At 38.0% G+C, this 144,179-nt stretch overlaps 7 protein-coding genes and 1 non-coding gene across 26 annotated transcripts; 7 read left to right on the forward strand and 1 right to left on the reverse strand.

Annotated features, from left to right (window-relative positions):
• Positions 1–14,191: 14,191 nt before the first annotated feature.
• Positions 14,192–18,208, forward strand: LOC107769073 (uncharacterized). Its single transcript, XM_016588254.2, has 5 exons — positions 14,192–14,484; positions 15,124–15,164; positions 17,529–17,597; positions 17,679–17,738; positions 17,836–18,208. The coding sequence occupies exons 1-5, from the start codon at positions 14,367–14,369 to the stop codon at positions 17,911–17,913; spliced, it is 366 nt and encodes a 121-aa protein (XP_016443740.1). The 5' UTR covers positions 14,192–14,366; the 3' UTR covers positions 17,914–18,208.
• An 11,711-nt stretch (positions 18,209–29,919) lies between these two features.
• On the forward strand, positions 29,920–44,641 carry LOC107769072 (uncharacterized). Of its 14 annotated transcripts, none has more exons than XR_012707722.1 (25): positions 29,920–30,471; positions 30,918–31,117; positions 31,319–31,442; positions 31,556–31,650; positions 32,025–32,160; positions 32,409–32,474; positions 32,571–32,633; positions 33,174–33,224; positions 33,377–33,459; positions 33,546–33,660; positions 35,134–35,176; positions 35,296–35,498; positions 35,633–35,842; positions 36,099–36,308; positions 36,854–36,928; positions 37,110–37,284; positions 37,464–37,645; positions 37,894–38,065; positions 38,249–38,430; positions 38,579–38,933; positions 39,477–39,658; positions 39,886–39,964; positions 43,684–43,820; positions 43,905–43,983; positions 44,225–44,641. XR_012707722.1 is itself a non-coding variant. In XM_016588253.2 (25 exons), the coding sequence occupies exons 1-25, from the start codon at positions 29,974–29,976 to the stop codon at positions 44,318–44,320; spliced, it is 3,669 nt and encodes a 1,222-aa protein (XP_016443739.1). In that variant the 5' UTR covers positions 29,921–29,973; the 3' UTR covers positions 44,321–44,641. The 14 variants fall into 14 exon arrangements, 12 of the variants coding, with proteins under 12 accessions (XP_016443739.1, XP_075105886.1, XP_016443731.1 ...); XM_016588253.2 differs by lacking the exon at positions 39,886–39,964 and having other exon boundaries at positions 29,921–30,471; positions 37,455–37,645; positions 38,240–38,430; ... (1 more) ...; positions 38,841–38,933; positions 39,468–39,658; XM_075249785.1 differs by lacking the exon at positions 39,886–39,964 and having other exon boundaries at positions 29,922–30,471; positions 37,455–37,645; positions 38,240–38,430; positions 38,579–38,750; positions 38,841–38,933.
• Positions 44,642–52,740: 8,099 nt separating this feature from the next.
• LOC107769074 (uncharacterized) lies at positions 52,741–53,436 on the forward strand. The gene has a single exon (XM_016588255.1). It carries the CDS (start codon positions 52,741–52,743, stop codon positions 53,434–53,436), a length of 696 nt encoding a protein of 231 aa, XP_016443741.1.
• An 11,132-nt stretch (positions 53,437–64,568) lies between these two features.
• On the forward strand, positions 64,569–74,041 carry LOC107769071 (uncharacterized). The gene is made up of 3 exons (XM_016588243.2): positions 64,569–64,877; positions 65,271–65,360; positions 70,617–74,041. The coding sequence occupies exon 3, from the start codon at positions 70,743–70,745 to the stop codon at positions 73,713–73,715; it is 2,973 nt and encodes a 990-aa protein (XP_016443729.2). The 5' UTR covers positions 64,569–64,877; positions 65,271–65,360; positions 70,617–70,742; the 3' UTR covers positions 73,716–74,041.
• Positions 74,042–75,683: 1,642 nt separating this feature from the next.
• LOC107769068 (endoplasmin homolog) lies at positions 75,684–80,769 on the forward strand. The gene is given in 15 exon segments (NM_001325016.1): positions 75,684–75,750; positions 76,175–76,295; positions 76,398–76,551; positions 76,637–76,717; positions 76,829–76,940; positions 77,021–77,147; positions 77,232–77,370; positions 78,229–78,346; positions 78,572–78,768; positions 78,876–79,091; positions 79,179–79,344; positions 79,421–79,562; positions 79,661–79,811; positions 80,034–80,438; positions 80,530–80,769. Coding segments are annotated over 15 exon segments (2,436 nt in total).
• A 3,092-nt stretch (positions 80,770–83,861) lies between these two features.
• On the forward strand, positions 83,862–89,400 carry LOC107769069 (endoplasmin homolog). The gene is made up of 15 exons (XM_016588242.2): positions 83,862–84,163; positions 84,444–84,564; positions 84,661–84,814; positions 84,898–84,978; positions 85,081–85,192; positions 85,273–85,399; positions 85,484–85,622; positions 86,663–86,780; positions 86,998–87,194; positions 87,302–87,517; positions 87,604–87,769; positions 87,845–87,986; positions 88,084–88,234; positions 88,443–88,847; positions 88,938–89,400. Exons 1-15 carry the CDS (start codon positions 84,097–84,099, stop codon positions 89,175–89,177), a joined length of 2,436 nt encoding a protein of 811 aa, XP_016443728.2. The 5' UTR covers positions 83,862–84,096; the 3' UTR covers positions 89,178–89,400.
• A 20,393-nt stretch (positions 89,401–109,793) lies between these two features.
• Positions 109,794–109,899, forward strand: LOC142165298 (small nucleolar RNA Z279/snoR105/snoR108). The gene has a single exon (XR_012696146.1). It is a non-coding gene; the product is annotated as a small nucleolar RNA Z279/snoR105/snoR108 (small nucleolar RNA).
• A 627-nt stretch (positions 109,900–110,526) lies between these two features.
• Positions 110,527–119,407, reverse strand: LOC107819283 (protein PSK SIMULATOR 2). 6 transcript variants are annotated; one of them, XM_016645381.2, is made up of 13 exons: positions 118,939–119,407; positions 118,204–118,479; positions 115,981–116,297; positions 115,516–115,608; positions 115,333–115,423; positions 114,645–114,738; positions 113,798–113,895; positions 113,465–113,534; positions 112,212–112,315; positions 112,017–112,130; positions 111,580–111,656; positions 111,371–111,415; positions 110,527–111,254 (listed from the first exon to the last, which is right to left on the reverse strand). In XM_016645381.2, the coding sequence occupies exons 2-13, from the start codon at positions 118,462–118,464 to the stop codon at positions 110,801–110,803; spliced, it is 1,818 nt and encodes a 605-aa protein (XP_016500867.1). In that variant the 5' UTR covers positions 118,465–118,479; positions 118,939–119,407; the 3' UTR covers positions 110,527–110,800. The 6 variants fall into 6 exon arrangements, with proteins under 6 accessions (XP_016500867.1, XP_075105895.1, XP_016500866.1 ...); XM_075249794.1 differs by having other exon boundaries at positions 111,398–111,415; positions 118,204–118,524; positions 118,939–119,132; XM_016645380.2 differs by having other exon boundaries at positions 118,204–118,524; positions 118,939–119,132.
• Between the last annotated feature and the right edge of the window lie 24,772 nt (positions 119,408–144,179).

Here is a 144,179-nt window from a genome sequence, read left to right on the forward strand (position 1 = left end):
TATATCAGAATGACAATTTACAGTTTTTACAATTCCAGAAACAAAAGAACCATTTCTTGAAGCGAACTTCAATAACCCACCACAAAAGAGCAAAACTGTTACTTTCAGAATCTTAAAAGAACATTTATTTAAACCAACAAATCAAACCAAGCAAACTGTTATAAAAGGCATGTGTTATAATATCAATGCCCAAATCCTTAGTCTTCCATGGATGAACATAGGATATCCCCCTTTTAATTTCTCAGAAATGACTGAATCTTGTTCGTAGTTTCAAAATATTATGCACAGAAGACACTTTATGAAGAGACTAATTCCAATATGATAGTGGATAAAGTTATCAACCAATAAAACCCTTTACCATTGACTGCCCTTATGTGAATTAGTAATTATAACTTAGTATTCCAACAGAGTTCAAAGGAAAGTCCAGATTGGGGCAAGGAAACTAACACATCTATCAACAAACAGGATTAATCAACGATGCAATTTGGCACTAACAAAGTGATTGAGAGAGCTTAGATAGAAATTCGTGGTCAAATCTTCATTTAATAAACAGAAACATTGCCGAAATTACCAACAAAATGCATGATCGATACATACCCATATTAACAACCAAAGAAAACAATGAACTGATTTCAAGAAATCTTCATAAAACCAAGGCATTCAACTTGCATTTGAACCCAGACATTTCTACTTTATATCGACCATACTATCTCAAGACACCTCCAGAAAAGACGCCATGTGTTGAAACATGGGCAGAAAGTTCAGTAAGATAATTAATGGAGTTCATTCTCAGGGAACGCATAGAAAACAAGATAATCAGTTACAATTCAACCCTGCGATCGATCAAGTTCTCAACGAAGAGGACGGATTGAAGTTTTCTAAAAAATGAAGAGAAACTCAAAGGGCAGATTGAGAGGACTTTGTGAACATGTTGAACTTTCCTCCTAGAAATGGACAGTGAACTCAATATGTGCAAGGAATTCTAAGCAAATGGAAGCTAAAGGATTAATGATAAGAATTCTCAATTCACGAAGCTAACTTAGTTCATCAAATTTCAGAACAACTGCTTAAATTCGAGTCGCTAACAGCTACTATCGACTAAAATGCACTCAATGATAGTCCTAGAACTTTGATGCAAAGTAAGATCATATTCTCAACAAGCAGTCATGGTCGGACTCAGATTTCAATACGAAGATGCTACCAACTCGAATACTCAACTCAATTTCCTCAATTAATAACACTCAATGAATTAGGACTAAAGTAGAATGAGAAGCTATTTTTCAATTTCCAGAACTTCAAGGATGAGCAAAACTTACACAACTGAACCTCGAACTTCAATTTTAAGTCCAAACAATGGCAACAAACAGACCCGAACCATTAAAAACGATCATACTTAATGCGAAACTACCACGAATTCAAGCTAATCTTTAGCAAAATCAGTAGCATATCTCAACAGAACCCAAAATTAAAAAGAATAAGCCAGAGAAGGATTTCCAACATTTCGGATTCAAACCATATGATGCTTTCAAATTCTCAGCATTTCAAAGATGATTTCAGCACTCACTCAAACTTCAAACTTCAATGGCAAATACTCACTCATTTTGTTTTTTTGAAACTCTAACTTAACCGAAAGGAACCTTTTAAAGAACTGAACTAATTTAAAATATGACTCGACTAAAGCTTAACAAAGAATCATAACAGTTCTAAATGCTGAGTCGAACTGATTAAATCGACAACAATCAATGAACATCAAAGAATAATTTCAGAACTCAGTTGACATATACACAACCAAACCAAACCAGAAATACTCGTGCAAATGGTAAACAAACACATTACGACCAATAATCACTAAGATTTAAACAATTTTAAACCATCTGAATTCAAACTCTCAATATATTTCTTAATCAAACGCCAAAGATAGGCTACAGGAGATTAGAAATGAACCTTAATCAGTAAACCTTTTGATTAACTTTGCTCGAACGTTGAATACAAGTGAAATCCAATGGCTGAAGTTGCAAACTTCTTTTATAATAAGTACAGAATCAGCAAATACACCCTTTGGTCCCAAAATCCTAGCCAGGTTCAACAGCAAATCAGCAGGACAACAATAGAAAATCGAAGTCGACGAACTCAAACCTCACCACCAATCGAATGACCTCAATTCATTTTTCATCTCTTTGGAACTCAAAATCGGATTCAAAAATTAAAAAGAAAATGTATATCCTTCTTTGAAACTTTGAAAGCAACTCTTAAAAGAAAATGTTCAGAGAAGAGAAATCAGAAGCTATAAAATCCTCCAAACACTTTTCCCTCTTCGATTTTTTTACCCCAAAAATTCCCTCTCTCAAAATCGGATCAGGTCCCTTTTGAAAACGAGCACCTGATGAATGTGGGGCTCGGATTAAGTGACATCAATCCAATGCCTCACACTCATCCAATGATTGTTATCCAGAAACTTCCAACCCCGTGCTATATCTCGAATTCGGGCGAGTGAGGGGGAGGGGAATCTTCGGTGTCAGAAACCGTTACACCTATGGTAGGAGGAGAGAAGGGAGAGACGCGTGATGCAAGTTTGGATTTACTCGCCTGAATGTTGACTGAATTGGGGCTTGGTTTGGGCAAGAGAGACAATTGAACAGTACTATGCGCCGCTTTTGGGTTTTGGGGATTTAGGTCTAGGGTTCATCTCTTTTGTGTTATTAGTTATTTGAAAACGGGTCGGGTTTGGGCCAGATGGGAGGGTGAGTGGAGTAATTTGGGCTGGAACTGGACGGGCAGGCATGGGGCTTAGGCTGGGAGGGAAATTAGGTTAATTCCCAGCCCAATTTGAACGAATCTCCTTCCCAAATTCATTTTCTTTTTCTTTGTTTTCTCTTTTTCTTTTTCTTTAATTAATAAAATCCTAAAATTAACTCCTAAATTAATCTAATTTGTAAAATTAAACTAATTGCCTAGTCACAATAATTATAAAATTACTTAGTCCTAAATTAAAGGGAAAAATCAATAAACTAAAATTAAAAGGTGCAAAATGAGCTATTTTGTGATTTTTGTTTTTTAATAAAAGAAATAATTGCTAATTAATTCCAAAAAATGTAAAATCAAACCTAAATGTGATGCATGGTATTTTTGGGTTTTCATGATTTTTTAATAAAAATGAACATGCACAAAAATGCAAATAATTAGCACGAATTTCCATAAAATCCTATAAAATTAAAAAAAATGGAAAAATTATTTTTCTTGTATTTTATGAGAGTAATTCACATAGGGCAAAATTCGCGTGCTCACATATGTCAAAATTTGTGTCATTTCTATATCAATTATGAGATTATGTGTATCGGTATCAGGTAGGTAAAAGTAACGGATTTAGATTCGCAGGAAGTCTATTTAGAGTAAAGTATTTTGAATGTGGTTCTTTTGGGAATATTTAAGAGAGTATTAAGCGGCTTATGAGTCTTAGACGGTGTGGTTTTGTGCTTGGGTCTCGTGTGGTGAGTTTGGGTTGAGGAATTGTGGTGTTGTAGCAAGAAGAAGTGTCAAGCTGACAGTATATCAGAAGGAAACTCGGATAGATATGATAGCTTGGTAGTAGGTTGGATCGGTGTGGTAAGGATATGATTAGTTCTTTGGATGCTTATGAGGTAATGAGTTTATACAGGTGTTTCGCGACAATGCTCTTGGGTTTTTGTGGCCTGCGTAGTTTGGTTGAGTTGGAAGGATTCAGTCCTGACGATTTAGTTTTGTGCAAATGAAATTCGAAGAGTTCTTGATGGCTTTCTGCCACGGTTTGGAGGTGTACGTTTTCTACTGGCATGATGAGCGTGTGAGGTGCAGTGATTTTCTTCTAGATGGGTTCAATGGAAAGTTCTTGGCTAATTGAGTACATAGCTTCTTGTGGCCCAGAAGGGATATGAAGTTCTTGTGGTTATCGTAGGATGGTACGGTTTATGCGGTATGTTGTGTAGGATTGAGATTTACATGTGTAAGGACACGGTTCAGATTTGAAAGGAAGATCACAAATTCTTAGATATCATGGGAAGCTTCAGGTGACTATATAAATGAGACCACTGATCGATGTGGCTTGATGAGGGTATAACATTTCAGAAAGGGCGATGTGTTCGGGTTACAGATGCTTTATTGGTATTGGCAGCACTATCTTGTCTGATCGACGGATGATATTCGAGTTTGCTTGGTGGCTCAAAAGAATTATAGGTGTACCTCCCATGAGATGATTGAGTACTAGAGGTGTGTTATATATGCGAGTGGCGGAATTGGGATCAGATATGGTAATTTGTGTGCTTTATGGACTTGGAGACTAGGAGTTCTCATATACATGTTAGTTCGTGGTTGTGGACGGCAAAGATGTGGGTACGTTAGTCAGATGATAGTGTGTGCTATGATTCAGTCATTGTAAACCTTCGAAGGGTCATTTATCTGTTGTGGGTGACTAGAGTTGATGTGTGGTCCATTGTTAGACCTATATGGATGTGTGTTCTGTATCACAGCGACTTTGTCAACTTCGAGTTGCTATTGGTGAGGGATGTGTTGATTCGGTTATTTTCGAGCTATTAGTAATCAGGGGGATCTATGAGTTATCTTTCTGTGTTTCGAGACGTTAGGGTTTGTTGGTTATAGGCACATGTGGTGTGGTGTTATTGGGGCCTCTCAGTGGAATTCGAGCAGGTAGAGTACCGGGTATTGCTCGGCGGGTAGTGTGTCGGTTGTGTCCTTTCGGGTATATGTAATGTTATATCAATTGCTTCGCGGTGGTTATGATGATTGCTTTGGTTTTAGACATCATATGGCACACGGTTGTCAATTTTGAGCATAGTGACTTAAGGTGTTTTCACGTGGACCAGTGTTTGGATGAGGTCGCGCATTGGAGCGAAGCTATGTGGAGGTATGATCCTGCGGGTTAGATTCGTGTGTTCTGTTTCTATGATGTGAGACGGGTTCTCAGTATTGTGTTATGGTGGTACTAATGAGCTTGCGGTGCGGCTCTTTTATTTGAGTCATTTTCATGATTTGAGTAAGTTCGGATTATGGCTTATTGGTGCACGGATTGCACAAGTCGTGGATTTAGTCTGTATTGATATGTCAATGTCACCAGAGTAGTTGTGTTGGATTAGATGAGATCGTCGGGATCTTTAATGACTGCAAACGGATTTGATTTCAGCATGTTGAAAGATAACATCGAGGTTCGGCGCAGAAATTTGCTATGGTCTTTGCAAAAGGAGAAGTGGCTTCATGAATGGTTGATATGAGAAAACAGTTATGGCTTACTGCGTGTTTCATTTATCATTGGTAGTATATGAAAGTGTTGGAATGAGGCTTTAGTTGATAAGAGGTTTCCTATCGATATTCGGTTGTTGTGTGCAGCTGCTGTGATTAGAAGTTATCGCTGCAAGCGTTTGAGTTATATGATATATCATGTAATTGCACCGAGGTTGTGGGTATGGGTTATTACAGCTTGTTCGGGCTTAGTCAGAATATAGACGTGAGATTTTGATCTTGTGGATAATTTCAGAAGTGGAAATGTGGTTCTAAGGTTCATGGGCTAAGTTGGACGGTGGAATTTCAGTTACATTGTGTTATCGGACCTATACGAGATATGGTGGCGTGGGATCACCCCCAGGTATGTTCATGGTAAGGTTATTTAGCGATTGTTTGGCTTCTGGAACAACTCTGGGCACGTTCGAGGACGAACGTATGTTTAAGCGGGGGAGGATGTAACGACCCGACTGGTCGTTTTAAGCTTTTGCACTTTGTTCGCCAGTTTTCGGGCATGGCTTGTCCCGTGTGATGTATTATTACTTATATAAATCGTTGGTTTTGGTTTTCAAGGTAATCAGAATGAATTTGGAAGAACAGTTCTTAGTTTGAAGCTTGAAATTTGAAAGGTTTGACCAAGATTTAACTTGTTTGTTTATGATCTCGGATCAGAATTCTTATGATTTGGTTAGCTCCGTTAGGTGATTTGGGACTTATGAGCGTGTTTGGATTGTGTTTTGGAGGTCCGTAGCTTATTTAGTCATGAAATGCCGAAAGTTGAATTTTTAAAGTTTCCGGTCCGATAGTGAGATTTTGATCTAAGGGTCGGAATGGAATTCCGAAAGTTGGAGTGGCTCCGTAGCGTTGAATGTGATGTGCTTGCATAATTTCAGGTCATTCGGACGAGGTTTGATAGACTTTTTGATCGAAAGCATAATTTAAGAGTTTTTGGAGTTCTTAGGCTTGAATCCTATGTTAAATTGGTGTTTTGATGTTGTTGTGAGCGTTCCGAAGGTTTGAACAAGTTTGAATGATGTCATAATGTGTTGGTACATTTGGTTTGAAGTTCCGGGTGCTCAGGTGAGTTTCGGGTAGGTTCCGGGATGTTTTAGGCCTAAAAACATAGTTGTTGCAGGTTCAAAGAGGTTGCAGACACCAGTGCGGCCCGCAAAGTATTTTGTGCGGCCGTGGTGGGGGCTTTGCGGCTGCACTCGATTTTGTGCGGTCCGCAGTGAGGAAGGTTTCACTAGTCTAACTTCGAAAGTTTATATCTTTTGATCTACAAAGAATTTTGGGATGATTCAAAAACGACAGTTGTAGAGCTTTAAATCTAGTTTTCAGAAATATATCATAATAGGCATTTGGATATCTGTAGCGAAATTTATGGCTAAAATACCAAAGCATGTCACTGTAGTCAAATCGCAGCACTGGTTTTTGTGCGGTCAGCGGTGCTCCACCGCGGTCCGCACTCGATTTTGTGTGGTCATCAGTGGTGGAAATCTGAGAGGTGCTCTATAAATATGAGGCTTAGGGTTTTATTTCATATTTTGACCTAGAGAGCTCGGATTTTGGTGATTTTTTGAAGGTTTTTCAAGAAATTCATCGGGGTAAGTGATTCTAACTCGGATTTAGCTAGAGTACATGAATTTATCATTGAATTCATCATTTGATTCATGATTTGGGATGAAACTTGGGAAGAAAATTTGTGAAACCTTTCAAAAATGTAAAATGATGATTTGAATGACCAAATGGTATCGGAATTGGATAATTTTGGTATGGTTAGACTCGTGAGAGTATGAGGATTCTAGTTTTGTAAATTTTGTCGAATTCCAAGACGTGGGCCTGGGGGTCGGGTTTGAGTAATTTCGGGATTGTTAATGTAAATTGGATATTTTTGAGTGGGCTTTGTGCCCTTAGCATATTTTAATAGTTATGTACTGATTGTGGCTAGATTTGGAGCATCCGGAGGTCGATTCGTGAGGGCAAAGGCATCGTGGGCTAGAGTTTGGACAGGATGGAGGTAAGTAATGATTGTAAATGCGGTCCTGAGGGTTTGAAACCCCGGATTTCACATCGTTGTACTACTTTGAGGTGACACACACGCTAGATGACGAGCGTGAAGTCATGCACCATTGGGGATTGGGACTTGGTCCATCCCGTACAACTGTTAAGTCGCATATTTGTTTTGAAATCTTATGATATTCCATGTTTTAGAGACTAATATTATATTTTGGGATGTATGCCATGTTTGGGGCCTTGTTCCAACTTGTTGAGACCCTTAGGGGAATTTTTACTATTTTTCCTCACTCTATTTGTTTGAAATCATATCCTTAGTCATGTTTCACCTGTTTATTGTTTGAATCTGGTTTTATCACTTTGCCTCTTAAAATGTGAAAACTGTTTGGGCTGAGTTCCCTGTTTTTACTGATGGTCCGAGTGATCGTGAGGTTGATGACTTAGATAGACCGAGGGTCTGCTTGTGAGGTTGATGACTGAGATAGATCGAGGGTCTGATTGTGAGATTAATGATTGAGAGAGGCCGAGGGTCTGGTTGTGAGGATTATATATATCTATATATATATATATATATATATATATATATATATATATATATATATATATATATATATATATATATATATATATGTGTGTGTGTGTGTGTGTGTGTGTGTGTGTGTGTGTGTGTGTTATGGATCGGGTTGCACGCCGTAGCGATACTTATATGGATCGGGCTGCACGCCACAACGATATATATATTGTATCGGGCTGCGCGCCGCAACGATATGATGCTTGGGCTGTAGGAGCCCCTCCAGAGTCTGTACACCCCTAGTGAGCGTAGTCGACTATATATATGGATCGGGCTGCATGCCGCTGCAGTTACTAAATGGTACTTATTGAGTATGGGTGCTAAGTGTGAGCGCTGATTGATGAGAGTTGAGTCTCAAGTTACTGAGAGGCTTGCCCAAGGGTTATAGACATACATGTACATGGGTGATGCTTTGCCTGAGGGGCCTATTTATGAACTTACTATTTTTCACTCCTCCTTAAAGTGAGTTTCTATTGAATATGTTGATTTAATCACTGCTTTCACTCATCTTTAGACCAAGCCTCTATTGAAAATGTTGAACAAATATTTTAAATAATCCTTCATTTAAATTGAAGTTTTTAAGTTATAAAAAGGGTTGTGAATTTTTGTTTCTGCCCGAGGGGCTGTATACGAACTATGTTTTGCCCGAGGGGCCTATTATGATTTTCATTTCTTTTATTATAAATAGTATTGAACCCCCACTGAAACTGTTGGAAAGCGTTTTCAAATAATTTTTACCAAAAGCTGGATTTTAAATGAGACGATTGACCCGTATTCTGATTTGAAAGCCTGTTGTGCTTATTGAGTTTATCATAAATGTGGATTCATTGTTTCTGGCTGCTCAGTCTTTATTTACTCTTATTACTTACTGGGTTGGAGTTCTCACATGACTCTCTGCACCTCGTGTGCAGATTCAGGTATTTTGGAACCCGGTAGCGGGTGTTGATTGCTCTGACGTAGAGTCATTAGAGTTAGCAAGGTGGTTGCACGACGTTCGCAGCACCGCTTTCTTCCTCTCATTTTCATTACTGTACCTAGTACATTTTTTACTATTTTTATTGTATTCAGACCTTGGTAGATGCTTATGACTAGTGACACCCCGATGTCGGACTTGTGTAATTATTCCGCACTTTTCTTTTAAATTTTCATTATGAGATTATTGTTTATAAATGGTATAAAAACAACTTTTTTTGGAAATGATTGACTTAGGAATTGTGTCGTCTTGCCTTGTCATCACGAGAGGCGCCATCACGACCGGGTCCGGTTTGGGGTCGTGACAAAGGGTAAGGTCTGTGTATACATTACCCTCCCCAGACCCCACTAGTGGGATTTTACTGGGTTGTTGTTGTTAATGTCATTTTCTTTAAAATAATCTTTTCTTCCCAAACATATATAATTATCTCACTAATAAAATTTAGTATTACTTCACATAAATAATTGAATGAATCATTATGTGCTAATATTAACGTGCAACGCACAGAAACTAGTAACATAAAATACAAAATCATATACAAAGCATTAAATCGATAACCTGATACTAGTAAATCAATAATACTTTTTCGGTTCAATTTATCAGTTAAATCGAAATTTTGTTGTGAACCCGCGTGACTCAGTATGGGATTATGGGCCAGATGTGTGCAACAAATCTGATCCAGTTGGGAGTATTGGGCATGTAGCTGAATTGAGAAGAGGCCCAATGACTAAACAACCGAATAGAATGCTGGGACATTATATTTGGGATCCGGGGGGAATACAGGGTATGTGAATTATGTTGAAGCTTGCCCTCAAGTCTGTTCTCTCATCTCCTCTTTTGACTCTGTATCTCTTCCCCTTTCTTCTTAGCTTTAGGTTGCAATTTCTCTTCTCATCTACTCTCTGTTTCCTTTAGTGTTGTTGTTTTCTACTGTTCTATTAATATTTGTTTATTGTAATTCTATTTAGTGAGTTAATATAATCAGTTGGTTTGGGTGTAATATCTAATTTGTTTCATTGGTGCTTTCATTGAGAGGTCTTCAATGGAGGGCCAAATATTTCGAACTATGGATGATTTAATTAAGGGCGTGAAGGATTCCTGGTCAAAGGATATCGCTGAAATTCGTTCATTGTTACATGAGTTGATTGAAAACCTTACAACGAGTAAGTCTACTAAGGTGGAATTCCCATGATTCAGTTGTGAGGATCCAGAGTTATGGATTTCTTATGCTGAACGTTACTTTGAATTCTATGACATATCGGAAAACAACAAATTATTACGTGCATCTATTTACCTAGACGATGAGGCGTTGGAGTGGTTCCTATGGCTTCTCCGGAACAAGCAATTGACGGATTGGGAACACTTTGTTGCAAAGGTGCGAATTCATTTTCGTAAACAACATCTCACATTGTCGGAAAGTCACATGGCTACAATTAAGGAATATTCTACAAAAATTGAAGCCAAGGCGTTCGACAATATATCACATGGCTGTTGTTATTCCAAGTTGTTTACTACAGAGAGATCAGATGTTAACGTCCTTACTGATGCAATGGAATCTGATTCAAATAACGGAAACTCAGAGGATATCCAGGTGTTTGATGAAAGCTCTCACAGAGATGAGGTTAGTGCTTCTCTTATACAATCTACACATGTTTATGAAGATATAGTTTCGACAAGTATCGATCCAATTAAGGGATCCTCAGCAACACGCGAAGGCGAGGTGTTTGATAATTTTTCTCAAGGAGCTGGGCAAATTTTTCAAGAGTTTTCACCTATGGCAGATGATTTTGGGATTATTTGTCCTGTTCTCAGCAAAGAGCTGGAGTTAGAAGATGAGATGAGAGAATAGACCTGAGCGCAATCTTCAACATAATTCGCATGCCCTGTATTCCCCCCGGATCCCAAATATAATGTCCTAGTATTCTATTCGGTTTTTTAGTCATTGGGCCTCTTCTCAATTCAGCTCCAAGCCCAATACTCCCAACTGGATTAGATTTGTTGTGCACTTCTTGCCCATAATCCCATACTGAGTCACGCGGGTTCACAAAAATACCAATGTAACAAGCTGGATATCACTCCCAAACCAATTGACTATATTACTCCCTAAACATAATTACAATAACCAAATATTAATAGAATAGTAGAAAACAACAACACTAAAGGAAACAGAGAGTAGATGAGAAGAGAAATTGCAACCTAAAGCTAAGAAGAAAGGGGAAGAGATACAGAGTTAGAAGAGGAGATGAGAGAACAGACTTGAGCGCAAGCTTCAACATAATTTGCATGCCCTCTATTCCCCCCGTATCCTAAATATAATGTCTTAGCATTCTATTCGGTTGTTTAGTCATTGGGCCTCTTCTCAATTCAACTCCAGACCCAATACTCCCAACTGGAAATACCCATCTCATTATCCCTGCCTATAGACTTCCTTTTATCATTGGCAATGGAGAAGGTAGCATAGTTACATATGAAGATGACAAGCACTCTAGAACTGATGTGAGTCGGGCGTTTGATAATTTTTTGTTCCATGCGGCTCAACCTTTGGTTGACAATGAAGTGGTCGAATCACTCGGGGATAGGAATGTCCTCTTGATTTTGAATGGAATCAGATTGATTCATGAGCATATATCTGTATACCTTCCATTTGATCCCGGTGAGTTTGTTCCTCCACGCATTTTATTTGAGCACTTGAATTCACATTTGGATAAATCACGGTACTTACCCATTACACTACGTTCTGGTGTATTTAGCTTTGTGGGCAATTTCGAGATAGCTACTGAGTTGTTATAAAGTTCACTTGGTAATTTTAATTCCTTAGTGGTTTCCTTTTGTTTCAATTGGAATGTGGAAACCCAAAGCGGAACTACTACTGCAGAAGAGGAAAAATCACGAACCAGTGTAGTCTTAGTATTTGACAACATTCCTCGAAGGGTTGTAAATAGTCTCCTGCTAAGTTCAATTTCACATAAGGAGTCATGGGTGATTCTTTTTCTTAGTCGTGTGTATATCCTTCCACGTGATAAAAAGTCCATATTGGCTAATGAGGTCCCTGATATTGAGACATATGTTCCTGATGGTATCTTGTTGGTTGAGTCTGCAAACCCAGATTGGTTGGAAGAGTTTGTGTTAATCATTAAGCAGTCATTACGATAGAATTTTCAGTGTTTATTTCTGAGTTGCATAGTACTGAATCGCTCGACTACTTTACCTACATCATTTTATAAGGACAAGTGTTATATGCACCTTCTGATGGTACTGTGTGTTGGAGGGAAGTTGTTTGATGCAACCATCACCCGAGGATGTTTGTTAGAGAAAAATCCCGATGATAGTTTTAGAGAGCTTCCAAATATAGTCCACAATGGCCATTTCATGGTTGTTATGCATAAGGAGCTAAGCTAGAGAGTTCCCTGCTGGTTAGCAAGGATGATTATGCAATGCAAGCAACTAATTTTGGATTTCATATCTTCATCTGTGGAGTAAATGCCTTTCTCCTTAGTCCATGGACATCCATAACAAATAATGCAACAGACCTAGTTCTAACAATGCTATCAGATGAAATGAAACAGAGAAGTACTTCAGCAAAAGTTATTGAACAACCGTGGCTTCAATGGGAGGAAGTATCAGACGAGCCAATAGACCATGTAGTTTTGTCCAAACTAAAGTAGTTCAGGGTAATATGCAATCTCATGAAACCAACAATAAAGGTCACTGCAACAGATTTTTCAGAAGAAGAAATCAAGTATCTAAAATATGTGTTCGCGAGCATGGATACAAACAATAGTGGAACTATCATGTATGAAAGAATAAAATCTGGATTGGCTCGGCTTGCTTCAAAACTTTCAGAAGCTGAAGTCCAGCAACTCATGCAGGCTATTATTTTGAAGTTTGAGGGATCCTTTGATTGGATAACATTGTTTTTACTCCAAGACAAAATACATAGTGCAACTTCACACTTAGCTAGATTGATCTTATTGCGGCTAGATCGTGATCCTAATTGTTGTACTGTTATGCTTCTGCTACCTAGATGTCAGGCGAAACTATGGGAAAAGAAAACCAACTATCCTACTGTTGCTTTGCATTTACTGTTTGTTGTTGACAAGGTCAAGCGGATATTGTTCCATTTTCTGCTTTACTCGAACCTTGAGGGCAAGGTTTTTTTTGAGGAGGGAGGTATTATTGTGAACCCACGTGACTCAGTATGGGATTATGGGCCATAAGTGTGCAACAAATCTGATCCAGTTAGGAGTATTGGGCTTGGGCTGAATTGAGAAGATGCCCAATGACTAAACAACCGAATAAAATGATAGGACATTATATTTGGGATCCAAAGGGAATGCAGGGCATGCGAATTATGTTGAAGCTTGCGCTCAAGTCTGTTCTCTCATCTCCTCTTCTGACTTTGTATATCTTCCCCTTTCTTCTTAGCTTTAGGTTGCAATTTCTCTTCCCATCTGCTCTCTGTTTCCTTTAGGGTTGTTGTTTTCTACTGTTCTATTAATATTTGGTTATTGTAATTCGATTTAGTGAGTTAATATAATCAGTTGGTTGTGTAATATCCAATTTGTTTCAAATTTACACCCCCAATTAATATCGGAAAGCAAATTTGAACTAATTTGCAAAGTTCAATACAAGATTAGGAATGAAGATATTCGAGAGAAGGTGGGTGTGGCCCCCATGGAGGACAAGATGCGGGAAGTAAGACTCAGATGGTTCAGGCACATTCAGAGGAGGAGCACTGATGCACCGGTGAGGAGGTGTGAGCGACTGGCTGTAGTGGGCACGCGGAGAGGTAGAGGGCGACCTAAGAAGTATTGGGGAGAGGTGATTAGACAGGACATGGCACGACTTAGGATTACTGAGGACATGGCCCTTGACAGGGAATTATGGAGGTCGAGCATTAAGGTTGTAGGTTAGGGAAAGTTGTGAATATTTCTACAGCACAATAGAGTGAGACTAGCCAGTTAGGAGTTAGACTAAGAATGTCATTGGCCGTCTATTGATGCAGGGCTTTACCTGCTAGTTTTACTATACCAGCCATCTATTTCGTATTTCGTATGCTGTATTTCATATCTCTTATATTGCTGTTATTTTATTATGCATTTTTATGGTACTAATATATCGGCTCCTGTTGCTTTTTTTGAGTTGAGGGTCTCCTGGAAACAGGCTCTCTACCCTTCGGGGTAGGGGTAAGGTCTGCGTACATATTACCCTCCCCAGACCCCACTTGTGGGATTATACTGGGTCGTTGTTGTTGTTGTTGCAAAGTTATAGGAGCAAATGTGAACTATTAAATAAGTTAAGGGTAAATTAGACCTTTTTCACAATGCTAGTTAAGGCTATACTTTATTCCGACTCTCATAGTCCGGTTCACAGCTCTTTGTTCAACTAAAACCCTAAACCCTGAGTTCTAACGGTTTATAATAATCGCCTCTGAACTTCGTGTGTAATAATAATCGCTCTACAGTCTGAAGAAAAGCAAATAGGTTTACAGTTTGTTCTCTATTCTTTACCATTCGATTTGCCGCAAAATATATAGAGATGGCATACTTCCGACAACGGGATTTCATGTTCTGTGAAATGTGTGGAACAATGCTTACGTTTGATTCCCCCAAGTATGCTCGCTGTCCCTTATGCAAATTCAAGAAACGAGTCAAAGGTTTCGCCTTTTCCAACCCTTTAATTTTTTTTTAGTCTTTCGCTGTATCTTCAACTTCACTTGTCTGTGTAATTTCACCTGTCGAAAGTTTCATACTGTTTTTTGGACTGGGAAGCAATTCTGGAGCAAACTAGGGAAATTTGCGAAAAATGTTAAACTAATGGATTGAACTAGCATATAGAGCATATGCCTTCAAGTCTTTACCCTTTTGCCCGCTTTTTATTTGTTTAGTTGCGCTGAATTGAACGGTTAGTCATTGTTAACATTCAATTTTAATGTCCTTCACCCTGAGGAAAAGAAGCAGTGTATATCAAACCGGGGAAATTGTTAATAGCTTCTTTTTATAATGACTGGCAAGGGTGGACTCAAGTTTGTTGGATGGGATACCCAAAAAAGAAAGAAAGAGAAGCAAATAATGGATAGAGACAATATGTGGACTTCTAGAAAGGCACAATAGGTTGAATAATGTTTTCATAGTGATAACGAATCATCTGGATATTTCTTTGAAGGATATAGCTCTTAATTTCCACTTCAGGTTGACGAATTTGTTGGGATTGTCATTGTATGTTTTCTGCTTCTTTGCACCGGAATTAAATATTCTATTATTGACAACACTTTTCTCTTGTTAAATTTTTTTAGAGATTGCTGGAAACGAGATACGCTATACCATTTCTGCTGAGGTATGCTTTATTTAGAATTGTAGGCATCACTGATACATCATACATGTATTGAGGTGAGAGCGAGAAAGCTAGTTGTAATTACATAAGCCGCTAAAGAAGCTGTGCAAAAAGTTTTTAATCTAATGATATTCTGGTATTTAAAGATTAGGAAATGTTTATGTGAAGGAGTATAACGAAGGAATTTGTCTGACCATCTCCACTTTCCACCAACAACAGTTGAAGTTATGATCTTGACAAGAATGGTGTTCATTTGTTTGAGGATATGGAAAACTGCCTTAAAAGTGTTACTTGCTAGTAATAAATTACACATCTGAATTACTTTTTTGAGTAGTCATTAGCCTCTATTCACCGAGTGTCAAGTGATTGAGATTTTTTTTTGTCTTAATGTTAATAAAATAACATAATTATGTGCCTTGTCTTAAAAATCTACGGAAGGTTTTAAGCCAAATACATAAGAAAATAATCTAGAAGTAAAAAGAAATGAGGAATAAAAAACTAAATCAACGCACTCGCCTGAGCTTGAATTTCTGTTGTTTAAGAAGGCATCTGCTCGTCTTTCCATCTCCTATTTCATAGTTTTCACTAAAATGTTCTTGTTTCCCTTGTTCTTCCCTTCTATTCGTGTCACTTGAACATTTTTAATATGTTGGTACCCAAAACTTGCCTCCCATCTCATCATGTTTTCTCTAATAACTGTTATTTCCCATACTATTTCCTTCAATTATCGTTGCTTAAACTTGTACTGTTTTTTTTGGTACTCAAAGGTTTCCGATAGATTGGAAAAAGCTGGTTCGAAATTATGAGGGAACTCCCATTTGGATTCAAGTTGTTTTAATTTTCTATTTCCATCTATATTCTAGTTTTTTTTTTCATCAGGTAAATTAACTTTTGTTAAGAAACTTCAAAAAAGTACCAAGGGGGTACTTTTAAAGTACAAGCAAACTTCAGAGGATAGCAATTACAGATAGAGCTTCTGCAATTCCATATAATCTAATAACTGCACCAAGTCTTCTGCTACCCTTTCCTTACACCAAAAATATAAATTCTGCAAGCAACTATTTTTTAGTGTAGGATTCTGGGTCCTCTGATCTTCAAAGCATCTTTTGTTCCTTTCCAGCCAGATGGTCCACATGATGCATAAGGGAATGGTCATCCATATCTTTTTCTTCCAAATTTCCATCTATATTCTAGTTGTAGTTCTAAACTTCAATATTTAATTTTCTGGGTTTCTGTGGGTTCCTTGGATTGCTGAGAGTTGGTTGAGTTTCATGTTTTCAGTGTTTGGTACTGTGGCCAGTATAATTCTTTCGCTAGAATGGTCATTTACTCAGTGTTAGTTTAAGATGTTGACTTTTAACTCATGAAACTCATTTTGAATTTTTGAAATAGAAATAATTCTGGACACTTGCTACATAAAAATATGCTACTCCACTTTGAGGAATGGATCATTTAATATGTTGTGCATTACCGGTTTCTACTTTCTAGTAGTGAATGATAAGCTATGTAGCGTATTCTTATTTCTTGGCATTTTGACATGTAGAACGGTATTGAATTCCCTGAAAATGATGGGAAGCCTTTAATTGTAAGAGGAGATTTCAGAGTTCGAAACGCTGAAAAACTGCCAGCAGGTCAGGAGAGTGTATTGCATATTTTCCTAATGGTATCATATGTGGGAGCAGAATGGATATTGAGGATTCATATAGCTGACTCCAACTAGTTTGGGATTGAGGTGTGATTGTTATATGTAGGATGGTTTATCATTTCATAGAAATTCTGGACTTTTAAGCGGTCGGAGTGAGGATTGTGTTAGTTCACCCTGCTGTAGCGAGAACTATATTGAAGGTATTTGTAGCCTATTTCAGTTGGTGGAGTGCAGGGAAGGGGTGATTATGCGGAGTACGATAATTTACTTGACAAAAAACGAATTAGAAGAAATCCAACATGCTTGTGTGTTTGCATCCCTAACTGTTACAGAGATACTTTACATATGGCATCACCTCTGGATATATTTTTCTCACTCAAAGAAGCTCTACGGTTTGCTTTGTCTTTAAATGGTTTAAAATATTGAATAAAATAAAGAAAGAGAATAATATTATGCTCAGTCAAGGAAGTTACGGGCATTCTCCCAGTAGCCTCCATAATGCAATGCAACTTCCTTTATCATTGCCTAGATGAAGAATAAACTTTATATCTGATGTGGAAGAACAAAAAATGGTGAAATGGAGGACGGGAAACATTAGGTGGAAGAGAAGAAATGTAAAATACATAGAGCAAAATATTCTGGGTGGCAGGAAGCTCGTGTATGTTCTTCGTCATTTTTGTGCTGACATGTGTTTACTGAGCATATAATAGATTTTTCTGTAGGCTATTAGAAGGGAATTGGGCATATCTTCATTTGATGATCTTGAAGAAGAGAAGGAGCTAAAGCAAATGGTTAGTGCAGTCTGCAGTGTCCCATAACATTCTTTATGTTTACACGTTCTTTCTGTTAATTGCTGTTCGTATGGTTTACAGGACTACAATGCAAAATGTAAAACTTGTCAGCATTTAGGCATGTCATATGTAGCCAGACAGGTACTCTTGCTTTGCGTTTGTCCATATTCTTCTCAGACTTTGCCTTTTGCTGCTAAGCTTTTCATGTTATCCTAACACCACTTGCTTCTTTGAACAGATTAGATCTGCTGATGAAGGCCAGACTATCTTCTATACGTGCCCTGTTTGTGGAAATAAACAAACTGAGAACTCATGAAACCTCTCTGTAGGTTTCCATGGTGAATGGAGCTGTTTAAGTATATGCTGAGCCATTGGAATATTCTATAGCTCTGACAATATTGCATGTAATACATGGAAACACATGTAAACCTCCTATGTTGTCTAGGAGTTCTAGAAATAGAATTTAGTTTTCCTTGCTCCAACTATTACGGCCAATATGATCCTTTTAGGTTGATTGTAACGAGAATATGAGAAAGAATTTAAGAATCAATATATGTGAAACAACATGCATAGAATTATTCTATAAATGGCTCTGGCTAAGATTTAAGACCTTATCAAAACGCCTAACATGCACAGAATTCTACTATGAATTGCTCTGGTAAGGCTTTTAAGACCTTACCAAATGTCTATATTTATAAAGGGTTAAGACTTGATTTTAAAGATATATGTACCGCTTGTCAGCTTGGCCTGTCTCATAAATTGTCTCTTCCTCTTAGTCCAAATAAATGCTCTTCCATTTTACAAGTTGTATGTGCTGATGTTTTTGGTCCATTCCTATTTTTGTCCGCAGATGGTCGTTGCTATATTGTTAGTCTTTGTGTGGATGATTACACTACTTTCAATAGGGTATATCCTTTGTTTTAAAAATATGTTGTCTTGCCTACACTTCTTCAATTCAAGGCTTTAGTTGAAACATGAAAGACAATTTAACACCACTATTAAAGTCATGCAAACAGACTAAAGTGGCAAATTTCGCCCTCTATTACCACTCTTTGACAAAACATGGCATCATTCATAAAATATCATGTTCTCGCACTTTTTACTTAATGCACTCACAAGCGTTCGCATTGCCACTGGCGAGACCTGGGAAGGCAACCCGATTGGGTGTCAGAGGATCTATAGTACATGTAGCCTTCCGGACTTCATATTCATCATTTTTTAAAGCGAGGGAAAGGGATCTCTTTCCTACAAGGGAAAAAAAAACATGAACAACTTTGAAAGAAAATACCTTAATGTATGCGGCAAAATCAGAGGACTTAATTTCTCGCTATCAAGCCACTTCGGAAGAATACCTCGAGGCCCCGAGGACGTGGAGCCGCGGTCGAGTCCCCTCCCTCGGGGCTTGTCGAGGCCCGACTCAAAGAAGACGAAGGTCGAGGCTAGAGCAGAAGGGGAAGTTCCCAAGGCACACGACTAAGTCTGACAGGGCCGGCCTATCCATGGCCTATGCCGAAGCGTCACATCTAGCCGTCTCATCTCCATACTTTGTAACTAATGCATGTTGTACTATATCCGGGTTCCCCTCCTATATAAAGGGAACCCACACTACTTTGTAAAGGGCTGATGTTGCTCCATCTATTTCTCCACAAGATCAATAATATCTCTCTCTCTTCTCTCTAACTTATTCGTCCTTACTAGCTCGAGACTACTCTTAGCGTTATTGCTTTCATATTTGTTCTTCATTTATTGCTTGGTATTGGCCGTAAAGAGCCTTGTTTGATCATACCTTAACTGTTATCCCATTCCCGACTACCCCCGATAGCTAGAGCTCGAGCCAGATATCGACCTCGAAGTCCTTCATCGACCAGTCCGAGGCTCGGGCTGCAAGCTTCTCGGCTTGATTAGTGCCCTGCTTTAGCCCGTATTTCTTCGTTAAACCTCATACCCTTAGCATCTACTGCTCTAACAACTAGCATAAAAATAGGCACGTATTTTTAGAGTCCTATTTACAAATTTAATTGTTGTTACCATTTTCACGGTAAATAGTTTGGCGCCCCCCGTGGGGCTAAAAATAATAGTGATTATTTTCTTGTTGGTTTCATTACACAAATGCAAGTTATCTTTCATGCTTTTTCTTGTCCAAGATCTCTTGATTTCAGGTCGAAATGTCTGGCTCGGCAAACGGGGTTAAGAAAGGCTACCTCGAAAATCACGGAGAAAATGGTATGGATGTTCCAGTCGTTGGCACGTCACCGCAGAATCCTGATAACGCACCTGGACCGATTCCAGCGGATGCGGTTTCGCAAGACGCGCAGAGGGCCGACGAATCCTCGCGCACCGACGAAAGCATACAACATGGCGACCAACAGGAAGCCCAAAAGACTCCAGCTCGGGAAGCATAGGAAGTTAGTCTTCATGTTATTTTTGAAATGTTGCAAGCACAACAGTTGGTCATTGCTCAGTTACAATGCCATCCGAAGACTCCCAGCACAGCAGCGCCGGAAGCACCCCCCCCCCCGAGCAAGTACCTGAGGGATCAAGCAATAACGGATCGGTAGCCGACCTTGCCATAGCAAAGATGCTTGGGGATCTCTCTGAAAGGATTGAATCAGGTTCGTGAAAATTCGTGCAACGGCTGTTCCCCGAGGAAGCGGCCCCAGAACCCATTTCAAAGAAGTCCAGAACGCTAGAACTCCCTAAGTACAACGGGACCTCAGATCCCAACGAACACATCACCGCCTATACGTGCGCGAGAAAAGGCAATGATGCAAAAGATGATGAGATCAAGCCCGTCTTGTTGAAGAGGTTCGGGAAACACTCTCAAAATGAACCATCATAACCTAGCGCCCGACCCCATAAACTCGCCTACCATACCGACAGGCTCCTCCATAAAGACATACGCCGATGCCATCGAAGCAACGATGAGGGAGCCGGACACATCCAGGGCCGAACAAAGGGGGAATGAAATACCACGGGAATTCGCACCTCATTCCTTGATGGAACGAACGAGATTGCCCCCGATCTCGAATAACTGGGCAATACAGGCCTTCACTCAAAGCCTAAACAAACCAGGCCCGACGATTTCGAGGCAGTTCAAATGAAACTTGATCAGGTACCCAGCCAAGACCTGGTCGGATGCCCGTACTCGGCATCAGTCGCATATCAGGGTCGTGGATGACCATCCGGGAGCCTCCTCGGGCTCAGCTTACCCAAACAGGCTCCTGGCAAAGAAACCAATGCCAAACAGAGGGAGGTACCACCTGTGCGCCGCAGACAGGAGGAACGCCCCGAGATGCAATCTACCTCGCAACGATCGGAGAATGGCCCGAGGACAATATCCTCGAGGAATAATTAACAAAGCCAAATTCAACGAGGTCGCATGGCCGACATGGGCGCCTTGCCCATCAGAGTACAATTTTCACATCGCTGTACCAAACATCGTGTTCGCCGTAGGCGAAACCAGGGACGTCCAATGGCTCGGACCAATTCGGTCGAATTCCTCTCAAAGGGATCACAACCTGGTGCGGGAACTACATACCAAGTGCGGCCACGGGGCCGGAGATAGCCACCAACTCCGAAGGAAAAACGCCAAGCCGCTCAACAAAAATCACCGCCGAGAACTGACGAACGATCGAATTCAAGTTCAGTCCCAGTATGGCAGGCGGCCAGGAGGAACAAAGCAAACGGGCCGCAGCGCATTGCCACGACAATGGAGGATCGACGACCCTTTCCAAGAACTTGTAAAAGGGAGAGCAAAATTTCTCGTCACCGGAGAAAGGAAGATCTGGGGATATACCCTCAAGGACGCCCATACATTCAACAAAGAGGATATCGAGGCCTCGTCTCGACCTCACAATGACATACTGGTAACCTTCTTCCTCACTAAATCCGTTTTAAATAAAACATGTGCACATGAGTGAAGGTAGCTCAATCAGCACTGTCGGGCTAAGGATGATGGGGCGGCTCAGACCGTCGGGGTCAAAACACAACCACCTCTTGAATTTTTGACAAATTCCGAATGGCGATCGCTATGACAATGAGAAAGACCATTCTCTCAGTACAACATAATTGGCCCAGACCGGAACGTCGAGTCCCGTATCATCAAGGGAGGCACAAGGCACAGATGCCTTATTCAGACGACCGCGGGCACATCGCCCGAATACAGGGTTGCCCCCACTTCACCAAAAGGATGAAATTCCATGCAAGGTACAGAATTAAAATTGTCGGCAGGAAGCAATATGTGACAAGGGGAAATTCTGCATCACATAACGCATCGCTGGCACCAATATATCCACTCTTGAAAGAGTCAAAGGGTAAGTAAACCACATCTTCGGCTAAGCCCGATTAAGCACAACGGAGGGCCGTGCTAGAGTCCATGCCCCGAAACAGCAAGAACATACCAAACCCCCGAACGTCGCCTACACATCCCGCGGTAAAGAAAAACTACCTCCCCCCTTTGTTATTTTTCACTAACCTATATGCAGACACCTGGCCAGGGCGTTCGGAAGTTCTAACTCTACCCAGAGACCCCAAGGCCTTAACGGAACTTACCGCGCTCTTTCCCCTCGACCAGACTTTCGCCCCAAAGAGGGTCTCGCCAGCATGGTTCTTAGTGGAGCAACGTACCCCCTAAGGAGGATCCGACAAGATCACATGCCTTCTTATGTAATCAAATGATGAAGGACCCCCCCCCCCCTTTCGAAGGCGTCGTCTACTTGGAAGGGTCGGGGAACGGTAGACTGAGTTTCAGTAGGGAATCGTGTACCATACCAAACGGTCCAAGGAGTCGCGCCCGTGCGGGCCGAGCTCACAATAATGAAACGATATGTATTTATGCCAAACAATGAAAAAATATCTTTCAGCATCTCATACAAGGGGAAATTTCAGCATACTCTCGCAGGGATCCCTCCACCAAATGCGTCCTGAAATACTCGGAGACTTAGCATCAACTATTTGGCACCCGCACGACCCCAGGGTCGGAACTCCGGGCTCATAAAGCCCCAACAAGGTAACTCTGAGCTCACAAATAACGGCCTTCGAGCCTAAGCAAACTCGATGACTCGGAGACTGTACCAATCGACATACACTGGAAAACCCGAGGTCGTAAGACCCTGAGCGGACAGACTCGGTATAACCAGAACTATTCTACATAGCAACAAAAATTGTAAGATCTTAATAGGTATGACAAACTGTAAGACCTTAACAGGCATGACAAACTGTAAGACCTCAACATGCATGAAAATTTTGTAAAACCTTACTACAGGCATAAAACTCAATCCTGAAGTTTAGGTTATACGTCGCATTTGTAAGAATCCCAAAAGGGCATACCCTCAGTGTAGACGCCTAAACTATCACTCGGGATCAAAAATGGCTTCGGCCAAACACATATGACTACGATCAAAACGGCTGCTCTAGCCAAATTAACGCAACTCGAGGACGCCCGACTATCGCTAACAAAATCGCAGGCCATTACTTCGAATATACTTCGAAAAGAACCGGTTAAAACAGGCTTCCCTCAACATGCAAACGAGCTTCGACCATGTCAGCTCCAAATCACAAGGCTTCGAGCTACTCAACCTATGAGCTAAGAACCTTCCTAGGTGCTCGAACATCAACACTAACAGCTTGAAATCGAGGTTCTTCCCGAACCGATGATGGGTCAGGCAAAATCATTTCAAAAGACCTTAACGAGAAGAAAACAAAGGCTACAAAATGGCCATGGGCAAAAATGTAAGAGCCATTATCACCAGCCAAATGAGCCTCTGGGCCGCACACTAAAAGGTCTCAATAACCAAACAGCCTAAGAGCCACTATTGGCAACTTGAAAATTGAAAACTTGAGGATTAAAATGAGCTCGAGTCGCAACCCGATTCGGAGACCGGATCCAAAATAGTTAACTTCAAATGCCTAAGGGCATAGCATAAGTGCCATTGTCGCCAGCCAAACAAGCCTCCAGGCCACACTTAAAAGGTCGCTTCGACCCAGAGCGCGAGGGCCATCGTCATCCGCCCATGTAGGAACGAAAAAACTTGAGGGTCAAAAATAGGTGAAACACAAATTCCCAAGGGCAAGGGACAAGAACAATCATCAATCCGCCCATGCAGGCACAAGAGATTGAAGGTCAGGTAAGCTCTAGTCAAGGCCTGACTCGGAGACTAGGCCTAAAATAGCTGGGCAAAGCACAAAGGCCCTAATACCTACTCGCATAAAAAATCGCACTTAAGAGCCTCTAGGCCTGCCTAATTAGATCCGAACCCACGGGGCTCCCGCCAAACACCGAAACTAGCTCGTCTGGTCGAAAACAATGCATAAAGAGATACAAAAGAGATAAAGCTTCAAGTTTTCTCTTATTTATATACGCAAAAGGCACGTTCTCCATCTATAACCATGCTCTAAAAATATCAAATACAAAGTGGAAAAACGGCGAAATCTACTCTCCGCTCCAAAAGGCTATAGTCTGCCAGCCCTAGATTCACTCTCCGTGGCGTCAACAAGAAGTGACCGATCATCGCGCTCGTCCGCCCTTGCTCGAGCCAACTCCTTCGAGAGAACAAAGCCCCTAGCGCCGATCTCCTCAAGTACCTCTTTTCGGGATCTTCAACGAACATATTCCTCAATACTCTTCTCACGATCGAGGGCCTGCTTCAATTTGGCTTGGACATTAGCAACGTTCTTCACATGAATCGCCATCTCCTGATCAGCCTTGGTTCGACTTAATGTTGCTTTAGCTCGAGCATCGATTATCTCAGCCCTTCGAGAGATAGGACTCAAACTTCCCAATCATATCCGCCTGAACGGTAGCATTGTCACGAGCCAAGCGGAGTTGGGCCTCGAAGGCAGGAACCCTGGCCAAGGCACCCATCTCCTCTAAAGCTTGAGCCTGCACCTGAGCCCTCAGTTCATCGCAAACATTCCTGACTCGGTCGGCTTCGTCCTTAAGGTACTCCAAAGCTTCTGTCTGTTTTTGTAGTTAAGATAGGCAAAAGTATTAACCTTAAGGGTCAAAAAGAGCGAAGTGCGTACTACGAAAGGTTACCTACTCCGTCAAATAGCTCTCGTAATTCGAGCTCTGATACACCTCGTATTGCCAGTGCATCAACTCAACCTCCTTCTCCTCGCTGAGGAGCCTAAGGGACTCACCCTCATTCGGAAAGCTCTGGCCCCATGACGGAGCAGCTCAGACCTGAGCCTATCAAAGGCCTGCAGAAGAAGAACTCGATAAAGAAAAAGGACGCAAAATACAAAAGGACTGCACCGAAACTCACCATGAAGTGAAGTTGGCAGACTTCCTCGAAGGCGGAGCACACTCCTGTTGGTCCTGCCCCTTCGGCCCCGAAAGAGACAACCTCGGGCAAAGCATATTCACTCGAAGGAACCATCGTTCTAGAATCAGATGCTCCGGGAACAGCAGGCTCGGGCGATGTCCTCTCATCAAAGACACGGGCCCGTTGAGCCCCATTAAAAGCTCCATCACATTGCGGGTGCGAATCCCATTTACCGCTATCGTCCCTCGGCTCTGAGGCCGATGACTCCTTCCCCTCTCCGGAGGGGCACAATCTCGCCTCAAGGAACCGCCCGATACATACAACGGCAAAGCCGATACAAAAGAAAGAGGAAAATGTCATCTCAAATATATGAAGACCAAGGCAGGAGTAGTGTACGCGCATACCCTGGTATTTCACTTCCCATCTGTCACGGGACACAGCTCGCCACCTACGTTTATCGCAAGTCGAATAGATCGCCAACTTCCGGACCCAGCCAGGCAGACCGAGAACTTCGCCCGACATCCATGAAGTTGCTGCAATCAAAAAGGAAGGAGACACAATTACTCAACTGGTTTTTACTATAAGCAAATCTAAGGAAGCACGAGACACCCCGCTCACGTGCATAATTCCATCCCTCAAGAAATGACATGAGCTCCACGGGGATAATATCAGTCGTCCGGACCCGGAAAAATCGTCTGACCCACTCTTGATCCCCATCTTCTTTATCATCGACAACGAAGGGAGTAGACGAACGACACCACAATATTAATAGGCCTCGGTGATGAAAGGGCCGGTACAACCTGACGAGGTAGTTGAGCGTGAATTCAAGCCCAGCCTTCTCCGCAAAGAACCTTATCATCAGCACCACTTGCCAAAACGATGGATGTATCTGCGCCAAAGTAACCCGATACTTCAAGAAGAAATCAAGCACGACCCTATCAAGGGGGCCAAATGCGAAAGGATATATGTATACGTTCAAGAATCCATCAGCAGAGTCCGTAATACTCTCATCCAGGGAAAGCACCTGCAGTGTTATCCCCTCTCTCCATCCGCAGTATCTCCTCACCATCTCCAGATGTTCCTCTCTTATCAAAGACGCAGTCTTCAGAGTGAACTCCCGGGGATCCTGAACGCTGGGAGTGGAACTCTCCCCTCCATGCCGGGCCGGCCCCGAAGTAGCTACCATAGCTATAGTAGAATTGACAGACTAAAGCAAGGACGTGCGCTAACGCCTTTTGCGCCTGAAGAGACGAAGGACCCGATGCCAAGGCGGAGGGATAGTTATCCGAAATAATGTGATCTCCCAAAGAAGCAAAAGACACCCCATATATATGTGGAAACAACAACTATTCGCCTATCCAGAGTAAAGTCCCGGGAGGCCAATAGCCTCGGTACAGATCCCGGGGTGGTACTCGACCCCAGAGGCATCCATCGACAAAAAGTTAGGCCTCAATGAGTCAAATGTATCATCTCCAGTCTCGAGGTAGTGCCCGACCTCGAGGATCTCTGCCAAAAAAGAAGTCAAGCTTCGGTAAGCCTTCAACGCCATCATAGAATTCGAGGCAGTACCCGATCTCATGGTTTTTCTTTCTAAAAAGAAGAGTAAGCATGCAAAAGCTCCGATCATGAAGGCTCTAAGAGGGCTCGAGGCATCGCCTAAGCATAGGCAACCCCTCAACGGAAGTCTATCAACTACCTTTAAAAGGCTATCTGCATCAGGTTCAAAGCAGACCCCTAGGTACCCGAAGCTGACCTTTACTCAGGATACCACTCTCGAAAGCTCCAAAACTCAGCGTACTATCTCCATGCAACTCGGAGGGCCCGATAGCCCGAGCCTATCAAATCAATTCAGGCTTGGTCCGAGGTACGGCGATGGGCTCGGAAAAGAGCATGTCAATCAATAGAGGATCAGATAGAACGCTCGCATTCGAGTTAGATATCAGTGGTCAACAACAAAGGAAAACATTCAAAGGCCTCGAAGGGCACAAGAGCATACAATAATAAGGCAAGAATCGAAAACAGAAATCAAGGAAGTATCTTCATATTCATAAATATCCATGTACAAGAGCCCTCGAGGGGTCTTTACATACAATTACAAAAGCCTATAGAGGATCTCTACACAGAAACGGAGGAATGGAAGGATGTACATGTGATGAAACCTGAGAACTCGGTCTATCCTCGAAGGTCCATCTCTGGTATCAGCATCCTCGAGCGCCGCCCCCTCGAAGCTCGCATCCTCGGGGGCGATTCCTTCGACCGCCATCTCCTCTAGGTTTCCAGCTCGATCCCGCGGAGGGTCCCCGCCAAGGGAAAAGATGAAGAAGAGGAAAAGGAGGGGATGTAGAGGAGGCAAATAAAGGAGACATGGCCCGCCAAAGCCAAAGGTTGAAGATTCGACAGACCCCAGCCTCGATGGCCGGTAGTGCCATTTTATCCCTTGGGAAAGGAAAAATCCAAGGGATGAAGTTCCACACCAGGCCTAGGTCGGCGAGTGAGCAGCGGTGCATAGTCCAAATGACTATCTACAAAAAGGGAGAACCGATTCCCCGTCTATCACCATCTCGGGCCAACGACAACAGCAACAACAGACGTAACAACCACCACAACAGCGACGGAACAACACGGTCATGCTCGGCAAAGGGAAGCTCCGGCGAGAGGCCGCAACATAGCCTACGGGAGTTCTGCCGAACGGCCTTAAGGCCATGAGCCCCAAACATAATGTTCAAGGATAGAGGAAGATGATAAGAAGAATGGGAAAATGAGCTGACAAAGGTACTTGGATAGAAAAAACAACGCCAAATCACCCCCATTTATAGGGGGTAACGACACGGTCATCGAGGCATTGGAAGATTGACTGATTGACGCAATTACTGCGTACTTGAAGAACCGAATCGACGGCGGAGCATTCATCTTGGAGAACGGGAATCGATAGTGCATTGAATGATGTCGAATACACAAGTCCATGGGATACCCCGATTGCCGAAAAAGCTCGTGCCACAGGTTGCATCATTGGTATGACATCACCGTAAGAAGCTCGTGGAGTCAGGTGTCAGGATCATCTCCCATCGCTTCGTTCTGGGAAACGCGAAGACTATCTGTATGCGGAAAAATCATAGGACTTAATTTCTCGCTGTCAAGCCACTTCAGAAGAATACCTCGAGGCCCCAAGGACGTGGAGCCGCGACCGAGTCCCCTCCCTCGGGACTCATCGAGGCCCGACTCAAAGAAGATGAAGGTCGAGGCTAGAGCAGAAGGGGAAGTTCCCAAGGCACACAGCTAAGTCTGATAGGGCCGGCCTATCCAGGGCCTATGCCGAAGCATCACGTCTAGCCGTCCCATCTCCATACTTTGTAACTAACGCATGTTGCACTATATCCAGGTTCCTCTCCTATATAAAGGGAACCCACACTACTTTGTAAAGGGATGATGTTGCTCCATTTATTTCTCCACAAGATCAATAATATCTCTCTCTTTTCTCTCTAACTTATTCGTCCTTACTAGCTCGAGGCTACTCTTAGCGTTATTGCTTTCATACTTATTCTTCATTTATTGCTTGGTATTGGCCGTAAAGAGCCTTGTTTGATCATACCTTAACTGTTATCCCATTCCCGACTAACTTTGATAGCTAGAGCTCGAGCCAGATATCGACCTCGAAGTCCTTCATCGACCAGTCCGAGGCTCGGGCTGCAAGCTTCTTGGCTTGATTACTGCCCTGCTTTAGCCCGTACTTCTTCGTTAAACCTCATACTCTTAGCATCTATTGCTCTAACAACTAGCATAAAAATAGATCACGTATTTTTAGAGTCTCATTTACAAATTTAATTGTTGTTACCATTTTCACGGTAAATACTTAACATCGTTGAAACGAGTCTTACCCTCATACCTCATAGTGTTGCACCTTCTAGTTATTGTCATTTTGCTTTTGAAAGATTATACATTTTTATATGTCTTTAAATATTTATGTTTCTCCAAAACATAATAAAGATTAACGAAAGTAATTTTTCTAATTTTAATGATATATGTTGTGGTTAAAAAAGTAAATATTTCATTAAAATGTGTACCAACAAAATTAAATAAAAATGGAAAATTTACACAAACATCCCAAATAAGTTTTAGTTTACCAACCTCTAGCCATTAGTCATAGACTTAACCAAAAACTAGCCAAGTGCATATAAAAATTGAAAAACCAAATAAACAAGGTTCTTTCTCTCAAAGAATCACATGCAAAAATCACCTTCCATATTTTTAAGCGTGTTTAGCAACATTAGATGCAAGATAGAAAGGAAATTTTATGGATGAGATAGCAAATAAAGTGATGAATTACAAAAAAAATATATATACAATATTCCAAAAATCTTAGCAAAAAAGGAACTTCTTTAATGAATGTAGTTGAAATTCATTGAAAACATATAGATAAGTCAATATATAGTTTTTATTGAAGATTGGAGGTGATTTGGACTGGTTTTGTATCAAAATTCGTAATTAAATCGAGTTTAAAAAATTCTTCTGCGACACATGTATCAAACATGTAGCACGCATGTATCTCACACACAGGTGTACATGGATATACATGTGATACACAATTGATACAAATATGATACACATATGATACATAGTGTGATACACATATCATTTATTTTCATGTTTAGTTTTTACTTCGAATTTTCAATTCAAACCACCTCAAAATTTCACCAAATCATCGAAAAACTGAGATTCAAGCTCCATAAGATGTGTCCAATCTATTCTAATAACACTCACTAAAAAGAAAGCAAAAAATTGACCTTTGTTTGCAGCAAATAGGTAATTGGATAATATTAGTAATATTTGGCTAATATTAGTAATATTTTATAAATTGACTAATTTTTATAATGAGCTACTTATAAATAGACATAGCTGGTAGTTTCCCAATAAAAATACAAATAGACTGGACCTTTAACTATGGGCTGGTCCATTTAGGAAGTTGGTTGGGCCTAGAAATTCAAAGGTTCTGGTAATTAAAAGCTTACGTCACTCCCTCTAATTCAAATATTTCCGCCCTTTTTGATGTACTAAAAATCTAAAATACACTAGTACTGAACTAGTACTGCTACTACTTTTTATCAAAAGAAGAAATGGAGACGAAATCGCCATGTCCGCCGTACACGGTGACCGTTCGCCGGAACCCTCCCCGGAGAGCAAGACCGACACCATCCTCCGCTGTTCCTACTACGCTTCCCCGATCGCCGCCGCGAAACATCTCTTCATTCCCCATTGAGGATATTCTATCAATAGAAGTCCCTGAAAAACAACTTCTTACAGAGCATCCATCATCATCAGAGAATCTCAAGGTATATCTGAGAGTCCGACCGTTAATTTCTCAACGAGAAACAGCGAAAATAGAAAAAACGGCTGCTGAAATGAAGAAAACAACTAAAAATGCTTGGCCTAAAAACCCTAAGTCCACCAATGCGTTGCCGAAGAAGCTCAAAAAGAGCAATGAAGTCTGTGTGACAGTGAATGATGCACATTCCGTTACCCTATTGCCTCCGCAGAGCTTACAAGACGCCAAACGTATTAAATCAGAAGTTTATGAAGGTTTTTCACATGTCTTCTCGTCACAAGCTTCTCAGGTTATTTTTGCTTATATCTTTAGAATAAAAAAATTTCATTTTCTTTGTATTCTTACTACTCCGTCCGTCCCAATTTATGTGATATTGTTTGACTACACGGAAAGAAAAAAAGCTGTTGAAACTTGTGGTCTAAAAACAAGCTATAGACATTTCATACTTGTGTGACTATAAATCATCTCATCTTGTGTGACTATAAATCATCTCATTAAGGGTAAAATGAAAAATTTAAAGTTGAATTATTTTTAATATTGTAATGTATTCTTTTTGGGACAAACTCAAAAGGAAAGAGTATCACATAATTTGGGATGGAAGTATTAAATCGACACATTTGTGAAAGGAATTATTAGTATTAAGTTGAAATGTATCGAGGATTCACTAGTTTCGGATTTAGAAGCAGCAGCAGTAGTAGTTGCTGTTGTTGATTGATATTGGCATTTTTGTTGCAGAGGGAAGTGTACGAAGATATAGTGAGTCCTTTAGTTGAGGATTTTTTGAAGGGTAAGAGTGGAATGTTAGCTGCATTGGGACCAAGTGGTTCTGGGAAGACTCATACCATCTTTGGCTGTGGAAGGGACCCTGGTATGGTGCCTCTTGCTCTTCGTCGAATTTTATCACAGGAAGAAGGAGAGAAGAAGAAGTCACGAAGGTGCTTTAATTTCTACTGTTTATTGTACTTATAATGTTTGGCTGGATATATTTGTTATTGCAGTTTCCTGGTTCATGAGATTTTGAACTGTCTTAAAACAGTCATTGCATTCTTAACTATGGATAAACAGTTGCAGTTCTATGTAAGTCCTTCAAATGCTGCATTGAATAAACTCTTTTCTTCATGATTTATCACGTGCAGGATATTTTATTTGTCCATGTTTGAGATCTCTTCTGAGAAAGGAAAATCTGAAAAGATATTTGATTTATCACAAGATGGGGCTGATTTATGCATCCAACAATCATCTATTAAAGGCGTGCGAGAGGTTGTCCTTTGAATTGCTGTATAGCTTCTCTTTTTTTTTTTTTTTTTCAATCTATAACTTGTGTGGTTCAAAGAGATCAAATAATAAGTGTCCACTCTGGTACTTCTGAATAGGCCGTACTTTATGATGCGCAGCAAGCTGAATCGTTAATCGCATGTGGACTTTTAAAACGTGCGACAGCTATGACGAATTCAAACAGTCAATCTAGGTGAGTTGGATATAAATGCTTATGTAGGTCTATGGCTGTTCTTTTGCTTTATGCTGTGGTTTGAAATGATTGAGAAACCTTTGCTAGTGTCTCTCCCTAAATATATCCAGTGTTAGTTGTTTTGGCTTCTTCAAACGCTGGATTTCTTGCTTAAGTGATTTTTTTAATACCAAACTGTAATAGTACTTCTTCTACTACTCAGACTTGAAATGATTGATGGACCATTCACGAGATCTCTATGTTTTTTCTTCTCTGTATTGGCAAGTATGGATCTTTGAAATAATCTCTAGTTTACGGACATAAAGGATATGTTAAGTTTACATAGTCATGTTGCAATTGTAGTTATTATGATGGCAGTTTTAATACCCTTGCAGTCGTTCACAGTGCATCATAAATATCCGCTGTGAATATAAGAGGGCAGATGGAAAAGTTGGTGATAACTCAAACAGTGCTGTGCTGACTATAGTTGACCTTGCTGGAGCTGAGAGGGAAAAGAAAACTGGAAATCAGGTAACAAATTGTCTGTGGTCACTGAAATCATACCATTATGTAGAAGATATTTTGTTGAATTCTAAAAGATCCATTTCCATTAGTATCTTTGATTTTATTGTCTAGACTGTCTAGGTTAGATCTTGATCTTCAGACGCAAGAAGAAGATTGTGACTCTTTCTTAGACCTTAAGTGTTATGTTGCAAATTTGGTGGTTAATGTATTTCTCTGGCTTGCGGCATCTCACTAAAAATATTACTCATGTTTAGGGGGTTAGATTGCTCGAAAGTAATTTTATCAACAACACTTCGATGGTGTTTGGCCTGTGCTTAAAGGTATGTAGCATCAGTCTGGTTTTATGACTTCCGTTTCATTAATGTCGAGGTATGACACTCTTTCTTTGGTCCTAATCTACTGATAGTTCTGTGCAGTCATTACTGGAGCATCAGAAGAACCCCAGAAAACCTATGCAGAAACACTTTCAAAACTCTCTGGTAATGTTTTCCTTAGTTATCCTTCTCTGGCACTTTTCCAGGAAATTTTATTAGTCTATAGTCACTGCTCGTTACCTTTATATTTACTTCTACTTGTTGAAAATAAATCTTTTTTTGCTTCTATGCCAATGTTACCTTACAGAGTTCCTATTAAAACACAGATGATGGTGTAATTAATGTTTCACAGAGTAGAGCTATCAGAATAAATATACTAATATCTTTGGCAAGTATCTTCAGACAAATTTACATTAATAAATAGCTTGAACAAAAATGCGATTGTACTGCTAGATTTGGTTTATTGATATCACTGCACAGTTAACTAGGGACCAACATTACAGGTAAATATGTTCTGTACTGCTCTTTTTTTCTTTTTTTCCCGTTTGAGTCTTTAAGCCCTAAGCCAATGTTGAGGCTGTTTATGAAATGATTTTGTTCGTTGAAGGTGAAATTGCATACTCAGCTCTCGATAGATTTTTTTTTTTTGTCAGTTAGAAAATCCTTCATTTCCTTAGTAATTTTTCGCGTTCTTCTTTTGCATAGTTGACCAGATACTTACGAGATTATTTGGAAGGGAAGAAGCGGATGGCACTGGTATGCATTTACTTCTGCAGAAATCAATTTAGATATTTAAAACTGTCATTAACTGCTTAAAATATTGGCAGTCCATCAAACTTTTCTGCTCCACAAAAACTGTAGGTTTCTTAACATTGTATCCTTTGTGGCTTTCTATGTCCCTGCTGCAGCTTCTAACTGTAAGACCTGGGGAAGAAGACTACCTTGATACTTCTTTTCTGCTAAGGCAGGCTTCACCATATACAAAAATCAAGTATGACTGCCGTTGTAACAATTGGTTTAGCAATGACCTTTTCTGTAACAAAAATGACCATCTGAATGAAGAACTTGTTGATGTAGGTTTGACATTGTTGAAGAACATGGGATTTTAAAGCACAATAAGAGGCCTGTGCAAACAACGCCTAGCACGGGGAAGCTTAAAAGAATGAAGTTGAGTCGAATTGAAAATTGTGAGGTATATCTTATTTGGACCATTTTTATTTTACATCCTGCACCATAGGCTTTCTGCTTTAATATATGATTCACCAGATGAGATAGTTGTCTAACACAATATTTTCTCCATTTAAGTTGGTGGTGAAAGCTTATTTCTTACTCCCCGACCAAACTTGTATGTTTTAATAGTTTAGGCTTTGACATGCAGATGCATCTCATCCTGTTAATGAAATTATATCCTTTTCCCTTTTAATATCGAGATGAGTAGTGCCTCTATTTACAATCCAATGGCTCTGCTCCTCCACATGGAAGTTGCTTACTGAATTACCGGTTTCAGTTAGTCTCTCAAGATTATCCTTTAACTTTCAACCCAGAAAGAAAAACCAGTCTGGTCCTTTTATGCTTTAAAGTGACTCTTGTAAGATGACATTTATTGACGATGTCTTGGGTCTCAACTTTAAAGAATCAAACAAGCAAAACATTCATACTGGTTGGGAAACAAAAATTTTGTTCTGCTCCCAGGGAATTGGTCTAGTGGCAGGAGCACAACACTGATGTGTGGGTCAGCCGGTTAGGTTCATATCACGGGTTTGAACCCTGCCACGGATAAAAGCCTAGTATTTAAGAGGAGAAGGATAGAAAGCAGACCCATTAATCCACCAGGTTTCAAACCGTAAGCCACTGGCCCTAGGGATTTCTCGATTATGAAAAGATAAGAAACAAAATTTTGTTCGAGTCCTCTTTCATTAGGATGATGTGCATATATTTCCTTAGTCAATTTGCTTTCAAAATTTTGAAAGTCTATTTCTTTCGTTCATTCACCTATTATGGTTAAATATAAAACATTATTAAAAATAGGAGCACTACAATCACAACTCGGGAGTTGTACTGAACTAAATATATTGTTAATTACAGACTTAGAAACAAAATTAAATAAAATGTAATCATTATAGAAGAAGACAAACTTTATTTTTTGAGAATGGCTCGTCATGGAAGAAGACAGACTTGTCAATACCATTAACTACATGTGACTCAAACATAGTTATATATATGTGTATGATGTACTGGGCTATGCTGCTGTTCTGTACCCAAAGTCAGTAATTATGGTTGGGAATCCTTCAGAAGATGTGCCAAATTATCATGAACTGCTAATAATTATTCAAGCAACAGCTTTTAGGCAGCTATTTCTTCTGGTCGTTTTGGTGTAGACAGCGGCGGATGCAGCTTTCGGGTCGCGGGTTCATCTGAACCCAGTACTTTTCATGCACTGTATAAATTTATGTGTAAAAATACAATGAAATTGCAATAAATAGTAGATGTAGACCCATAACTTTTAAATTATAATGGGTTCAATACAAAAAATCTTAAATGTTGAACCCATATAGCTAAAGTCATGGATCCGCCTCTGGGCGTAGATTTTCCTTACCCAACAACTCTCAGCCTTCACAAGATTCATAGCTATTATTTATTCATGTCAACTGTAATTTTCTTGCAGATCAATCAAAGAAGCGATGAATGTCCTAAACTTCCGAATGAAGGTATTCAAGTTCTTTTCTTCTGTCTCTTTCATTCTTTCTTCCATTTTTTTCTGTAGATTGGACCATAAAATCTGTCCAATAGAGGATCGTGTTTAAAGTTAATTGCTTCTGTTGGATAGAAGCTGCTGTGGAAGGAGTGAATGACAGCTTGGCAGACGTTCTTGTTCAGTCTGAGGAGATCATCACTATTGAAGCAAATGAGAGGAATATTCTCAGAGTTGATCACGTGGAATTGGAAAGAAAAGAGAGAAATCATCAGATTCTGCAAAATTTTGGAAAGGCTTTGTGGAAAGTCTTGAAAGAATACAAGAGAAAACTTGAGGTATAGTGTGCTGACAATATATTCTTTGCATAACATTGCTACTATTGGATTTTAATATACTTAAGCATCCATTATTAGGCTTTACCATTTAGGAACTACGTTTGGTAATACTGAGTAGTTGTGTTCATGTAAAGGTGGCTGAAAATGAAATTTGCACCCTCAGAGATTGCTTAAGTAATGAGAAAACTAGATCCACTGAACTAGAGAATCAACTGAGGGATTGGCAAAGTAACTGCTGCTGCAGGAAAGGAGTTTCAAGTGAGGAATCCTCCAGAGAAGAGGATGAATTCAGAGGAAAAGGTTCATTAGATTGTGAGGCGCGTCAATCCACTGATCAGAATGAGGTACATGAGCAAGAGTCATTTTGGAGATGTATTTTTGGTATTGTCTATTACTTGCGTTTTTCTTGTCCACCTTTTTTAGGTTGGTTCTTCTCTTCCATTTCATGATGAGATCTTGAAGTAGACAGAGAGTGGTTTTTCTTAACTATATACTTTTTGCTTAAAGTTTTCTTAACTAATGTCCTCAAGGGTTCATTCTTGGGCTCTACCATTTAGGAACTATAATTGTTTATACTAAATAGTAGCTTTTACGTAACAGGTGGATGAAAATGAAACCTGCACTCCTAGACACTGCATGATCATCGAGAAAACAAGATGGGCTGAACTAGAGAATGAACTGATGGATTGGCAAAGTAACTGCTGCTGCAGGAAGGGGGTTTCAAGTGAGGTTTCCTTCAGAGAAGTGGATGAACTCAGAAGAAAAAGTTCTTTAGATCTTGAGGATCATCAATCTATTGGCTGCAACGAGGTAAATAAGCAAGGATCATCTTGGAGAATATATTTTTGAATTCTTTAATACCTATCTCTTTCTTGTTTTCCACCATACATCTAATCTGGTTCTTTCTCTTCCATTTCATGACGAGATTAGAAGTAGATTGAGAGTGGTTTTCTTCCATCCATTTGATAATTGGTAGTTACATGAGAAACTACTTTCTCCTTTTGTGTGTGTGTGTGTGTGGGGGGGGGGGGGGTCATGGTGGTTGTTGGCTTGTACAGAGTAATAAAATGGAAGATTGAATTGTTTAGCTGTTTGAAATTTGAATTACTTTTTTTCTGGTGCCCTAATGAAGCTGTGTAATTTGTCTTCACATCTTTGTGGAAAAAGTAAGGTAGAAAAGCTGCTTGAGACTGAAAGCATTTTTTCCATATACACTGTCAAAAAGAATTACTCTATTTCGTGTTTCTTACTTTTTTCCTTTTACAACTTTCATCTCTTTCAACTTGAAATCTGGTATTCTCTTTCTTTTTGTTGGAAGAAGGCTGCTTATTTTGTGGTTATAATTATCTTTTTAGGTGACATCTGAAGCTTATTCTTGTCATTTGGAAGGATCTGCGCATGCGAGAAATGATGAGCGGCTTGACTCCACTGTAAGACATTCTTTTCCTTTCTTCTGGTCTTTTCTTTCTGAGAACACTTTTGGCCTCCTAAAGATATTTGTTCTTCTAAATAATTAGTTAATTAATTTTCATTGTTTAATGAAATTATGGATATGTAAACCCTGGAATGACATTCTTTATATGATATAACTGTGAGGATAATTTGTTATAGATTGCACAGCAGCTCGAAAGTTCTATTGAAGATGCTACTGGTGTTGAAGATCTGATGAAACCAAATGAAATGAAAGCAGAGATTACACAGTTGAATGGCATAGCAACTGCTGTATTAAGCGGGTCACACTCTTGCACTAATCAGGAGTACGAGCAAGAAGAAGAAAGTTCTGGTAGTAGTAGAATTCTGAATCCTATTCATTTTCAAAAGTACTTCTATAAAAATCTTTCTGACATACTACTCTTTTTCATCTGTACCATATCTCTTAAGGATCTTCTCTTTGTTGCACCCTTTTGATGTTTGACTCAAGTGCACTAATTACCAATCTTCGTTTTGCCTGTGGAGATTCTGTAGTCCGCACTTCCAAAGCGACTTTCATAAACAGAGACGAGAACAACCTGTTGGAAGAGGACCGCACGCTTTTTGATTCAGTACTTCCAGAATGTACAGTCAACTCTTCTGAGTCATCTCTCCTCGTTGAAAATAACAGCTCTTTTCCAGTGGTGGAGGACCAAACACAAAATGAAGAGGACAAGGTCATCTCAGTTATATTATTAGTACACCACACCTTTATTCTAAATTTCTATTTCGAAAGTAATTCACATTTTGTATCCTTTATGCTAATTATCACTGATGCTTATGTTTAGCCTAAAATGCATTAGTTCTAACAATGCAATGTTCTCGAGCTATTATTCATGTTCCTCAAGAATAGCAGTACATTAAAATTAATGTTCTTGGATAGATATCTTTGCTGTGTAACAGCGACTAATTTGACCTGTTATAGACTGCTAAGACGCTCAAAAGTTCTTGTGAAGATGCTACTGGTGTTGAAGATCTGAAGATTCCAGATGGAATGAAAGCAGAGAGTGCAGATTTGAATGGCAAAGCAAATGCTTTGTTAAGTGGGTCACCCTCTTGCCCTGATCAGGAGTACGAGCGAGAAGAGAATTTTTTTGGTAATAGTGAAATTCTGAATCTCCTATTCCTATTCAACAGTAATTGTATAAAAATCTTTCTGATACTACTCTCTGTGATCTCTACCATATCTCTTAACATTCTTCTGCTTCTCACATCCTCTTTGATGTTTGACTCAAGTGCACTAATTACCAATCTCTGTTTCATGTGCGGAGATTCTGTAGTAAGCACTTCCCAAGCCACTTCCATAAACAGAGACGAGACCAGCCTGCTGGAAGAGGACCACACGCTTTTTGATTCCGTACTTCCTGAATATACAGTCAACTCTTCTGAGTCATCTCTCTTCATTGAAAATAACCGCTCTTTTCCAGTGGTGGAGGACCAAACACAAAACAAAGAGGATAAGGTCAGTTCAGTTATGTTATTAGTCACACACCTTTATTCTAAATTTCTATTCCACAAGTAATTCACATTTTGTATCCTTTATGCTAATTATCACTCATGCTTATGTTTAATCTGAAATGCTTTAGTTCTAACAATGCAATCTGTTATAGACTGCTCAGCAGCTCGAAAGTTCTATTGGAGATGCTACTGGTGTTGAAGATCTGATGAAACCAAATGAAATGAAAGCAGAGATTACACGTTTGAATGGCAAAGCAACTGCTGTATTAAGTGGGTCACGCTCTTGTACTGATCAGGAGGACGGGCAAGAAATGGAAAGCTCTGGTAATAGTAAAGTTCTGAATCCTATTGGTGTTGAAGATCTAAATCCTACCGGCGTTCAAGATCTGATGAAACCAAATGAAATGAAAGCAGAGATTACACGTTTGAATGGCAAAGCAACTGCTATATTAAGTGGGTCACGCTCTTGTACTGATCAGAAGGACGGGCAAGAAATGGAAAGTTCTGGTAATAGTAAAGTTCTGAATCCTATTCATCTTCAATAGTACTTGTAAAAAAATCTTTTTGATACTACCTCTCCTCTCTTTGATCTGTACCATATCTATTACTCCCTCCGCCCCATTTTATATGGCTATGTTTGACTGGGAAAGTTGTTTAAAAAGACTTTTGAAACTTTTAGTTTAAAAAATGTCCTAGAAATTTGTATGGCTATAAAATCACGTGTTATAGGTAAAGTGGGAAGTTTAAAGTTAATTTGTTTCCAAATATAAAAATATTTCATTCTGTTTGGGACAAAGGGTTGTTCAAGTGATAAGCATCTCCACCTCCAACCTTAAGGTTGCGGGTTCGAGTCACCAAGAGAGCAAAGTGGGAAGCTCCTAGCGAGGGGTAAAAAAGATATCATTCCGTTTGCGATAGATTAAAAAGGAAAGTGTGTCACGTAAAAATGGGACAGCATGAGTAACATTCTTCTGTTTGTCACATCCTCTTTGATGTTTGACTCGAGTGCACTAATTGCCAATCTCTGTTTCATGTGTGGAGATTTTGTAGTCTGCACTTCCCAAGCAACTTTCATAAACGAAGATGAGGCCAGCCCGTTCGAAGAGGATCATGCGCTTTTTGATTCAGTACTTCCAGAATGTACAGTCAACTCTTCTGAGTCATCTGTCGTCGTTGAATATAACAACTCTTTTGCAGTGGTGGAGAACCAAACACAAAGTGAAGAGGACAAGGTCAGTTCAGTTATATTATTTGTCAAACCACACCTTTATTCTAAATTTCTATTTCACAAGTAATTCACATGTTGTATCCTTTATGGTAGTTATCACTCCTGCTTATGTTTAATATTAAAATGCATTAGTTCTAACAGTGCATGTTCTCAAGCTAGTATTTATGTTATTCAAGAATAACAGTAAATTAAAATTAATGTTGTTGGTTTGATGTCTTTGCTGTGTAACAGCGACTAATTTGCCTCCCCTTACCAGTATATGCATGGAAGATATTTTCGAGATTTTTCTTCTGCTCCATTTATCAGAAAGGTGTAATAATTTTGCTGTTATTTTTTTATCCTCATCAAGTTATTTTACATTGCTTAATGGATTAGTTATTTAAATGGAACTTGCAGCTTATTTGATTTTTGCCACCCTTCATTTCTATCTTGTTACTATTACTCAAATTTTAAACTATATAAGACAATAGAACAGATTACCAGCATCCTACCAAAGTGCATGTTAAATCAATGATGTTGCTATTAGTGTTTAAGCATGGCCTCGTTGGTTGCAGTATTTGTTGTGAAATTTCATAAAATGTAGCTTTATCTTTTCCACGTTCTACAACCAATATTTTTCCTAAAATTTGACATCTTAAAAGTCCCTTCGCTATGAATTCGAAATATGGAAAGAAAGTCTACTATTCTTTAGTTGTTAGAACTCTCTTGAGCCTCTAAGCTTTGTACGGACTATTGATTCTTGCATCCCTTTTCTTTCCATAATATATTTACTGGTTGGCAGTTACGAATACCTTGAGAATCCAGTATCACCAGAATTGCAATTTGTTAGTGTTAAAGAAATTGAACTTGAACCTAACTCAACCCCAAAAACTAGCTCAAGTGGTGAGGATTGCCCACGCCATTAAAAGAGACCAGCCATTCCTTATAGTGCCAATGTGGGACACTTCAACACCCCCTCTCATGCACGGGGCTAGACATCTGGAGCGTGGACAATTCGATATGAGGACTCAACATTGGGAAACGAGAATTAGGATGGGTCCTGCTCTGATACCATGTTAAAAAATGGACATTGGGCCTAACTCAACCTCAAAAACTAACTCAAGAGGTGAGGATTGTCCAACCATATAAAGAGTCCGCCCGTCCCTTATAAAGCCGATGTGTGACTCTTCAACAGTTAGTGTAGAGAGATGTGAGTACTGCTAATAATTACTTAAGGAAAGAAGAAGTGCTTCACGCCAAGCTACAACTGTCTTTCCTTAAGGCTAAATTCCACGTCAAATGGCTTTAGTGCTAGTAGATTTTGCAAAAATGCATTACGATGTAAAAAACCCAAAAGTGACAAAGGAGTTGGAACTTTTAGCATTTGACGAGAAGATCAAAGTGTCTACCCTGCAAAAGAAATTCGTTAGATCATTGGTTTCAGTATAAAAAATCTGTAAGAACTGCGGAGTACGATGATCGTTGCATTAGTTTTTTGATAAAATCCAGGTAGAACCACACCCCATAAGCTAACTATTGAGTTGAGAGAGTTCATGACTATATAAACCCCACATCAGCATATTACAATACCGATGTGGGACTCAAGTCTCATACATTGCAATGGAACATAACAAATCACCATGTTCCACATTCATCGTCCTCGACGGTTAGATATGTGCTAGACATTTTTAGTCTTGAGCGGCAATACCAGTGTCACCATCGATGACATGATGGACACGGAGGATGGTGGGTGGCTCTGATATAATTGATACAACCTAGGGAGAACCTAAACCTGTTAATCGGGCCGGGCAGACCCGTTTTCAACCCGATTCAACCCGGCACTGTAGCATATAGGGCGGGCTGGTAGGGGGACCGGGTTTTGGACGAACACGTTCAGCTTAACGGGGCACCTAACCCGTCATCCGTTAACGGGTTGTTAACGGCAGCCCGTTAGCAGCTCGGTTACCGTTGGAATTTTTTTTAAAAAAATTAATTGGACCGTTCCCAACGGTCAAATTGAGAAATGACCATTGGGGAACGGCTAGATTTTGCAAAAATGGCCATTTCGGCCACCCCATTAAAAATATAGCCCTCCCACCCCTAATAATTGAAAAATTACATTTTTAACCTTTTAAAATCTATAAATAGCCCCCCTTCTTCTTCATTTTTTCTCACAATTCACTCTCTTACTACTCTAATTCTCTCTCAAGTCTCTCTTGATATTATAGTTCTTAAATTCTCAAATTCTCAATTATTTATTATTTCAAGTTCATCAATTATTTAGTTTAGCCATTACAAAATTATTATTATCAAATATCAAGTATTCAAGTGAAGTGTGGTATTAAGTATTCAAGTATAAAGTATCAACTATCAAGTTTCGGTCTATCAATTGAATTAGTGCGGCATCCGGAATCCCGATACACTCGTTCCATCTCTTTCTCTTATTTGGCGTACACTTATTTTATTATTTAGAATTATTAATTTAATTTCTTATTTTAATTTACATAATGGATTTATTTAGAGCGGCCAAAAAAGCGTGCACTAGTAGAGGTGGTAGTAAGAAAACTTCCAAAAGAACAAGAGGTGGTGTTGGTTCTTCTAGTAGCTTTACACATATTTCTGAAAGTTCACCTGAAAATTTAAATGTAGATTATGAGCGAATGCAAGAAAATTTTGGTATAGATGATGATTTGGATGATATGTTAGATGATATTCAATCACCCGATAATCTTGAAACACCACCACCTACACCTGGTAATGCTAGTCAAACTCAAAATGTTAAGGGTGCTTCAGAGATTGGATAAGATCAGAACGGCGAAATCAAGGGCGTGACGAGATAGACGAAGAGGCGGACCAAGAAATTGGAGATATAATGGTTTATGGTTCCGATTCAACCAATGCCGGAAACCAAGAACCTCATGTTGACATGGAAGAACTTACAAAAATGATGCAAAGCATGTGATGTACTATTTCTTATTTTTTATAATTATTGTAAACTTTTAATTTGCAAGTTCAAAAATAAAAAAATCAAAAAAGAACTTGCAAATTAATTTGAAGTATTAAAAATATAAAATGAAAGCCTTCGGAGTTTGTTCCTTACATATTGCCTATTGGTCTTATTAAATAATTTTTTGTAGCCACTTACTTTATAATTTTAATTTTATAATTTTAAAATACACATTTCAAATTTAAAACTTTAAACTTTAAACTTCAAAGTTTAATTCTAAGCCTTAAAAGTTTGCAAACACTTAAGTATCAATAATATTGAATAAGAAAATAAAATTTAATTTAAAAAAATTACAGTAGCCCGGACCGCCCGAACCCGAACGGGCAAAACCTGAAATTTTCCAACCCGCCAGCAGCCCGTTTTCCCAGCCCGCCCGCTAACCGAACATGCAGGGGGTTTTCCCGTTCAGCCCGTCCCAGCCCGCCTGATAAACACCTATAGGAGAACCACACCCTTCAAAGCTAGTTATTAAGGTGGAGAGCCCAAAGCTATATAAAACCCACATCATCACATTACAATACCGATGTGGAATTCAAATCCTCATACCTTGCAATTGACCATAATTTTTTTCTATCATTATTTTTCTGTTCAATAACTGGCTTTTAATAAACCAAGAAATCGTGTCTGTTTGCAATAGATATGTCCTTAAATTCAGACACCATGTTTGCTCATAATTTCGGTTATTATTAACTACATTAGTTTTGTCTGAATCTAAAAATATATATTTCAATATTAAATTAAACAGTATGAAAACATGGTAGCTTAGTTTAAGATAAGCCTTCTGAATATATTTGAGAATAAGATAGTTTATTCTAAAGAAAACCGTCTTACTGTAGAACAAATATATAGATAAGTACTTATTGCAACTCGTCTTCCTTAGAGAAGCCTATACATTAATTCTATGATTTCTTGAGGAAGCAAGGGCCAGCTTTACAAAGTGGCCTAAAATACTGTCAGTGTCACCTGTTTCATCTGAACTGTTTTGAAGTTTATATCTTCAGAGCTCTTCCGAAATAATATAGGTATTTTCTTATATGATTCAGAAACCATTGGGTCCATCGACAATGTTAATGCCCGAGGAAGTTGTACATGCTCTAGGATGCCATGATAACAACACACCTGAAGCAGTTACCAAACATGGTTCCTGCACTAAACTTCAGAATGCAGATAGGCCAAAAAGGTATGTCACGTGCTTAGTTTGCTTACATCAGCTCCTAATAGTATTGTCTGCTGCTTATTCATCTTCATTCAATAATTTATCCAGGAGACTTCTACCAGTTTCGTCTATCTTATTAAAAGATATAGGCAATATAGACTTCAAGGACGAGAATGAGAAACCAAAGGTGAATTCCTGGTGCTTATCATTTTCGGTTTTTGTTGCAGCCACTGTTGTCATTGCTTTCCTTTTCCTTTTATTAACCATTATCTGTATCCAATTTTAAATAATTCAACTTAGTGTCTCCATGTTTGGTAGGATGCATAAATTTTCATGATGGAATTCCTTTCCCCCGGTTTGAGATGCAATATTTCTACTTCAAGCTCTTTTGTTGTACAAACACATTTGACTTAAACAACTTATTGCAGGGAGTCAAGGCAGAAAAGAAAGGAGCTTCTCGTAAGAACAGAACTCAGGGCAGCACTTCGCTTATTCGTTTGCTCAAGGATAATCTTGGTATCTAGTTCATTATGGACTGCATTCAAGGTTTCCTCTGCAATAAACGACACTGTTCTAGGGTGTAAATTTGATATTGTATATAAGGTCATTCAAATCCTTTTGATGACTCTCAGTTGCTTTTTGTGCCTCACAAACATCATCTTTGAGTAAGCTGGCTAGACTTTTTCCTTTTGGGAAGAGGCCTAACTCCTCAAAATGCTACTCTGATTATTTTGAAAGCTTGTGAGCTTCTCCGAGGATTGTATCTAACGAATTTGAAAAGAACAAGACCAAGCATGGTAATGTAAATAGCCTTTGCTTCTTCTAAGTCCACGTGATTTTAAATCTGTTTTTTTGTCCCAGAATTATTTTATATTCAAGTATTTACGGATAACAAGGTTCATATATGTTCTACGTGGACAATATATTACTTTGGGATAACATTTTCTGCATTATTTCTAGTGTTTGTTTGGTGATATTTTGTTATTAAAGGTTGACAAAAATGTCACTGTTGTCTAAAGCAAGACTAGAAGTCATAACAGATGGATGGGTTTCTTCCATTTTAAATACATTTTTTCTAGAAGTAGAATGCAAAGAATGTTGTGGTATGCTCGCTCTGTTTCAATGTAAATGACTATTTGACTGAGCCCCCGATGGGGGGGAATGAAAAAACTTTTAGAATTTGTAATCCTAAACATTTTATTTATGTGTCTGTAAAGCATTCCATAAAGATATACCGTAAAGCTTAATATTTAGTTGTTTCAAAAATTTGAAGAGGTCATTCTTGTTGCAAGTTGGAACTAATAATAAGGAAAGAGTGCTACATTAAAGAGAGCAGAAAGCTTAGCTAGTCAAGGAACTATAAGAAGCATCAGCTTTACTGGTTTATATATTGGTATACATAACTATCAAACAAGTACATTCAAGCTCTCTCTAACAGATTGTCATAATGTTCTGAGGATTACATTTGTTCATCTTCCAAATTGATTATAGACAGAATATGTGAAACATTTATTGAAGAAAAATATGTCAAGGACCAATCACTATTCACGAGCAAGAGTTGGGCCTTCAAGAACAACGAAGATTTCTGAAATTTTTTGGTCATGTGCAAAAACAATTGTTTAAGATAAAGAAGTTTAGATAACGAATAGGCGCGTCTAATTCACACGCAGAGCGATCCCTAGCCCACGGCCCTACCTAGGTCTTAATTTGCTGTGAGACCGATTTGGCCCTAGGTAAAGTGGAACACGGTGCATCAGTCTCACACGAGTCATGCCTCAGCCTTGCCTGCCGCATCTCGATTCACCCTAACTGTCTTTGACCAACTTCCACAACAACCTCCGCTATGATTATTATTATGGAAAAAATAACCGGTCCCAACGAAAAACAACTTCCACAACAGCCTTCCAATTATTTTATTATGGGAAAGAATATCGGTCGCAACGATCGAGTTAGCTCTATGGACTAACCGCGCGAGGAAACAAACAAGATAATAGTAATACTAAATATGTCTCATTGATATATAAGTGCCGCAACGAATATACGACAACAAAAGACTAGTCTATATGATTAAGATTTACAATAAAAGGTTAATTTTATTAAGATGCTATCATCCACATTTATTATTAATTGCCACTATCGCTTACCATTATCAACTGTTACCATGTCATCCACCATCACCATACTCAACCACCACCAACACCATCACAACCACCATCCTCAATCATAGTCGTCACCATTATCGACAATCGCCACCCACCATCTCCACTACTCCCACCACCATCATTCACAACCACAAATTTATCCACCTCAATTACCATAACTAACCACCGCATCACCATCAACAACCATAGCCGGCATTGCCCACCATTATAAACTACCACCACCTTCCTCAATTACAATCACAATTACCACTACTACCCATCATTATTAACTATTACCACCCACCACCACCATCCTCTACCATAACCACCATCACTATCAATTACCACTAGCTACTACCCAAAACCACCACCAACCACTGCCTCTAGTCGGCATTCACACGCACAATCGTTAGCCATCACCACTACTAACTACCATATTTTAAAAAGTATATTTTATTGATAGAATATTAGATTAATTAGTATTTTATTTGAATTTTATGTTTATTAGTTTTCAAATAAAGATAAATTTTATACATTCGGAAATTAAACAACAATAATCTTAATCATTTAGTATTTAGATTTTAATACACATTTTAATATTCGGGTGCATATTCAGATTCAGATTTCTTAATCTTAATACACATTTTAATATTCAGATGTGTATTCAGATTCAAACATCTTAATCTTAAAAAGGAACAAATGAGGCCTAAGTCATGGAGCACTAGATTCTAATATATGTGTGTATTTGTGTGGAAACCAAGTATAGGAGAGTAACATATATGATTTAGAACCCACACTCCCAATTCATCACAGACGGATCCAAAATTTGAACATTAAGAGTTTGAATTTGAGATCTACTACGATCCATTTCATTTATCAGGTTTGAAATTTATTATTTATACTTTTTAGTGGATCTTTTAACACATGCATACTGATAGTAGGCTATATAGTCGATATTTACACCTTAATAGGACCATACTTTGTTGTTGTTTTATAGATAATTTGCCAACAAAATGCTCTAAATAGTGTTCTTTTGTTTAGGAGGGAATATTATAGGAGAGGAAGCAACATGGAGTGTTTTGGAGGCGATAATGTGAAGAAAAACACCCACTCAAGAAGTACCCGAACACAAAGAAGCATAAATGGCCTGGGCAAGAAGACCACCGCGACCGCGGTGGCACCGCGGCGAACCGAGGCAGATTAATGAAGGAAGGCAGAAAGGTCAGTATTCACCGCGGTCGACCGCGGTTGGCCACGACTGCGGTGAACTGTTCACGCAGCTGGAAGTTTGAGGACCAAAGTGTAATTTCGGAGAAACTTTTGTAAAACCCTTATAAGCTTTAGAAACTCGCCCAACTGGGAGAACAAGCTAATTTTAGACTATTTTTGGAGGAAGAACAAGTGTGAGAAGATCAACCAAACATTAGAGTTTTTCTATCTCCTTTTAATTCTTGCAATTTTACATTATGAACAATTTAGTAGTTATTGCTTATTTTGTTATGAGTAGCTAAACATTTATCTAGGGTTGATGGAACCAATTGTTGGTTGAAGTTTTGACTCAAGTTGTTATAATCGAGCCGGGTTTATGATATGATTGTTCAACTACGTTTTGTATGGTGATTAATTGAATGGGCCCTTGATTAATCGTGTTTAATTACCTTATATTGCTTGAAAAAGAATATTAGGTTAGATAGCTGTTGAACACCACCACTTTTGGGTAATTGAAGAGATTCATTACTTGAACTTAAAAGTGGGTTTAGAGATAACAAAACTTTGGTGGGATAATTTAGAGTTGCATACCCATTGTCAGCTAGAGTAGTTCGAGAGAATGCTCTAGTAAATTATTGTAGTTGATCGAGAGATAATTACGATAGCCCATAACTCTTAATCCTCATATAGTATTACGGCGAGATTATAGCGGAAGAATCAAGACCTAAACTAGCAATTGGGGAAATCAATGCCCTAGACCTTTTTACCATTGAATTATCTTTGTTTTAGCTTATTGTTGTTTTCAATAGTAGTTGAAGTAGTTAAATAAAAACCCAGTCTTTATTGATCAAAAATCTTGCATCTAGAGATTGGTTGAGTTGATAATAACATTGCCGAAAAGTGTAATAGGTAGGATAGTTCCCTGAGGATTCGATTCCGGACTTAAAGCCGGATTATATTTGCAGCGACCGCTTTGTCCTTTAAAGGGCATAGTTGGGCGTTATCAAATTTTGGCGCCGTTGTCGGGGAACTAACGGTGTTATTTATTACAACTTAGAAGTAGTGTTAAAAATTATTAGTTCAAATCAATTTTCAAAGGTGTTAAACAATTTTCATTGAAATTCTAACATCTGAACTCTTGTGGAATTCAGGTGTATGCCTAGAAATTCTTCGAGGACTGGAGAACTGCTTGAAGGACTTTCAGACCCCGAGAAAACATTCAGGGCATTGAACCGTGCTAACAGTAGGATCCAACAATCACAACAACCACACCAGCTTGAATTTGACATGGGTGACGTAGAGAACGTCAACGGAAACATCAGGGATGAGCCAGCTGACCCAAACGTTAGAGTGGTGGCACCTCTTGTGCCAGAAGCTACACTTTATGATTGGGCTCAACCCACAACTGACAACCTGGCAACTGCCATAGCTGTGCCCGCAATTCAAGCGGAGACATTCCAGATCACCAACAACATGCTACATCTGCTACAAAATAAAGGATTGTTTTCCAGGTCACACATTGAAGACCCTCAACAACATTTGAATTTTTTTTGTCAATTTGTGTGACTCAAAGGCAGCCAAATGTGACCCCAGAAGCTATCATGCTATTACTGTTCCCGTTCTCTGTGACTGGGGAAGCTCAGACTTGGCTAAATTCGCTCCCAATCAATTCCATTGTCACCTGGGAGGAATTAGTAAAGCAGTTTTTGAATAAGTTCTACCCGCCCAACAAGACTGCAAGGCAAATTGATGAAATATTGCAGTACAAGCAGCAGCCGACTGAAACCTTGCAAGAAACTTGGGAAAGATTTAAATGGATGCTGGTGAAGTGTCCTCACTATGACATTCTAGACCAGATGCTTGGCCAAAGATTCTACATGGGATTAGCTGACAATCTAAAGGCCAATGTGGATGCTTCAGCTGAAGGTGCATTTTTGAGTAAGACATTCAGCGAGTACAAAGTCCTTCTTGACAAGATGTCCCAGAATTCGAGGTGGATGGCTAGAGGTACAACACTGGCACCTATAGTGCATTCAGTACCTCTCGACCCAAATAATTCGCAGGCAGAGAACATGGCCACACTCATGACTCAGATGAGTATTTTGACAAAGAAGATAGATGAGATTGGTACCAAACAGGTGCATATTGTTGACACGACAAATGGAGGACTGTGTACACCCTGTGTTAATCAGTCTTATGTGTGTCCATGGAGCGGAGAAGGTGAAAATCAAGGAGCAAGGGAAGATATGAATTATGTTAACAACTTTGGGGGTCAGAGATAAGGAGGACAACAGTGGAGACCGGTACCAAATCAACAATACAGACCCAATGTGCCTCAGCCTGGGGGCATGCAAGCTCAAGGTCAAATGGTGCCATACCACCAGAGACAACAGGGATACTCACAGCAGAACCAGCAACAGTTGACATATCAGCTACCTCCTCAGCAACAAGATAACAACATGGTAGAGATCAAGGGGATGCTCCAGCACCTCATTGGAACAAATGGTAAGATGCAAGAGAAGTTGGCAGTATATGACTCAGCTATAAAGAACATTGAAACTCAGTTGGGGCAGTTGTCTATGGCTTTAAACAATCGCCCCCGGGGAACATTGCCAGCGAATACAAATATTAACCCCAAGGAGCAAAACCCGAATCAGCTGATGGCAGTAAGTCTTCGAAATGGGAGAGATTTAGACAAAGAGCAGGAGGTTGCACAAGGCAGCAAAGAGACTACGCCAGCCACTCCAATTCCACTAGAGGTAGATGAACTAACAAATCTGACTGAAGTGGTAGTTGAACAGGGTCAAGATGAAAAAGGTAAGGCTAAGGTAAGGCTAAGGTAAATGAACAAGCTACAGAACAGATGATGCCTCTTGTGCCATAGAACCCCAACAGAGAGAAGCCAGCAAGCAGTGAACAAAGGGTGATACCTACTGTCATCCTTTTTACACCACCTACACCCCGCAAAGGGCGTAAAGGAGTTTTTCCATTTAAATGACAATCGGAACGGGATTTAATTATTAATTATTCAGAGTCGCCACTTGAGATATTAATGGTGTCCCAAGTCACCGGTTGAATCCCGAACCGAGGAAATTTATGACTCTGTTAACAGTCCGCGTACCAGAAATCCGAGTAAGGAATTCTGTTAACCCGGGAGAAGGTGTTAGGCATTCCCGGGTTCCGTGGTTCTAGCACGGTCGCTTAACTATTGTATTTGATTTTATCTGATTTTAATACATGCTAGCTTATGTGCCTTTTATTAATTTTACACCGCTTTTATTATAATATTTTTTTTAAGAATGGCGACGTCATGAAAACGCGTTTCGAACCACGTCGCAATCAATGCACCCGTAGTTATCAACACATTTCGACTTCGTCAAGATTTGGGTTTGAGCCGCATCAATGCGCACCCGAGTTTAAAAAGGTTATTTAATTAAATCGTGCCTAAAGATGCTAACGTAGTATTATTTTTGGGAAAAGCCATGGAGTTCGCTAAACGACCATCCCAAATTCTAATTATTTCGATAATTATTTACTAAGGGCCCCACATTTTTTTTTTGCGGTGAGGCTCGTCTCAATTTATGAACCTCTTTTCTATCATTATTTATTTTTAAGGATTACGATGTCGCGAAAACGCGTTTCGAACCACGTCGCAATCAATGCGCCCGTGATTGTCAACACATTTTGACTCCGTTGAGATTTGAGTCATATAAATGTACACCCGAGTTGGGGATAAGGTATCATGACTATGCCACGAGAAACCGTACCCATAGCCACGATATTTAATAATAATCACGCCTAAAGCAAGTTACGATGTTCATAATTGGTTCATTTCCCATGCTTACGGCCTAATGGTCTAGTCTAATAGTCAACCCATTGTTCCCCAATCTATTACCTTGTTTCTTTCTCAATTAACTCAAAACTAACATTAGAATTCCCATCCCAAAATAAGCAATAACATGATAATTACAAACAAAACTGTTGCCAACCTAAACGTTCCTTTTAACTAAACACGATTCATATGCATTAACTTTAAAGAAAGCAAATGGCAAATTAACATGTAACAAGACCAAGCAATAAATGGTGACATGAATCCAACAAATCCACCCACGGCATAAAACTGACTAAATCAACTAAAACTACATAATGAAAGGGAGGTTAGTTCGAAGAGCAGCAGCAGAATAAAACCCATTCAGTAAACTAGCAAAAGCAAATAAAGGTAAAATAGTATGAGAATAGACCTTACGCGATAAGCTTTCTTTATATTTAGAAACCAACTGTGAACAAAGCTTCGAACGAACATGAGACGGTCCTAGACCTCCGCCGGAATCTCTAACGGAACTGAATAGACCCGACAAACTCGACGAACTCGACTCGATCCAACTTTCTCTTTTGAATTCAGACTTGGACGTTTTTGTTTTTGGGTCGACGAAGAAGATGGGGTGTCGTAAGCGACTGGACTGTTGCTTCAACCTGAAGAGGACGAAGTCCAATGGGGGGGGTCCTGCGTCGTGTATTCGGCGTAGCTCTAGATTTCAGTCCATATCCCAGGTGTTATTTTGTGTTGTCTTCTACTGGTTGCTGGTTGAGAAGAGAACGACAATGGTTCCTTTTAGAGGACAGAGACGGGGAAAGGGTGGGGGTCGTGTGCTCGAAGAAGACGATGCAAGGGTGGTGGGTCGTGAAGAAGGCGACGCAGGTATGGTGGGTCGTGAAGAAGATGATGGTCGGGGGGGAAGGTCGTTTGTGTTGCGCAGTTTCTCCAGCTGCTGCTCCTATCAGCTTCTTAAAATGAAGAAGCATGCGCAGCTTTGCTGCCTTTCTTTCAGCTCCCCTCTTCCATGCGCAGCTTTGCTGCGTTTTTCTTCAGCTCCTTCTTCGTTTCCTTCTTTTGTTTTCGACGAAGTCGGGAGGGGTTGTTTTTAGAGATAGGGTCGTTTGGGTTCAGGGAGGTGGTGGGGTGCGAAGAAGATGATCCGGGTGGGGGTGGGTCGTTTTTGTTGCGCAGCTTTGCTGCTTTCCAGCTTCTTCCCCCGTTTTTTGTTTCTTATTCTTTAGTCTTCTTTTTATAGTGTAGAGTCTAGGTTGTAGGGTTTTAGGTTAAGGGGTATGGGCCTAGGAATTATGGGCTTGACAATTGTGGGCTATGTCCGAAAATAGGCCTAAAGATGGGTTGCTCGAGCCCAAGCTCTATTCTTTTGCCGCGAATGAGATTAAAAATACGCGCCCATTTATTAATTAGTCCTACTATTAAAATAATTATTAGAACAAAACTAACCATTAAACAAATCTATTTTTTTTTTGTATTTTCAAACATTATATAAAAATAAAAATACGATACTATTTTTATATTTTTTTAGATTAAAAATGACTACAAAATATTAATGAACTTATTTTTTGTAATTTTTGTTTTCTTTTACTAAAATAAAGTAAAAGAGTCAAAATTACTTAAAATATCTATATTATGCCTAAATTAAATATTTTACGCTAATATATAAAAAATCTTGGGGAGGGTCAAAAATCACATGTCTACACCTACACCATTCCCTCAGAGACTGGTAAAACAAAAGAAGGAAGATCAATACAAGAAATTCATGGAGATGCTGCGTCAAATTCAGCTGAATATTCCTTTGATGGATGCCTTGAGGGAGATGTCAGGTTATGCGAAGATGATGAAAGACCTAATGTCACGGAAGTTTGATTTTCAGGACCTATCCACAGTGACTCTGACGCAGACCTGCATCGCAGTAGTGACCAGACCGATGGCTCAAAAGATGTCCGACCCAGGTAGCTTCACTATTCCATGCATGATTGGGAGTTACGCCTTTGCAAAGGCATTTTGTGATTTGGGAGCCAACAAAAATTTGATGCCTCTGGCTGTATACACCAAACTGGGCATTAGCAGAGCTAGACCGACTTCGATGCTGCTTCAACTGGCTAACTGCACGGTAAAAAGACCTACTAGAATTCTTGATGATGTGTTGGTGCAAGTGGGGAAGTTCGTGTTCCCTGCAGACTTTGTTATTCTGGATTGTCAGGTAGATGAGGAGATATCTATCATTTTAGGTAGGCCATTTTTGGCCACTGGGAGAGCCCTGATCGATTGTGAGACTGGGGAATTAAAAATAAGACTGAACGATGAAGAAGTCATATTCAATGTTCAGCAATCTATGAGGAGACCTAGTGAATATGTTAATTGCTCTCTAGTGGAGGCAGTGTATGTGATCCTGCAAGAAGATGATGTGACCTTGACTGCTAAAGATCCATTGGAGGCATGTTTGACAAATTAAGAAGAAATGGATGGTGAAGGGGTGGCTGAGTGGGTCATGTCACTTGAAGGCCAAGGATTCTGGAAAAGGGAACCTCAGTTCGAGTCCCTTGAGTTAGAAAAAAGGGCTACACCTCCAGCAAAGTCATCGGTAGAGGAACCACCCAAGTTGGAGTTGAAGCCGCTTCCAGCTCACTTCAAGTACGTTTTCTTAGGCCCCGATTCTACTTTGCCTGTTATTATATCATCTGGTTTGTTAGATGTGCAGGTAGAACAGCTCTTACAGGTACTGCAGGAAAGCAAGACTGTCATTGGCTGGACCATGGCAGACATAAAGGGTATCAGCCCAGCCTTCTGTATGCATAAGATTCTCTTGGAAGAAGGGCACAAACCTTCCAGAGAACATTAACGAAGGCTGAACCTGAACATGAAAGAGGTAGTAAAGAAGGAAGTGATCAAATGGTTAGATGCGAGAATCATCTTCCCCATCTCTGATAGCAATTGGGTTAGCCCTGTCCAATGTGTGCCAAAAAAGGGGGGAATGACTGTTGTGCAAAATGAGAACAATGAGTTGATCTCAACTCGTACAGTCACGGGATGGTGGATTTGCATGGATTACCGAAAATTGAACACAGCCACCCGGAAGGATCACTTCCCCTTGCCTTTCGTTGACCAAATGTTGGACAGGCTGGCCGAGCGCTCACACTTTTGTTTCTTGGATGGATATTCGGGGTACAATCATATATCAATAGCCCCCGAAGATAGAGATAAAACATCCTTCACTTGTCCATATGGCATCTTCGCCTTTCGGAGAATGCCTTTTGGGCTTTGCAATGCACCGACGACATTTAAACGGTGCATGTTAGCCATTTCCACAGACATGGTAGAGGATATTATGGAGGTCTTTATGGATGATTTCTCCGTGGTGGGAGATTCATTCGAGGATTGTCTTCACAACTTAAGAAGAGTGCTCAAAAGATGTGTGGAGACAAATTTAGTGTTGAACTGGGAGAAGTACCATTTTATGGTACAGGAAGGGATAGTCCTGGGACATCGAGTGTCCAGTAAAGGAATTGAGGTCGACCATGCTAAGGTTGACGTGATTGAAAAACTACCACCGCCTACTTCAATCAAGGTGGTGAGAAGTTTCCTTGGGCACGTCGGGTTCTACAGGCGATTCATAAAAGATTTCTCCAAAATTGCTAACCCATTATGCAAACTCCTTGAAAATGATCACCCCTTTGTGTTTTCTAATGATTGCAGGTTGGCATTTGAGGAGCTGAAGAAGATATTGGTAACTGCACCCATCATTGTTGCACCCAACTGGGAGCAACCATTTGAGCTCATGTGCGACGCAAGTGACTATGCCATAGGAGCAGTCTTGGGGCAGCGACAGGGTAAACTAATGCACCCGATTTATTATGCAAGCAGAACGCTGAGCGGTGCACAACTCAATTACACTGTGACGGAAAAGGAGATGTTGGTTGTTGTTTTTGCATTCGAAAAATTCATGTCATACTTGATTGGCTCGAAAGTTATTGTTTACACTGACCATGCAACAATTAAGTACCTGATAGAAAAGAATGAGTCAAAGCCACGCTTGATTTGCTGGGTTCTTCTGTTACAAGAATTTGATCTGGAAATACGTGACCGAAAAGGGACAGAGAACCAAGTAGCTGACCACCTTTCAAGGTTGGAAGGAGCTGAAAAGAAGGTAGAGGTTGAGGATATAACAGAGACATTCCCGGATGAACAGTTACTAGCAATGACAATGGAAAAGGCACCTTGGTATGCTGATATTGCTAATTATTTAGCAAGTGGTATTGTACCTTATGAACTCTCCTCAATACAAAAGAAAAAGTTCTTTCGTGATTGTCGGTATTATTATTGGGATGAACCTTTATTGTTTAAAATATGCGTAGATAACATGATCCGGCGGTGTATCCCCTAGAAAGATGAACAATCTATTTTGCAGGCTTGCCATGCTTCACCATATGGTGGACACTTTGGAGGAATTCGGACAGCAGCTAAGGTGTTGGAGTCAGGCTTGTACTGGCCTACTCTGTTCAAGGATGCCCATGCTTGGGTTAAAAGCTGCGATGATTGCCAAAGAACTGGAAACATATCTCGTAGACACGAGATGCCAATGATCACAATTCAAGAGGTGAAGATTTTTGACATGTGGGGGATTGACTTCATGGGGCCATTCGTCAACTCGTATGGTAACAAATACATATTAGTAGCAGTTGACTATGTCTCCAAGTGGGTCGAAGCAGTGGCTCTCCCGACCAATGATGCCAAGAGGGTACTAGGCTTTCTAAAGAAGAATATTTTCACGCATTTTGGTACCCCAAGAGCTATACTCACTGATGGCGGAACCCATTTCTGCAATAGAGCATTCGCACGACTGTTGGAAAAATGTGGAGTTCGTCATAAAGTGACCACCCCGTACCACCCACAATCGAGCGGGCTAGTTGAAGTGTCTAACAGGGAGATTAAAAGTGTCCTCACAAAAACAGTGAATGCAACAAGGACTGACTAGGCAAAGAAATTGGATGATGCATTGTGGGCATACCGCACAGCCTTCAAAACCCCAATTGGTATGTCACCGTACAAGTTGGTATTTGGCAAGGCATGCCACCTCCCAGTTGAGCTAGAGCATAAAACACTTTGGGCATTGCAGCAGTTGAACTTAGACATGGAGACAACAAGCACTAATAGAGTCACGGGATTACATGAACTCGAGGAATTCAGGTTCCAGGCCTTTGAGAATGCTAGATTATACAAAGAAAGGATGAAATTAATGCATGATAAGCACATCTTGGATCAAAACTTCAAACTCGGAGATCTAGTGTTGTTATACAACTCGAGATTGAGATTGTTCCCAGGTAAATTAAAGTTCTGATGGTCAGGACCCTTCAGAGTGGTGCAATTGTTCTTGAGTGGAGCCGTAGAGATTGAATCAGAAGATGGGACAAACAAGTTCACAGTAAATGGGCAAAGGTTGAAACATTACCTGGGCATGTCTGATGAAAAAGGGGATAGAGTGGTAATCACTTTGGGAGAGCCCCAGTATACGGATGAGGAGTGATGATCAAATGCTTGCGTCGTGACGCAACGTTAACTCAGGCGTTGTGTGGGAGGCAACCCACGAATGTGTTGTTAGTGTATTCATGTAACTTCATATATTAAAAAAAATCAGCGCCAGCACCGCGACCGCGGTGAACCGCGGTGGAAGGCAAACATTCTGCCTCATATTTTTCGTCTCACCGCGACCGCGGTGAGGCGTAAACTTTCTGCCTCAGATTTTAAAACCCACCGCGGTCGACCGCGGTCGGTCCCATGTAATTTTTTTTTATTTTATTTTTTTCCGTTTTTCTGAATTCTTTTCCTCCTCTTTTAATTTTACAACCCAAACCCCCCCTCTTAAACCCAAAACACGACCCTCTCCCCCATATTCCTAATTTCTCTCTCTCTCTCTAAACCCTAACCTCCCCAATTCCTCTCCTCTTCTTATTCTTCTCCTTCAATCACACAACCCCCATCTTCAGTTCCTCTCCTCCTTCCCCCCTTAAGCTAAGATTCTAACTTTTTTTTTTTTGGCATTGTGTTGTATTGTGTTGTAGTTTATATAGTTTTATATTGTGTTGAGATGTAATTGTTGGTATACTCCTTTTCTTCTTGTTTTTGCTTTTCCATTTCGTTTTTAAATTTGCTTGGTGAAGGGGCTGTGAATTGCATATTTGTACGGTGTTATTAGTGGGTGATTGAATGAAGTAAGTGTGGGGTGTGTTGGTGTGGTAGTATACTTATTTGGGGAGGAGCTTGGATGTACCCATGAGGGCTATATGTGTCTGGATAGTGCCTTACTCACAAGGTATTTGGCAAATTGCCCCAATGGAGATATAAGGAGCTATTGTGAAATGGTTATGGTGAAGTCTGAGTAACCATCCATAGTCACATATTTTGCGCACTCACTAATAGGTGTTTCGTTGTATGACAGGTACAATGAGCTCCTCCAGGAAGAGACGAAACACCGGACCCTCCATCAGTAGACCGTGAAGCTCCTCACGATCTAGGAGCCAAGCCAGTGCACCTCAGTTCGATAGCACTCGGTTTGTATCCAGGACAACAGAGGATAGGTACAACCAGAAAGCAGCCAAGAAGCTACAACCTGAGGTGCACATCATCGAACGACTTTGGAGGTGGAATGCCCCAATATGTTTAATGAGTTGCGGCGGTGTCAGTTGGACATCTTCTACGAGGTACCAAAGGAGACTAATGTTCAACTAGTAAGGGAGTTCTATGCGAACTTGCCAGAACATGAGAATGGGGTTGTGATGGTGCGCAATACCCCGGTAAATGCATCCCTTGATGCCATCCACAGGGTATACAAGCTGCCTGTGTTTCGGGGTGAATTTGATCCTAATCGTATTTTTAGCGAAACACGGGCCTTGTGGGGCACTCTTCTTGATACTATCTGTGTGCCGGACGGAAAACACCTATGAATCAAGCACATGATTACTCTCAACTCCCACTATCTGAATTGGGAGGCCAAGTGTTGGCTCACCATTGTCAACGGTCGATTGTTGCCATCCAGCAACACGACAGATGTTAATCTACCACGGGCATTCGCAATCCACTGTTTTATGTCCCATAGTGATTTTGATGTGGCCCGGCTCATTCATGAAGAGATGTTCATTCGATCACCTGAGCTAACCAAGGGCCTCTACTTCCCTTCGCTAATCACCTGGCTGTTCCGTATTGCTCGAGTCCCTGAAGACCCTCGGGTTGATGGGAGATTGCCACTAAAAGCCCCATTCTGGGCGAGAAAAATTGGAATTGGACGAGAGCCGATGGTGCATGTTGATGACTCTGATAATGATTCGGCTGATGATGATGATGATGATTATGATGATGATGATGCTGAGGTAGCTGAGGTTCCCCCTCCTCCGAGAGTTGATGTGGCAGGCCCATCACAGCCGCGCCGGAGCACCTGTATGACAGCTTTGGAGCAGGATATGGCTGGGTTGCGTACCTCAGTCAATGATTTGGGTGTCCGTGTTGATGCGGTGGCCGAGAGGCAAGTGAAATCGGAGAAGAAATTTTTTGGCTGGTTAAGAGCGCTGGGACGTGCATGCAACGTGAACCCAGACACTGTCTCCGATCAGGAGTGAGCCTTCAGGGAAGTTCCTTAACCTCACTGTTCTTTAAATTTTAAGCCATGAGGACATGTCTTCATTTTAAATGTGGGGTGGAGATACTTCATTGTATGTTTGAAATTGTAATAATTGACTGTTTGATTTTGCTTGTTTTGTCTTGCTTTGATTGTTTTGATGCAGAGTAATAGTTCATTAGGAAATCTAAAATAGTAAGTGACTTGTCCTGACGACGGATCTCTTTCGGCGATATTCTTGAGGGACTTAGTCGAAAAAATAAATAAATTGGAATATGGAGACTCTTCCTGATGACGGATCCGTTAGACAATTTTCTTGAGGGAAGTAGTCTAGAGAAAAGACCAAAAAGATTTTTTTTATTTTATTTTTAGGTAGTGTAGTAACTCCCCTTGGTTTTTCTTTGGGCCACGGTTCTTTTCCAAGGGTTTAGATTGAACCAGATATAGGTAGTTTTGTTTTTGTTCTTTTTAGTTTTAGGTTAGGATTAATGGGCTACGAGCGAAAAATCGATTTTTTACACCTGAACACAATAGACTCTAGAGTGTAACGCCTAGCTTCATTGGTTAAATCCTGTTAGAGTGCCTTAAAATTGTACGTTTGTATTTAACTTGAACACTCAAAAGAGAATGTCTTGATAACCCAATCCGGAGTGAGTCACGTGCCATGTGTGTGTGAGTTTTACTGTATTCCATGTTTCATATTTGATGCCTAGAACTTGCCCTGTGTGTTTGCAAAGCGAAATAATAGTTTCTTTTAGTTTTAGAAGTGATATAGGCATCTCTTTGTTGAGCCAGATATATAAAGTAAACCCACCTGAATGCAATACATCGTAGTTAACCCCGTTGAGCCTATAAGCTTATTTCTTTGGCAACCACATTGCGAACCTTACCCAATTGTTTGAATAGCTTGCCGTTTGAACCCTTGTACCCCCCAATAAGCACTTGAACGTAATGGAAGTATGCAAAAGTAAAAGTGTGTGGTGGTGGCTTGGTTTTTGAGTGGAACCATTGAGATAGAGAAAATGTGTGGAAATTGAAGTAAAAAAAAAAGAAGAAAAATATGGGTTATAAACAATGATAATGGTTGATAATGAGGTGGAGTGTTGGTTGGCACAACTATGATCTTTAAGTTAATATAATTGTATTAAAAAGTGCTTAGGGAGGTTAGTCACTATATCTAAATATATCCTACCTGTCCCTTAGCCTACATTACAACCAAGTAAACTCCTATTGATCTTAGACTGAATAAGCTCAATTAGTAAAGTATTATACTACGGGCAAGCCTATGGTGCATCTTTGTGGCATGTGAACGTTCTTTCTGAGAGTGAGCGAATTCTGTCTATCTCAGTTCCTACTTGTTTTAATTATCGTTATATGTGGAACTGCTCTCTTGTGTGATGTGAGGGCATGTGATTCACAAAGGAACAGTAGGTCTTGACTCTTGTATAGAGTAGTTTGAGTAAGTGCAGATGTGCATGGTACAAAAGGTTTGACTCTTGAGGAAAAGGTTGTTCACTACTAGGTGCAAATTGTTGTAAAATGTTCATGGTGTTAGTCGTTAAAGGAAAAGCTTAGGGAAGAAATTTTGATGGAGCGTGGTAGATTGCTCGAGGACTAGCAATGATTTAAGTGTGGGGTGTTGATAGTAGGCTATATAGTCGATATTTACACCTTAATAGGATCATACTTTGTTGTTGTTTTATAGATAATTTGCCAACAAAATGCTCTAAATAGTGTTCTTTTGTTTAGCAGGGAATATTATAGGAGAGGAAGCAACATGGTGTGTTTCGGAGGCGATAATGTGAAGAAAAACACCCACTCGAGAAGTACCCGAACACAAAGAAGCATAAATGGCCTGGGCAAGAAGGCCACCGCGACCGTGGTGGCACCGCGGCGAACCGCAACAGATTAATGAAGGAAGGCAGAAAGGTCAGCATTCACCGCGGTTGGCCGCGACCGTGGTGAACTGTTCACGCAGCTGGAAGTTTGAGGACCAAAGTGTAATTTCGGGAAAACTTTTGTAAAACCCTTATAAGCTTTAGAAACTCGCCCAACTGGGGGAACAAGCTAATTTTAGACTACTTTTGGAGGAAGAACAAGTGTGAGAAGATCAACCAAACATTAGAGTTTTTCTATCTCCTTTTAATTCTTGTAGTTTTACATTATGAACAGTTTAGTAGTTATTTCTTATTTTGTTACGAGTAGCTAAACACTTATCTAGGGTTGATGGAACCAATTGTTGGTTGAAGTTTTGAATCAAGTTGTTATAATCGAACCGGATTTATGATATGATTGTTCAACTACGTTTGATATGGTGATTAATTGAATGGGCCCTTGATTAATCGTGTCTAATTACCTTATATTGCTTGAAAAAGAATATTAGGTTAGATAGCTGTTGAACAACACCACTTTTGGGTAATTGAAGAGATTCATTACTTGAACTTAAAAGTGGGTTTAGAGATAACAAAACTTTGTTGGGATAATTTAAAGTTGCCCATTGTCAGCTAGAGTAGTTCGAGAGAATGCTCTAGTAAATTATTGTAGTTGATCGAGAGATAATTACGATAGCCCATAACTCTTAATCCTCATAGAGTATTACGGCGAGATTATAGCGGAAGAGTCAAGACCTAAACTAGCAATTGGGGAAATCACTGCCCTAGACCTTTTTACCATTGAATTATCTTTGTTTTAGCTTATTGTTGTTTTCAATAGTAGTTGAAGCAGTTAAACAAAAACCCAGTCTTTATTGATCAAAAATCTTGAATCTAGAGATTGATTGAGTTGATAATAACATTGCCGAAAAGTGTAATAGATAGGTTAGTTCCCTGAGGATTCGATTCCGGACTTAAAATCGGATTATATTTACAGCGACCGCTTCGTCCTTTAAAGGGCATAGTTAAGCGCTATCACATACAATCAGAGCAAAATTTACTAGCTTCGAATTAACCTGTAAATTGCCCTCCTCACTGCCCCTGCAAAAAAAATAATAATTCGAATCAAATAATTAAGAGATTACAATTCATATTACAGCGGTTAATAGACCACAATTTAGATCGCATTTGAATGATTTAGTTAAGGACGTTTAGTTTCGAGTTTCAATATCTAACTAAAGGTCTCTCGGCGACTTGTACCAAGCAACCTCTTTCCTATTCTTTAATCATTAACAAATCTTTTACATACATTAATTATTCGATTGTCGAATTGACCACAAGCACATTTGGTAGAGACGTAAGTACAAAATATGTATTTTGGCAGCCAGAAGAATATTCATTTTAGGCACCCCACAATTCGTGCTTTTTTTTTTTTACCAAGCATTCTCCTTACTGAATTTTTTGTTCTAATACATGTTTCATTTACACCTTAGCCGATCTGTATACTTTATTTGAATTGTTGTTACATATCGTTTCATAATGTATCATATTGTATTATATTGCATTATATTGTATTGTATCGTTTGTCGTTATGATGTCACGCACCAACAATATGAAGGATAAATTTGCAACATTACTAGAAAAAAAAAGGATACAAAATAGAATTATTATATAAAAAAGGTAGGATAAATAATAAAATATGATTATTTAATAATAAGAAAGGGCAAGATGAGAAAAAAAGCATGGTAACGACGCCATCACACCAAATCCGTCGTTCCATAAAATATTATTTTTCGTCGTTATGTAACAATGAATTTAACGATACGATACAATAAAATTTAAAGTAACAATACAATATAATACAGTATATAGGTAACAACCATCCAAACAAGTTGTATCTCAAACATAAAATACCTTTGTTAAAGAAGTTGATAAGGATTTTTAACGTATTCCAAATTTCCAATACAGTTTGTGTTGTAATTTTTACATATGAATATCTGGAGTTTGTATAAATAGACAACGCGCGCTCTTTCAATCAGAAAGAAATGATTCACTTGTTCAATCTAAAAAATAGTTTCTCCTGCATTTTTCAAAGCTAGATGAGCCAGTAGATAGTTGGAGATAAGAATATAGAGTTTGAGTGAACTTTTTATGGGATTAGAAGACAACACATTGTCTGAAAAAAAGAAGACGAAACATCAGGAGTAATTTCACCAATAATTACTCAACTTATATTTTACTGAACTAAAATGATTAAACTATTTGTTACGATAAAAAAAAAACTCAACTATGCTTATATATGTATCTATAGAAAGTTACTAATTTTTTTTGGTAAAAAAATCACTCAATTTTGTCTTAAGTATCATAAAAAGGCGCTAAATAAAATTTTTTTCTGTAACAAAAAGTTATTCAACTTTTTTTTAAGTATCATATAAAATTTCTCTTTGAATCTTTTTAATGACTTCGTGTGATACTTAGGTATAATTGAGTGTTTTTTTTGCTATAAAAAAATAGTTTTCTAATTTTCGTGATAGTTAGGTAACATTGAGTAATTCTTTTGTTAACAAAAATAGTAAAGTAAAATTTGAGTGATTATGAAGTTAACCCGACATTACTAAAGTGTGAAGTTGTAATCATTAGACAATAATCGAAAAAATGATATATTTTTATATTTAAAAACTACTGAACTTTAAACTTCATATTTTAACTTTAATGAATGATTTATAGCCATACAAATATCTACAACTTATTTTTTATAATTGTGTGTCCGGGCCAGTTTGCAACTAGTTTCATGGGTTCCTGCTACCTCCCACCAGCATATTTACTGACGATTCCGTCTACTAAGGCATGAATAGATGAGAAATCACCTATCGCTTCAATTATTTATGACTTGTTTTATACATAAATTCGAAGTTTTAGCTTGTTTGGTCAAACTTTAAATCAACTTATTTTAAAAAAGTATGTTTTTATAATGCATTTTAAAAAAAACACTTTTGATGAAAAATAGTTTGTGTTTGACTAATTAATTTGAAAAATACATTGAATAATAATTAGTGTTTGACCAAACTTTTAAAACGTGATTTTAAGTGTGTTTAAAAAAAATATTTTTGGATAGAAGTTACTTTTTTTGTTTCTTAAAACTGCTTGTGCTTCTATCAAAATACTTTTTCCTTCTAGAAACTTGGCCAAACACCTTAATTTTAAAAATAAAGTATTTTTGATTTAAAAAAAATTTAATCAGAAAGAAGCTCGACCAAATAGGCTACAAGACTATACCTAGGTATATTGATATCTAAGAATAGAAATCCCACAATTTCATCAAGAGCGTTTGCACTATTGATTTGTTGCATACTAACAGAAGTTGCAACGGCCAAATTTGGCAAGTATTCCTTCTAAACATGTTGTTTTACCACACGAATCCAAAAAACATTGCGATATAAAGAGGACGTGCATTTTCACTGTTAATTTGTACCAAAACATTCATAGTTCAACATTGGAATTAGAAAACCACGTACAAGATAAAATTGAAGTCAAAATATAGCATCAACTAATGTATTAAAGTTCAGTTATTGTTGCATTTATAGTGTTTTTCAAGATATTTTATTTCAACAACAAAATTGGTATAATTGCTTAATGCTGGAATAATATACAGTGCTTGAGCTGAGTAGAATAGATACAAATCAATCATTTAACTAACTCCAACTAATTTCAAATTAAGACGTAACTATTAATTATTATATGTATAATTACCAGAAAAATATACAAAAATCTAACCAAATAACAATTATTATTAAAATTAAAACTCCTACCTGCACATGAAAATTTTAAAAAGAAATTACACGTGTCATGGGACGTGTCAGTGGTGGGAACACCAATAAGGTCCTTTAATTTTCAGACAAGACTACCGCCATCCTTTTACCATCACAAAAATCTTCATAGAAAAAGGACCCCACTTCAGCAGTTGTCAATTCGGTTGCTTTCAACCCGACCCGTAACTTTCCGGGTTGGCCTGCGAAATCTGGCACGTGTGGCACGTGTTGCTTCCCCATTGCAAACTGTAGTTCAGCGAACCCAGCTAAACAAACCCCAAAAAAGAAAAAAAAAATCGTAATACTAACAAAGAGAATTGGCTAAAAAAATTTAAAAAAAAAAAGGAAAAAACAAGACTCCGAAGAAAACGTTGTTTCGAAGGTGGGAAAAAGCAGGGTTTTGTTGTGAAAAAAATACAGAAAGACAAAGAAGAGAAACAGTGGTTCTGAATACAGATTTAGACACCCATTTATGAAAATTCAAACAGGATAAGGAATTTCTTTGCCTAAAGAGAGTGTTGGGTGTCTGAAAAATATAGCAAAATTTAAACTTTTTGGGATTTCAAAGTGCAAACCCAGTTAGGGTTTTCTCCATTTTCTGACCAAGGTAAAGTTCTTTGCTTTGGAATTTATTACTTAACTGCAGTTACTGTGAAAGAATTTTAATTATGGGTATATTTTGCTTCTTTGGTTGCTTAATTTTCAATCTTGCTTGCATTAATTGACATAATCAAAATTGGTTCTTTTTAGTCTAAAGATATAATCTTTAAGCATTTTAGGCTTGACCCAAGTTCTTATATAGGGTTTTTGTTTCTGGGGTTAGCTAATTTTCTATGGTTCAAGTTGAAATTGTTTTAGGGCTTGAGTTTCTTTCTGTTTCCCTTTTGTTTAATCTGTAATCTCAATTCATTTATTTGCTGTTCCGTTGTTATTCAACTCTACTGCTTAGTTTTTGAGGTTTTGGAACTCATTTCTGTGTTTTGAAATTTTGTTTTTTCAGGTTGACATTACTGCCATTTATTTATAGGGATTTTAGAAGTTTCAGTTTTTTCGCAAGTTTCCAGCTTGATTAAAGGGGCATGAGAGTCTGGTAAGTTCAAGTGATAACAAGTTTTTGTTTTTATTATTGGTTGATATATGTATTTCGCTGCTTCCTGCATCTTTTTGTTAGTATTAAAAATTAACAGTATTAAATTTATACCTGCCAATCTGTTCAAATTTGTGAATGGACCTTTTTTGGCATTTTACTGGTTATTCTTTCAGTTGAACAATTGTCGATTTTGATGTATAAGGTTTTGATGTTTTGGAATGATAGTGTAAATGCATACTGATTTAGTGAGCCTCATTCGACCCCCCGGCTTTTCTTTTCTCTTTCTATCCTCAAGTCACCTTTTTTGTATTTCTTTCTTTTATACCTTTTGTGGTCGTGATGAGGAAGCAGGAAAGTTTTGTTTATGAACCATTAGTAAGTAGGGCAATATACTAATTACTATACAAAGAGAAAGAGACTCTTTGGTATACCTCTTGTATTTGGAGATTTCCGATAATCAATAAAATTACACATTGCTTGACCAAAAAAAAGCTAGAAGAGAAGGAGGTGGATGCAATTTTCCTTTTATGGAGGAATGTAATAACATGCTTACTTTGCTGTACTGAAAGCAGCCATAAACTGATTGTTTTCCTAAGAGACGTGCGGAAAACCATGATGCGAGTCACATGAATAGCGAAAGACTTGAACTTGCTCATGTTTTCGCGTTTCAAATAATTTCTGGATAGGAAGCTTTGGAGCCATGTCATATGCATTTTAAAATCTTATCATGAAACAATAAAAAGTGTAGAAAGATCTGAAAGGCTCGAACCTGATATGAATACTTATGGCACTTTCTTTGTCAGAGTCATACTTCAAATGAATGATGGAATCCATTATCCACCGTACATAGTGTTGTAGATCTCCTTTCATATAAAAAAGAAGAAGATAGGTCTGTGGGTCTCCTCTATGTGGTGGGATGGCCTGTTCTTTTGAATAAGGTCCTCACAATACAACTTCTTGTAAGCATCGTTGGTTCAAATTCTTTATCATGCTATTAGTTTTTATATGTACGTCATGTGATCTATTGAAGGTCAATTGATAGATTGCTTATTGTAAATTTTTGGTCTCGATCTCTATTGATCTTCTATCTATTACTTTCTTCTTTGGCATTTGCTTGACAATACTTATCTTTCCAAAATAAAGTAATTTTATTGATACATACACCGAAGGTATGGTAAAAATCAGTCTCGCTAAAGGCTTATTTTATGCTCGCTTAAGTTCACATAAATCTAGATTGTGCACTTTGCCTTACTTAAGTGACGCTTTTGTGTAGGTCCTAAGGTGTTAGGGCATGCGCCTCATCACTGATAAGTTCTTCCTTTGAGAGGACAGTACTAGACAATAAATATAGTCAAAAATAATAAAATTAAAAGCCGTAATGAATGAACTTTTAGTGATTAAGAATTAATTAATTAAAATATTAGCATAGAAAACTAGTTCCAAAAAAAATATAAAACTACATCTCTTCATATAAATCAGAAATTTAAAATGGTTCTGAAACTTGACTGACGTCCTTGAGCCAAGGGTCTATCGGAAACAACCTCTCTATCTCTATAAGGTAGGAGTAAGGTTTGCGTACACATTACCCTCCCCATACCCCATTTATGGTATTACACTGGGTGTTTTGTTGTTGTTGTAAACTTGACTGATGTGATTTTTACTTCATATATTTCATTTAGTATAGTTATTTTAATTCTTTTGTCCAAATATTTAATTATTTTGTTTATAGTAATTTTTCGTTGCACTAAATATACATTTATTATATTTCTTCTTCAGTAGAGATTTTTTCATTAAAGCCCATTCTTTGTTTCCGCTTTCTTAAAGCCTTGATAAATTTTGGTGCTACTCTGTGTAAAAACATAGAGAATAACTCCTTCTAGATATTGAAAGGGTGCAATAAGTCCATTAGATTTTCTAAATCAGTTGCCACTTCCATTCGTTGCTCAAAAAGAGCGGTGATATCACTTGAAACTTCAGTAGTAGTAATATCAGCCGAATTAGTGCCATATAGAGGGATACTAGTCGAACCTCCGTGTGGGACATGAAGATAAACCTAAATCCACTATGGAAAGTGCTCGGCTTGCTCCAAAAGTAAAAATTTATGAGGACTTATCCCAAAAAAAGAGTAAAAGGCAGCTAAATTTTTTACATATGAAGTATGCCCTATTTTCCATCGGAATTTCTCTCCAGCCCAGTGTTTTGGAAAGCGTTAAGCACAAAAAAGCGACGAGGCATCGCTTCACCGAAGCGAGAAGCGCTTTTTTTTTTTTCATGTGAAGCGCAATTTAACACATAAATAAAATAAAAAAATAGGCATAAATAAATGGCTAATAACTCATTAAAAATAACATATTAAGCAAATGTTTCAATTCTTGAATCAAGAAGCAAATAATAGATACTACAATCAACAACCAAAAAAAAAACATAACAGTTAATTCACACGAACCAGAAAACAGAGCATAAAGAGGATGATAAAGCAAAAAACAGAGCACAAAGTAGAACAAAAGAAGAAGAAGTCGTTTAGGGCACAAAATCAGCGCTTAAAAAGTGAAAAAAATTTGAAAGAAGAACAGAAACAGAAGAAGAAGAACAGAAATAGAAGAAGAAGTTGAAGAAACTTATCGAGAACTGGAGACTTCGTCGTTGCTGGAGTTCGCCGGAGAAGAAGTCGTTGAAGAGCGTATGTTTATCTGTTAACAGATGTCTTATTTGCTAAATTTTTAAAAAAAAACCCTATTAGATGCCTTCTGCTCGCTTAAGCACGCTTTTTTATCGCTTTCCCCATTGAGGCGCTTCTCGCTTAAGCGCGAGAAGCGAGCACTTTTTAAATGTGAGTCGCTTTTGTAGCAGAAAAGCGATAGCCCTGCGCCTCGTGTCGCTTCAGCGCTTAAAGCAAGAAGCGAGCGCTTTTAATAACACTGCTCCAACCAAATTGTCCATATAATGCACAATTGAGAAGCTTTTGAGCAGTTTGGTATCATAGTTGGTTACCCGCTCCCCATCAATTTCTCAGAAGTGTTTTCCCAATATAGTATGACATAGTTTCATCTGCCGATGGCTTCAACATAACAGGCATGCAGTCTCAACTATTCTTCTTTAAGGGTTATCAAATATTATTTTGATTTCATTTCCACAACTATTAGCGTAAAATTTTGGAGATTATGAGGTTTAGAGCAATGTGGTGAATATGATGCTCATAGTGGTTTTGGATGCAAACGTTGCATCATGAATGAGAAGGTTATTCACCTCTTTTTTTCACCCAATAGTTCGTGGCTTGGAATGAGTATGAGTCTAGTAAGATTTATTATGTGCAAATTATGCTATTTGTTGATTTGAGTGCAAAATTTGCACGAGGGATGAGAAGGTTATTTTTTTTGATGGGTAAATAATATATTATATAAATATTTGCACTAAGCCAGTGCAACAGGCGTAATTACAGGTTGTGCAAATCAGCAATTGCGTCTAAAATATCATCTACATCTGGTGCACAAGCCAGCTTGCACCAAAAAACGATCAACAAAATGCAATTAAGCTTAAGGCACTGTAAATTTCTTCCTATGCCTTCAAAAATTGTACTGTTTCAAGCCAGACAGACCACCAGATAATTTGAGGAATAGTGTTCCGGGTCTTTTGAGCTTTCTTGCATAGACCCTCCCTGGTCCAGCACTTGAGCATTTTTGAAATGGAGTTAGGCATGGTCCAAGACATACCAAATATTGAAAAGAACATGTTACATCGCTGATTTGTAACCTTGCAATGCAAAAAAAGATGGGTAACATCTTCAGATTGTTCTTCACATAAAGGACATCTGCTGCACAGCTTGAAACCCCTCTTCTGGAGATTGTTTTCCGTGAGGCATGCCTCCTTAGCCACAATCCAAGAGAAGCAAGAAATTTTTAAAGGTGCCATGTTGTACCATATTTTTTTCCAAGGCCATAACTCACTGTTGCTAAAACCCAGCATATTGTAACAGCTTTTAACTGAAAAAATGCCCTTGGAGTGACCCTTCCAACTGATAGAGTCCATTTTATAGTGGTCCAAAGCAGTGTTGCTTAGCATTTGTAGCAAGATGCCTACCCTCTCCATTTCCCAATCATTAATATTCCTTCTAAGACTCAAAGCCTTGCGATGTACAGAAAACTGCAATTTCCCCATTGTGATGCAAGGATATATTATAAAAATCTGAAAATTGGTCTTTTAATGGCGTATGACCAACCCATGCATCTTCCGAAAACCTGATTTTCCTTCCATTGCCAAGAATAAAACCCATGTTTGACTCAAATTTGTTCCAATGCCCTCTAATATGTTTCCATAAACCGGTGCCATGAGGCACTCTAGACTCTTTGGTGCGCCATGGATTGTCTAGACTCTAGACTCTTTGGTGCGCCAGCCGCCAGGGATGGGAAGGTTATTCACCTTCGTGAACCCATTAGTCGATGATTCCCGAACAGCTTCTCCTCCAAGTCTCCAACCCAATTTCTAGCTGCAGCATAAGCATTTAGTTTGGGAGAATTTTGTCAATTTGTAAGGACTACTTTTGGTTGCGTAACATTTTAGTCTACGCCAAATTTTCCTAATATTTCTTTAATTGAATACCTAACCATTCTATGAAAGTTTTGTGACATCTCTGCTTTTGGATGTAAAAAGAGTTTTTTTTGGACCTGCCACTACATAAAGAAGTTTCTGGAATGGGAGAAAGATGTGAAACTATAAGAAAGAAGAAAGTCTTTATTTTACTGTATATTTGCCTGATCTGTATTACAGGTTAAATAGAAGAGCTTGAAGGGGCTCTACAGCCAGCTAACCAACAGGAAACATACTTGGTTTAATTGCAGAAACAGGGATTCTTTTTTGTTCTGATGCTCCTGTAGCTGATATTGTGGTATATGCTAGTATCTCAAACTCAATGTGCGAAGAAATTATAATCAGTGAACAGAAAATGAAAAATATTTGTGTCCTGTATTTACGAGACTGAAATCTTTTTGGTGATGTAGAATCATTTTAACCATAATTTAGTGGTGCCATCTTGTAGTGAAATTTGAGCTTTCTATTTTGCTTGTTTTGACTGGGTTGCTTCGCAATAAAGGATTACAAATTAAATGTCTCTTAGGTCAAATCAATAACTTTTTGCATGTGCCGACAGTATTATTTGTTATAGACAATCGGATGTGAAATTGACTTTTCATTTATAATCAGAAAGCTTCATTTCTTACATTTACTGATTAATATTATGGGTCATTTTTAAATCTTCTGCAGGGGAAGCTTGCTGGAAAGTCCTCTGCGTTAGCATTATCTTTTCCAGATATGAAGGACATTGTAGTATCATGTTACCAGAGTCACTTTGCTTCTTGGGAGTCCTAACTTGTGAGTTAATAATTAATCATGACACTCGAGGACTTTTTCACCCTGACTGAGATGAGTAATGGGCTTACAGCTCCTGCTCGAGTTCAGGATCTAGTCTCTATTATGCAGAAAGAAGTTTGCGTTGTCAAGAATGCTGGTGAAATAACAAGGCAATGGTCTGCTGTTGCTAGCGCAATTGCTGCAACTGAGAATAAAGAGTGTCTTGAACTCTTTATCCAGCTAGATGGACTCTGCTTTGTTGACAGTTGGTTAAAGGATGCTCAGAATTTTGTTGATGAAACGAGTGACAACGTGGAAGAGTTGATCACTCGGTTACTGGTAGCGGTTGAAAGGCTTCATGTAGACTTTGAGAAATCAGTTTCTTCTGGAATCAGGGTTACTGTGAAAAGCCTCCTTGACCATGAGAGCTCTAAGGTGCAACAGAGGGCTCGTGCACTGTTTGATAATTGGGAGAGAGAAAAAAATAATGATGCAGTTTCAGTCGGTTGTGAAATACCACAGACGATAGTTGATGGTGGGACGAGAGTAATTGAAAACGTCGTCCGAGAAAATGAACAGTCAGAACCTTCTCCGGAGAACGTCTCTCTTTCTGGTGGGGGTTCTGGAGAGAAGTGTGAGGAAAATGTTAGCAATAATATTATGCCATCTTCAAGGTCTGATGTTGGTAATTCTTCTGGGGTTGACGATACCAAGACATCTGACCAAAATTTGGAGCATTCAACGGTGAAGGATGGGCATCCGCTGTCTCCTCTATTAAAGCCTGTTGGTGAAGATCAGAAGGTAGAATCCTCAACATATCATGCAGAGACGATCAGTGCAATTGATACGTGCAGTTCTGCAAGTTTATCACATGGTGCTCTTGATCGGCAGACAGGGGTTCCCGTTTTGGAGTCTGTTAATTGTTCAAACCACACTCAAGAAGGAAGAAGTTCTGAGAAGTTAGACTCGGCGTCGTCGAAACCATTGGAGGAGAAAACTAGTTCTTCAGGTACTGATGCAGGAGACACTTCAGATGCTGGCAATGGTTCAGATTTACAAAGACAAACTGATATCAAGGATGAAGTTAGCTGCAGAGGAAAATCGCCTTCTGATGATGCATCGGTGGTGATTTCTGAAGGAAAGACGTTGATGGATGATAGCAGCAGACCTACAAATCATAGCAGAAGTTCCATGGTGCTTGGTGCTAAAGACAGAAAATACAACATCGACAGATTGCACAACTCCTCCAGCGAGCATAGTCTGGAATGTCCCAAAGATTTAGGAGCTATTTTGTCAAAGGTAGATCTCATTAATGGGGATGACAAGCAGGTCACTGATGAAAGTGAAGATGATTCGGAAAGTGACTCTGAATTTGGAGAACCACGAACAGTTAGTAAAGACTCTGGTGTGTTTGGTAAGAAATGTGATATTGAATTCGATTATGGCATTATAGATCCTCTGGAAGTTGCTCGACAAGTTGCCATAGAGGTGGAGAGAGAAGTTCAGAGTTGCAGTTCTGAGAAAATACAGGAAAGTAAAATTCATGAGCCTGATAGCGCTGATTCTATGAGTGCAAAAGAATGCCAAAAAGTTGAGAGCTCTAAGAAGCAAGTACTAAGAGGAATGGCTCTTTTGACGGAGGCTTCAATTACAAACTCTGAAGCTGGACCTAAAAATGAAAAAGTAAAGGTGGAATCCTCTCAGGGTACTGATCTTGACGCCAATGCTGAGAAGGGCCAGTGTGATTTTGATCTGAATCTAGAGGTTTGCTCAGACGATATAGATCATGTTGTATCTACCTGCATCTCTGTTGTTTCTGCTTCGAAGGCAACAGCTGCCCCTGGGATGCCTGTTGCTCCATTGGAATTTGAAGGGGCTCTTGGATGGAAAGGATCCGCTTCAACCAGTGCATTTCGGCCAGCATCGTCTCGCCGGGTTCCTGAAAGTGCCAAGGCTGTTTTCTCTGGTGGGAGTAGGAATGACAGCAGCAAAAAGCAACAGCAAGGTTGGCTTGATATTGATCTTAATGTAGCTGAAGGTGGAAATGACAAATCTGCAGAACTTTTCACTGTCAAACTTCCGTTACCATCTGCACTTCCTTCAGGGGAATCTTCTGTTGAAGCTAGCCCCAAAAAATCAGAAAGAGTGGAATTGGATCTCAACTGTGCAAGTGAGGAGGGTGAGGCACCATCAGATTGGCGGATGGAGGGAAGGCTTTTGTCGGATAGGAATGGCCATTGGAGTCCATCTCCATCGTCATCATCGTCGTCCAAGCATCTTTCATCACGGAACTTTGATCTAAATGACCAACCGTCGTTTCTCAACAATTCTTCAGATCTATCTTACTTCAAGAAACCATCTCAAAATATTAGCGCATCCGGAGGGATAAAATCGGCTAATTCTGTAGTATCCATTATGGGCATGAAGGTAGAGGTCAAACGTGAAGATGTTCCTCAATTCTTTCCATTTCCAAATGGCAGGACTGCAGAAAATACAGTTGATCTTACTGTTGCAAGAAGTGGAGGTGTCTTGGGAATGGGATCTCCATTTCTATATACCCCTTCACCCACCTTTGGTTACAATAGCATTGTACCAGGTCCTCCCATCCCGTTCTCCTCAGCAATGTATGGACCCGGTGGCCCTATTCCTTACATGGTAGATTCCCGAGGTGCGCCTATGGTACCTCAATTTGCTGGCTCTGCTTCAGCAATACCACCATCATTCGCTCAACAACCATTCATTATAAGCATGGCTGGTGCACCTGTTTCAAATGGGGTCCTGCCACCACAGAGTGGTCTGGATCTCAACACTAGTTTGATATTTGAGGGAGGAAATAGAGACCTTGGAGGTCTGAGGCAGTTTTTCACGCAGGGTCAAGCCAGGTCGATGGATGAACACTTAAGGACCAGCTCACAACCCTCAACCAGTTCACTTGCTGGTGAGAAACGCAAAGAACCGGATGGTGGTTGGGAGCCTTACCCTTTTAAACTTCATCCACCATCGTGGAAGTAAACTTAATGGATCTTGTTTTTCTCTAATGGGATAAGTGTCTTTACAGCAATAGGTAAATTCAAGGCAGGAGGAGAGCCTTATTGATTTTGTGGTTAGGGGCATGATATAGCTGAATAAAGACATGATTTCTGAATGTAATATGCTTCTTGAGATGACTTGGCCAAAGAAGAGTAGATGTTTAGGTTTCATTGGTTCCAAATGTTGTTTTAACTTGTTATTCTCGTCAAGTTTCATAGGTTGTTGCTACCACAGAAAACTTACATGTAACTGTAATCTCTCATTTACACCATAGAAATTTAGAAGAATGTCTCGTCTTTATCCTGTTCTATTAATATTCTAGATTATCATGCAACCAAGATAACCAGGTCACTAATCCGCTACGGCCTACGTGATTCTACATCTTCGCCGATAAAAAGGGCAGCCCGGTGTGTAAAGCATTCCGCATTTACGTAGGATCCGGGAAATAGTCGCATCCCCAAAAGTGATGTAAATAACCTACCCTACGCGATTCTACATTTTCTTCCATAAAAAAGGCAGCCCGATGCATAAAACATCCCACATTTACGCCTATCCTAACGGAGAAATAGTGGTTGCTTCAACATCTTCCAACAAAAGAAGAATAATAAATTAATGACAGACTTTTCTGTATAATTTTGCAGAATTAATAGGCAGATTATGATAAGTAGAATATCTTAAGTTATATACAATGACATTGTAAAAAAATTTCACAATCCATTGTTTTTAACCTATTACAACAGATATTTTATTATGCTAATATTAGCTTATAATAAAATTTAACTACACTAATTATATTAGTAATTTGATTATATGAATATTTTTGAACAATTATTACATAGACCTTAAACGCAAAGAATGTTCCAAGTTAAAAAACGAAAATAATTGGCGTTAGTTCATGACTTCATTCTCTTGACTAGAGGTGCTCATGGATCGGTTTGGATCGGTTTTTCCCTAAAAAGAAACCAAACCAAGTAAGTCAGTTTTTCAAATATTAGAACCAAATCAAACCAAACCAATTAAGTCAGTTTTTTCTCGATTCGGTTTATGTCGGTTTTTCCGGTTATTTTGCAGTTTTTTCTTAAATATAAGACATACACTACCAAACACACATTTCGGCGACCACATTTTCAACGTAACACTATCAAATCAATTGATCTTTGAGAAATCTATTATTTACCAAGATATATTGATGATAATTGAATCAAATAGTGATGAATAATTAAACTAGAATGTAAAAGTAAAAAATTGTACTAAAAGTGCAAACGATTAATATCTACTATAAAATTTTTAAAACTTTGTATAAAAGTATACATATATATATGTGTAATAATAAATTTAAAATAACTACTCCTATATTCGTTGGTTCAGTTTTTTTAATTAAAACCAAAACCAAACCCAAACCAAATTTGATCGGTTTTGAAATTTCAAAACCAAAACCAAATCAAACCAAAAAGTATCAATTTTTTTGATTGGTTTGGTTTGATTTTCGATTTGGTTTGGGTTTTCGGATTTTTACGAACACCCATGCTCTTGACTATTGGCCTTACACCGTTCACACTTGGCAATGAAAGAAACCACGTGACTATCAGACATAGGTCCTACGGTAAATAATTCCTTATTGGCTATCTAACTAAGATCTATTGTATGGACCTCATCGTACCAGATAGAAACCAGGTCTTCCTTCGTGTTGACCTATAGAGTCTTCCAGAACAAAGGTGTTCCTCCACGTCTCATGAGGCGACAGAAACCAATAAAAGCACGCCACGTATAACAGAACTCACTATAACCGTCGGATCATCCACGCTGGCGAAACCGATCAATCCGTATCGAACTCGTGACACATACGGCGACAAGCTCACTATATTAGTCACTCACTAAAAATAGTGCGATTCGGAATCCAAATTCAAAATCTTTTTCATTAAGAGAGTGAAACCCATCGACTGTATACAAATGAGGAAGTGGACGATCCCTTCCGTCCTGTTTCTGTTATGCCTTTTGTTCCTTCTTCCAGATCAAGGTAACGTAGGGTTTATCTTTAGCTACCTGAAATTTTCATTTCCATTTCCATTTCCATTATAGTAAATAGAGATCTAGCTCTATTATGCTCTAGCCATTATATGTTTAACGAATCCGAACAACAAATGGCTTGACGTGAATGAATACTTTATAGTGTTCGAATCAGCATTTGTCTTGAGATCTTATGGAATTTTATTTCATTATGTGTTTAAGACTGTAAATTGTTTTTTAAATAGTTAGATAATAAAGTTACCTCGGGGTTGAATTTTCTGAGGCATTTTTGGTCTGGAGCTGCCTTGAAATTTTGATGACATGATTGCCTAAGGAATTACGTAGTTGAATGAATGTTTAATTGAATTGTTTAGTGGAACATGGATATTAGTTATTACTGCTTTATTCGGAAGCCTGATTTATTTACTCAATAGGTCGGAGGATACAAGCAAATGCGGAAGCTGAATCTGACGTCCCTGTTGATCCGCCAAAGGTTGAGGAAAAATTTGGTGCTATTCCACACGGTTTATCAACCGATTCTGATGTTGTTAAAAGGTTTCCAAATTGTTGATTCATTCGTTTGTTTTGCCCTTATTCCGTGCCTTCAACTTCTTTGTATGTTCATAGTACTGAGCACTATATCATTATGTGATCCAGGGAATCGGAGTCTATGTCAAGGAAAACTCTGCGAGCTGATGCGGAGAAATTTGAGTTCCAGGCTGAGGTGTCTCGGCTTATGGACATTATTATTAACTCCCTTTACAGTAACAAGGACATCTTCTTGAGGGAGCTGATCTCGAATGCATCAGACGTGAGCGTGCTTTTTAATTTCTTTTGGTGATGTTTGACATGATGTGTTAATTATTTCTTCTAAGCTAATATGCTATTTCTTTCAGGCGCTGGACAAGATTAGATTCCTGTCACTTACTGACAAGGAGGTACTTGGGGAAGGTGAAAACACTAAGCTTGAGATCCAGGTTGGTGATTTGTATAATTGTATCTATAGTTTTCATAGATTCTGTTGGTTGAACGTACGAGGAAGTTGCTCTTTTGAAAAGCTATTCTGATGCTTGTGTTGTTGATTGCAGATTAAACTGGATAAAGAAAAGAAAATTCTTTCCATTCGTGACAGAGGTATAGGAATGACTAAGGAGGATTTAATAAAGAACTTGGGAACCATAGCTAAATCTGGAACTTCAGGTAATCTACCTGCTGGGTACGAGATTGTCAGTGTTCTTGGAGTTCTCTTGATTATTCACTAACTTGTTATTGCTCAACAGCCTTTGTTGAGAAGATGCAGACAAGTGGAGACCTTAATCTGATTGGACAATTTGGTGTTGGGTTTTACTCGGTCTATCTTGTAGCTGACTATGTTGAGGTCATCAGCAAGCATAACGATGACAAACAGTACGTTCTTGTGTGAATGTGTTGATTAATGACTATTGATGTATTGGGAATTTTATTAGTGATTTAACAAATATCTGCATTCAGATATGTCTGGGAGTCTAAGGCTGATGGTGCATTTGCCATTTCTGAAGATGTATGGAATGAACCTCTTGGTCGTGGAACTGAAATTAGATTGCACCTTAGAGATGAAGCAGGAGAATATTTGGACGAGTACAAACTAAAGGTGTGTGTGACCGATACGTCCCAAGGAGACTCTTTTCATATATCATGAGTTGGTGCATGCCAAAACTTTTAATAGTTAACCAGTCATTTAGAGTAATTTTGTTTTCCATTCTGACAGTGGTTTTTGCACAGTAGGTCATAATATACTTTAATGCTGAAATAAATGGAAATAAACAATCTTAACCTTGGGATTTATCAATTCTTTTCTTTCCCACATTATCTATTAGATTATATTAAGAAGACAAGAAAAAATTTTCCAAGGCAATATTGAGGACATCAGAAGACCAGGGCAGTAAAGGGCTGCAAACCTTTGAGACCCATTAACTTAGAAGCTAATTCTAGTTTATTTTCTTATATGACTTTTTCTGCTCCCTTAGTTAGGATTATTTGATCAGTTGGACCTTTGATTGAAAGTGTGCAGTCTAACCGAAAAAATAAAGGACCAATTACTTTATATTTTATTAGTCTTGGATTACAATGGTTGAGAGAATTAAGCTTATGGATGAATTGTTAGTTAAAAGTAGAAGTCTGTGATAAGTTGTTTCTGTTTTGCATATCCAACCTATTGCTTTTGTGTCTGTGTGGAGTTAACATAAATTATTGGAGTTAGAGAAAAGAAACACGACCTCTGATTCTGTTGACTAAGATTTTGTATTTTTAAATCTAGGTACTTATAATCAGCATCTATCCTGAAATATCCTGTTCCAAATTTTGATTATTTTCCAGTTCAAATTACCAGATTAAATTGAAAATAAGAGTTCCTATGAACACATTTTCTGTCTCTGAAATAATATTATGTTTCTGAAGCTTCTGTTGAGGCATTCTACTTTGCTTAATGCACGGGTTACCTTGAATCCAGGACCTGGTGAAGAAATACTCTGAATTCATCAACTTCCCTATATATCTCTGGGCTAGCAAAGAGGTTGAGAAGGAGGTTCCTACCGACGAAGACGAGTCAAGCGATGAAGAGGAAACATGTATGTGTGATTCTTCCTACCTGATTTGCCAAGTATATTCTAGTGTTAATGAAGTCAAAACTTGTATAATGTGTTTAATGCATATTTTAAGACCTGTCCCCTGCTCGAAGAAATTGTTTTTTTTTTGGGGGGGGGGGTGTGGAAGGTTGCTAGAGAATATAAAGTTTATCCCCTCCTTTTGGTTTAATCTTATGTGGCCTCATAGTCTTTCAATGTTGTGAACAGCTGAAACTAGCCCTTCTGAAGATGAAGAAGAAGATGATTCTGAGAAGGCAGAAGATGAGAAAAAGCCCAAAACTAAGAAGGTGAAGGAAACCACTTATGAGTGGGAGCTTTTGAATGATGTGAAAGCTATATGGCTTCGGAATCCAAAGGAGGTGACAGAGGAAGAGTATACGAAATTCTATCACTCACTTGCAAAGGTAAATTGCTACTTACATACTTTCTTCCAGTTGAAATGCAGTGGGAAGACTAGAAACCTTTTGTGAACTCTCTTACCATTTGCTAAATTCTTGTATTATTTTGCCAGGACTTCAGTGATGAGAAGCCCCTTGCTTGGAGTCACTTTAATGCTGAAGGTGATGTTGAGTTCAAGGCTGTACTATTTGTCCCTCCTAAGGCTCCTCAAGATTTATATGAAAGCTACTACAACTCCAAGAAATCCAACTTGAAGTTATATGTCAGACGGGTCTTTATCTCTGATGAATTTGACGAATTGTTACCCAAGTACTTGAGTTTCCTAATGGTAGTTCTTGTTACTCTAGAACTTATCTGTTTATATTATGTATTGGCCAAGAGTTTCTAACATCATTTTGTTTGCCATTTATGCTAGGGTCTTGTTGATTCTGACACCTTACCCCTCAATGTCTCAAGAGAAATGCTTCAGCAGCACAGCAGCTTGAAGACAATTAAGAAGAAACTCATCCGCAAGGCTCTTGACATGATACGCAAGATTGCTGATGAGGATCCTGATGAATCTAACGACAAGGATAAGAAAGGTTAGTTAATATCTCTGAACTATCCATTGCCTAAGAGATTGAATTTCTCATTTCTGAGTTTCTCATGACGTTACAGATATCGAAGAATCCAGTGCAGACAATGAGAAGAAAGGTCAATATGCAAAGTTTTGGAATGAATTTGGAAAGTCAGTAAAACTTGGTATTATAGAAGATGCAACTAACAGAAATCGCTTGGCTAAGCTCCTCCGATTTGAGACGTATGCTCTGTGTCTTAAGAGTGTTATTCTTAATGAGATTGTGAAATAAAATCAGGGTGACTAATCCCTTGTTGTCTTAATATTTTTTCCGTTTGCAGCTCAAAATCAGATGGTAAACTAACTTCGCTAGACCAGTACATCTCAAGGATGAAGACTGGACAGAAGGATATCTTCTATATAACTGGAGCTAGCAAAGAGCAGTTAGAGAAATCACCATTCCTTGAGAGGCTAACAAAGAAAAATTATGAGGTATGAGTCTTTCTTAAGATAGCAAGGAAAGATTGGAATGCTGCACAACAAAATAACTAGTGGTTTTTTATTTTGACAAAAAGTATTAGTCATCGTTTCTTGCATTGTGGGTTTGAGTTTGACTATGTTCCTTGTCTTTGATATTTGAATTCTGTTATGAATGCATTTGTCATGTTTTCTCTAAAGATTCATTTGCTAATTTTGCCTTGTTGCATCGTTTAGGTGATTTTCTTCACGGACCCCGTAGATGAATACCTAATGCAGTACCTTATGGACTATGAAGACCATAAGTTCCAAAATGTATCCAAAGAGGGCCTGAAACTGGGCAAGGATTCAAAAGCCAAAGAGCTCAAGGAGTCATTTAAGGAGCTAACCAAATGGTGGAAGGGTGCTCTTGCTAGTGACAATGTAGACGATGTCAAGATTAGCAACCGTTTGGCCGACACCCCTTGTGTAGTTGTGACATCGAAATATGGTTGGAGTGCCAATATGGAAAGAATCATGCAGTCACAAACTCTTTCAGATGCTAGCAAGCAGGCGTATATGCGGGGTAAAAGGGTGCTTGAGATCAACCCTAGGCACCCAATTATTAAGGAGCTTCGGGAGAGAGTAGTAAAGGACCCTGAGGTACACTTGATTTTATCTCTATACATGTGATCAAATGATAGATGTTGTAGAAATGGCTATCTGTTACTAATTTCATGTATTTGGTTCACAGGATGAGAGCGTGAAGCAAACGGCTCAGTTAATGTACCAAACAGCATTACTGGAGAGTGGTTTCCTGCTCAATGACCCAAAGGATTTTGCCTCCCGCATCTACAGCTCAGTTAAGAGCAGTTTAAATGTTAGCCCTGATGCAGCAGTTGAGGAAGAAGAGGATGTTGAGGAACCTGAAGCTGAAACTGATGACAAAGAAGCTGCTGCCAAAGATGATTCTGATGCCAAGGACGAATTATAGATTAGTCCAGAAGAATGTCCTTTCTCTAGATAAAACTACGTAGTAGTCACATGCTATAATCAAAGTGCATGTGGATAATTTAAGTTTACAATTGTTAGTCCGTAGGGTAATGTTACAAGTTATCAGGATTTTTGTCTGTCTTGCATCTTCACAGATTTGTGTATGAGAACGTTGCTGAGTTTTCTGCAACATAATGTAATCTGCGATCCTTTTCCCCCTATTTACCTCCAGCTACTATCCTTATAGATACCCTTGCTAAGTACACCAATCTCCCAGATGCACCATCTAATTTTCAAGCCTAGTCCATGGAGGACCTCTTTGCTGGTTTAGATTTTGCTACCTAAAATCAGTATGATTGCAGGTCTATTGAAAGTTTCATGGCGTGCTAGTAATTTTGAATTGGAACAAAAATGTGTTTTTGTATGCCTCGGAATCATCAATGAATTTTATCTCAGAAGTGCCATATCATACAATTATTATGACCAAATTTAATATGTATAACCTCATGCGATGCAAGATGATTCGCAATGTGATAATTGAATATCCAGGAGAAATCTTTTATTGCGTGGATGTAGGTTACTAGAGATTTTCCAAATCTACAAGAGGGGTTACCTTTGAAAATAGTCAATCCAGACTTACCTTGTTGTATAGCAGTTAGCCCCATACTTATTTTGTCCCTATGAGGAACTTAAAAGCGAGAAAGCATAAAGAAATTTCAGCTTCATAGGGGATACGTCAATTATTAGTAAATTCATATAACAGTTACATTTAAATCATTTTTACATGACTCTATAAATGAATAAAAGAATCTTTTCCTACGAATGTACCAGATATGCAAAAATGCACCTTCATATACTACTTCCTGGGACAGCCCGACAAATTTTGGTAAAAATAGCACGGTATAGCCAGTGTTCGGAGTGATCATTCAAAAATAGCCAGCATTTACGAAGTCAATGAAAAATAGCCACTATTTTGCTGCAACAGAGATCGATCCAGCATAATATACTGGAGTTCGGTGCACCTGTGTATGAACTCCAGCATGTTATGCTGGACCGGTATACTTTGCTGACTCCAGTATAATATACTGGAGACTGGAGCACCAGTGCTCCAAACTCCAGTATATTATACTGGACAATTATCCTTGCCGGAACTCCAGTATATTATGCTGGAGTTCTAGTGTACTTATGCTGGAACTCCAGTATAATATGCTGGAGTTCAAGCATATTTTTGTTGGAACTCCAGTATAATATACTGGCGTATTTTTCGGGTTTTGAACAGTGTTTTCGCTCAGATTTATGTTTACATGAAAATTGGCTAAATTTTGATTACTTTTGAAACTGAGCTATTTTTGAATGACCAGTTGTAAATCTGGATATTTTTGAATTTCTCCCCAAATTTTGTGGCTTGAAGCTAAATTATAATGGGCTTTAACTTCTTTTTTCAAAAAACTTTTTATTTGAAGTCTATTTTTTTAGTTTTTTTAGATGTAAAATTATTAATAATTTTCTTATAATCAGTTTCTCATAATAATTGACAATATACCTAATACATTTAAACTCTCTTTCCATTATATAGTGATCTCAGTTTTTTACCGCTAAATATAAAATCAAAAATATTTTCATATGTTTCGAATTGTTTAAATCTATTTTGAAGTGAATACTATGTATATAAAATAATCAACTCTAAAGGACTCTTCAAGAGAACATGAGATTTCACAATCAATATTCTCATCAAATTATTTTTTTCTATATATCACAAGTTTCCCACGAAATTTAGATTATATATTTATTTCAACTATAATTTCCTAGGCAGAAATCATATCAATTGTAAATCCTTCTTCTCTATACTCCCTCCATTTTAATTTATGTGAACCTGTTTGACTGGGTACAGAGTTTAAGAAAAAATGAAGACTTTTGAAATTTATGGTCCTAAACAAGTCAAAAAGGGGCCCAGAGTATTTGTGTGGTTATAAAAGTTTCTCATTAAGGGTAGAATTATAAGTTTAAGCTAAATTGTTATCAAATTTAGAAAGGGGTCATTCTTTTTGGAACAGACTAAAAAGGAAATAGGTTCACGTAAACTGGAACAGAGGGAGTATTTATTATAGAAAGAAATCAAATATTTTTACTTCACATAACTTTTTAAAAACTTGTATATAGCCTATTAGATGTAACAAAAAATATCCACCCCCACAAATATGGAGCCTAAAGCAATTACTTTACTTGCTTTAGGGAAGGGCCGCCCCTGCTTCGTGAGTTTAGCAAATGAAACGTAATTAATGCCTTAACCGAACCAAATGTTGTTAGCAGTAGAAACAATAATAGACAAAATTTATTGCTTCTCGTCTAGATTATTGCTACCACAAAGAACTTACGTAATTGTAAACTCTCATTTACATCATAGAAATTTAGAAGAATGTGTCTTGTCTTTATCATGTTCTATTAATATTCTCGATTATCATGCAACCAAGATAACCAGATCATAAGTCCGCTACGTGATTCTACATTTCTTCCATCTTTTGATTGAATTCATGCAAAAGAAAGAATAATAAATGACTCTACTCTTTAATTATGAAAAATCAATAGACGGATCAGTATCATGATAAGTAGAATATTTAAAAGGATCTAAGTTAATTTGATAGTATAAATATTTCTTTTATCAGTATAGTTTAACCTATTATAGTAAGTTAGTTATCATGTTTATCGAGATATTAATGAATGCTTGTAACAGATAATTATTTTGTAAGTCATTCTGTAAATAGTTTTAGACAATTATGCATTGAACTTAACTCTAGTTAAAAAATATTTTCAAAACCTATGGTTTAACACAAGGAATGGTCGAAGTTAAAAAATCGCAAATTATTAACATTAGTTCATAATCACGAATATTGACCTGAATTCGCTGCATAATGTATGGTCACCACTCACCTTACACCTTTTGTACTTGCCAATGAAAGAAGAACACGTGGTTCTCAGACGTAGCTGCTACGGTAAGTAATTCCAACTGATCTATTCCATGGACCTCAGCGCAGAAGATAGAAACCAGGTCGTCGTTCGCGTCGACTTATAGAACAAAGGTTTTCTCCACGTCTCAAGAGGCGACGGAAACCAATAAAACCACGCCACGTATACTATCACACATCATAACCGTTCGATCGTCCACGCTGGCAAAAAATTAGGAAAATGGATCTCCTAGTCGTGGGTATCGAACTCGTGACACAGACGGAGACGGCACGAGCTCACTATATATAGTCGCTCACTGGAAATGGCGCTACTTAGAAGCCAAATTTCAAAAGCCGCTGAGGTCTGAGAGTGAAATCCAATACAAATGAGGAAGTGGACGATCCCTTCGGTCCTGTTTCTGTTATGTCTTCTTTTCCTTCTTCCAGATCAAGGTAAACTATTTGTTTTGAGATCTCATGGAATTTTCTTGTTATATGTATGTAAGATTTTAAATAGTTTAGTTAGATGATGAACTAATACTGTGGATCGAGCATTGGGCAGTAATATTTGCCTTAGCTTTGAAGTTTGTGAGGCATTTTTGGTCTGGTGCTGCCTTGAAAATTTGCTGCCGTAATTATTTAAGGAGTTACATAGTTGATTGATTGATTGAATTGCTTAGTGGAGTACGGACATTACTGCTTTATTCTGAAACATGATTTTTTTACTCAATAGGTCGGAGGATTCAAGCAAATGCGGAAGCTGAATCTGATGCCCCTGTTGATCCGCCAAAGGTTGAGGAAAAGTTTGGTGCTGTTCCACATGGTTTATCCACTGATTCTGATGTCGTTAAAAGGTTTCCGAATTGTCGATTCATTTAGTTTGTTTCGCCCTGATTCCTTGCCTTCAACTTCTTTGTATCTTCATTGTACTGAGCACTATATCATTATAGGGAATCGGAGTCTATGTCTAGGAAAACTCTCCGAGCTGATGCAGAGAAATTTGAGTTCCAAGCTGAGGTCTCTCGGCTTATGGACATCATTATCAACTCCCTTTACAGTAACAAGGACATCTTCTTGAGGGAGCTGATCTCGAATGCATCGGATGTAAGCACACTTTTAAAGTCTCTGGTGATGTTCGACATTATATGCAAATGATTTCTTCTAAGTTAATATCCTGTTAAATTCAGGCGCTGGACAAGATTAGGTTCCTGTCACTTACTGACAAGGAGGTACTTGGGGAAGGTGATAACACTAAGCTTGAGATCCAGGTTGGTGATTTGTGTCCGTTGTTTGTGTAGACTCTGTTGGTTGCTAGTACGAGGAGGTTGCTCTTTTAAAAGCTGTTCTGATGATTGTATTGTTTATTGCAGATTAAACTGGATAAAGAAAAGAAAATTCTTTCCATTCGTGACAGAGGTATAGGAATGACCAAGGAGGATTTAATAAAGAACTTGGGAACTATAGCTAAATCTGGAACTTCAGGTAATCTATCTGGTGGATATGAGATTGGCGGTGTTCTTGGAGTTCTCTTTACTGTTCACTAACTTGTTATTGCTCAACAGCCTTTGTTGAGAAGATGCAGACAAGTGGAGACCTTAATCTGATTGGACAATTTGGTGTTGGGTTTTACTCGGTCTATCTTGTAGCTGACTATGTTGAGGTCATCAGCAAGCATAACGATGACAAACAGTACGTTCTTGTGTGAATGTGTTGATTAATGACTATTGATGTATTGGGAATTTTATTAGTGATTTAACAAATATCTGCATTCAGATATGTCTGGGAGTCTAAGGCTGATGGTGCATTTGCCATTTCTGAAGATGTATGGAATGAACCTCTTGGTCGTGGAACTGAAATTAGATTGCACCTTAGAGATGAAGCAGGAGAATATTTGGACGAGTACAAACTAAAGGTGTGTGTGACCGATACGTCCCAAGGAGACTCTTTTCATATATCATGAGTTGGTGCATGCCAAAACTTTTAATAGTTAACCAGTCATTTAGAGTAATTTTGTTTTCCATTCTGACAGTGGTTTTTGCACAGTAGGTCATAATATACTTTAATGCTGAAATAAACAACCTTAACAAAAGACTACTTTGCAATTTTATAAACTCTTGTTCCACTCCTTCAAGCGCCCTTCTAATTATCTCTTTCCAAATAACCCAACATGATTGCTAAGGGGGCAACACTCCATGCCCTTAGACTTCTCTTCCCACTTCTATGAGCCCAACTATGTAGCACTTCCTTCACTGAACCCGCACATCATCCACTAGATTATATTCTACTGCTTATTAGAAGTAAATACTCTCCAAAATTGAGGAACATAACGAAGACCAGGGCAGTAAAGGGCTGCAAACCTTTGTGACCCATTGTTTTGAAGCTAGTACCAGGTTGTTTTCTTATATGAATTTTTCTGCTCCCCCTTTTGTTTGATTTGTTATGAGTTTTTCTGCTCCCTTAGGATTATTTTATTATTTGGACCTTTGATTGAAAGGGTGCAATCTAAGAGAAGAAACAACAGGACCAATTGCTTGATATTCCATAAGTCTTGTATTACAGTTGTTGAGAATAAGATGATTAAGCTTATGGATGAATTGCTAGCTAAAAGTAAAAGTCTGATATTTGGGCTGTTTCTGTTTTTGCATATCCAATCTTTTGCTTGTGTGTCTGTGTGGAGGTAAGATAAATTTTTTGAGTTAGAAAAAAAAAGAAGCCAAACCTGTTTTTCTGCTGGCTAAGTTTTTAGATTCTTACATTTTGGTACTTGTCATCAGCATCCATCCTGAATATTCTCTACTCTGAATTTGATTATTTTCCAGTTCAAGCTACCAAATTAAATTGAAAATAAGAGTTTCTATGGACATACTTTATGTTTCTGAAATAATATTATGTTTCTGAAGCTTCTGTTGAGGTTCTCTACATTGCTTAATGCATGGGTTACCTTGTACGCAGGACCTGGTGAAGAAATACTCTGAATTCATCAACTTCCCTATAAATCTTTGGGCAAGCAAAGAGGTTGAGAAGGAGGTTCCTGTTGATGAAGACGAGTCAACTGATGAAGAGGAAACATGTATGTGTGATTCATCCTACCTGGCTTGCCAAGTTTATTCAGTGTTAATGAAGTTGGAACTTGTAGTGAATGTGTTTAATGCATATTTTAAGACCTGTTTCCTGCTCGGAGAAATTGTTTGGGTTTGGGGGGTGGAGTTTGCTAGATGAATTGAAGTTTACCCCCTCCTTGTCTTTTAATCTTATGCGACCTCATAGTCTTTCAATGTTGTGAACAGCTGAAACCAGCTCTTCTGAAGAAGGAGATGAAGATGATTCTGAGAAGCCAGAAGATGAGAAAAAGCCTAAAACTAAGAAAGTGAAGGAAACCACTTATGAGTGGGAGCTTTTGAACGATGTGAAAGCTATATGGCTTCGGAATCCAAAGGAGGTGACAGAGGAAGAGTATACGAAATTCTATCACTCACTTGCAAAGGTAAATTGCTACTTGCTTACTTTCTTCCAGTTGAAATGCAGTGGGAAGAGTAGAAACCTTTTGTGAACTCTCTTACCATTTGCTAAATTCTTGTATTATTTTGCCAGGACTTCAGTGATGAGAAGCCCCTTGCTTGGAGTCACTTTAATGCTGAAGGTGATGTTGAGTTCAAGGCTGTACTATTTGTCCCTCCTAAGGCTCCTCAAGATTTATATGAAAGCTACTACAACTCCAAGAAATCCAACTTGAAGTTATATGTCAGACGGGTCTTTATCTCTGATGAATTTGACGAATTGTTGCCCAAGTACTTGAGTTTCCTAATGGTAGTTCTTGTTACTCTAGAACTTCCCTGTTTATATTACGTATGGGCCAAGAGTTTCTAACACCATTTTGTTTGACGTTATGCTAGGGTCTTGTTGATTCTGACACCTTACCCCTCAATGTCTCAAGAGAAATGCTTCAGCAGCACAGCAGCTTGAAGACAATTAAGAAGAAACTCATCCGCAAGGCCCTTGACATGATACGCAAGATTGCTGATGAGGATCCTGATGAATCTAACGACAAGGACAAGAAAGGTAGTTTATATCTCTGAACAATCCATTGCCTAAGAGATTGAATTTCTCATTTCTGAGTTTCTCCTGACGTTACAGATGTCGAAGAATCCAGTGCAGACAACGAGAAGAAAGGTCAATACACAAAGTTTTGGAATGAATTTGGAAAGTCAGTAAAACTTGGTATCATAGAAGATGCAACTAACAGAAACCGCTTGGCTAAGCTCCTCCGATTTGAGACGTATGCTCTGTGTCTTAAGAGTATTATTCTTAGTGAGATTGTTAAGTCAAATCAGGGTGACTGATCCCTTGTCGTCTTAATATTTTCTCGTTTACAGCTCAAAATCAGATGGTAAACTAACTTCCCTAGATCAGTACATCTCAAGGATGAAGGCTGGACAGAAGGATATCTTCTATATAACTGGAGCTAGCAAAGAGCAGTTGGAGAAATCACCATTCCTTGAGAGGCTAACGAAGAAAAATTATGAGGTATGAGTCTTTCTTAAGATCGCATGGGAAAGCGGCATAACAAAATAACTAGTAGTAGTTTATTTTAACAGAAAGTACGAGTCATCTTTTCTTGCGTTGTGAGTTTGACTATGTTCCTTGTCTTTGATATTTGAATTCTCTTATCAATGCATTTATCATGTCTGCTCTAAAGATTCATTTGCTATGTTTCCCTTGTTTCATTGTTTAGGTAATTTTCTTCACGGACCCTGTAGATGAATACCTGATGCAGTACCTGATGGATTATGAAGACAATAAGTTCCAAAATGTGTCCAAAGAGGGCCTGAAACTGGGCAAGGATTCAAAAGCCAAAGAGCTCAAGGAGTCATTTAAGGAGCTAACCAAATGGTGGAAGGGTGCTCTTGCTAGTGACAATATAGACGATGTCAAGATTAGCAACCGTTTGGCCGACACCCCTTGTGTAGTTGTGACATCGAAGTATGGTTGGAGTGCCAATATGGAAAGAATCATGCAGTCACAAACTCTGTCAGATGCAAGCAAGCAGGCGTATATGCGGGGGAAAAGGGTGCTTGAGATCAACCCTAGGCACCCAATTATCAAGGAGCTTCGGGACAGAGTAGCAAAGGACCCTGAGGTACACTTGGACTAAATCTCTATATATGTGATCAAATGATATGTTGTAGAAATGGCTAACTGTTAGTAATTGCTTGTACTTGGTTCACAGGATGAGAGCGTGGAGCAAACGGCTCAGCTAATGTACCAAACAGCATTACTGGAGAGCGGTTTCCTGCTCAATGACCCAAAGGATTTTGCCTCCCGCATCTACAGCTCAGTTAAGAGCAGTTTAAATGTCAGCCCTGATGCAGCAGTTGAGGAAGAAGAGGATATTGAGGAACCTGAAGCTGAAACTGATGACAAAGAAGCTGCTGCCAAAGATGATTCTGATGCCAAGGACGAATTATAGATTAGTCCAGAAGAATGTCCTTTCTCTGGAGAAGACTACGTAGTAGTCACATGCTATAATCAAAGTGCATGTGGATAATTTAAGTTTACAATTGTTAGTCCGTAGGGTAATGTTACAAGTTATCAGGATTTTTGTCTGTCTTGCATCTTCACAGATTTGTGTATGAGAACGTTGCTGAGTTTTCTGCAACATAATGTAATCTGCGATCCTCTTTTCCTTTTTACCTCCAGCTGCTATCCTCATAGATGCCCTTGCCAAGTACACCAATCTCAAACCAATCTCCAAGGTGCACCATGCCACCATCTAATTTTCAAGCCTAGTCCATGGAGGAGCTCTTCGTTGGTTTTTAGCTATGAGTGCTACCTAAAATCAGAATTATTGCAGATCTACTGTAAGTTTCATAGCGTAGTAGTAATTTTGAATCGGAATAAGTATGTCTTCTTGAAATCCCTCGGAATCATCATTTGAATTTTATCGTAGAAGTGTCATATTAAGCGCCCCAAAATGATTCCCAATAGGAAAATTGAATATCAAGGAGAATCTAATTCGATAAATATGTTTTGTAGTCCGTTATAGATTTCTTTTTAGTTCTATGTTTGTGGAGTTTTTGGCCAATATTGTCCCTTATCTTTGAGGGTAGGTCTATTTCGGTCCCTCAAATATAACCCTGAACATATTTAGTCCCTTAAGTATGCTAAAGTGGAGCACATTTAGTCTCAATGACAGAATCTGCCCAAGATCAATTACAGGGTTGGTTTCGGCACTCACCCACCGTCTTTTTAATCTACTTATCGAAAATATTTTATAAACCAACCCCCACTAATAGCACAGAGCTGATAAATTTAAGATTTTAACGTTGAAACTTTTACTTTTAAAAATTTCGGTTGATTTTTTCAAAAAGAAAAGTTAAAATTTTGAAAAATAGAGCTGCCAAGATCACTTCTAGGCATATTATTGAAGCAAACGAAAATCAGATTGTATAATCACTTTTAGGTTGCGCCAGAAACTATTTACATCTGTAGCCGAAAAAGTAAATAAAATTTGTATATTAACATACAATATATATATATATATATACACACACACAAAATAATATACAAATTTTATATATTTTTTCGGCTATTATTTTTACAGCGGCTATACAATGTCATTTTCTCATTGAAAACTGGCATAGAAGGAGATATTTTCAAGGTCAAAATTTTAGAAGACATTATCTAAAAATGAGGAATTAAAGTGATAATTTGCGTATCCAATAAAAGGAGATGAAACGTTTTGCTTCAGAGCAAAAAATCTGCTTCATGAATCAGAGTTGGTTAACACCGTTAGTTTTTGAATACATTCTATCAATGGGACTAAATGTGCTCCACTTTAGCATAATTAAAGGACTAAATATGCTCAAAGTTATATTTGATGGACCAAAATAGACCTACCCTCAAAGATAAGTGACAATATTGGTTAAAAACTCTTTTCTTTTATGTGAGTTTATTTTGGCACATAAGAGATCTGAAAATAATCATTTTCTTTTATTCAAATGGTAAGTTGGCATAAAACACAATTTCCTCAATTGGTTATTGCTTTTAACATTTACACTCTGTTTCAAAAGAAAAAAGAAAAAAAAATGAAGAAAAGAACCAAAACACGCTTCTTTCTACTTGATTATGTAAGTACACAGAGGCGGAGCCAAAATTTAAATTTTGTGAGTTTTAAATTTAAATTTTGTATATATTTAATATATTTCCTAATCCAAATTACAGGATTAAACCTACTAAGTTCGTCTGAACATGTAGCTAGCTTTTTAGCTCTGCCCCGAGCACTCTGATAACTTCTGAATTAGCATCTTGATTTACACAATATATTGTAACTGAAACGCTTGTAACATAGGCAAAGTTGATGATAAACCAAATACAAATCGTGAATTCTAGTTTAATGTCTTCTTGATATTCTCATGTCTTATATGAGCAGAAGCTACTGCTGCATTGAAATTGCTTACATGAATATATGAATGGCGAGGAAACTACAGATGTGAAAGATGGAGCCTGAAATTTTGAGTGTGATTTAACTTATGCAATAAGAGTGAGTGCCGAAATAAACAAAAAAGACCCATATATAAGGGAGAAATTAGTTTTATGATCATTACAAATGTTCTTTTAAAAATATGGTCTTTTCCATATAACCCAAGATATTTAGAATAAATATATGATTGTTATAAATAGTTTGTACATTGGATGCCCATGTTGTGAATAGTATAGTTTGTACATTGGATGATACATTGGATACCCATGTTGTGAATAGTATAGTTTGTACATTGGATGATACATTGGATGCCCATGTTGTGAATAGCTTAAAGATTAAATCTCCTACTTTATGTCCATCATCTTTACTTTTTATGCCTATAAAAGGCTATGTAATTGCAATGGAAATACACACCAAAGTAAAAGAAGAAAAATACACACCAAAGTAAAAGAAGAAAAGACTTCTTCCTTCTTTCTATCTCTTCTTATTAACATTTCACTGCATTGCTTTTATTTTATAACACGTTATCAGCACGAAGCTCTAATTTTATTCTTAACTCCCGCTAAGTTGAGCCATATTTTATTAAGGTATGTATTATTATAATCATTTTATTTATGGCAGTACATATCATATGATCATTGTTTGCAAATTACTTGTGCTCTTGGGCATCTTAAATAGTTTAAGTACATTGCAGTGATAAAATAACTACTTCCTTCCGTACTCAACTCTTAGAGAACCTCAAAGTCATCAAACTAGCTATGCACTAATGACATACTTATAATATTCATGGACTCCCTGGATCAAAACATATCTTTAAGGCATTTTGAAAAACTGTGAGAAATGAATTGACAAGCAATAATTTAATAGTTTAATTACTTTATATTTATTGGAACATATAAATAATGTTAGTCACGTTCAATTCTATTAACACATATATATCAATAATATAAAGTGAAATGAAACAAGTATGTAATTTCTACTTTATGGCAAGAATAAAATGAAATAGTAGATTGTTAACATGATATAACTCTATTTTCATTTCTTTTACCTTAATCGTTTTGTTTTCATTAATTGTTTATTATTATAATTATTTCTCTAACTTATTCATCTTTTATGATAGTTTTCACTATGTCAAATTTATCAAAACTTGAATTTGTGGCACTTGACATCACCGGGAGGAACTATTTATCATGGGTCCTTGATGTTGAAGTTCACCTTGACGCTAAAGGTCTTGAAAATACTATTATACAAGGAAATGAAGCATCAAATCAGGATAAAGCAAAGGCCATGATTTTCCTTCGTCATCATCTACATGAAGGGTTAAAAACTGAATATTTAACCGTAAAAGATCCACTTGAATTATGGATTAATTTGAAGGATCAGTATGACCACCTAAAACCTATGGTATTACCGAAAGCTCGGTATGAGTAGATACATTTAAGGCTGCAAGACTTTAAAACCATAAGTGAGTATAATTTTGCTATCTTTAAAGTAAGTTCTCTATTAAAATTATGTGGAGACACTATCATAGATGAGGACTTATTGGAAAAAATATTTTCTACTTTTCACACTTCAAATGTGGTGCTACAACAACAATACCGTGAAAAAGGTTTTAAGAAATATTCTGAGTTAATCACATGCCTACTTGTGGCAGAGCAGAATAATACTCTATTAATGAAAAATCATGAAGCCCGTCCCACTGGGTTAGCTCCATTTCCGGAAGTAAATGTTGTAGCAGCATATGATAAGTTTGAAAGAAAACAAAATAATTACCGTGGTTGTGGACATGGTCGTAAACGTGGACATGGCAGGGGACGAACAATTATCTTCATTATGATGGAAATAAATTGGAGAACAATAAGAGTTCTTAAATTAATCATTCAAAAGGTAAAACTAGTATGTGTCACCGATGTGGTATAAATGGTCATTGGGCACGCATTTGTCGTACGCCAGATCATTTTGTCAAACTTTATCAAGCCTCCCTTAGAAAAAAAAGAAAATAATGTGGATGCACACTTGACCTTTCAAAATAATGATGGTGAAGCAGGTCCCTCAAACAAATATGATTCTAAGGCACATCTTGCATATAAAGATGATGATTTTGGAGGCCTAACAAATATTACTCATTTAGAAGTTGAAGACCTCTTTGAGGATATTGACTGAAGAACTAATCATCTTACTGGGGAATGAAGCTATAAAAATTGTTATTTTTATGTTTGCAACTAATTTATTTTTCTTGAGTGTATTTTCCTAATACATCATGTGTTGCTAGTTTCTACATTCCTAATGTATTTCTTAATGTTTTTTTTCCTGTTTGTCTTTCATATTTCTTATGGTGTATTTTTTTTTGTGAAGAATATGAAAATTCCCCGGTCTTCAGTTCGATTCAAGATTAATAAAGATGATATATGTCTTCTGGATAGTACTACAACACACACTATTTTAAAAGATAAGAGATATTTCTCTTATTTGGTTATGAAAGAAGCGAATGTTAATATAATATCCGATAGTACAAGATTAACTGAAGAAACTGGAAGAGTCAATTTATTACTACCAGGAGGAACAAATTTGGCTATTGATGAAACACTATATTGTAGTAAATCTCAAAGAAACTTATTAGGTTTCAAAGATATTCGACAAAATGGCTATCATATTGAGACTACAAATGATGAAAAGATTGAATATCTTTATATAACTACAATAATGTCCGATAAGAAATATGTGCTTGAAATGTTACCTGCTCTTTCCTCTGGCTTATATTACACAAGTATTAGCAGGATTGAAACACATGCCATAGTAAACGAGAAGTTTACTAATCAAGATGATTTTATTATTTGGCATGACCGGTTGGGCCATCCTGGTTCTAATATGATGCGTAAAATAATTGAGAATTCACATGTGTCACACCTCCTTTTTCCGGCACCGCGAGGGGCGTAGAGGGAGTTTTTTCCAATTAAAGGACAATCGAAACGGGATTTGTTTATTTATTTCAGAGTCGCCACTTGAGAGATTTAGGGTGTCCCGAGTCACCATTTTAATCCCGAATCGAGGAAAAGAATGACTCTATATTACAGTCCGCGAACCAGAAATCCAGATAAGGAATTCTGTTAACCCGGGAGAAGGTGTTAGGCATTCCCGAGTTCCGTGGTTCTAGCACGGTCGCTCAACTGTTATATTCGGCTTGATTATCTGATATAATACATATTATAGACTTATGTGCAAATTTTATCCTTTAGCCGCTTTTATTATTTTTATTTATTGTTATTATTTTACAGAGAATTGCAACATTGTGAAAACGTATTTCAAACCACGTCACAATCAATGCACCCGTAGTTATTGGCACATTTCAACTCTGTTGAGATTTGGATTTGGGTCACATAAATGTGCACCCGAGTTTTAAGAAAATTGAATTATTAAAAGGCGCGCCTAAAGCGACTAGCGTATCATTTACTTTGGGTAGGGCCGTGAAATTTTGCTAAACGGTCCATCCCGAAGTCTAAGCAATTTTAAAGCAAATATTTACCGAGGGCCCCGCAATTTTGTATTTTTATTCGGCGAGGCTCATCTCATTCTTATTTTTAAAAGGAATTTGCAACGTCATGGACATGCATCTCGGACCACGTCACAATCAATGTACCCGTGATTAGAGACACATTTCGACTCCGTTGAGATTTGGATTTCGGTCACATAAATGTGCACCCGAGTTTAAGAATGTAATTTAATTAAATCGCGTCTAAAGAGTCTAACGCATTATTATCTTTGGGGAAGGTAGTGAAATTCACTAAACAGTCCATCCCAAATTCTAAGTATTTATTATGACCAATTATTGAGGGCCCCGCAATTTGCATTTTTATTTGGCGAGGCTCGTCTCATTATTTTTAAAAAAAGGATAATCTTAGAACGACTACATTTTTTATTTTTTCGTTTTTCTCTAAAATAAATGAAGAAAAAATCCTACTTTATTTACATACTTCGAGTTATTATAGTTAAGTTGCGAAAGTGAGTCGTTTAAAGAGTTTACATGGGCAGCGCATAGAATATTCTACATACAGACAGTAAAAGAAAGAAAAGACTACATTAAACTACAACTTCAAATCTTTCACATTTTTGCATTCATGCTTCGAGTGGCTTACAAGATGAACCAGTGTATCAGTTTGTGTACCTGGTATTTGGAAAGCAAGGAAAGAAGATGAAGATCAGTAGAAGCAGCAATAGTGTAAATACACAACAACAACAGCAACCCCAGCAGCAATTCGACCCAGGTTCAAGGCCCAGAAAACTTTGAAGAAAACCGAACAACTCAATAAAACAAAACCAAAAGTATGTAAACAAACTAAACAACAACAACCCACGCGTGTATTAAACCCGAAACTTCTCACTTTGTTTTTGTTCTCTTTTTAAACTCTACCACACTCTCTTCGGATTTTCAGGTTGTATTCTCTCTCCCAAAATTCTCCCAAAAACCCTCTTTCTAAAAATTCTCCTCCTAAAATCTCTTAAAATTCCTCCCGAAATCTCTCCCAAAATTCCCCTACTTCTAAAAATTCTTCTCCCCCTCCTCCCCCTTATATACAAAGCAAGACCCCCTTTTACCTCTTTCCCCTTTAACTTTTATTATTACCCACACTTTTACTTTAGTAAAAGTAGTCAACGTGGCCCCCCGTGTTCCCTCTTTTGAAAAGTAGTCAAAGTGGGCCCCCGTGTTCCCTCTTTTTGAAAAGAAGACATTATTACCCACCTTTTCCTTTTTGCTTTTATCATTATGTCTTGTCCCCACCATAATTAAATAATCTGCAATTTGTTAATTTCCGTATTACCCCTAAAACTACTGTTACTGCCCTGATTCAAAATCTGTTATAATTTCAAAAATCTGTCCAAATAACAATTATCGCACAATTAAGTAATAATTAAGCATAAAATTGTATATTTGGACATTAAATGCTAAAAATGCAAACGATACCTATTTTTTGTAAATTTTTATTTTTTGTAAACAAACTTAATTACTAACAAATTGTAGAATTAAATCCTACATGCAAAATGCGACATATTTTTGTATTTTTTATTAATTTAGCAAATAAACATGCACAGACAAAAACAAATAATTATTCAAAATACCACAAAATTGCACACCAAGAAAAATTATTTTATTTTTGAATTTTTGGGAGTAATTCTCATATAGGGCAAAAATCACGTGCTTACAGCTGGCCCTCTTTGCCCGAAGACACGAAGGGTTTTCGTGCAAAGATAAAGCGAGCGATTTTTGCCCATCCGAGTACTCCGTACGAAGCATTTTTTTTTTGAAAAAGATTTGACCGAACCTTTGCTTCAGAGGTTTCCTACATATCCTGGGCTAAACAGGAATCAAGTCAATGTAGTTCGGGAAGTTTTTGGTAGCTGGGACTACCGTAGGACTGCAATGTTACTGTTGTTGCATGCTATTACTACTGCTTACCGATCTCCTTGTTACACCGTGCTTAAAAGAAAACAAGAAGCTAGGCTAGACTGCAATTTGTTCTTGTTGCCTTGCTTTCTTGTCTGCTTGCATTTTTTCCGGTGCTTTTCTTCTTTTTGACACATGCACTTGAGTTTGTGCTGTGACCTCTTGTTGCAACCTTCTGCTTCCCGGTGCTGGGGATTTTTATTGTTTCCTGCTGGGGATTCCTATTGTAACCCTCTGTTTTATTGTCCTCTGACTTGATCTTAAAATGTATGCCTCTGTTGTATGGGCGGGCTCCCAACTTCAATACTTGAAAATTAATGCTGAATGTATTCCTCTGTTATATGGGCGGGCTCCCAACTTCAACACTTGAAATGAAAAGACTGAATGTATGCCTCTGTTCTATGGGCGGGCTCCCAACTTCAACGCTTGAAATGAAAAGATTGAAATGTATGCCTCTGTTCTATGGGCGGGCTCCCAACTTCAACTCTTGAAATGTAAAGACTGAAATGTATGCCTCTGTTATCTGGGCGGGCTCCCAACTTCAACGCTTGAGATGTAAAGACTCTGTTATCTGAGCGGGCTCCCAACTTCAACGCTTGAAATGTAAAGACTGAAATGTATGCCTCTGTTATCTGGGCGGGCTCCCAACTTCAACACTTGAAATGTAAAGACTGAAATGTATGCCTCTGTTCTATGGGCGGGCTCCCAACTCCAACAACAACTTTAAAAATAAACGCCATTTCTCTCTTCAGGCGGGCTCCTGGCTTCAACCAATACTTGAACTGTGTGTCTCCGTTCTTCAGGCGGACTCCTGATTGCTAAATTTAAAATTGAATGTCTCTATTCTCCAGGCGGACTCCTGACTTTTGAAATTTAAACTGTATGTCTCCGTTCTTCAGGCAGACTCCTGACGTCAAACTTGAAAAGTATGTCTCTGTTCTCCAGGCGGACTCCTGATTGCTAAATTTGAAATTGAATGTCTCTATTCTCCAGGCGGACTCCTGCTGTCAAACTTGAAAAGTATGTCTCTGTTCTCCAGGCAGACTCCTGATTGCTAAATTTAAAATTGAATGTCTCTATTCTCCAGGCGGACTCCTGATTTCAACAACAACTTAGGAGGAAATGCCTCTCCTATGGGTAAAATAAACTTAAGAGGAAATGCCTCTCCTATGGGTAAGACTAAACTTAGGAGGAAATGCATCTCCTATGGGGTGAAACTAAAACAAACTTAGGAGGAAATGCATCTCCTATGGGTGAAACTAAAACAAACTTAGGAGGAAATGCATCTCCTATGGGTAAAACTAAACTTTAGGAGGAAATGCATCTCCTATGGGTAAAACTAAAGTTAGGAGGAAATGCCTTTCCTATGGGTAAAACTAAACTTTAGGAGGAAATGCCTCTCCTATGGGTAAAACTAAACTTAGGAGGAAATGCCTTTCCTATGGGTAAAACTAAACTTTAGGAGGAAATGCCTCTCCTATGCGTGAACCATTTCCTTCTTCCTGAATTATTTACTTACCTGTGTTGTCTTCCCTCGAAACTGCTGGGGATTATTTTGCTGGGGATGACTTTTCCTTTTCTTCCTTACCCACTCTGGGTTGCCCGAAACTCTGTCGAGGATGCTTCTACATCTCGATGATCTACTGGGGATAACACTGTTGTGGATAACTCTACTGAGTAAATATGTTATCTTACTCCTTCCAAAATTACTTCCTTTTGAGTAGGATGTTTCATTCCTCTGCAAACTACTTCCCCCTTTTTCTTTTTTTTCGTTTCTTTTTTTTTCTAAATAAAATAAAAATGACAAGACTGAATGTATTCCTCTGTTATATGGGCGGGCTCCCAACTTCAACCAACAAATCACCATTCTGTTCTTCAGGGGGGCTCCTGATTACTTAAAATTTGAATTGTATTCCCTTATTCTCCAGGTGGGCTCCTGATTGCTGATACTTCCATTGTATTCCCTTATTCTCCAGGTGGGCTCCTGATTGCTGATACTTCAACTGCTCTTCCTTGTTCTCCAGGTGGACGCCTGATTGCTAATACTCCAACTGCTCTTCCTTGTTCTCCAGGTGGACGCCTGATTGCTGGGGATAATACTACTGGGGAAGTCTCCTTTCTTCCCCTCCTTCAAATTCAATTTTTTTTGTTTTTTGTTTTCAACACTGCTGGGGATAAAAGTGTTATCTTCTCGGGATAACGTTGTTGAGGATAACGCTGCTGGGGAATTTTATCCCTTCAAATCGATGCTTCATTCTTCTGGAAGCTGTTGGGGATGATAATGGCTTTTTGCTTTTCTGAGCACAAGTGTCATCCCTTTATTCTGTCTGCTGGGGAATACTTCCTCCATTGAAACTTATTATGTTGGAGCAACACTGGTTCAAACACCACTTCCCTTGAGACTGGTGCTATCTTTATTCTTCCTCGAATGGGTACCTGACTTCCAGAAAATTTTCCAAATGAAAGGAAAATTTTCTGCCCCAGTTTGACAGTCTCCCTTATGGCATGCATTTCTGTCATCAATGCCATTTCCTTTACCTGTTTCAAATCAAACAAAATTTGTTAGTTTAAAACGTGGTGGTTGGTTGTGATACTCCTACTGGGATGGCTTTTCCTTTTCTCCTTCCATGCTTTGCGCTCCAAAACTTGTTGGGGATGATATTATTTGCTGGGGATAATTCCTTTCTGCTGGGGATATCCCTCTTCTTTTGTGACATAGCCTGGAAACTTGCACTTCACCGATCTTTTAGTATCGTATGAATGTCCCAAATCATGCTCACTGCTCTCCTTGCTTTGTCCATAGGCCTTTGTCTTGAGGTTTAACAACCTTTGATTTCGGCTGGGATATCCCTCTTAACACTCGTCAATCTTTTTGTCAACTCCCTTTTGCTGGGGATATATTTTTTGACACTGGCCTTGCGCTTGTTCCTTTCTGACTATACCATATGTACTAGCCAGATCTCATCTTGCATAATTGGAAAGCTGATGGCCTATTTTGAAATCATTTCCCACTGATTCTGACCAAACAGACTCTACTGGGGAATTTTCTATGAAAGGAAAAGATAAAAGGGACAGAATAAATACAAATGAAAAAGATGACTCTGTAACAAAAGAAACTATAAATAAAACCTATCAAACGCAAACACCGACTCTAATGGTCATGACATGCATATGTGGCCTATCCTCCGTCGTCAATCGTCTTTCAAGACCTTCAATTGGCAATTCCCCATCTGATTCTCAATCTTATTCGACTTGTAGTGCCCGAAGGGTTTTCACTATCAAGTCTCTCTCATTTTGGTTTTTCTCTCAGCTTTCATCGCCTTATGGTGTCCGTGAAGATTTTCACCGATAAGACTCTCTCATTTGTATCACTTTCCAGCTGGGGATTTGGAGTGTTGCCGGTATGACTCTCTCTGCTGGAGATTAGAGTCCTTTCTGCTGTGGAACAGAATGTTATGTTCGCCGGTAAGACTCTCATTTGTCTGACTTGGCATCTTTTGCAGACTGGTCAGAAGGTCTTTCTTTGGACCGTAATGTGGGTTTTTGGACAGGCTGGAAGGAAAGGGTATTAAAGGCTCAAAAGTGCATCGATTTTGTGTTATTAATTATAACTTTCGGAACTAGATTTATTTACAACGAACGCAACATTTGCCCCAGTTTCTTGTTTGGGGATATTTTAATTGATTTTTTTTCATTTTTCAAAACTATGACCGAGCCGTGAAGCTCCTACGTATCCTCTTTGAGGAATCAGGTCAAACGTAGTTCCCAATTCCTCTGTTTTTTTTAATCATTTTTCTTTTCTTTTCTTTTCCTTTTTTTTCGTTTTGTTGTTTTCTTTCTTTCTTTTTTCTTTTCTTTTTTCGTTGCTACTGATTCCGAACGAGGGGTATGAAAGAAAATAAATAAGGCTCAAAAGGGGTAACGAAGGATAAAGTGTTTAGGTAGCAGAACAAAAATGCCTTCGTCATTCCAGTCTTCAAAACATGCCAAGTGCAAACAAGACAATTGAACATAGATTTATAGTCTCTTCCGATGGTGCTGGACTTTGACAATTATGTTAAATATTTTATTTTTCCTTTGTCATTTCTAAAGCACCGTTGAGCGACACTCTCATTATCATGAACGACCCTCATGCCAATTTGGCGAATCTTGCTTTTAACGGTTTTCTTTGTGTTTAACTTTCCCCAGTTCCACATGACTCGGGCTTCAAATAATCCCAAACCGTTCTTATTTCCTTTAAATGCTTTGATCACCTTCCCAGAGTCTAAAGATTAACTTTTAAAATTAGGCCCAAACTGTGTGCGCATGTCATGTCACGAGAATCGGCGCTGAACAAAAATGATAAAAGGACTAAACAACAAGATGACTGGAAACAATAAAAGACCGGATTTTGTATCAGACTACCAGTGAAATGGTTTGAAAAAACAAAACAAAACCGGAATAAAAATCCTAAACAACCTGGACAAAACTTAAACAAACCGCTATGACAAAACGGAAAGATAAGATAGTTTAACACAAGACAATATTCGGATTACAACCCTAAGAATAATCCGGACAACAGAAATGACAACAAAATAAGCCACCACAAACTTCTCTCTTGCAAACCAAGGAACGGAGCGTCCTCCCACTTTATCAAAACTGGCATCTTAGCCACTGAGCTTCGCATCAATACTGCCAAGACCATTACCAGCTTCAATATCATCAACCTCCGTCAACAAGTTCCCAATAGGATTCGAGTGCTTCTGTTATCAGGCCTGATCCCCGCAGAGTGTGTATCATGAGATGTAAGTAAAGGATTCTGGGTGTCATTGTCCGGCTTACCACAAACCAACCACCTTAACTTTCTCTGTGATTCAAAGCGAAACAGGTTAGAATGGACTTCGTCGGTCCCCATTATTAATAACATCTTTTTTTTCTTTTTCTTTTTTTTCTCTTTTTTTTCTTTCTTTTTTTGATTTTTTCTTCATTTTTTTTCGATTTGTTTTCTCATTTTTTCTTTTCTTTTCCCTTTTTTTCATTTTTTTTTGCTTTTCTTTTTGTTGTGGTCGAATCTTATGGAGATTGCCTACGTATCATGACCTCGCATGAATCAGACCGAGCGTAGTTCGTGACCAATAAAAGATAAACAATACTCAACATTTTTTTTTAATTTTCATATTAAAACAAACTGGGTTTCAAAGGTTTGAAGATGACCTACAAACTCGAAAATCAAACAACCCACGTATTCTAATTAAAAGATTTACAAACTCCAAAGCAAATGGCCAGCTTCTTTTCTCTGTTTGACAAATGCAACCGAACGGTTATTTTTGCAAACGTGGCCCCTTCCAAATTCCACATGAATTTTGAGGCCGGGGAGGATTATTTTATGACACTTTTACAAAATTGTCCGTTCTTTTACGAAAATAACCTTTTGACAATTGAAAGATACTCTAAAGCTATTTCGGCAAGAACGGTTTAAGACACTGCCGAAGCTGTCTCGGCTTATTTTTGACTAAAAAAATTCAAACGGTATTCATCTGACCGCTGACTCTTTGTTTTTTTTTTCAAATTACAGTGAAAACGTGGTGTTGCAAACACGGCCCTTCAGCACCTCGGGGACGAAGATTTTTAAGGCTGTGTGGGTCAACTGGACCAAACTCCTAAACATGACCCAAAAGGTGGCTGTTTATGCAAAGTCAACCTTCCGGCGTCCCTTTCGGGAAAATTCGGCTATTTTTGACAAAAAACAGAATCGCCCTGACTTATTTATGACTCTTTTTATCATTTTTTAAAAATAGAAAACTCAACATTGCAAACACGGCCTTTCAACGCCTCGGGGACAAAGATTTTTAAGGCTGTGTGGGTCAACTGAACCAAATCTTAACCTGACCCAAAAGTGGCCGTTTATGCAAAGTCAGCCTTCCGGCGTCCCTTTCGGGAACATTCGGCTATGTCTTGATAAAACAGCGTCACCCGACTTCTTAGAAATTTGACATATATATTTTTGCTATTTTTTTTTCTAAAAGGGGAAGTTGGACATCACCCGACTTATTTATGACAAAATTAAAAATCTTGATATGTTTTTTTTTGTTTTTTTTTATTTGTTTTTGGCTTTTTTAGCAAAAAAGGGGGTTGGACCCGATGAAGGTTGCCTACGTATCTCACATCCGGTGAGAATCAAACCCGCGTAGTTCGGGCAAATTAACCGAACTATTTTAAAACATGACTCTTTTCCATTTTTATTTTTTCCTGGCAAGACAATCTATTTTCCTTTTCTATTTTTGAAAAAGACAAAATAAGGATTTTTTTTCATTTTCAACAAACAATAAAACAATCTATTTTTCCAAAAAATAAAAGGCTCTTTTTTTTCTATATTTTTTAGTAAAACAAAATAAAATATTTTCCTTTTTTTTTCAAAATTTCGGCAGAGTTTCGCCAGTAATTGGTCATTGATTTTTTCTAAAATAATCAATTAACTCCCTAACTGATATATTCTTTTTCCTTTTTTTTTTCTTTTTTTTTTCTTCAATTTTCCAACATTCCCGAGATTCAGAAAACGGTCAACATGCAAGTTCGAAACAAATATATGTACAGAGCAAGTAGGATGCATCAGAATGGTCTTTTCATTTCAGATTGCTAGTCCTAGACGGACCCAACCCCTGTGTTGAGTCCCCTAAGTCAAATGCAACGTGATGCAAATAAGCGTTCCTACTAGGGATCCGGCATGAGGTTTCGTTATACTAGGTTTATAACCTGGGTACATGTTCTAGACTGTGTACCCGAGCGGACAACTCAAGTCGAGGAGGGGGCAACTTACCGGGAACCAAAAGGCCATCCGGCTTCGTAACTTATCCGAGCCTCTTTTTTATTTCATGGTATGACACTAACAGAATATGGAGTCTCAACCAGTAAGCACATCCCCGGAGGTGAAGAGAGAAGGGTTCGGCACAGTTTATATATGCAGTCAAATAATATCAAAGCGGTAAAAGCAACATCTAGCACATTAGGCTCAAACATGTAAAAATCAGATAAAGCCAAATATAACAATTTATCTAAGCTCGAATTTCTAACCCTGAACCAGAGATTCTGGGTTTGTCCCCAGCAGAGTTGCCAGAGCTGTCACACCTCCTTTTTCCGGCACCGCGAGGGGCGCAGAGGGAGTTTTTTCCAATTAAAGGACAATCGAAACGGGATTTGTTTATTTATTTCAGAGTCGCCACTTGGGAGATTTAGGGTATCCTGAGTCACCATTTTAATCCCGAATCGAGGAAAAGAATGACTTTGTATTACAGTCCGCGAACCAGAAATCCGGATAAGGAATTTTGTTAACCCGGGAGAAGGTGTTAGGCATTCCCGAGTTCCGTGGTTCTAGCACGGTCGCTCAACTGTTATATTCGGCTTGATTATCTGATATAATACATATTATAGACTTATGTGCAAATTTTATCCTTTAGCCGCTTTTATTATTTTTATTTATTGTTATTATTTTACAGAGAATTGCAACATTGTGAAAACGTATTTCAAACCACGTCACAATCAATGCACCCGTAGTTATTGGCACATTTCAACTCTGTTGAGATTTGGATTTGGGTCACATAAATGTGCACCCGAGTTTTAAGAAAATTGAATTATTAAAAGGCGCGCCTAAAGCGACTAGCGTATCATTTACTTTGGGTAGGGCCGTGAAATTTTGCTAAACGGTCCATCCCGAAGTCTAAGCAATTTTAAAGCAAATATTTACCGAGGGCCCCGCAATTTTGTATTTTTATTCGGCGAGGCTCATCTCATTCTTATTTTTAAAAGGAATTTGCAACGTCATGGACATGCATCTCGGACCACGTCACAATCAATGTACCCGTGATTAGAGACACATTTCGACTCCGTTGAGATTTGGATTTGGGTCACATAAATGTGCACCCGAGTTTAAGAATGTAATTTAATTAAATCGCGTCTAAAGAGTCTAACGCATTATTATCTTTGGGGAAGGTAGTGAAATTCACTAAACAGTCCATCCCAAATTCTAAGTATTTATTATGACCAATTATTGAGGGCCCCGCAATTTGCATTTTTATTTGGCGAGACTCGTCTCATTATTTTTAAAAAAAGGATAATCTTAGAACGACTACATTTTTTATTTTTTCGTTTTTCTCTAAAATAAATGAAGAAAAAATCCTACTTTATTTACATACTTCGAGTTATTATAGTTAAGTTTCGAAAGTGAGTCGTTTAAAGAGTTTACATGGGCAGCGCATAGAATATTCTACATACAGACAGTAAAAGAAAGAAAAGACTACATTAAACTACAACTTCAAATCTTTCACATTTTTGCATTCATGCTTCGAGTGGCTTACAAGATGAACCAGTGTATCAGTTTGTGTACCTGGTATTTGGAAAGCAAGGAAAGAAGATGAAGATCAGTAGAAGCAGCAGTAGTGTAAATACACAACAACAACAGCAACCCCAGCAGCAATTCGACCCAGGTTCAAGGCCCAGAAAACTTTGAAGAAAACCGAACAACTCAATAGAACAAAACCAAAAGTATGTAAACAAACTAAACAACAACAACCCACGCGTGTATTAAACCCGAAACTTCTCACTTTATTTTTGTTCTCTTTTTAAACTCTACCACACTCTCTTCGGATTTTCAGGTTGTATTCCTCTCTCCCAAAATTCTCCCAAAAACCCTCTTTCTAAAAATTCTCCTCCTAAAATCTCTTAAAATTCCTCCCGAAATCTCTCCCAAAATTCCCCTACTTCTAAAAATTCTTCTCCCCCTCCTCCCCCTTATATACAAAGCAAGACCCCCTTTTACCTCTTTCCCCTTTAACTTTTATTATTACCCACACTTTTACTTTAGTAAAAGTAGTCAACGTGGCCCCCCGTGTTCCCTCTTTTGAAAAGTAGTCAAAGTGGGCCCCCGTGTTCCCTCTTTTTGAAAAGAAGACGTTATTACCCACCTTTTCCTTTTTGCTTTTATCATTATGTCTTGTCCCCACCATAATTAAATAATCTGCAATTTGTTAATTTCCGTATTACCCCTAAAACTACTGTTACTGCCCTGATTCAAAATCTGTTATAATTTCAAAAATCTGTCCAAATAACAATTATCGCACAATTAAGTAATAATTAAGCATAAAATTGTATATTTGGACATTAAATGCTAAAAATGCAAACGATACCTATTTTTTGTAAATTTTTATTTTTTGTAAACAAACTTAATTACTAACAAATTGTAGAATTAAATCCTACATGCAAAATGCGACATATTTTTGTATTTTTTATTAATTTAGCAAATAAACATGCACAGACAAAAACAAATAATTATTCAAAATATCACAAAATACCACAAAATTGCACACCAAGAAAAATTATTTTATTTTTGAATTTTTGGGAGTAATTCTCATATAGGGCAAAAATCACGTGCTTACAACATGGACATGCAATAAAAAATCAGAAGATTCTTCAATTTAAGGAATTCTCTTGTGCTGCATATTCTCAAGGAAAATTAATTATTAGACCATCAACTATTAAAGTTAGGATGGAATCCCCTGCATTTCTGGAACGTATATAGGTTGATATATGTGGGCCCAGTCACCCTCCATGTGGACCATTCAAATATTATATGGTTTTGGAAGATGCATCTACAAGATAGTCACATGTGTGCTTACTATCAACTCGCAATATGACATTTGCGAGATTGTTGGCTCAAATAATAAAGCTAAGAGCACAATTTCCAGATTATTTAATTAAGACAATTCGTCTTGATAATGCTGGTGAGTTTACATCCCAAGCCTTTAATGATTATTGTATTTCAACTGGGATAACAATTGAGCATCCGGTTGCTCATGTTCATACGCAAAATGGTCTAGCAGAATCATTGATCAAACGCCTCCAATTAATTGCTAGACCAATGCTTATGAGAACAAAACTTCCCGTTTCAGTATGGGGTTATGCTATTTTGCACGCAGCAACACTTGTGCGGATAAGGACCACAAGTTATCATAAAGTCTCTCCATTGCAATTGGTTTTTGGTCAGGAGCCAAATATTTCCCATCTTAGGATCTTTGGTTGTGCGATATATGTTCCAATTGCTCCACCATAACGCACAAAGATGGGTCCTCAAAGAAGGTTGGGAATATATGTTGGATATGAATCTCTTTCTATTATAAAATATCTAGAGCCGATGACTGGAGATTTATTTACGGCAAGATTTTCTGATTGCCATTTTGATAAATCAGTATATCCAACATTAGGGGGAGAAAATAAGCAACTGAAAAAGAAGATAGATTGGAATGCATTATCACTGTCTCATTTAGATCCTCGAACAAATCAATGTGAACAAGAGGTTCAAAAGATTATTCATTTGCAAAATATTGCAAATCAATTGCCAGATGCATTCACTGACCTACCAAGGGTGACTAAGTTACATATTCTAGCTGCTAATGCTCCAATTCGAGTTGATATCCCGGCCGTACAATTAATTAAAGCAAATGAGTCTAAGCCATACTTGAAACGTGGTAGACCAATCGGTTCTAAAGATAAAAATCCTCGAAGAAGAAAAGGAGCAAGTGATCAAAGTGAACATAACACAGAGGTAGTGGCTCAAGAAGAGCCCCAAGACGTAACAAATGATAAGACCTTAGGCGAGGTCCAGGTACCTGAAAATAATGAGAATGAAGAGATATCAATAAGTTACGTCTCAACCGGGAAAAGATGGAACCGAAATAATATTTCTATAGATAACATTTTTGCTTATAATGTTGCTGTTGAAATAATGCAACAAAATGACGATCTTGAACCAAAATCTGTCAATGAATGTATACAGAGAAATGATTGGCCAAAATGGAAAGACGCTATCCAGGCAGAGTTAACTTCACTTGAAAAACGTGAAGTCTTCGGACCCATAGTTCGAACACCTGAAGGCATAAAGCCAGTAGGGTATAAATGGGTTTTTGTGCGAAAACGAAATGATAAAAATGAAGTCATTAGATATAAAGCGCGACTTGTGGCACAAGGGTTTTCCCAAAGGCCTAGAATTGATTATATGGAGACATATTCTCCTGTAGTGGATGCTATCACCTTCAGGTATCTCATAAATATGGCAGTGCAAGAAAACTTGATATGCATCTAATAGATATTGTTACAGCCTATTTGTATGGATCATTAGACAATGAAATATTTATGAAAGTACCTGAGGGATTTAAAGTGCCAGAAGCATATAAAAGTTTTCAAGAAACTTGTTCAATAAAGTTTCAGAAATCTTTATGCGGATTGAAACAATCAGGTCGTATGTGGTACAATCGCCTGAGTGAATACCTGTTGAAAGAAGGGTACAAGAATGATCCAATTTGTCCTTGTGTCTTTATAAAAAGGTTTGGATCTGAATTTGTTATAATCGCCGTGTATGTTGATGATTTAAATATCATCGGAACTCCTGGGGAGCTTCCAAAAATAGTAGACTGATTGAAGAAAGAATTTGAAATGAAAGATCTTGGAAAGACAAAATATTGTCTTGGTCTACAAATTGAGTATATGAAAGATGGAATATTTGTCCATCAATCAACATACACCGAAAAGATTTTAAAGCGATTCTATATGGATAAAGCACATCCATTGAGTACCCCGATGGTTGTGAAATCACTTGATATAAAGAAAGATCCATTCCGACCTCATGAAAGTGATGAAGAGCTTCTTGGTACCGAAGTACCATATCTTAGTACAATCGGGGCATTAATGTATCTTGCCAATAATTCCCGACCAGATATAGCTTTTTCAGTAAGCTTATTGGAAAGATTTAGTTCTTCGCCAACACAAAGACACTGGAATGGTATTAAACATATATTCAGATACCTCCAAGGGACCATTGATATGAGTTTATTTTATTCAAATGAATCCAAGCCATCATTGATTGGTTATGCAGATGCAGGATATTTGTCTGATCCACACAAAGGTCGATCTCAGACATGCTATTTATTTACAAGTGGAGGTACAGACATATCATGACGTTCGACAAAACAAACTATAGTTGCTATTTCTTCAAATCATTCAGAGATAATAACCATTCACGAAGCAAGTCGAGAATGCGTTTGGTTGAGATCGATAACTCAACACATTCAGCAAACATGTGATCTTTCTTCGAAAGAGAATATTCCAACAATATTGTATGAAGACAATGCTGCATGCATAGCTCAATTGAAAGGATGATATATCAAAGGAGATAGAACAAAACATATTTCACCGAAATTCTTTTTCACTCATGATCTTTAGAAGAATGGTGAAATAGATGTATAACAAGTTCGTTCAAGTGATAATTTGGTTGATCTGTTCACTAAGGCATTACCAACCTCAATATTTGAAAAGCTGATATATAAGATTGGAATGCGTCGTCTTCGAGACATTAAGTGATTTTTCATTAGGGGGAGTAACTACACGCTGCACTCTTTTCCTTAACCAAGGTTTTGTCCCACTGGGTTTTTCTGGTAAGATTTTTAATGAGGCAGCAAGCAATGCATATTATAAATAACTATGTACATCCCAATATTTTTTTGTAAGTTCTTAATGAGACACATTATCTTACATGGACATCCAAGGGGGAGTGTTATAAATAGTTTGTACATTGGATGCTACATTGGATGCCCATGTTGTGAATAACATAGTTTGTACATTGGATGTCCATGTTGTGAATAACTTAAAGATTAAATCTCCTACTTTATGTCCATCATCTTTACTTTTTATGCCTATAAAAGGCTATGTAATTGCAATGGAAATACACACCAAAGTGAAAGAAGAAAAGACTTCTTCCTTCTTTCTATCCCTTCTTATTTACATTTTACTGCATTGCTTTTATTTATAACAATAATATCTTTGTAAGATCATTTTTTTCTATTCAAACGGTAACCGCTCATAGAAGATCATTGGGCGAAGAAAACAAAAGGGCTGAAAATCACCCTTTGTAAAATGACTTGATATTATTCTACACTATGGAAAAAGATGCTTTTTCATAAAATTATTATATTGGAGTATAAAATATCATTTCTCGTACTGTTTAAAAGTTTAATCAATCAGTTGGAAAAAGCGTTATGTATCCCACATCGATAAACAGACAAAACTGTAGGTGATGTGGTTAGCATAAAGGAGTGAGGTTAGAGGCTTTGAAAATTATGATCCTTCAGGCAAGTTTTAATGGGATATGATGAGTGGTCAAAACTCGCATTTAAATATGCGAGAAGGGTGTCCAGCCCAGCCTGGTTACGACAAACCATGGGCACTCCCTTTTACCTATCTGATCCCTATTCTTCAAGAAAATATCCCCCCCTCCCCCCCAACCCCCTATTTATGTATTAGCTGGTATTACATTGTTAATTTTGTTTTCAAAATGTACAATTGTTTACCTTTTCTTTCCAGTTTAACACATGGGTATACATTAAGGACCCTTCGGCCATAAATTTTGGCCGCTTGTTTTGAAAAATAATGTTAGTGCGCTTTTCAAGCGCTTAGCTTCTGCTCGTGGCGGGGCGGCAAGGCGTTCAGTTGGAAGTCCTAAGTCAAGAAAGTATCTTGTGATAGTAATTGTAATTGCAAACATCTCTCCTGCACAGTTTGCTTACATACCACACGCTTGCTAAATCTCAACAATGACATCTTAATGAGTTTAATATTATAAAACTTTAATAAAAAAGGTAGCAAAATTTTTGACATATGTTGCCTTACATAAACCATAAAATTTGTAAAATTTTTAAAACTTGTAATCTAAAACATATCATATCTTTTGTGTGGCTGTAAATGCTTTTTATTAAGGAAATATCAATCTTTTTTAAGCAGAGTAATAAAGAAATAGTGCCCAACTTTTTTAAAATAGCGGGGTAGTCAATAAAGTATTGAGGTTGGGGTATTTGTTTGCTTAGATAGATTTAACACTTTAGGGGAAAAAACTGTTTTTTTTCATTAAACGAACTACATGTAGAGAGAGCTTCAGCTTAACACAGAAAACTGAAGAAATTTACTGCCCCAAAACCTAGTTACACCACTAGCTCTCATCCTTAAACATCCATCTTCACTGGCCATAATGACTTAATGATTTATACTAAATTATTGCCATTTGCCATCCTATAAGAGACTTTACAAAGATTGAATTAGGTATCCAAGAATCAACAAATAATGAACCCTTTAACTTGAAATCTTGTTTAGCAGCTCAAAATGTTGGTTCTAATCCATCTAATACATCCAAAACATTAGCCTTTGCATGTGTTAACCTTGTCTGTGGAGAACTACCAGTGCTTCTACTTCGAGCCAAGACCTGTTTCGTTTGCTTCTTGGGCATCACTAGTTCCTGGCTTTTGCTTATTCCTGGAACCAACATTCCCCTCTTCATTACCTCCTCCAATAAGTTCCTATCTTCCAAAGAGAGCTGCACGTTGGGTGTTTTCGTGTCATTGTTCATCATCTCAGTATGCAAAACCAGTCCTTTGCACGGTGATCTTTCGGGTAAAGCCTTAGATTCATCATCTCTTCTCAGGCTGGTGATGCGATGAAGCAACGTGACTAGTTCAATGATATGCTGGTCCATCTTTTGTTTGTCTGCATGATAGAGAGTCTGCAACCGAATTATGTTCTTGTGCGCAGGAATCTTCTTGCCAGAATTGTTTCTGATAGGAAGAAACAACCACTATTATGTAACTGAAGAATGGTGTCAAAATGAACAGAAAAAAATTGTTTGGGAGTGGGGATAAGGGGTTTTATAACACAAAAATATGCAATTGACCCAGTATTAGCCCACTCTCCAACCCACCCGAAACCTTGATGTGCTCTGTTATCGGGTTTGCCAGCAAAGATGCAAAAAAATCAGTATCAATATAATAGAAAACTTGGAGAAAGAGAACCAACTTTTACCGTTGGTGGCTTTTGTAGAGAAAACAAAGGCACAGTTTACACGGGTTTTCAACAGAGAAAACACGGACACCAAACACGTACCGTGTAGTATATGTAGCTACTGGGACAAGCCACTGGAGAGTTTTTCCTATTTCTGCTTTGAGTTGAGGAATAGTGAGCTGCAACAAGGCAGCCTATTTTGAGTTGAGGAATTGAGAGGGACCTATTTTACATGCATGTACCATTTTATGCAAAAAAAAAAAAAAAAAGGCAGCCTGGTGCACTAAGCTACCGCTATGCGCGGGAAGGGCCGGACCACAAGGGTTGTACGTGCCTTACCCTGCATTTCTGCAAGAGGCTATTTTCACGGCTCGAACACGTGACCTCCTGGTCACATGGAAACAACTTTACCAGTTATGCCAAGGCTCTTCTTCGACATATATGCCTCTGATGAGAGCAAAAAGATGAGGCAGGAAAAATGAAATATAAGATGTAGTGGATGAAAATAGAAACATAAGAAGAAAAATCTGGATACAAACCTCTTCCTTGGTGACTGCCTGCAACCGAGAACGAAGGGCTGTCTTTACAGTGGGGGGCAATCCATTATATAATGAATCCCTCATGTTATGAGGAACGGAAGTGGGGCGTAACGCCTGACATAATATCAAATCCCATTGTAACAAATACTATTTGCATTATAGTCCTAGGAGACTAACTGAGCAAAAAATACTTACAATATTATCTATTTGAGTAATTAGGTTAGCATAGTGTAGAGCAAGACCGGCTTCTCCTAATCTTTCTGGTTTCCTAGTAGGCTCCTTGCCGAAAGATGTCAACCCTACAAAAAGCGTAGACATTTTATTTCATAAAAACATCTATAGTGCAGGAAAGTAGAGAATAAATGTGCACACGTGCTAGTTATATAAACGATATAAGAGTAAGAAACAAACAAAATGTCAACGCACTAAACAATTGAAAACATGACACATTGAACATTTAAGAGAAGGAAAAGCTTCAAAAATACACTACTACTGGGTATCTTATGCTCTTGCAAGCAGTAACCTGAAAACACCATTTCGATCAGTTCTCAAGGTTGAAGATAATCATTTGCATACCTTTTCTTGTTCCTCTTCTTTTTGCCTGTTCTTTTTTTGTTTAATTCAACTCACTTCTGCCTATGGCCTATAAGAATTGATGTATTTGAGGTTTCAGGTAGGACAAATATATATATCATTATTTAGGGAAATGCGTAAACGATCTGACAAATTCTTGCTTTGGTTGTAACTTTTAGCAAGAAATGATGTAAAACAGATATTTTTTCTTAAATAACTGAACAGTGGTAAGAAATCTTAACGCGGCAAAGTTATAAATTCAGACAAACTATTATTATTAGCAGGATTTTAACCTAGAATATAGTTTCATTAGTAAAGACGAATTCGGGACCTCTGGTACAAGACAAAGGAAGATATCCTTAGCTTGGGAAACATCAGTAATACCAATGCAATCAGCTAAACTTAAAATCTGGAATTGTTTGCAACAAAGAGATTATTCTGAAGTACTCATTGAATTTAGAGAACAATTCAAGCGGTAGGATACCCCGGCTTTAGGTTGAAAAGAAAGCATGGCTCATCTTACTGGATATAAAGAAACAATTCAAGCAAAAATGATTCTTTGGCTTCACGTTGAGAAGAGAAGCATGCACTCCAATCTCCATATGCTAAGTTCGTGTTGGTTCAAAATCCTTCCATGCTCACCAAATGAAACTAATCCTACTGTGATCATATTTTTGCGTTGGGTTTATATTTTTTCTCAAGTCAATATATGGCTTTGGATGTCTAATTCCAGACGGCTAGTCCAAACTTAGGGGTTTAGAGTCTCAATTCCCAGATTAGCAAACACCAGTGACAGGTTTGACAGCAAAGATATATTAAGTACTCTATGACCACAACAGTGCAATGTTTACAAATTTACTGGAACATTCTCATACCGTCATCCCCAAATGCTTCTGAGATCTCTTGATGAATAAAAGTAACAACGTCAACAAGCTTCTCCAGAACCTACAAGGATGAAACATGCGGCCCTTATCAAAAAAAGGATGAAATAACAGCATTCAAAAAGCTGAAGACAAATTTTCACATAAACTACTAAAGACACAAAAAGCTTGGTATGCAGAAGAGCTTAACCAATTTCTGAAGTAAATTTTGAAACAGTTTCCCTTTGACAATGATCCTTATGATTTTCATTAGACGAAGTCCATGAAGTCTTTCTCAACTGAAGCATACATTGAAAAGGAAGTCAAAATGATTTTCGGTCAAAGTACCTCCTCCAGACTCTTAAACCAAAGAGACTTCTTTTTCATGATCCTCACAGTTTTTCTTTGATGTTTTAGCTCACTTTGTAAAATCATGATACCTTCTCCTACAAGTGAAGGAAAGTAAGTAATCTGTCAATATAAGATAATCCACCACATGGTATCAATTTTTCAAACACAAACAAAAAGCTAGGAAATCATTAAAAGAACCGAAACATTGACGTCAACTTGGAGGAATTCCCAGGAATAAACATTGACACCTTATATCCATCTTAGTTAAACAGAATGTCACTGAAACAAGTTAAATGACTTCCCAAAGCAAGAGACGTATAATTTGGATGTACGAATAACATCCCATGCTTTTTTGCTTGCATCATATGGAATGTGAAAGTTTTTGGCAATTATACTGGTATCTTATCAAGCGAAAAATCAGAAGTTCTAAAACATGAAGACGAATCTTCTAAAGAGGAGAATGCTACTGGATCATGAAATGACATGCCTCCATAATAAAATCATTTAATATTTTGCTTGCAAATTTTTTCTTAATTGATTCATTATTTAAAGTGTCATTTTACCAGACTATTTCTACTTTGACTCAACAGAGAAGTGTTAGATTCATAAATTTGGATCAAGGTGATGAAACTAAGTTGTATGCGCTCTCTGAACGATATATTGCTACTTGCTATTGTAAATTTGCCTTGTAAAATTTAATATTCAATAGAAACTACGAGTTAAGTTTAATGACAACAAGAAAGTCGATCATTTCTTCCACCAAATTTGTATTCAGCGCTTCTTCCAGGGGCATTGTTAAGAAGTAAGACAATACCACAGAAAATAGAAGTAAAATTGTGTATACCTTTGGGAGGCACTTTTAAAAAATTGATTTCCTCAAGATTCCTTCGATGATCCTGTTCAAATCTATCCAGCGCATGCAGCTCATGATACAATTCCTGCAAAGAAATGAGGAGTCACATGATCAGCACTGCATATAGAATAGACACTAAACGTGAACCAAATCCTTGTAGAGGAAACATCGCTTCAACATTAACAAAGATGGGACAAATATCAATGAATTTCCTCTGAATGACTCACATTATAGAAATCTTGGCAAAATATTAATAAAAAACTAAACGTTGGTAGCTTTTGCAACTTGATCCCATGCAAAAGGATAATTGCGATGTCAATGAACTGTAAAAAACCCCAAGGGAAGCAAACATAAAAGCTCCAATTGCCCCAAAAATCATTTTACAAAAAATGCCAACTAACCACATGTTGGTCTATCATCATTTCATCAGGAACAAACATATATGTAAATAAACAAATATATTACATCAGCAAATATGTACTAGGTTATTTAACTAAGGCATTGAGCTGGTTATCTAGCACTGCCGTCAATAGAGCTGAAGTGCACCACCTATTAAAGTATTGCGGCTCATGTTATTTTAGGCCTATGGGAGGAAAATGTTGATAGAAAGAACTCCTTATATGTTAAGAACAAAAACATATAGAAAGGTAAAAACATCTCAAAACAAAACGAAACATACAGAAGTATGCTGAGCCAGAGTTATCAGTTCCTGCATTGTCATTTCAGCCTGTGCTTTTGGCAGTTTATGAGTAACAGTGTCCATGTCCAACCTGTCAAATGGTTAAACCTTCTGATAAACATATTTATTGACATATAATTGCAACAGCTTTCTGACTCCTTTAGTAAAAATATTTCAACTTACTTGGAAAAATATCGACCTAGATTGTGCCATTGTGGGTCTTTACACATATCTCCAAATCTGATGACTTCACGAGAGAAAACAGTAAAATCCTTCCTGCGGAAATGCACAAACATATTTTCACCGATGCCTTCAGTGCTCAGAGAATTACACCCAGAACTCGTCCACTATATTTTGATTCTAAAAGTTACATACTCCTATTGATGTATTCTCAGGTACCTTGAACTTTGAGCTGTCATAATTTTAGGTTGAAATAGTATAAGGAATATTTTCTTCATTACGATGCTGTTATCAACTCAAAAACATTAGTAGAGAGGATTTAATAACTTTTCTTGTGATTCTAAAATACTAGAGACACGCATGTGTATATGAATCATCTCTGTCAGGTTTTTATTTTTGGATATAATTCATTTCTTTTATTTTAGTTTTTGTTACTGTTTCGTGAAGAATGGATAGTTTATCGCTAACCTTTTGTCATCAGCAGCTATAGTGAGAAGCTCCTTCATATTGGTAGAAACCAGCTGTTGCACACCTTTTGAAGGAAGAACTTCCTTCTTTAAATACTGGACATTTTCTTCAGAAAGAGATTGCAATAAATTTGCACCTTTGGTGATAGTATTTGCAATTTCAAATGCAAGAATAGATATATTGTTTTCTCGAGAAGCTGTTCCAGTCAAGAAGCCTCCAGATTTCAAACTTATCATGCTGCTGCCAAGGGTATCTAAAACTTCTACCGCCTTTTCTAGGCCAACTGTACTGGCTTTTCCAAGAAAAGAGCTAGGGGCCTATTACAAGAAGAATTTTGTCTTGTTATCTGACTTCATTGCGTGAAAAATATACAACGAGAATTTCACATGAATCAAAAATACAAAGCATTAACACGAAAATGATGGTTGTTCAAACATTAGACTTGCTTCCAAGGATATCAATAAAAGAATAGGAAACAAGTGCCAAATAACCCAGCCATATGGATATTCCCAAATTCTTTGGTGTATTGAACAAGACTCTCCGTATATGAACAAACAGCCATAGAATTCAGAGCTTTAGTTCTAGTGTCTGTTAGTCAGTCCCGTTAATGAAAATAACACACTGGTTAACTTCTACTATTTAGCAAGTACATTAGTAATCTTAATGAGTAGTCACACCTCTTTGGGTGCGGCCCTTCCCCAACCTTGCATGTACGTGAGTTGTCACTGGGTTGCCCTCTTTATTAGTATTGTTAATTGCCTCACTTCAACTTTAAATTGTCAAAATGAACTTATCAGATGCTTAACCATTGATCTTGTTATCCCGTGTTTATGCCAGACAACTTTAGCCTAATGCTTTCCAATTAATCTCATTCCACTAAACAATCCAAAATCAAGGTTTCATAAATATGCATTGATAAGTGTGACTCTGAAACTCACTCTTTACATCTTATGAGCAGTTGAATATTTTTGAAGATTAGCATAATAAATACAGGTTCGCTCTGTAACAATTTAAACTTTTAATGAGGTGGTTCACACGATTAAACAGATACAAACAGACAGATGGCCTATGTCTGAATCCTGCCATTTCCTGTCATTAAAAATAGTTTCATGTGCTTGGCCAATTAAAATTATCAAACAAGTGAGAGGACATGTTGAGGAATAATATTAAAAATAAGAATGTCATTCACTGACAATTTAGGCGTCTAACGAGGCCACACAATTTCAACAATCATGCATATGTATATTTCTTCTTTTATCCTTTTATGCCATGATATCTTTCTCTTTGATGATGTTCCTCTAGCATTACAATCTATATTTCTTCCCTTTTCCTTTAATGCCAATATATCCTATGAAGCTATCTTAAAATTTTGCAACTACTGACAGATCCGCTGTGTTCTGCCAAAAGAATCACAACAATGAATGTTGTGAATATGACAGAATGTTTACAAAGGTGAGCAAACACAGTCAGTTTTACCACAAGAAGTTGGATTATATCATCCTTATATTGAGTGCTTTTCTCTTTGAAAATATTGAGAGAGCTGTCCAACTTCCATTGTTCATCTGTTTCTTCGTACAGAGTATAGACCATAATCACTTTGACAAAATCTAACTGCTTTCAGTTGCCAAGAGCAGTTTCAGTTTGCCACCGTGGCGCAGAACATCTAAAGGCATCAGACCTGTTATTACCTAAAACTTCCACAAGCCTTAAAGGCCGTTATCCCTCTAGAATCCTGGGTGTGGAGGGATACCTAAGCTTAGTTGGTTAGACATGCTTAGGTTTAATTCATCAGCAGAATTAACCGGACAAATAGCTCCCCCAACAAAGAAAGCTAAACCACTATCCATAACAAAAACCTCAGCCGCATTATTCACCTACTAGTGTAGTTCAATTCCTCTTTATCCAACCAATTGTCTCACTTCAGACTAATCTTGCCAGCTTTCTAACACCCCGTAAAGGGCAACATCACAAAAGGCAGAATCTTCGACTCAAAATTAAATAAATAAAAACCGTGACAACCAATTGCTTCCTTTGATCTAGTTTCATGATATCAATCGAGCCAAGAAAGGGAAAAAAGGAAATTTAGGATCATGCGTGCAAGATTAGGTCGTGATAATTAAAAAAAAGGAACGAAACAATCAGATAACCATTGCTTATACCAACTCCTACCAAGCATCCAAAAAACATATACATTGATTAAGTCTATAGAAAAAATGGAGGTACCTTGTTAGTTCCTGTCCTAGTAGGTGGAGATGGCCTTAACTCCCGGGAAATAGACAAACACAATTCACCAGAATCATAGAGATTCGGCGTCTTACGAAAACCATCCTTATCAGGACATGAAGTAGAAGAAGAAGAAGAAGAATCATTATTTGACTCTTCAAAACTCTTGATTGACTTCAGCATTTTAGAAGAACCTGAGCTCCTCTCATTATGAATTTCTGCTCTATTCCTTGCTGTACCACCTGTACAAACACCTCCCATTTTTGCTCCTTAGAGCTAAGATGGGAGAAAAAAAATCAAACTCCTTAAACCTGACCTAACCTATCAGCAAAAAAAAAAAAAAAAATATCAGCACACACACACACACACACAAAAAAAAAAACATTAAAGTTGCTCAATTTGATGAATTTAAAAATTAAGTCAAAAGGGTATCAATCAATCAAATGTCTTAAATTTCAAACAAGTTAGAAGTCGGTTATACGAATCATGTTATTCGTTCTACTCAATTTGGGTCCATTTTATTCCAAGGAAACATAAAAGAGTAAACATCATTGCCCCAATCAAAAGCTAATAAAGGACTAAAAGGTACTTCAGTCCTACTTTCTTGGGTTGAAAACTACAAACAAGACTAAAATGTACTCCATTTTCAACTTATTCAACATAAAAGATAAAAAAACATTTTTTCTTCTAATTCAAGCATTAAAAAGATAAAAAAAATAAATAAGGGAAGCTTACCGAAAATAAGTTCAAAGAAATATCAGAGCAGCTGAATTGAGGTAAAAAAGAGGTGCAGAATCATGAAGTATTTAAAGCACTACAGTTGAGTTTTTTGGGTTTAAGAAATAAATGAAAAGGAATGAATGGATGAGTAAAGAATTAATGGACCGTAATCCCAACAAGATGTAGTCAAGATTTCGAGGATTATTGGGATATGACAGAAATGAATTGAGATTGCCAATATTTTCAGCAGAAGCAGAGAAGACAAAGCTAAACAGTTAAACATTTGACTTAAAACTTTGAGTGCAGATTTACTTGACACATGTACTTGTGAACGGTAACAGAATTGCTCCATTAATTGCTTATTATGTTCAAATTAAATAAATACTAATCTGGAAATCACAATTTAAAAAGGTTTTGACACAGTTATCCACAAAAACAAAACTATGTATTCTTGTCTATCCATTTGTTTTTCCATTTCCTACCCATAATAGGTTTTGTGAGAAATTCTTTCTTTATTCTCCAATTCTTTTTTATTTTTATGCTTCTTTTTTTTTCTTTTTTCTTTTTTTTTCTTTTCTCCTTTTCTTTTTTCTCGTTTTCTTCTTATTTTTTTCTTTTTTCCTATTCTAATTTCATTTAACTTCTTTTTTTTATATTCTTTTTCTCTTCATAATCTAGTTTCATTTATTATTTTCACTATTTTTTATTATTCTTTTTTATATATATTATTACTAAAAAAATTAAATTATGTACCAATTAAATGTAGCTACTACAACCAAAAAAATATTAACTAACATATGATACCGGTATAGTATATAGCTATACCAATAGGGTATACAATTGTACGCAAAGAGTTAAAAAAGTTTAATTCAATTATTAAACTGAAATAATATTAGTTGTCAATAAAAATTTCAAAAAAATCTAAAAGGATCTAATTGTAAGAGTATACCGTTATATTATATAACATACTATAATTTATTTATTTTTTTGCATTTTCAATTTGCCTCTCACGCTGGGTAAAAGCTTAAAGCAAATTAAAAGGGAAAAGGCAAGTGAATTTACGGGTAATATGTATACTATTATAGTATATTGTATAATATTACAGCATATTGTTACAATATAATGCATAGTATTACAGTATACTATAACAATATATTGTATACTATAATAGTATATTGTTGCAGTATAACTATATACTCCTATCAACAACAACAACAACGACCCAGTATAATCCCACAAGTGGGGTCTGGGGAGGGTAATATGTACGCAGACTTTACCCCTACTCCGAAGGGTAGAGAGGCTATTTCCAAGAGACCCTCAGCTAAAAAAAGCCACAGGATACGATATATTAGTACCATAAAAATGCATAATAAAATAACAGCAATATAAGAGATATGACATACAGAATACGAAATACGAAATAGATGGCTGGTATAGTAAAAACTAGCAGGTAAAGCCCTGTATCAATAGACGACCAATGACATTCTTAGTTTAACTCCTAACTGGCTAGTCTCACTCTATTGTGCTGTAGAAATATTCACAACTTTCCCCTAACCTACAACCTTAATGTTCGACCTCCATAATTCCCTGTCAAGGGTCATGTCCTCAGTAATCCTAAGTCGTGCCATGTCCTGTCTGATCACCTCTCCCCAATACTTCTTAGGTCACCCTCTACCTCTCCGCGTGCCCACTACAGCCAGTCGTTCACACCTCCTCACCGGTGCATCAGTGCTCCTCCTGTGAATGTGCCCGAACCATCTGAGTCTTACTTCCCGCATCTTGTCCTCCATGGGGGACACGCCCACCTTCTCTCGAATATCTTCATTCCTAATCTTATCCATCCTTGTATGCCCGCACATCCACCTTAACATCCTCATCTCTGCTACTTTCATCTTCTGGATGTGTGAGTTCTTTACCGGCCAACATTCAGTTCCATATAACATGGCAGGCCTAACCACTGCTCTATAAAACTTACCTTTTAGTAACGGCGGCACTTTCTTATCACACAAGACTCCCGACGCTAACCTCCACTTCATCCACCCCACCCCTATACGATGTGTGACATCCCCGTCAATCTCTCCGATCCACTGAATAACCGATCCAAGGTACTTGAAACTACCCCTCTTGGGAATGACTTGAGAGTCAAGCCTCACTTCAACTCCTGCTTCCGTCGGCTCAACCCCAAATTTGCACTCGAGGTATTCCGTCTTCGTCCTGCTCAACTTGAACCTTTAGACTCAAGAGCATGTCTCCAAATCTCTAGCCTCTCGTTGACGCTGCATCGTGTCTCGTCAATTAGAATAATGTCATCAACAAATAGCATGCACCATGGCACCTCCCCTTGAATATGACGAGTCAGTGCATCCATCACCAGGGCAAATAGGAATGGGCTGAGCGCAGACCCTTGGTGCAACCCCGTAGTAACTGGAAAGTATTTAGAGTCGCCTCCTACTGTCCTAACCCGAGTCTTAGCTCCAACATATATGTCTTTAATCACCCTAATATAGTCAACCGGGACCCCTTTATCCTCTAAGCAGCTCCATAAGACCTCCCTAGGAACCCTATCATACGCTTTCTCCAGATCAATAAACACCATGTGGAGATCCTTCTTCCTATCCCTGTACTGTTCCACCATCCTCCTAATAAGGTGGATAGCTTCTATGGTAGATCTCCCGGCATGAACCCGAACTGGTTGTCTGAAATAGACACCGTCCTTAGCACTCTCATTTCTACCACTCTCTCCCAAACTTTCATGGTATGACTTAGTAATTTGATGCCCCTATAGTTGTTACAGCTCTGGACATCACCTTTGTTCTTATACAACAGAACCATTGTACTCCACCTCAACTCTTCAGGCATCCTATTAGTCTTGAATATAACACTAAACAATCCAGTAAGTCATTCCAAGCCTGCTCTACCCACACACCTCCACAGTTCAACCGGAATTTCGTCTGGCCCGGTAGCTCTGCCCCTTCTCATCTTACACATTGCCTTCATGACTTCATCGATATCAATATCCCTACAATTACTTAATTCATGGTGACTGTCGGCATTCCTCAATTCCCCAAGTATAATATCCTGATCCCCTTCTTCACTTAGAAGTTTATGAAAGTAAGTCTGCCACCTCCTCTTAATCTGGTCATCTCCCATCAAAACTTTGCCGTCATCATCTTTTATGCACCTTACTTGGTCCAGATCCCGAGTTGTCCTCTCTCTCGCCTTAGCGAGTCGGGATAACTTTTTCTCCCCACCTTTGTTCCTTAGTTCCTCATACAGACGAGCAAAAGCTGTCGTCTTAGCCTCCGTCACTGCCATCTTCGCCTCCTTCCTAGCTACCTTATACTTTTGACTGTTCTCTCTCTTCTCCTCCTCGTCAGTGCTCCCTACTAACCGCAGGTAAGCCGCCTTCTTTGCTTCCACTTTACCTTGGACAACTGCATTCCACCACCAATCTCCTTTGTGGCCACCATTGTGGCCCGTAGATATCCATAACACCTCTCTCGCCGCCTTTCTTATACAGTCCGCCGTTGTCGACCACATTGTGTTTGCGTCCCCACTACTTCTCCAAGCTCCCATTGCCGATAACCTTCCTTCCAACTCCTTAGCTTTATCCTTAGTTAATGCGCCCCACCTAATCCTGAGGCGTCCTTGTACTGACCTCTTCTTCCTCCTTATCCTAATACAAATGTCCATCACTAAAAGCCTATGCTGCGTTGAGAGGGTCTCACCTGGGATAACCTTGCAGTTCTCGCACAACCTTCTGTCGCATCTCCTGAGGAGGAGATAGTCAATCTGAGTCTTCGCCACCGAACTTTGGTAAGTAACCAAATGTTCATCCCGCTTCGTAAAACTCGAGTTCGATATGACTAGATCAAAAGCCTTGGAAAAGTCCAACAGCGAAATGCCCCCTCCGTTCCGCTCCCCGAAACCAAAGCCGCCATGCACCTCAGTGTACCCACCTACGGATGACCCAATATGACCATTGAAATCTCCTCCTATGAATAACCTCTCAGAAGGCGGTATACTACGAACAATCTCATCCAACCCCTCCCAAAAGCGCCTCTTAATATCCTCATCCAAGCCTGCTTGCGGTGCGTACGCGCTAACGACATTTAAAGTACCCTCACCCACCACCAACTTAATAGTCATTAGTCTATCATTCACCCGCCTGACCTCTACCACGGACTCTCTAAGATGGCTATCTACCAGGATACCCACTCCATTCTTACCCCTCAGGACACCAGAGTACCACAACTTATACCCATCCACATTTTTCGCCCTCGATCCGACCCACCTAGTCTCCTGGACACACGCTATATTAATCTTCCTCTTCTGCAGGATTTTCGCCAACTCTATGGATTTACTCGTTAGTGAACCTATGTTCCATGACCCGATTCTCAACCTATAGGCTCCCTTGCCCCCTCTACCTCCCCTGCTACCTGACCCACCCCCTGACCCCAGCCCCACACTCTGCCCCACCCGAGGACATGCCCTTATTCTATCATCCCAGACTGCAACCACTACACTTACAACAATTTAGAGAAGACTCGCTAGTGCACAACGGACAACAAATCAAACTAGAAAGAAACAATTGGTAACTAGTATCCTAGTTGAAAGGTTTAACTATTGCGAAGTAAAGTAACAGTAATTTAGCTAACATCAAAAGGGAAACAGTAAAACAGGAGGTACCAACTCCCGATAACAAAACCTGTGGCTCATTTGCTATACTCGATGTAGTTGTACGCTCACGCACCACTTCCTACCGCCCTTTGCTGACACTCGCCCAGGTTGTTCTCCTTTTCCAGTGCTCGTGTGCCCAAACTTCGAGAATTCCTGAAAACACAGAAAATACCACGACCCAAAAACCAGAAGGAGCTATCACCGCTACCACTGGTATAGCCCCAACAATATAAAATGTACCAAGAAAGGAGAAGAAGAAAACGAGAATATAAGGGGGTGGGGGCAGATTTGGGATGCAAAGGACAAAACCAATAAACCTAAAAGGAATGTTAAAAATAAAAGGACAAAATAAAAAAGAGAAACAACAATGTACGACTAGACTGTGGAGTAAAGAAAAAAGGGTAAAAAAGAAAACGTTTGAAAGTAAATTCAAACCTAAAATCAGATATTCAACAAGCAATAAATAGATTTCCCAACTCACCCTATATCTCCTAAACCTTAGATCTAATAACCATTTGAGACAAGTTAGTTCAAATTAACTTTGTGTCTATCTCCAAATAAAGAGGGTTCCAAGAACCTGAACAGAACATAAATCAAATAGGTGGTGATCTAACCAATAAAAGAAACTCAAAACCAAATGGGTTTGATTCAAAAACTGATCTTTTAATAGAAAAGTCCAAGAATTTGCAGAAAAAAGAATTGGGTTGAAATAATGGCAGCTAAAGTTTAAAGAACCCCTCTTTCTGAAAATAGCTCAATTAATCAGAACTTTTGTAAGGGGGGGAATATTCTTACAATACGCAATAAGAGGAAGAATTTGATGTTACAAGATTAGAGAGAGCTGAGCTGGGGTTCAAAATGGGGGAAACTCGTTCGTATACGATTTTCTTTAGCTGTATACTGTTCGTATATACTCCTATAGTATATTGTATACTGTTGCGGTATATTGTTAGGTAACTATGTTCTTCTTCGATTATTACAATATACCTTTGCAGTATATTGTACTGTAAACTATAATAGTATACTGTAGCAGTATAGCTATATACTCCTACAACATATTGTATACCGTAGCGGTATACTATAACTGTGTTTTTCTTCGATTTTCAACTGAAAATTTTGATCTCAATCACCTCAAATCAGCTCCAAATGCTCTCAAATTTCAGTACAAACTTCCAGAAGGTACGATAAGCAATATTTAACAGCACCTACTTTGAATCAAACAAGAAATCTTCAAAAAGAAAATTGAGCTTCAAGCCCAACAATGGTGGATATTCAAATACACATAAAAATTTAGATCTGGAAAACTTATTCGAAGATACTATAAGCAATATTTTATAGCACCACACCGAATCAAATAATAAATCTTCAAAATAATAGCACCACTTCAACAAAGCAATCATGAAAGAAGAGGCGAATGGTGGCAGGGGCATCTTTGAACATCTGGGAGGTTACTAAGCCAACGAGAATTTCAACTTTAGGACAAGTATTGACATAGTAGATAACGGTGAGTTGTCGAGGCTGTCGTCGGAGGGTGGCATTGATGGATTGGGAGTTGAGCAAAGAATTGGAGGAAGGTAAAATGAGGAAGAAGAAGAAGAAGAAGAAGAGGAACATAATAAAGACGGGTAAATAGTTTGGGGCGCATGGGTAGGAGTAGCAAATAGGTTGAGCCTGGGCATTAAAGGGTAAATAGTTTGAAATTAATGGGTATAAAGTGAGATTTTCTCTTTAAAAAGTCCAGTTAAATGGTTTGGACATAAGAATTTTTTTAATTTTTTTTTAAAAAATTTACTTTTTTTTCGAAATCAGTGTTTGGCCATAAAATTTTTAACTTTCGCTTGAAGATGAATTTTGAAATTTTTCAAAAATTTGAAAAACTCCAAAAAACTTTTTTTCAAAAATTTCACTTAGATCACTCACAAAAATTCAAAACAAATCCAAAATTTTATTCATGTCCAAACACAACTCTAATTTTCAGATACCATTTTTACTTGAATTTTTTTTTTTTACTTTTTTTTGTTGAAATTTTACGATTCTTATGTTCAAACGTCCACTTAGTTCTTGTTTTGAATCACCCATATCAAGCTTTGGCATAAGAGTTTACCTGTGAAATATATAGGTAGGGGTATTCATGATTCAGTTTGGGTTCATTTTTACCTCAAAAAAACAAATCAATTAAGTCGATCAAACTACTTAAGTTACTTTTTCATTTCCAACGACTACATTCCAGCATAACACTATCAAACTAATTTCTCTTTAAGAAAATATGTCATTTATCAAGATATATTGATGATAATTGGATTAAATAACTTTTGAAATAAAATCATTTGATGCTTGTTTTTAATAAAACAATACATAATAATAATAATAATAATAATAAAAGTTTGAATCGAGTGAGTAATGTTTAGTGTGAAATCGAATGTGCTTTATGATTATTTTAAAATAAATTTACATAGTTAAGACTAAGACGATTAGTCTAAATCACATTTTTTAGGATTTGAAATAAGTAGGAGGATATGTTCGATTTTTTTCGTAAAAAAATATTTTATTGTTATTACTCGTTCTTTGTCAATTTTGCCTTACTTTTAAAGAAGAGACAAAGATAATTTAGTCAACTATTCTGTATGATTAATACTATAAATTATCAATTTTTCCACAATCTTAAAGATAAAACACAGAAAAGAGTACTTATTATTACTTCCACCGTTTTATTTAGTTGTCAAGTTTTTTTAAAAATAGTTACCCAAAATACTTATCATTTTAAAAAATAAAGAAAGAGTTAAATATTTTTCAACTTCCTCCTTAGCATTAACTATACATTTTTTCAAAAGATCTTGGTCAAATTTAAGTTTACTATGCAAGAACTACTTTGATCTAGGCAACATTAGTGTTTCATCTCTTAAGTGAGTTTAATACTCCAGTAGATATTAGTTACACAGTTAATGAAGAGATGAAAAGTTAAATAGAGCTAGCTTATTTATCAAATAGATTAAATGGTCAAAGAATAATGAATTAACAAGGATAGATTAGCCAAAGTACTCTTCTTATTAATATTTTTTTAAAGATGTGTAAAAACCTAACATGACAATTAAATGTGAACAAAGAGAGTAACTAATAGTGTTACGTAAGAGAAAGACAATTTTTTTTCCTATTATACTTATATTATTAATTACTTATTTTAAAATATTTTTTTAAATTTATTAAAAATATACATCAATTAATATGTATATCATGATAAATAATGTACTGTATTTATTATTTTTTAAGAGATATATAAAGTTCAACAAATAAAAGTGAACGAAGGAGTAATTACTAACGTTTACCACCTTTATTACAAAGTCATCCATCAGCCTCCCCAACTGTCGATCTCCTAATTTGACACATTTTGAGCTTTTGCAAATCTTGTTCGTCACCTTTCGTGTCTGCTCTCTCTTTCTTTTTGATTATAGTGTTTGGGGTTGATGATAAGTTTTCGCATAATTTTTTTCCCACTTGTTATAATTCATTCTCTTTACACAAAAACTTGAAATAATGATTTTTTATGACCGTTTACCCTAAAAAATGAATAACAATTAAATTTATATGTGATTTTAAAGATATGCGGATTAATTTAATACAAATGATAAATTGTGTTAGATTAGATAAATAAAAGATGTGATAAAGTATCAAACCAATTGTGTGTGTGTGTGTGGGGGGGGGGGAAGCGGACTTGATAACAACCTTAATGAAATGACTGCCTTCGATTCCGAACTCACAATAACGAAGCACTTGATAAACAAAAGTAAGAACCTTCAATAACGGAGAAAAATGAAAGTATATTGACTTGATATGCGTGTTACAATATGGTTAATGTTATGAAATAAAAACAATTTAGTAAAACATGAACAAGAAATAAAGACAATTTAGTAAAACATGAGCAAGAAATAGAGATAGAGAGAAAGGAAGAGATTTTCTTCTTAAATTGTGTGTATTTTCTTATCTATTACAAAGCCTTTATATAGGCATGAAAAATGAAGAAAATATGTCATGGAATATGTCATTGAACATAGAAAATATGTCATGGAATATGTCATTGAACATAGAAAATATGTCATTGAATATGTCATTAACCATTTGAGAGAAAGATCATGGAGGAAGAGTAGACATCCACCATATTTTGATTTTTATCATAACACTCCCCCTTGGATGTCCATAATAAATGTGCCTCGTTAAAACCTTATTAGGAAAAAACCCTATGGGAAAAAATCCTAATGAAGGAAAAAGAGTACACATATTTAGAATTTCGCCTTTTGGTTGCCTCATTAAAAACCTTTCAAGGAAAACTCAATGGGACAAAACCTTGTAAGGGAAAAAGAGTACAACGAGTATTAACTCTCCCTGATGAGATCATCAGTTCACATCGTTGAGCCTTCGTATCCCAATCTTGTACACTAGTTTCTTGAAGGTTGACGCCGGTAGATATTTGGTGAACAAATCAGCCATATTATCACTTGAACATATCCGTTGCATATTAATATCACCATTCTTTTGAAGATCATGTGTGAACAATAATTTAGGTGAAATGTGCTTTGTCCTAACTCCTTTATGAATCCTCCCTTTAATTGGGCTATGCATGTTGTATTTTCTTCATACAAAATTGTGGGTAGTTTATCACACTTCAAACCACATTTGTCTCGAATAAGATGTATAGTAGACCTCAACCATACACATTCTCGACTTGCTTCATGAATAGCAATTATCTCAGCATGATTAGAAGAAGTACCCACGATTGATTGCTTAGTCGATCGCCAAGATATGACAGTGCCACACATGTAAACACATAACATGTTTGAGATCAAGCCTTGTGTTTGTCAGATAAATACTCCACATCAACATAACCAACAAGATCGGTATTGCAATCATTGCCATAAAATAAGCTCACATCGGTAATTCTCCTTAGATAACACAATATGTGCTTGATTTTATTCCAATTTCTCCTTAAGCGGAGCTATATCTTGCTAAGACATTAACTGAAAAAGTTATGTCATGCCTTGCAGTGTTAGCAAGATATATTAGCGCACCAATTGCATTAAGATATGATACTTTAGGACCAAGAAGCTCTTCATTATTTTCATGAGGTCGGAGTGGATCTTTATTTATATCGAGTAATCTCATAACCATCGGGGTACTTAATGGATGTGCTTTATCCACATAGAAGCTCTTTAAAATCTTTTTAGTGTATGCTGATTTAAGGATAAAAATTCTATCTTTCATATATTCAATTTGTAGACCAAGACAAAATTTTGTCTTTCCAAGATCTTTCATTTCAAATTCTTTCTTTAAACAGTCTACCGCTTTAGGAAGCTCTCCGGGAGTTCTAATGATATTTGAATCATCAACATACATGACGATTATAACAAATTCAAATCCATATCCTTTTATAAGGACACAAGGACAAATTGAATTATTCTTATACCCTTCTTTCAACAAGTACTCTCTCGGGCGATTATACCACATGCGCTCTGATTGTTTTAATCCGTATAAGGATTTTTGAAGCTTTATTTAATAAATTTCTTGGAAACCTTAATATGCTCCAAGACAATTTAAATCTTTCAATGATATCCACTATACGCATATCAAGTTTTTCATATATTGCCAGATTAAAACCTGAAGTGACTATATCCACTATAAGAGAACATGTCTCCATATATTCAATGTGAGGATATTTACTAATTTTCTTGTGCCACAAATCGTCTTTATGTCTATCGACTTGAACCTTTCGCACAATAACACATTTATACCTCAATTGACTTTATACTTTCAGGTGTCGGACTATCTGTCCAACTTCACATTTTTCAAGTGAAGTCAATTTCATTGCGTATTTTTTATTTGGCCAATCTTTTATCCGTCCAAATTTCATGACAGATTTGATCTCAAGATCCTCGTCAATATTAATCATATTGAGCACTACATTATATTAACAATATTGTCGACAATCATTTTATGTCGGTTCCATTATTACCCAATAACGACATAACTTATTGAGATTTCTTTATTTCATTATTTTCAGGTACCTGAGCCTCTCCCATGAGGTCTTATGAAGTGTTATGTCGTGGTGCTCTTCTAGGGGACTTGCCTCCTTATTATGACCATTTTGAATATTTGCCCCTCTCCTTCTTCAAGGAGTTTTATCTTTGGAACCGATTGGTCTGTTACACTTCATGCGTGCCATAGACTCTGTCCCTCATGGACTTTATTCTATTTGGAGCATTAGCAGCTGAAATATGACATTTAGCTTTGGGTCAGCAAATGCGTCTGGCAATAATTTGTAAATGAATTATCACTTGAACTTCAAGTTTATATTTTCTTGTGCGAGGATCTATATGTATTCATAATAATTCATTTCACGTATCACTTTCTCAGCTGCCATTTTCTCCTCCTAATGTTGGAATCACCAACACATTTCCCAACCATCTTTGGGAACTCATCTTTGTGCATTTTGGTGGCATAATTAAATCATATAGCACATCCATATTTCTATATAGAAATTATTTGGTTCCTGACCCTGAACCGATTGTGATAGGGAGAAATTTTTATAACTTGGCTAGATGCGTACAAGTGTTGCTGTATATTAAATAATAAATCTCATACCAAATTTCATTTTTGAGAGTTTTGTTCTCATTACCAATGATTTAGCTATAATTGGAGGCATACAATTTCTGCTAAACCAACTTGGATTTAAACCAGTATTATTAAGATAAATCATCATAATTTATATTCTGGAATTGTGCTCTAATAATTTGAGCAAGCAATCTTGCAAAAACCAAACTGCAAGTTGATAACAAATGCACATGTGACCATAAAATAGATGCATCTATTAAAATCATATAATAGTAAACGGTCCACATGGCAGGTGACTGGGCCCATATATATATCACCTTTTATTCCTTCCAGAAATCAAAGGATTCAATCCCAACCTTTAACTGGTATATCAATCCCAATCTTTAACTGGTATATCATGAGAATAAGCAGCACAAGAGAATTCTTGAAGAATCTTCTATTCTTCAATATATGTCAATGTAATTCTTAATTAATTTTTCGCATCATAATTGAACCGAGATGGTCAACCGGTCATGCCAAATAATATTTATTTTAGTAAACCTCTAGTTTACTTGTGGCATATGATTCCAGCATCATGCTTATATTTGTGTAGTACAAATAAAAAGAAGATCGGGTAGCCTTTCATATTTACCCGGTATGATTATAGAAATATGAAGATATTCAATCTTCCTTTCATTTATAGTCTCAATATGCCAATCACTTTGACTTATATATTTGAAACTCAAAAAGTTTCTTTTGAGACTTTACAATATCAATGTCATGAATAAGTTTATTCATCCGGATAGTAACAAATTAGTTTTTCCGGAGTTCTTAACAACTTTTGTACAACAAGATCTTTTATCATACCATTCATTTGGTAAATGTCTCATTCACGGAGAAAATTATATCATAATAAATTATCATGGTCAAAATCATCACAAGCAAAATCATTTCTTGCTTTAATTTTGCCTTTAATAACTTTTATAAGGCATGACAAAAAAATATTTGGCATATCACACGTACGCGACCAATGACATATTCATGTAACCACACAATAATATTTATTCTCTTTATTTTACCCAAACCTCCCTTAGAGGTGAGTTGTGTGGTATTCATATAATCATGAATTACATGTCTTTATTCATTACTTTTATCACATATTGCCACATTCAACTTTAGGAATGAGTTTTCATTCTTAATGCTTATCACAAGTCACATTCTCTTCAAGGAATGGATCATAATCAACGACGTGTTTTATTATTTTCATACCAATTTGATGGTAAGCATTGCCTTCACATTTTGAAGGACTATTTTGAGAACCCTTATTGTTCTCCTTTTATAATCATATTGATGATGATTATTATTTTGATATTTGGAACGCCCACATTCATTGTTCAACTACTTGTCTTCATTGAAACTTATTATGCATTGTTATCACATTCACTTCAAGAATGGAGCAAATCAAGTGGAACAATTTTTATGCCTTTTCATGACAAATATATTATTTTTCTTTAGTCATCATTATATCATCAATATGGTACATTGGGACTCAAACCCAATGTCTTACCAATATAAAGGCATGTTAGGCCATAATAAATTGGGACTCAAACCCAACTCTTATCATTATGGAGCATCATGACTTGATCCCGATGTCTTATCCTCAATTAATGGCATAATAGACTAAACAATTTTGAGATTCATTCTCAAACCTTAATTTCAATCACATGCCAAGAAAGTTATACACAACTAATTTGCAACTTAGCAAATTAAATTTGCTTTCTTAAATAAGTGTACAAATCTCAAATCAGCGTAAAGCTTTATTAATTATTTGTAGCATCTATATGAAATACAATTGTTTGTAGTCAGAATATTTCTTCTAAATTCTATTAGAGTTTAAAAGGATCATAAAATCATTGTCATAATATTTATTGAGTTTCTCTCAAAAATATTGTTGTTTTCGGGGTATACCCTACCTATTGGATTTGATTTAACGCCATGACTTTCCTTCACTCAATTCAACCAAACAATTAGTGAATAAATTTATCAAAAGTACACCATATAGGTAACAACACATATATAGTACTAATACATAAATTCAGCATTTATATTACCTGAAAAGTGACATTATAGGTAACAACTTACCAGTTGTAGCTTGTGCATCATTCATATAAAATACTTAAAAATGGTAAGTCAGTAGCAAACATCAAGTAGGTCATGGATACTCAAAAATACCTCTTCTAGTAGTCATACTAATCATTGTTTGCTTTCAAATGATACGACCATAAATTATGAAGTATACTTTCTCAATAGCTGGTTTGTTTTCCAAACTTCAAAGAAGTAATTAATCAACCTAGATAAAGATGTGAAGTATTTCTTGTTTTCTTCAAGATGATTTATGCTTTTAATCAGTATGACCAATTTTATTTTATTTTTTATTTCCTTTTTTTTGGTACTATATGCAAGTGTAAAAATCCAAAAGGAAAAAATAAATATTCATCAAGTAAAAGAAAATGTTAAAAGCGGCAGGACAGATTGAAGATAGTTAACACATAAATATGCATAAGACAATTTATATAAAATTTCCTTGGTTACCATGACATGCATCATATCAACAATTAACTGCTACTATGATTTTAACATACAGAACTTCGAAAATTTTATTCCATTCATGTGATATAAAAGATGTAATATTAATATGTGCTTATGCAATACAAGTGTAGTACGAAGTTGTGTGCATATGAGATTTTAAAGGAATGACAAGTATAAGATAATCATACCTTCTTACATTTCATTACTTACCATATGTAGTTTTACATTTAACCATGTGATGATATGTATGGCTTCTAATTGTAATCTTTCTGGATGTAGGAAATTTTTTGTAGATATATATATACAATTGGTTAGAGACTCGTGCTGATAACGTGTTATGAAATAAAAGCAATTTAGTAAAACATGAACAAGAAATAAAGACAATTTAGTAAAACATGAGCAAGAAATAGAGATAGAGAGAAAGGAAGAGATTTTCTTCTTAAATTGTGTGTATTTTCTTATCTATTACAAAGCCTTTATATAGGCATGAAAAGTGAAGAAAATATGTCATGGAATATGTCTGAACATAGAAAATATGTCATTGAATATGTCATTAACCATTTGAGAGAAAGATCATGGAGGAAAAGTAGACATCCACCATATTTTGATTTTTATCATAACAATATTTATATTATAGTTCCACATTAAGGCATATATTGTTTCCGAACCAAATGACCCCATAATTTTTTCACTACCAAATGTTTTCATGCGTAAAATTGATATTCGACTGGTCACGGATATCACGACCTTTTGTTGGTCGTGCTCGATTACCTAGTAATGCTCTCCGAGGCCTTTGGGGTTCGAACCGGACATGGGAGCCATGGCCCGGATACTCCCGAGGGTAGGTGTTTTCCCCAAAACCTGGATCGAGGGGCTCCTTGCCTCGATTCAAGTTCCTTGCCTTCACGTCTCTTGCGACGTTTACTTCATTGGAAACCAAGGCGTCCTATGGGCTCAGTTTTATTCGTATACAGATAGTCCCCCCATTTCTCGGAGAGTAAGTTTACAAAAACAACGTGAAACGACATAAGCTCTTTGATTCTTCTTCAATACGCCATGACAGAAACGACAAAGAATCCAAAATGTCCCGTCAGTCACGTCATAATGACTTCAAACACGTGTCAGCCATCGATAGGCCTTCCTCGAACGCGAAACAGCGCAAAGCCTCTATAAATACTCCCTCCTTCGTTCATTTTTTACTTTTGACCAAGCTTCTGCCTTTGAATCTTCAGGATATCACTCTTTTTCTTCATACCCCAACATTTTTACCTTCATTCTTCAAGACTTCTCAGTAAGTTGCAAATTTTTACTCATTTTCTACTCAAACTAACACACTTGATCTTTCATCTTTCGACCTTTCATATTTTTCAAGCTTTTTCCAGATAACAATGGACAAAACTTCCAATTCTGTTCCCCAAGAAGTCGCGTCTTCTTCTCAACCGACCGCCGAAATTGATGAAACCACTCCCGATGTGGTCGACCTCGAGAGGTTTTCTGCTGCCGTAGCTACCGATGAGCTGGCTATTGGGCCTCCCCTAAAAATGTTCGTTCCCGGGGGTTGTTCAGTCGCCAAAGTCATGCCCCAAACCCGGAGAGGCGTAGCTGGCACCCGGTGCCGTATTGGCCTGAGGGAACCACTCTGTAATTCTTTTTTTTTGTAACTATCATGGGCCAACATGGCCACAACTCGTAATGTATAACTATAAGTGGGAAAACATTGTATCAATGAACCATTGTTCTTAAAACATGAATACATATGGGCCGTCAAGGCCTCTGAGATACTGTGCAAATTGAACCTCTATCTATAAAGCCTCTAAGATTATTCGACATCAAATGAGACAGGGCCCCTGCCTAATAATAAGTCTGTAGCAAAACTCTGGCACGATGACTTATAGAGAATTGAAACATAACAATAAGTCAATATTAATTAAAGAGATATAAGAATCAACCTGAATTTTTGTATATGCATACTTATTATACTTATATATATAATGCTTCTCTTTGAGACTATTGTAACGACCCGACCGGTCATTTTGAGCATTTGCACTTTGCTCGCCAGTTCTCAGGCATGATTAGCCCCGTATGATGTATTATGACTTATGTAAATCGTCGGTTGTGGTTTTTCAGGTTAATCGAAATAGATATGGAAGAATGATTCTCAACTTAAAACTTTTAATTTGAAAGGTTTGACCCAGTCTTGAATTTTTAGTATTCAATCCCAGATTTGTATTTTTATGACTTGGTTAGCTCCGTCGGGTGATTTTGGACTTAGGAGCGTGTTCAGAAGGTATTTTGGAGGTCCGTGGTAGATTTAGGCTTGAATTGGCGAAATTAAAAATTTGGCATTTTTCGGTCGGCAGTGGAAATCTTGATATCGGGGTTGGAATGGAACTTCGGATGTTGGAGTAGGTTCGTTGTGTTATTTGTAACGTGTGTGCAAAATTTCAGGTCATTCGGAGGTGATTCGAGAGGTTTCGGCGTGTTGGTGGAATTTGAGAATTTCTAAGTCTTTAGGCTTGAATCCGAGGATGATTTGATGTTTTGATATTGTTTTGAGTATTCCGAAGGTTGGAATAAGTTTGAATGGTGATATGTGACTTGTTGGTATGTTTGGTTGAGGTCCCGAGGGCCTCGGGATGGTTTTGAGTGGTTGACGGGAAGTTTGGAATTTGGGTTGTGCTGCAGATTTTGCTGTTGTTGTTGTTTCCGCACCTGCGGATTGGGGACCGTAGGTGCGAGGCCGCAGAAGCGATGAGGAGATCGCAGATGCGAGTTTGGCCTTTAGGAGAAATAACCGCATATGTGGTTATTGGGACGCATCTGCGGGACCGCAGATGCGGTTATCGGGACGCATCTTCGGGACCGCAGGTGCAGTGCCGGGCGCAGATGCGGGACTTGTGACTTAAGTGGAAACCGCAGATGCGGTAATCTTGACCGCAGAAGCGGCCCGCAGGTGCGTGAAATGGGTCGCAGGTGCGAAAATGCTGGGCAGAATGTATAAAAAGGTCCCTTCGCGATTTTCAGTCATTTCTTCATCATTTTTATGCGATTTTGGAGCTCCATGCTGTGATTTCAAGAGGGAATCAAGTGTTGACAGAGAGGTAAGCTACTTGGGCTTTATATCTTGTGTTTATGGTGATTATTTCATTGTTTAATCATAAAAATTAGTGGGAAAATTAGAGAAAGAGTTGGGAAATTAGGGCTTGAAATTGGAGAGTTAAATTGGGGATTTGAGGGGCCATTTGAGGTTAGATTTTGATGATCTTGGTATGTATAGACTCGTGGAACGATAAATATTCTAGTGTTTTGATTTTTATTGAATTTCGAGACATGGGTCCGAGGGTCGGGTTTGACCAATTTTGGGATTTTGAGTTTAATTTGATAATTTTCGCGTGGGCTTGGTTCCTTTGGCTTGTATTAATGTTATGATTCTGATTTTGGATAGATTTGGGATGATTTGAGGCCGAGTCAAGAGGTAAGGGCATTACAGAGTAGAATTTCATCCGGTTTGAGGTAAATAATGATTGTAAATCTTGTCCTGAGGGTATGAAACCCAGTATTTCACTTTATTTCACTATATTGAAGTGATGCACACGCTGGATGACGAGCGTGGGGGTGTGCACCGCTGGGGATTTTGACTTGGTCCGTCTGTAGCGACTCTTAAGTTGCGTATTTGACTGAAAACTATTTGATACACTTGTGTTTTGGAAAATATTACTATGTTTTGGGCTGAATGCCACATTTGGGCCTCGTGCCAAGTTGTTTGGACCCTTAGAGGCTTTTCCTTATTATTTCCTCATTGTTTTGACTTAAGATCTATACTCAGTCATGTTATGTTTTTATTGATTTCATAACCCAGTATTTATTATTCTTTTGATGCATAAAAATAATATTTTGGGCTGAACACCCTGTTAATTGATAGCCCGAGTGGCTTGTGAGGTTGATGACTGAGAGAGACCGAGGACCTGGTTGTGAGGATTATATATTTATGGATCGGGCTGCACGCCGCAACGATATATATATGGATATGGATCGGGTTGCACGCCGTAGCGATTTATGGATCGGACTGCACGCCGCAAAAATATTGTGCCGTGCTGCACGCCGCAACAATATAGCTCTTGGGCTTTAGGAGCCCCTACGGAGTCTGCACACCCCTAGTGAGAGCAGTCGACTATATATTTGTGGATCGGGTTATATGCCGCAATAGTTATTATAAGGTACCTATTGAGTGTGAGTGCTGACTGAGGAGAGTTGAGTCATGAGTGACTGAGAGTCTTGCTCGAGGGGCTACATATATACGAGTGATGCTTTTTCCCGAGGGGCTTGTTTTATGAAATTAATATTTTCACTCCCCTTTATACTGAGCCTCTATTGAAAATTTTGAACAAATGTTTTAAACAACTTTCATTGAAACTAGAGTTTTTACGCGATGTTCGGATTTTAGTTACTGATTTGGCCTTGTTATTTCCACTCAGATCTTTATGTTATGAGATGTATATGAGTGACCGAAGGGTCTGCCCGAGGGGCTGTTTATGATTTATGTTTGCCTGAGGGGCTGTATACGAACTATGTTTTGTCCGATGGGCCGATTATGATTTTCATCACTTTTACTCATTGTTTTACCACTTGTTCGAACACTATTGAAAGATGTTTTAAAAGGGTTTTTACTGAGACCGGATTTTAAATGAGATGATTTGACTCATATTCTGATTTGAAAGCATGTTGTGCTTACTGAGTTTATCAAGATGTGATTTCATTTGTTTCCTACTGCTCAGTCTTTATTTACTTTTATTACTTTCTGAGTTGGCGTACTCACATTACTCCCTACACCTTGTGTGCATATTTAGGTATGTCTGAACCCAGTGGTGGGTGTTGATGTCTCAGTGGCAGGTTCATCGGAGTTAGCAAGGTAGCTGCCTAGCGATCGTAGCCCTACTTTTCTCCCTCCTTATTCTCCCTTAGTGTACTCTGTGATTTTTCCGACCATGTTGGTCTTGTGGTTGTCAGACAGTTGTAGTAGATGCTCATGGCTAGTGACACCCTGATGTCAGGCTTTTCTTTCCGAACTATTGTTTTTGTTTTAAACACTTTATAAAGGTTTATTGTTAAATAGATTTGACCTTATCCTAAGGGTGATAATATTGATTGGTTTGGGGTTTGTGTCGGTTAGCCTAGTTCCACAATAGGCACCATCATGACCGGGTCGATTTTAGGGTCGTGACAGGTATTATTTATATCGTATGATGCGTGGATGCCCAACTGATCAGTGGTAACTGCCCGAGCGGTCGTAGCTCGGTGGTAAATGTATAACTGCCCAAATGGTGGTAATAATAATAATACATAACCACCCAACTGGTGTTAACTGCCCGACCGGCCCTAGCACGGTGATAAATGAAGATGTATGCCTGTCCAACTGGCCATAGCACGGTAGTAAATAATGATGCATGTATCACTATATTATAAACATTAACGTCCTTATCAAATACCTCAATAGAGACTTATGAACATACTTAGACATGCTTGAATATCACTTTACATGGATGAATAACATAGACATCCTTAACTACTAAGAGTAGAACCACTTATGGAATATCATTACGTTTACGTATCTTTACTTTAATCATGCCAAAAGGAAAGAAGGTATAGCCTTAACATACTTGCGCCGATTCTCTTAACTATCTCTCTAACCCACGTCTTTTGCGAAAAACACGTAACGGCGGACCGAATTAGAAAAAAATCCGTATAATATTCTTGAGAAAGACTGCACTCTTATTCCATAGAATACCACTCATGTTGCTGTTACCACAATATAAATTCAGGTTATATCTCCTCCAAAGATGGAAATATATGATTGCTCATGTACTTTTGTTGTTCCTATTCATTGAGCTTAAGGGTAGCTTGATGTATGTATCCTTTGTTTGTTTCCTAGAAAGCCACCTAAATAAGGATCCCCACTTATAACTTCAATGCTTAGCAAGCCTTCTCATCCCAAAATGTGACACCACCATATCATTCACACATATTAGTCACACTTTACTTTAGTTGTCATACTCCCACGTGGACAAGACAATTCTTACACTTATTCACTTAAATTAATAATTAACCAATTATCTACATAATTAAGAATTATCTCAAATTACTTAAAATACTACTCATTTTCAACACACTTTATATAACATACTTTATACACCTTATTATCATGGTCATATGGTACCTTGTATGGCACTAGTCCATAAATATCAGGTATTATAGCTTGGATCGTATTTTATCCCAAAATGTCAAACTTTGGCGATACTCAATTTCTTTGATTCATTTACCCTCTGACCTTTATAACACTTACTTATCACTTGTTGACATATCATAAATACTTATAACCTCGAAATAGTCTTGTCCTCATCCTAAAGTACTACTATTAAAAAATTAATAAATTATGGTGCCATATTAAATCAATACATTACTATCATTTTATTAAAATATCCATATAAAAATACATATATTTTCTCAACTTCTAATTTTCCTTATCTCATATAAAGAGTACAAAATTTCGTACGGTTAATTCTTAAAATGGTAAAAAGATAACCTTCTTTTCTTGTGAAAATAATAATTTCTATCCTTACAATAAAGAAAATCTCATAAACTTTCTCATATTATGTGTATAATTTAAAGCATATTCAAAAGTAGTAATATTAATAACTATTTAAAATAATATTTTTCAAACTTTTTTACAAAATGTTCCACTCAAAATACCATATCAAATATATATAACGATATCAAGGTTGTTAAACTTACGGGGTCTTACAATAACATAGTCACAAATCCTTTATAACCTCATAAATGGTCTTATTCCCTTTAAGCTCATATGAATTACTACAACCCTTCTTAATATTAAAGTACGGAATGTAACAGCCGATGACTTCAAGGTCTAGAAGCCCTCTTTGGTGCAGGGTCGGCGTGATAATGAATCAAGATATATTTGCTCAATCACCGAAGATGTCCTCCCCGTGGTTCGAAAGGACTGCAACTGGGCAGATAAGGACATAGTGGTCCCTGACATGGAGGAGGCCATTACTACCCATGTTGAGGGATACCTAAGTGTTTACACTTATTTCTTCATACTAGGCCCGGTGGACCCGGTCATTCTAGACTTCTGTAAGAGGTACGAAGTGTGCCTCAGTCAAATCCACCCATCGCTGTGGTAGGATCGAATCCTTCTTTGATTCTTCGTGAACAAGATTGACTCATGTCGGCTCACTATCGATCGTCTACTCTGCCTGTACAGTCCTTGAATCTTTCGAGTGGGATTGATAAAGCTCGTACGGTGGGCTAGCAAAACCTGTTCTCAAGCATCGATAAGGACCTGGAGTGGGGCTAGCAGGGATGCTTTGTCCGGGTGAGGACCTCAGACTTGATTCCTGCTGAATTTAGGCCAATTCCTGATAAGTGGAATGTATCACGTAAGCACAACTTTCCTTTAAATGATGATTTTATGTTCATCTCCTTTTTCTTCATCAGTATTTGCAGTGGTGCAATTGTTTCTCAAGTCCCAACCGTTGTCCCTCGGCTCAAGGAGTGTATCGAGGGTATTTGCTCATAGATGCCTTACTCCGAGCGCTCCTGGCGCAAACTCTTGAAGGGTCGTTGGAGGCCCGTTCCCATGGTAAGATTTCTTTCTCGAATAAGTTACATTAGGCTTCTCCTTCTAGCATCACGTTCTCATTTCCTTTATTTTCTTTTTGTAGGCTTGCCTAAGACCGTCGAGCTTAGGTCTCTGGTAGGGGACGAGGACTTGTCTGTTGATTCCTTTGCTTTGGGGCAGCTTGGGGCTACAGCAGGAGAGAAGAAGAAAAGAAAGGCGTTGGATTCCCCGAGCTCAGAGAAGAAGAAACCAAAGAGAAGATTGGCCTGTAAGCCAAGGAGAGCTCTAGCTCTCGCGCATCAAACTCGGACTCGCTCTTCCGGCTTAGGGATGAGCCCGAGGAGGATGATCTTTTTGCAGCCTGCGAATTGACCTCCCCCAAAGAGCGAGCGACTGCTAAGTAGGAGACAACAGAGGTCGGACTTCCGCAGGTTCGGGAGGCCGATGTAGAGATGAATGCTGAGGGCCTCTCACGACGCCAGCTCTACCCTACCCGGTGTCATAGAGATTTTAGGGTCACCTTCATTCACCGAGTCCATGTCTGATGAAGCCCATATGGTGAAGGAGTGATCCAACGAAGGGACCCACGGTACAGATGATTTCTTTGTTCGTTTTTCGAAGGTGTAGATTTGACCACCTTGGAAGACTTCTCCAAGTTGGGCGACTTGGAGGTGCCGAGAAAAGATCCATCTTTGGAAGCTGGTGGGCAAAGCTCGAGCCCAAAATTAACCAACCAGTTTCTTACTCCGAGTGTGGATCCCATCCGTAAGAGGTCAATAATCATCACCGTTCCGAAGGATGCCCGAGTTTTTTTGCTCTAGTAGGAGTAGCGAGTGGTAACCGAAGATGACCAGGCAAAAATGAATGAGATGGGCGTTGATAAATAGGGATTTTAACATATTATTTGCTCTCTTTTACTTGTGTTTTAAGCCAAAAATGTTTGAAAGTATTCCTGGAAACTAATGAAATGTGCTTGCATGCAGGAATTGTTCAAAATGAGCAAAAGGAATCAAAACCAACTCATAAAGGAGTCAAAAGTTGAACAAAACAAAGAATGGACAAAGAATCCTGAAGCACGGACCGCACCAATATTGTGCGGCCGCGATCAAAATTATATGGTCCGCATAAGGGAGATTCAGAGAGTTGCAACTTCAGGCTATAAGGTGAGCCCAGACCGCACCAGAAATGTGCGTCCACGAAAGTCCATCCATCGCCGTAATGAAAATTATGTGCACCGCAAGGACTAAAAATCAGAGAGTTGATTTCAAGACAAACTTAAGCAAGTGTGGATCGCATCACTTTTATGCGGCCACATAATCTGGAGCGCGGCCGAACTTGGAATTATGCGATCCGCAAAATTTAAGCTCAACCCAAATCCAAAAGAGAAAAACATGGACTGCATCAAAATTATGTAGCCGTGAAAGCAAGAGTGTAGCCGCACTCAGAATTATGCGGTCGCACAACTTCCGCAGGGGCAATTTTGTTAGATATTTTCATCTTAGTATAAATAGAACTTTTAGTCATTTTTAGGTTATGTTATGTTTTGTATGAGCACGTGAGACGACTGAGCATTCTATTTTCAAAAATTTTGTACTAGATTCACCTCTTACACTTAGATTTTCATTCCATAAATGAATATTATTGATTTTAACTTCATTTCATCTTTAATTTCTGTTATTTCCATAAGTATCTAAACCAATAGCTAGGGTTGTGACCCAACCTTAGAGTGGGTATTTAATGGGTATTTGATTTTAGGGCTTGAATGTGAATGAGTTAGTGATGTTTAGCCTAGTTCTTTCTAGAACTATAGAATTAATGGTTGCAAATATTGATTCATGCAAAGAGGGACTAAGTCAAGGACAACTAGGCTAACAAGGAATTGAGGTGAACTCAAGAAATTGATAGCCCCAATTAAAGGGTTAAACCTAGAGATAGTAATACCGGACTTGAGCTGATATCACTTGATTTGTATGAATACCCATTTGGACTTGAGACAGTCAAATTGAAAAAAATCACTCAAACTACCGAGAGGTATAAAGTGAGTACCCGAGTGTAGCTATATTACGATCCCAACTAATCAAGCTTGCCCTAGATTTTGCTACCCATTAGATATTCACCTAGGTAGAAGTCATGACCCTAGTCTCTTTAAACACTTGAAAAACAACAACAAAATCCTTTCCATCCTTTGGCTTATGTTCGTAATTTTAGTGCGGAGGTTCCTTCCATGAATTCTGTACCAGTTGTTCAGGAGTTTCTAGAGGTATTTCCTGTAGACCTGTCGGGGATGCCACCCGACAAGGATATTGACTTTTGCGTTGATTTGGCTCTGGGCACTCAGCCTATTTCTATTCCGCCATATCGTATGGCCCCATCAGAGTTGAAAGAATTGAAGGAAAAGTTGCAAGATTTGCTTGATAAGGGTTTTATTAGACCTAATGTCTCGCCCTAGGGTGCGCCAATGTTGTTTGTAAAGAAGAAGGATGGATCGATGAGTATGAGCATAGACTATCGGTAGTTGAACAAAGTCACCATCAAGAACAAGTATCCATTGCCGAGGATTGACGACTTCTTAGATCAGCTTCAGGGTGCTAAAGTGTTTTCAAAGATTAATTTGAGGTCTGGCTACCATCAGTTAAAGATTAGGGCATCCGATATCCCTAAGATAGATTTTCGGACTTGATATGGGCATTATGAGTTTCTAGTGATGTCATTTGGGCTGACAAATGCCCCAACAACGTTCATGGATTTGATGAACCAAGTGTTCAAGCCCTATCTAAATTCCTTTTTGATTGTTTTTATTGATGATATCTTGATCTACTCTTGCAGTCAAGAGGAGCATGAGCAACATCTTCGAATCGTTCTTCAGACTCTGAGAGACAACCACTTATATGCTAAATTCTCAAAATGCGAGTTTTGTTTGAGTTCAGTTGATTTATTGGGTCACGTTGTATTAGCATAGGGTATTCAGGTGGATCTTAAGAAGATTGAGGTCGTTCAGAATTGTCCTAGACCTAGATCAGCTACAGAGATCCGGAGTTTCTTAGGTTTGGCGGGTTATTACTGTCGGTTTGTAGAGGGGTTTTCATTTATAGCAGCCCCGTTGACCAGGTTGACTCAGAAGGGCACCTCATTTAGATGGTCAGACGAGTGTAAAGCGAGCTTTCAGAAGCTCATGATAGCTTTGGCTACGACGTCGGTATTGGTGTTACCCACAGGTTCAGGATCCTATACAGTATATTGTGACGCATCTCGTATTGGACTTGGTGCAATATTGATGTAGGGTGGCAAGGCTATTGCATATGCTTCGCGGTAGCTAAAGGTTCACGAGAAGAATTATCCTATTCATGACTTGGAGCTGGCAGCCATTATTCACGCACTGAAGATTTGGAGGCACTATCTATATGGCATGTCGTGTGAGGTATTCATGGATCATAAGAGTTTGCAGTATTTGTTCAAGAAAAAAGTGCTCAATTTGAGGCAGAGAAGGTGGTTGGAACTATTGAAAGACTATATATCACCATCTTGTATCATCCTGGGAAGGCCAATGTGGTGGTTGATGCTTTGAGTAGGAAGTCAGCTAGTATGGGCAGCCTTGTGTACATTCCAGTCGGTGAGAGACCGCTTGCATTAGATGTTTAGGCCTTAGCCAATCAGTTCGTGAGGTTGGATGTTTCTGATCCTAATCGTGTTTTAGCTTGCACAATTGCTCGATCTTCCTTGTTTGAGCGTATCAGGGAGCGGGAGTATGATGACCCTCATTTGCTTGTGCGAC

This window comes from Nicotiana tabacum, chromosome 1 (assembly GCF_000715075.1).
Source record: "Nicotiana tabacum cultivar K326 chromosome 1, ASM71507v2, whole genome shotgun sequence".
NCBI classification, from domain to species: Eukaryota; Viridiplantae; Streptophyta; class Magnoliopsida; order Solanales; family Solanaceae; genus Nicotiana; species Nicotiana tabacum.

What these genes read in the sequence shown, in the direction of transcription:
- LOC107769073 (XM_016588254.2), top strand. Translation starts at nt 14,367, where the DNA reads ATGGCATACTTCCGACAACGGGATTTCATGTTCTGTGAAATGTGTGGA. An exon ending in ATTCAAGAAACGAGTCAAAG is followed by an intron (nt 14,485 to 15,123) that starts GTTTCGCCTTTT and finishes AAATTTTTTTAG; the next exon opens with AGATTGCTGGAAACGAGATA. An exon ending in GCTATACCATTTCTGCTGAG is followed by an intron (nt 15,165 to 17,528) that starts GTATGCTTTATT and finishes ATTTTTCTGTAG; the next exon opens with GCTATTAGAAGGGAATTGGG.
- LOC107769072 (XM_016588245.2), top strand. Translation starts at nt 29,974, where the DNA reads ATGGAGACGAAATCGCCATGTCCGCCGTACACGGTGACCGTTCGCCGG. An exon ending in CTATTAAAGGCGTGCGAGAG is followed by an intron (nt 31,443 to 31,555) that starts GTTGTCCTTTGA and finishes ACTTCTGAATAG; the next exon opens with GCCGTACTTTATGATGCGCA. An exon ending in ACGAGAATGAGAAACCAAAG is followed by an intron (nt 43,984 to 44,224) that starts GTGAATTCCTGG and finishes AACTTATTGCAG; the next exon opens with GGAGTCAAGGCAGAAAAGAA.
- LOC107769074 (XM_016588255.1), top strand. Translation starts at nt 52,741, where the DNA reads ATGGAGATGCTGCGTCAAATTCAGCTGAATATTCCTTTGATGGATGCC.
- LOC107769071 (XM_016588243.2), top strand. Translation starts at nt 70,743, where the DNA reads ATGACACTCGAGGACTTTTTCACCCTGACTGAGATGAGTAATGGGCTT.
- LOC107769069 (XM_016588242.2), top strand. Translation starts at nt 84,097, where the DNA reads ATGAGGAAGTGGACGATCCCTTCGGTCCTGTTTCTGTTATGTCTTCTT. An exon ending in TGGACGAGTACAAACTAAAG is followed by an intron (nt 85,623 to 86,662) that starts GTGTGTGTGACC and finishes CCTTGTACGCAG; the next exon opens with GACCTGGTGAAGAAATACTC. An exon ending in AACTGATGAAGAGGAAACAT is followed by an intron (nt 86,781 to 86,997) that starts GTATGTGTGATT and finishes TGTTGTGAACAG; the next exon opens with CTGAAACCAGCTCTTCTGAA.
- LOC107819283 (XM_016645381.2), bottom strand. Translation starts at nt 118,464, where the DNA reads ATGGGAGGTGTTTGTACAGGTGGTACAGCAAGGAATAGAGCAGAAATT. An exon ending in CTAGGACAGGAACTAACAAG is followed by an intron (nt 116,298 to 118,203) that starts GTACCTCCATTT and finishes TTCTTGTAATAG; the next exon opens with GCCCCTAGCTCTTTTCTTGG. An exon ending in GGTTTAAGAGTCTGGAGGAG is followed by an intron (nt 113,535 to 113,797) that starts GTACTTTGACCG and finishes TCATCCTTGTAG; the next exon opens with GTTCTGGAGAAGCTTGTTGA.